This window comes from Dasypus novemcinctus, chromosome 2 (assembly GCF_030445035.2).
Source record: "Dasypus novemcinctus isolate mDasNov1 chromosome 2, mDasNov1.1.hap2, whole genome shotgun sequence".
Classification (NCBI taxonomy): domain Eukaryota; kingdom Metazoa; phylum Chordata; class Mammalia; order Cingulata; family Dasypodidae; genus Dasypus; species Dasypus novemcinctus.
The window spans coordinates 160,077,758-160,219,301 of NC_080674.1; the positions used below are offsets into that span (position 1 = coordinate 160,077,758).

At 50.5% G+C, this 141,544-nt stretch overlaps 2 protein-coding genes across 8 annotated transcripts; one reads left to right on the plus strand and one right to left on the minus strand.

Moving 5' to 3' along the window:
• Positions 1-12,794: 12,794 nt before the first annotated feature.
• Positions 12,795-18,335, minus strand: RPS14 (ribosomal protein S14). Its single transcript, XM_004471989.5, has 5 exons — positions 18,184-18,335; positions 15,968-16,118; positions 15,022-15,183; positions 13,860-13,936; positions 12,795-12,908 (listed from the first exon to the last, which is right to left on the minus strand). Exons 2-5 carry the CDS (start codon positions 16,114-16,116, stop codon positions 12,841-12,843), a joined length of 456 nt encoding a protein of 151 aa, XP_004472046.1. The 5' UTR covers positions 16,117-16,118; positions 18,184-18,335; the 3' UTR covers positions 12,795-12,840.
• NDST1 (N-deacetylase and N-sulfotransferase 1) lies at positions 18,282-108,073 on the plus strand. 7 transcript variants are annotated; one of them, XM_071210740.1, is made up of 16 exons: positions 44,698-44,781; positions 47,881-48,067; positions 73,701-74,592; positions 80,464-80,958; positions 85,018-85,105; positions 86,192-86,346; positions 87,046-87,231; positions 87,979-88,107; positions 88,834-89,016; positions 89,971-90,067; positions 91,299-91,422; positions 93,507-93,681; positions 95,903-96,073; positions 96,743-96,852; positions 97,606-97,708; positions 98,460-108,073. In XM_071210740.1, the coding sequence occupies exons 3-16, from the start codon at positions 74,080-74,082 to the stop codon at positions 98,577-98,579; spliced, it is 2,649 nt and encodes an 882-aa protein (XP_071066841.1). In that variant the 5' UTR covers positions 44,698-44,781; positions 47,881-48,067; positions 73,701-74,079; the 3' UTR covers positions 98,580-108,073. The 7 variants fall into 7 exon arrangements, with proteins under 7 accessions (XP_058136987.1, XP_071066850.1, XP_058136983.1 ...); XM_058281004.2 differs by lacking the exons at positions 44,698-44,781; positions 47,881-48,067 and adding an exon at positions 18,282-18,392; XM_071210749.1 differs by lacking the exons at positions 44,698-44,781; positions 47,881-48,067 and adding an exon at positions 28,677-28,804.
• Positions 108,074-141,544: the final 33,471 nt, after the last annotated feature.

Consider the following 141,544-nt stretch of genomic DNA (forward strand, 5'->3'; position numbering starts at 1 on the left):
CTTCTAGAGCTCCCCAGGAGTCTCATCCCACAGGTCCCCCGCGCGTGTCCAGGAGACTGCCTGCGATGCCTGCCCTCCCTCGACTGGGTGCTCCAGGCCCCAGAGCTGTGAGTGCGCTGCTGCCAGTTCACCTGGGGAGAAGCAGGCAGGTGAGAGTCTCGCAGGGGCCCGGTCCTCCCTGTCCTCCTCCTTGGCCCCTTGACCCGAGTCCCTGAGCGGGATGAGCCCCCAGGTGGCAGGCGGGCAGCGCAGGCCTGGCCCAGCCTTTCTGTGTGCACCGCAGGCACACGCGGGGGCCTGGAGGAGAGGCCCTCGGTGGGGAGCGAGCAGGCCTGGCCGCCGCTACACGTACCCAGGCAAGTCCCCTATTTCACTCCTCTCACTCGTTCATGCAACAAACGTTTATTGATATTTCATGATTCAAAAAAATATTTATAGATATCCAGTACATTTAATTGAAATGTGTTTTTATTCAACTGTGTTTTCTTTTTAGTTTTTAATTGTTTATATTTTCAATTATTAAATGTACAAAATAAAGTTAAAAAAATAAAAATTAAAAAAAATTAGGGAGGCGGATGTGGCTCGGGTGATTGGGCTCCCGTCTACCATATGGGAGGCCCTGGGCTAAATTCTTGGGGCTCCTGGTGAAGGCAGGCTGGCCCACGCTGCTACCTGTACCGCTGCAGAGAGCTGATGGCAGACAGCAAGTGCAAACAACAAGGGGAGGGAGAATTAAGAAATGAAATAAAATAATCTTAAAAATTTTTAATTAAATAAAAAATTAGCCACGTTTTTTTAAAAAAAGTTTATTGACCATCTACTTTGTGCCAGGCACTGTTCTAGGTGCTGGGGTACATCAATGCATAAAACAGCAACTATCCCTATGGACTTCACATTCTAGTGACAGGAGACAAGCAAATAGATTATGTTGCTTGTTAGTGGGTGGTGAGAGCGAAGGGAAGAAGGAAAGGCAGAGCTGGGGAGCAGGATGGGGGCAGGTTTCAGTATTCTGCAGGGTGCCGGGATAGGTCTCATTGACGATGCAATTTTTGAGCAGACGCTTGAAGGAGGTGAGGACGTTAACCAGTCTCATGTCTGAGGGAAGACTGTTCCAGGCAGAAGGAGCAACCCGAGCACAGGTCCTGCAGCGGGGACGTGTCTGGCACGGTGGAGGCACAGCAAGGAGGCCAGCGCGGCGGGAATGGAGTGAGGGGGCGGGAGGGTGGGGGCACATGAGGGCAGCGAGGTATGGGCAGACCCTGTGCCAGTGGCAGGACTTGGCTCTTACTCCAAGTGAAACTGGCAGCCAGGTGAGGACTTGAGCAGAGGAGAGACATTATCTAACTTGTTTTGAAAGGATGGCTCAGCTGTGTTGAGATTCTGTAAAATAGAGGCAGATATCCCCCACAGCCTCATGGGACTGTGGTGAAGGTTAAAGGAAACACTGTAGCAAAAGGCTCTGAACATGGTCATGAAGTTTCTGGGAGAACTAGACCCACCGCTCTGCTGGTTCCCTTCTTATTGAAGGGGCAGCTGAGGCTGAGAGAGGATACGAGGTGTTCGAGGTCACGTGTTCAACCTGCTTGGGATCCTGGACCTTTCCACTTTTCTCCCAGGATCAAGGTGCCATCTGGCAGGTGGGTCAATACTCGGCCTTTGAACGTGGACTCTTGCTAGTGGGGCAGAGAGGGACTGAGTCCTCCTCCTATGATTCAGTCATTCAACAAATATCTATTAAGCACCGGTTAGTTACATGCTGGGCACTGAGCTGGGCTGGGAGCTGGAATACAGAGGCATCTGCAGACATCCGGCTGAGAGCCGAGCCCCGGTTTCGCAGGACCACAGATTCGGTCTGTGCAGGAGTCAGATATTAGTTGGAGAGCCGGTCACCGATGTCCGGGGCTGGGCTCTGCTGTGGTTGGGTGAGGGGTTAATCTGTGACCTGCGCAGGAAGTCCAGTCAGGAGTCTGTGGGGCAAGGTCAAGCTAGAGAGGCAAGGCCAGGTGGAGGCCATAGCCGTGCACGTGGAGAAAATGCTCAGCAGGAAAAGGTCACGGGACTCGGGGACCAGACTGGCTATTGGGGGGAGAAGGTGGGACCAAGATACTGCTGAGCTTTCTCGCTTGGGTGATGGGGAAGGAGATGATGTCATCCATAGAAACAGGAAGTCCTTGGCACATCTGAGGAACAGAAAGCAGCCGAGTGCGCCTGAGCGCAGGGAAGGAGGCGGGGAGGGTCTCGGAGCCTGTTGACATGTGCTGGGCCTTGCAGCCACTGGGACATGGTTACAAGAACAGGAGGTACTCGGCAGGGAGGTGCTGGGTCGGGTTTACGTGCGGCATATAGATTTAAGGGAGGCGCAGGAGTAGGAGCTAGGTGACCAGTTAGGAGCGGAAGGAATTTAGGGGAGAGGTGGCGCTGACTCAGGGTGCTAGGAGAGACGGCGAGACCTGGACAGATTCAGCAGCTGTTCTGAAGGTAGAATGCCAGGCCTGGCTGTGGAAGTGGGGCAAGCGAGGTCAAAGCAGGAGCCCAGGCTCGAGGCTACGCAGCAGATGGGCGGTGGGGGCACTCACTGAGATGGGGGGTTGACAGAACACACTCTGGAAAAGGAAGACTCCGGAGTTTGGTTCTGGCTGTATCCTGTGAGACACCCACACAGAGACATCAAGGAGATGGCTGAGGATAGCCAGACTAAATCTTAAAAAAGGCGTCAGAGTGAACATGTACATTTGGGAACTATCAACATGTCGATGGTATTTAAAACCACGGGACTAGGGCCAAGCCCAGGGAACCTCAATATTTAGAAGGTGGATAGAGGAGGAGCAGGCAGCACTAGTGAGCCCCGAGGAGAAGGAGAACGGGAAGTGGGTGTGCTCACGGGCCCCCGTGAAGGAGCACGGCACAGGGTCAGCTGTGTCAAACCTGGCAGAGAGCACACGAGGGTGAGCAGAGATGTGCCGCGGTGCTCGGCCCAGGCAGACCACTGCGGACCTTGGGCCAGGCAGGTCTGTGAGGGCTGAGCGGTGACTGGGAGGGGAAGTGGGCAGGGCAGACGAGGGGAGCAGTGGGGGCGGGCAGCTGGAGGAGGAGGCCGGGTCACGGGTGCGGGAACATGTTTGTGTGCGACAGGAACCTTTCAGCAGGGATGGAGGGACTGCTGATGCTGGCCAGGGCAGGGATGAGTGCCGAGGCGAGTTCTGAGAGGCCACAGGGGCTCGGGGCCTGCAAGTGCCCTGGTGCGCCTCCACGAGCCCACGAGCACTGGCCAGGAGGGGAGGCCCAGCCAGACCCACACCTTGCCACCTCTCCCTTCTTCCCGCTCCAGGGCCCTGGGGCCTCCCTCCTGAGTCTGGTGGCTCCTCACTCCCTAACTGCTGCCAGCAGCAAGGCCTGAACCTCCGGGTTTGAGGGGAAAGAGAAACTCCCGAATCCCACGAAGCAGTTTGCTCCTGACGCTCATTTCCTCTCGGTGGAGCTCGGCCTCACCTCTTCACCTGAAGGCAAGTGCTTTCACGCGTCTTCTCGCTTTATTGTCACAGGAGTCCTGGAGTCTCAGGGTGATTAAATGAGCTACACAAGTACACTCAGCCAGCAAATGGTAGAGCTGGGATTTGAACCCAGGTGGGAGCTGTCTGCGGCGCCCCTTCCCTTAACCTCCATGCCATCCCCTTACCCACTTTGCCCAGCCTTAGAGAGCCCTTGGGAATCAGGCCTCCTGTAGCCCCTCCTGTCAGTCTGAAGACAGACTGGAAAGGCAGATGAGATCCTTTCCCACTATTTCATGTGGACAATTTCTAACTCCATCACTCTCCAGACAAGCTTCATATCAGTTCAAAAGGCCTCTGTCCCACTCAGGAGTGATCCCCTTTGAACATTTCCTCATATTCCTTTGGTCTGCTTGCATACCTCCAGAGACAGAGAGCTCACTACCTCTATGCGCAGCCTGTTCTGGGCAAAAGGACAGTGTGATTATTCAGTGTGGACTCTAGCTCAGGTTACTGTGGCTGAATCCCAACTCTGCCACCTATTAGCAGTCTGTTCCTCAGTTTCTCACCTGTAACACGGTAATAATACTAGTACCTACTTCCTAGCATGGTTGTGAAGATTAAATAAGAAGCTAATATTTAAAGTGATTTCTTAATAAAATTTGCCTTCTCTCATCATCATCATCGTTCCTGAGGTAGAGCTAAGACATCCCTCCCTTGACCCTCCATGTTCAGGTTTAACGCCGTCCACTGGGATTCCACCCGCTTCTGCGCCCACCTGCAGGGTGTTCCTATTGTTCTTCATTTTAATTTCTCATTTTCTCCTGATGCCAGGTTTTCTTTTTGTTTTTTCCCCAAGCTTACCTTTTTATCATGCAAACATGATAACCCTGACAGTGGTTGCTCCTTGAAACCTTGAGCACTGGCTGTTTGCCAGGCAACCTGGGTTCTGCCTAACAAAGCTGGGGTGGAGCGGGCTGGCTCCAGGCCGCCCCTCCTGCCAGCACAGGCCTGCTTGAGCTTCCAGGCATCTGCACTCCCTGGACTTCAGACCCCTGACCCTGAGCCCTCTGACCACATACCCTAAGGAGCTACCATTAGGACAGGATTGCGTAGCAAGAACCCAGGCTCTGTAGCCAGGCAGAGCCAGCTTCAAATCCAGACCCTCTGGCTTACTTGCTGTATGATCTTGGCAGATATCTGGTTTCTCTGAACTTCAGTTTCCTTATCTACAAAAAGGAACTAATATCTTACAACTCAATAATCAAAAAAGATAAATAACCCAATTAAAAAATGGGCAAAAGATCTGAAAAGACATATATTCGAAGGAGATATACAAATGTCCAAAAAGCATATGAAAAGATGCTCATCATTAGTGATCCAGGAAATACAAATAAAAATCACAGTGAGATACCACTTAATACCCACTAGGATGGCTAGAATTAAAAAGTCAAATAATAACAAGTTTTGGTAAGGATGTGGAGAAATCAGAACCCTCATACCCTGCGGTTAGGAAGGTAAAATGCTGCAGCCACTTTGGAAAACAGCCTGGCAGTTCCTCTGATGATTAAACATAGAGTTACTTTATGATCCAGCAAGCCCACTCCTAGGTAAACACCGAAGAGGAAAGAAAACATAAGTATACATGAACAGTTGTACATAAATATTCACAGCAACATTATCCATAATAGCCAAAAGGTGGAAACAACCCAAATGTCCATCAATGGATAAATGGATAAACAAAATGTGGAATACAATGGAATATTATTCAGGCATGCACTGATACATGCTACAACATGGATGAGCCTTGAAAACATTATGCTAAGTCAAAGAAGCCTGTCATGAAAGACCACATCCTATATGATTCTGCTCATATGAAAGTCCAGAAAAGAGAAATCTTTAGAGACAGAAAGTAGACTAGTAGTTGCTTAGGGCTGGGGCAAAGGCAGAGGGAAGTAGAAGAGTAATGGCTAAATGATACGCGGTTTCTTCTTGAGGTGATGAACATGCTTTCAAATTGATTTATTGATTCAATAAGTGTTTGCCATTAATATTCTACGGTGGTGTGGTCTGTGTGGAAGCCACTAGCCACGTGTGGCTGTTGAGCCCTTGAAATGTGGCTAGTTCAAATTGATTTGTGCTAGAAGTGGAAAATACACTGGATTTCAAAAACGTAGTACAAAAAAAGTAAAATCTCTCAATAATAATTTTTATATTGATTACCTATTAAAATTAAAATATTTTTAATATATTGGGTTAAATAAAATATATCATTAAAATTAACATCACCTATTTATTTTTACTTTGTTAATATGGCTACCAGAAAATTTGAAATTACATATGTGGCATGCTTTTTTGCCTGCATTTATTTCTTTTGAATAGTGCTATTCTGGTGGGAGTTTTTCTCAGTGGGGGAGAAAAAGGATGAAGTATTTGGTTTGGAGGCTGCACTTGTCACTTATAGATGGAGTCTCAGCTGCAGGGGCTCTTTGTAGATCATAAAGATCCAGCCTCCTCTGTGTACAGATGGGTAAATGAGGCCCAAGGGAGATGAGATATGCCCAGGGCTATAGAACTAATGGTGGCAGAACCCAGATCAGAATCCAGACGCTTCTCCCATTTTGCAGCAAGCAGCTTCCTGTCATAACGACACTGCCACCTGGTGGTCACCCAGGTATGACAGACACACGCTCCTCACAGCAACTGGACTCTGCTGCCACCTACTTCCCAACAGAGATGTTAGGTCTGGGAGAGTTCTCTCCCCAGACAGAGCCCTGAACACTCCTGAGTGCAAGGCTACCTGAGATACCCAAGGTCAGCAGGCTCCTTGACAGCCAAGCTGTGCCAAGCCCCAGCCTGCCAGGGGTGAGATGGTGTAATGATTAAGGGCACTTAGTGTGTCTACATTCCAATGTAGATTTGAATCCCAGCTCTGGCCCCTTTCTAGCTGTGTGCCCCTGGAAAGTCACTTAACTTCTGTGACCCTCAGTTTCACATTATGTAAAAGGGGGATAACAACAGTACTTACCTCAAAATGACTGAAAGATGCAGTGACTGTAATTTGATTCAATAAATATTTACAGAGCTCCAGGAGCTGGGATAAAACAGTGGTCTAAACAGATAAGTCCTGTAAATTTTACAGATCAGTGATTCTCAAAGTGAAGTCCCTGCACCTTCAACATCACCACCACCTGGGAACTTAGAAATGCAAATTCTCAGGCTCTAACCCCAGATCTACTGAATCGGAATCTCTCGGGGTGAGGCCAGCAATCTGTGAATCTGATATAGACTCAAGTTTGAGAACCCCTGATATGTGTATCAGATGGTGTTAAGTGCTATGACTATGGCAGGATAAGTGGACAAGTAGCTGGAGAATGATGGGCCTCAGGTGGAGAGATGCTAATTATCTGTGAGGGTCAGGGAAGGCCTGGCGAATAAGAGGACAAGTTCCAGCAGAGATCTCAAGGAAGCAAGGCATAGACCTGAGACTAAGAGGAGAGGACGATGCCTTCTCCCCTTGAGGAAATGTCCTACAAACTGCATATACAACTTCTTCCATCTCATTGGCCACGACTTACTCATATGGGCCACACCTAGCTACCCTGGGGAGGCTGGGAACACTGGTTTTTATTCTGGGCAGCTGAGTGTCCAGGTAAAGATTGGTACTTATTTACAAGAGAATACAGAGAGAAAACATATTGGGGAACAATGACTAATGCCACACAGTGATTGTGATGTAACTAGCCTTTGAGGGTCTTGTTCATAGTTGTATGCCTTCAGCTCCCCATCAGGGAGCTCACTATACCATGAAGCAGCTTTATTCCTTCTTTGAGTAGTTCCCTTAGAAAACTCTTTATCTTCTTTAGCTTTATCTACAACTCCCACCCACTGACCTAGTTCTACAGGCACCAAGACTGCTTCCTCTCCACAAGGCTGACCTTTAACTATTTGAAGTCCCTTATACATCTCTTAGGACCATCTAAGGCCAATAATGTTCCCCTGGAGCCACATCTTGGGAGAAGTTTGCTAGCCCTGCGTTGAGAGATTGAGGATGGCAATGATAGCACCATCTCCGGGCAACAGGAAGCTATTACTTCATCACTCAGGTTAACGAAGGCCAGAAACAGCGGGCAAGGCTAGTGCTCTTACCTCCAGCAGAACTCAGAGAAAGCCATGCAGAAAGGCATTCCGTTCCAATCTTCTTGCAATCATGTCTATTTCATAATTTCTTCAGATTTATCTTGCAGTTGATAATTCTTCATTTGGCTGGCTGTAATCCATAATTTAACTGAACCATTGCATATGTAATGTCAGTAATGACAAATATTTTTGTTTCTAAGAGCTTTCTTTGACTCTTTTTCAACTATATCTGATTGCTACTTATACTTTTTCTCTCCTCTGTTTTTGTTTCATTGTGTACTCTTAGACATTTCATGTGTAGTTATTTTATATTCTGATTCTGATAGTTATAATATTATCTGAAGTCTTTGGGGATATATAAATCTGTTTGTTATGACTCTCATTCCTGGTGGCTTATTTTCATGGGTGCTGATCTTTCGCTTTTGCTGAGCTCTTATCTGTTTGAACCTCAGTTGTGGATGACTTTCTCCAGAAAGGATTTGTTTTTGCTCCTGTCAAAAGCTGGGGGGGGAAGCAGATGTTGCTCAAACAGTTGGGTACCCGCCTACCACATGGGAGGTCCTGGGTTTGGTTCCTGGTGCTTCCTAAAAGGAAGATGAGAGCACTGAGAGCACACAATGAACAGATAGTGAGTGCAAACAACAAGGGGCAGGGGGCAATAAATATTTTTTTAAAAAATTAGAGCCAGGGGATTCTCCTACTTGGGACCACATTAACCCAGGAATCTGAATGTCAAGTTCAGCTCCCTCCCTTGGTTGGGGGTGGGAGTGGGACAGATCTGAGGTTGAACTCTGACACTGACTCCAGCATTTGCCCTTAAGGCTACCCCATCTCTTTGCCTACAGCTATCTGCTCCCTGATCCACTTCAGCTTGATGTCTTTTTCCTTTCTCATTTCTTTAAGGTCCTTGGAGATTTCTTCTTGGGAGCTCAGGGTATACATGTTTGTTTTAATTTATCCAGGATCTAAAAAGGCCCTATCTAGTTGGCTGAACTACAGAAGGTAGAAGTCCATTTATCTATTTCTTTCAATGATTCACCAAAAAAAAAAAATTGTATTAAGCTCCTACTTTGTGCAGACCAGGCTATGTGCTGCTGTGACTCACTGAACAAGACATACTCCCTGACTTCTCAGAGCTCATATGTTTGTGAGGGGAAATAGGCTACCACAATAGAGGGAACTGGTGGTACCCCATGGGCAGTAGGGGTGCTGTGGGAATTCAGTGAAGAGGCACCTAACCCAATCTGGGGGCCATCCAGTAAGACACCTCTGAGAGTGATGAAAAACTGATTTTAATGGCTGAGTGGAAGGCAGTGAGGCCAAGTAGAGGACAAAGCACAGGCAAGGGCTGAAGGCATGAGGGAGCAAGGAGAATTGGAAAACTGAAAGAACTCCATCTGGCAGAGTGAGCAGGTGACGGATGTAGCACAACAGATCCCCGAGGCCTGGTAAAAAGCTCTGAGGAGATGGCTCTACTCTGAAGACAACCGGGAAGGACAGTGATAAGCCAGCAGGAAAGGGACAAAATCCAATTAGATTTAGATCACACAGCTGTGCTGTGGCCTTGGGATTGAAAGGGACCAGAAGGAAGACAGAGAGACCTGTTAAGAAGGAGATTGTTGCAGGAGCTTCAGGTAAGATGAGAGAAGGTAGCCTGAAGGAGAGGTGGAGTACAGAATAGATGGATTTGAGAGCTACCTAGGAGGGATCATCTTTAGGGGCCACCAGTTTCAGGGTCATCTCTAAGGCTGGGCTCCCATGAAGGCCTGCAGTCTCAGGTGGGCAATGGACCATTTAGTCTGTCCTGCCCACGCCAGTGGCCAACAGGCTGCTATGTTCCCACCTGAGCCGCACTATAGCAGCTTGGCTTTCCTTGCAAACAAAACCCTGAACGGAACTGCTTTCAAAGACCCAACTGATTGCATCGCTGGTTACCAGGAAACAGCAGGACAAGTTGCAAAGTCACAGGAAATAAAAAGAATGCTCCAGCAACAGCCAGCATTTTTCCCACCAGGATTCCAGCCAGCTGTCATTCACGCAGCTTGGCATATGAACGGAACAGAATAGCGGCAGCTTCTTCAGCGCTAGGCACTGTTAACGCTGTCATCGTAATTCGTATGATACCTCTGAGGCAGCCATTATTATAAGGGCTTTTTCCCTAAATGACTGAAATGTTAAGTAATTTGCCCAAGGTTACAGTTGGATGCTACATAACTGGGAGTTTTCACTTAGCATGTCTACCTCTTGAGGGTCTGTGGACCACATCCTGCCTTAGAAATCAGTAGGAAAGCATCCTTCATTTTTTTCTAATAATTTTTAAATTTTGGAATAATTTTAGATTTACTGAAAGTTTGCAAAGATAATATAGAGGTCCCATATACCACTCATCCAGTTTCCCTAATGTGAACATCTTATATTACTGTGGTACATTTTATTTGTCAAAACTAAGAGACCAATGTTTATGCATTACTGTTAACTGAACTCCAGACTTCATTGGGATTTCATTTTTTTTTAATATTTATTTTTTATTTCTCTCCCCTCCCCCCCCCCATTGTCTGCTGTGTCCATTCGCTGAGTGTTCTTCTGTGTCCGCTTGTATTCTTGTAATGTAGCTCCAGGAAACTGTGTCCCTTTTTTTGTTACGTCATCTTGCTGTGTGAGCTCTCCATGTGTGCAGTGCCACTCCTGGGTGGGCACATGGACACCCCTATGCACAGCACTCCTTGCACACAGCACTCCTTGCACACAGCAGCACTGCGCATGCATGGCACAGCACTCCTTGCACACAGCAGCACTGTGCATGCACGGCACAGCACTCCTTGCACACAGCAGCACTGTGCATGCATGGCACAGCACTCCTTGCACACAGCAGCACTGCGCATGGGCCAGCTCACCACACAGGTCAGGAGGCCCTGGGTTTGAACCCTGGACCTCCTACATGGTAGGCAGACGCTCTATCAGTTGAGCCACAACCACTTCCCACTAGTTTTTATACTAATTTTCTGTTCTGGGATCCAGCCAGGGCCACATTGTATTATGTCACTTTAATCTTTTCTGGTCTTTTCAGTCCGTTTTTCATGACTTTTAATGATTTAAGTCCTGGCGAGGTATTTTGTAGAATGCTCCTCTAATTGGGTTGTTTCTCATGTTTTAGAATGATATGGGTAGTTTAATCCACTCTCCCCCCCCCCCCCCCACACACACACCCTCATGTCTGCTCTCCCTGTCCATTTGCTGTGCATTTTTCTGTCTGCTTGTATTCTTTAGATGGCTCTGGGAACTGATCCCGGGGCCTTCCTGAATGGGAAAAATGGTGCTCAAATCTCTTGTGCCACCTCAACTCCCTGGTCTGCTGCATCTTATTGTCTCTCCTCTGTCTCTTTTTATTGCATCACCTTGCTGTGCCAGCTTTCTGTGTGGGCCAGCATTTCATGCAGTCCAGCTTGCCATCACCGGGAGGCCCTGAGTATTGAACCCTGGAGGACAGGAGCCCAATTGCTTGAGCCACATTCGCGTCCCGAAGATAAGGGTTTTAAGGAATATCACAGAGGTGAAGTGTCTTCAATACTTAAGGAGTCATTTAGGGAGGAACACGTTACCAATCTAATTCAACTAAGGTGGTGTTTGCCAGGTTCCTGCACTAATGAGTTACTGTCTTCCCTCTTTTCACTCGTCTTTGGAAGTCACTATTAAGTCCAGTGCCTACTTAAGGAGAGAGGAAACTAAATTCACTAACTGGAGTGGGGAATATCTTCTTATATTATTTGGAATTCTTTGGCAAGGAAGAACTATTCCTCAACTCCATTTATTTTTATCAGTATAGACTTGTACATGTTGGATTGTAATCATACCCCTCATTTTTAAGATGAACACAGGTTCAAAAGGCTTATTGTGCAATTCCACTAGAACCCAGGTCTCTGGGGTCCTTCTAAGGGAGAAAGCAGTCTTAGTTGAATACAGGTGTTCAGACAATGGAACGTTATTTGAATTAAAAAGGAATACTGTGTACTGCAAGGGGATGAACCTTGAAAACATCTCACTAAATTAAAAAAGCCAGACCCCAAAGACCACATATTGCATTTTACATTTATACAAGATGTTCTGACTAATCTATAGACAGATTAGTGGTTGGCTAGAGTAGGGGGAAGAGTGGGGTGAGATGGGGACTAATGGGTTTGCAGTCTATGCCCGTTTTATCTGTATTATGGACATAACACTTTTTCATTAGGTTTATGTGTACTTGAAATGGTTAGCAGGGTCTAGCATATTAACAACTGCTCCTTCATGAGTTACCCATTTCCAACTCAGGACTTTTTTGCTTATTCCCTCTGCTGGAACACTCCTCCCACACAGAATATGGCTTACTCCCTTGCCAGATTCTGCTCAAACATGCCATCAGAGGTTTTCCCTAAATAAAACAGCTTCCCAACAAACTTTTCCTCTCTTGCCCTGATTTTCTCCCTCTAGAATAATCCATGCACAACAGTATCATCTGGTGCCACTGGGTTTTGACTAGATGCAAGCTTCTTGAAAGCGAGAACTTTCTTTTCCATCACTGATGAAAATAGAGCCTGGTGTTTATTTGTGGAGGGACTGAATCTTTATGTACTATGTGGAACAAACTCATAAGATCTGCCGAGTGAAAAAAGCAAGACACAGAACAGTGTGCTACCAATTCTGCACAGAAGGTGTGTGGGGAGCACACACCCACACATGTTTATATATGGAGCATGTCTGGAAGGCTCCTGTTCTGCTAAGGCTACACTTAGCTCAACAGTTTCCACTCTCCTCTGGCTCTTTAAGAATCAGTCCATTTTTGGAACCAGCATGTCCACTTTCAAAACAAGGTCTTCATGGCCTTGGTCTGCTTTAGATGACACTACAAGGAGTAGTGTGGAAAAGACCCAACTCCAGCATCAAGAGCTCACCTCCCTCAGGTTCCTCCTCCCAGGATCAGTCTCTGTCCCACTCAGGGACAATCACCCCTTCTTATGTTACTTTTTGACAGGTTACCTGCATCCTCTGAAATAGTACACTGTATCAGATATCTGCTGTTTTATCACTGAACCTGTGACCTCCAGTCAGCCCCATGCCCTATTCAAATATAGACTGGAGAATCAAATATCCCCGAGGGGAAAACCACTCCAAGGAGCTGAGTCAAACAGCTTATGTGAAGGCAATTTATTAACAGAAAATTATTGTGGAGTCCTGTTCACAGACGACGACCACGGCGACCCCCCTTCCTGCGGGTGCTGTCAGAGGGGATGGGGGTGACATCCTCTGTGGGAAGGAAGAGAAAACATCAGTGTCTGGAACCAGATGGGAAGAACAACTCCAGGCTTTCCTGGGCCAATTTTTCTCAACCAATTAGTAGTTGATCGTGTTGGTCCCTACATGAATTCCCAACACATAACAGATGAACATGGAGTGTTTGTCCTAAAAACTTCTGACATGATCTAACTTCATTTTACAGAAAGGGAAACTGACTCAGAGAGGGTTCACATTGCATTTCTGACCGTTCACTAGTCCACCTACACTCAAGTGGAAAAACACTAACAGAGCAACTGAAGACTGTCTCCTTTTCAAAAGGGTAAAAGTTGAAAATGTTTTGGGGAAAAAAAATCTTAAGAGCAATAAAGGGCTAGAATTTCAGACTAAGGTGTTAGCAAACATTAGTATCAAACAGCACAGAAACATCAAGGAGGGGCTGGTCTCAGGAGATCACAGGTGCGAAGGTAACAGATTCACACAAGACAGCACCTTCGGTTCTCACCCATGGGTACAGCTGAGGCCCACACTCTCTGCCCCATTCATTTTTGGTTATTACAACAATTGACAAGGCCTACTAATATTTAGTGGGTAGGGACAAAGGATGCTTGATGTCCCACAATATCAATAGCAACTCCCTTAACAAACACTGAAAGAACAACAATTCATCTCGTCAGCTCTACCAAATGCTGTCTCAACCTGAGTACCAGCCAATGTGGGGTACAGAGATTCAGAAATTAAACTGCTGCCGCAATGCAGCTGGAAAAACACCATCCACATCAAGGTGACAGAGATGATAAAGGAGAGATTTTAAGTTACACAACACTCCTTGTAGTCCCTATAACAAACCTAACTGCCAACAGTAACCAGAGCAGCCCCTGTAGCCTCCAGACACATCACGTTTTCTGGCATCAGTGCTTCAAAGCAAAACAAAGTAAAGTATTAGCCAAAGAGGGTACTTACCAATCCGTCCGATCTTCATCCCTGAACGTGCAAGGGCTCTGAGGGCTGACTGGGCCCCAGGTCCAGGGGTCTTGGTCCTAGGCAGTAAATGTTTAAGTTAAGTGTCTGGCTGTCTCTGGCTCCTTCAGGTCTTAAACCTGAACTCATCAAGACATTAGGGGTCCTGTTTCTAAAATTCTGTAACTCAGGGATCTGCAAACTTTCTATAAAGGGAGAGCCAGATAGAAAATATTTTAGGCTTAGTGTGCCACTTCTGGCTTTTGCTGCATACTTTAAAAAGTTTCCTTAATAAATTACTGGCCTAACTAAAAAAAAAAAAAAAGGAGAAGTTATTCTCAGCTCAGCCCACGGAATGTACAAAAACAAGTGGCAGGCCAGATTTAGCCCATGGGCCAGTTTGCCCTGCTTTGCCTGCAGCCTAAGCCACTGTCCCACCACATGCTGTGATTCTAAGTCTTCCTTGGTGATCTGCCTTTTCCACCTGTTCTAACATCTCTCCTCTGGACCACTTTAACAACTTCCTATCTGGTCTGTTCCCCACCCAGCTGAATCAACTTTAAAATTCCCCTTCTTTTTTTGGTTCAAGTTCCAATCCTAATAATGGTCTACAAATTTAACTCTGTCTATCTGATCACACCTCAAGCCACTCCACTCTTTCCTTCACAAGTGCCAAGTTCACTTCCACCTCAAGACCTTTTCTTTGCAGTTGTCTCCAGCTAGAAAACTCCATACACCCCACCCTACCCATTCTTCCTTCACTGCACAGACTCGTGGCTCATTATATATAGGGGCTAAGTTCAAATTCTCACCCCTGGTCCTGTGACTGTGACCCCACTTGGAAACAAATCTTTGAAGGGCCCTAATTCAATATGACTGGTGTCCTTACTTTGTTACGGCAGCCCTAAGAAACCTGACATGCCAGCCTACATGCCACACAAGAATGGCTCTCTCTACTTTTTTCCACCACCCTCTTCCAGTATCTGTAGCACAACGTTTAATATGCACAGGGTAGAGGAGGGGACAACAGGATGGAAACCAATTATTAAATATGAAAATGCCTAAAATATCTTGTGCAAAGTCACTAAAGGAAAAACCAAGGCTCAAATCCAGGTGCCTGGAGTCCAAGTCCAGTGGAATTACCACCATCTCCAGCTTTACATACCTATTTCCTCCTGTGGCCCGGAGTTTGATGTGTAAGGCAGTGATACCCAGTTCCTTGCACCTTTGGGCCACATCTTGGGCAGCCAACATGGCAGCATAAGGTGAGGACTCATCTCTATCAGCCTTCACCTTCATCCCACCAGTCACACGGCAGATCGTTTCCCTAGGGACAAAAGCAGTTATTCCTTCCTTGTTCAATAAAGATTGAGTGCTCATCATGTCCTAATCAGTAAGAGAGCCACAGCTCAGGAACAGCAGTCACCATGAGCACTCGCCCTCATCCTGACAAATATTCAGTGCCTACACACATTAACTGTATAGCATTGGGGATACAAGTGAGCAAGGCCTAGGGCTCTGCCTTCATGGGATCCAGTCTAGGGGGGGGTTTGAAAGACCTATTAAGAGCTGAACTCTGTATTAACACTTTATATTCATTTTTGCATTCAATCCTCACAATTAAATCGTGAGGTAGGCACTACCACCCTCATTTTTACAGATGAGGAAATCAAATCCAGTGTTTAAATGACTTCACAGAAGGCACAAGAGCTTGTTAATGGTGGTCAGAATCTGCACACAGGGCTGACTTCCAATCCACTGTGGCCTCTATAAAGGGTACTCCAAGAAATAAGATGAACAATACCAAGAAACCAAGGACTCAAATGATTATCACACTGTAAGGTCGTAGGGTACAGAACATTATCTCCTCTTGTAACCCCAATGCCTGGAAGAATTACAATAAATATTTTTGGACTCAATGACCAAGCAACATTTACTTTCTAGTTTTTCTGGTAGCCACAGCAAAAAAGGGAAATGTCCTTCTTTACACAAGCCCTCCTTATTTGAACAAAACAGAAATTCTTTTGGGAGAATCCTTGAACTGTCTGTCACCCAGCCTCAGGGCCATTTCTTCTCAGCTGGGATCTTTAACTCCCCATCCAGGTACTCACTTGCCAGAGAGATCAGTGACATGGACAAAGGTGTCATTAAAAGATGCAAAAATGTGACAGACGCCAAATACATTCTCTCCTTCTGCCACCTGAGGCCCAAGGCTGATGACTTGTTCTTCCTTCTTTTCCTTTCCTTTGCGAGGAGCCATTTCTGGGTGGGAAAAAAAATAAAACAAAACAAAACAATGTTAACAGAGAAAAAGTTTCCAGAACCCCTCTTCCTTGGCTATTAAAGGAAACCTCAAGTTTTGCTCCTTTGCTGTCCCTGACTCCCTCCATTCATGACTGTACTCTCACTCTTAGGTTTAGTTTCATCTCTGTCTAACAAAAACTCATTTCTCCCTATACTTGGGGGATTTCAATTGATGTCTAAAAAAGCAAAATACCATGAAATGCAAACTTTTCCCACAAACTACCAAAAGCACAGACCACAGCACCTAGAGGATAGAAGCATAGGGTTATAGCAGCAGACCCCAAGTATTCCTCCAGTTTTCATTCAGTGAACCTCCTAAATATGGAAAACACACCAGGGCTTAGGTCTCTGAAGACCCACAGCTCTGCACAACTGGGTAAATCAAATCCCCTCTCTGGAACTTATTTTCCCCAAGGTATAAAATGGGATCATTTGATGGACCTGTCAGCCATATACCCGGCCCATTTTACAGAGGGGGAAACGAAAGCTAAGGACCGGTGATTTATTTAGGGTGACATATAAGTTACAGAGAGCAGAACCAGGTCAGGGGATTGTCCATATACCTCACAACACTCCCAAGCCAGGACTGATTCTGTAACCCCCAGAAGACTGAAAAACACACACCACAAAAAGCAAGTAGAGGGAGAAGCTTAATACCTACCCACGTATTAGTGGGAACTCTGCTGAAGACCCATTTTCTAAGAAAAAAAAACCCACAAAACACCTAACTAAAAAACAGCATAAAACCCACTCACTGCCTGTTGAATTGTGCACCAACTTCACACTTGGAATTCACCCAGACAGGAATTTAAACTGGAAAAAAGCCAGTTTAAATGCCATCCCTCATTCTCTGGCAAAAATTTAACACCCCTCCACAACTATTTAAAACTAACTCCTTAAATTTTTACTAGCACCAGGTTTAAAGACACCTCTGAGGAGGCTGACAGAAAATGCTCAAGCGTAAGAACTATTTCCTAACATGTTTAGAAGACACTAGAACTAAGGGCTCTAGAGAAATCAGGCTGTCCCATCCCTTGCAAACAGAAAAGACAAAGATAGGAGGACCTCGCCTATGGCGAAAGACAGTGGCAGCACCAAAACTTCTCCCAGTCCAGCATACTCTGCTGTCCCAAAATGCCACTATTCCACACAAACAACAACTACCCAAAACCTGAAAAATTTCACGTGTTCCCCTATCTTTTGAGTGCCTTCCTTGTAACGTTCTGTGTCTGACACACTGTAAGCACTAAAACTTTTGTTCCTACTCTCTAATGTGTGTGGCCCAGTGGGCTACTGCCTGGAGAAATCTAGAAAGGCTCCACTAGATCTGAGCTTAAGTTCAAAGCACAAACAGCAGTTCCAGCACGGTAGCTGCTCACTAACTACTTGGAATTTCCCTGATTACAATGTCCCCAGAGAAACGCTCGTTCTGGATTAACGCACAGTAACTCTCACAGATAGACACTGATTTTCTCACCTGGAGAGGCCTGCCCTGAGCGCCCATAACTTGCAACATGCCCGACACGGCAACGGAAGAATCGTCCAGGTTTAGAAAGCACCCCAACCCAGGCATTCCCTGCATGCCCTCCTTGAGTCTCTCAGCAACCATTTTCCCAACGAACAAACTTTAGGTTACGTTTGACCTGAAAGCGCCCGGGAAGATGCTGGCGGGCAGAGTCGGGAGGCCAGCTGTGCCCAGGGTCCGGCCGCTCGCCGCCACGCCGTGCGGCCACCCGAACACTGCCGTGGTCCCAGAGCGGAGCCAAGGTCTCCAGGGCGGACCCACTCTCACCCTCACTTCACAGGCTGCCTCCCTGAAGCGACACTGCTCCTTCCCAAGGCTGGTGCAAACCGGAGTCTACGTGGGCCGCGAACCGGGATCCGATTCTGGGTCTTCCGGCCGCGACCCTCCCACCCCGCACTGGGATCGGCTTCCTTGGGAAAAGCTCCTGCACTGTGTCTTGATCCCCATCGAGCCTCCATGCCGCAGGATGCCACCCGATTGTCCCGTCAGAACTCCTACCTGCGCGCCGTCTCCAGACGCCGCCACCCGAAAGAGAGACGGAACAGGAAGAGGCGACAGGTCACTTCCGCGTTCCCGGAAATGCTTCGTCTGAGGTCACCGGGCAAGGCGCTGGGTCCCGGAAGACGCCGCCTTAATCGTCTCTAAAGAGATTAAGACTCGCCCTCGAGGAAGACGGCTGACCCTAGGGCGAACGAGAGCAGGCAAGGGTAAGCGGTGAGTCGCTGCGAGCGGGCGGGCCTGTGTGCATGAACGAAGCAGCTGCGCCCTCTCAGTGAGGCGGAGCTAAGTTCCAAGATGGCGGTGGTCACGGCTAGACTGACTTCCCCTGTCCTGGCCCCCGTCCCGGGTCGCCTGGAGGCGGCACCGCTCCTCGTGGCGCGGAGGGGAATAACAACAACAAAACCCGCCCGATCACAGTGCTTTGGTCGTCTGTGTACTGGGCTGTGCGCTACATGGTTCATATAAAAATCAGAACAAAGTTTTCAATACTTATTATGTACCAGCCTGAGCTAAGAGACTTATATGTGTTGATTCATTTAATCCTCAAGATATTATCAAATAGTTATTGTTTCATTTCCCTTTTCCAGATAAGGGATAATAAGAGACTTGTTGGCTTCACACAGTTGTAGGATTGGGAATTCTCACTTCAAAGCATGTATGCTTAACATCTACTTCCAAGAAGTGCACCTGGCAAATAGTAGGTCTAATGTATATGTTTTTTATGTATCTATATATATTCAAAAATATTTATCCATTTCGTGTGTGAGTACATTTTTAAACAAATGACTAATAATACAGAATGGCATGTGGTCCTATATGAGTTGAAGTGCACCTTATCTAATGACTGAGCTTAATTTAGAGACTTCAGCTCAATGTAGGGAAGAATTAATTAATTTTTTTAAAATATATTTTTATTTACTTTTAAAAGATACTTAGATTACGTAAAATGTTACATAAAAATATAAGGGATTCCCATATGCCCTACTCTCCAAACCTCCCATTTTTCCCCACATTAACAACTTCTTTCATTAGTGTGGTTCATTCATTGCAATTGATGAACACATTTTGGAGCATTGCCACTAAGCATGGATTATAGTTTACATTGTAGTTTACACTCTCTCCCACTCAATTCTGTAGGTTATAGCAGGATATATAATGGGCAGTATCTGTCATTGCAATGTCTTTTTTTTTTTAAGATTTATTTTTTATTTACTTCTCTCCCCTCCCCCCATTGTCTGCTTTCTGTGTCCATTTGCTGTGTGTTCTTCTGTGTCCACTTCCATTCCTGTCAGTGACACTGAGAATCTGTGTCTCTTTTTTTTTGCATCATCTTGCTGTGTCAGCTCTCCATGTGTGCAGCGCCACTCCGGGCAGGTTGCCCTTTTTTCATGTGGAGCTCTCTTACGGGTGACTCTCTTACAGGGCACACTCCTTGTGCGTGGGGCTCCCCTACATGGGGGACATTCCTACATGACACAGCACTCCTCGCATGCATCAGCACTGTGCATGGGCCAGCTAACCACATGGGTCAGGAGGCCCTGGGTTTGAACCCTGCACCACCCATATGGTAGGCGGATGCTCTATCAGTTGAGCCAAATCTGCTTCCCTGTCATTGCAATGTCATTCAGGTCAATTCCAAGTCCTGAAAATGCCCCCATATTATACCTCTTTTTCCCTCTCCCTGACTTCAGCACCTTCAACAGCCACTGTCTCCACATCAATGATATATTTTCTTCCATTGCTGCTGTAAGTCTATAGTAGATACCCATAAGTCCACTCTAATTCATATTTTATTTCCCAATCCTGAGGATTCTGGGATGGTGATGCCCAATCCACCTCTAATGGAGAGGGCCATAGATCCAAACTCTGGAGCTATCTGCCCTGACTGTAGGCCCTGGTTGTCTCCAGAGCCCTCAGGAGCCCCACTGTTTAGGGTAGTATCTACTTTGGCAGTCTATGAGATCCTGCTGAGATGTGCATAAGTGTTACCTCTAGGAAGACCTCCGGACTCATTTTAAAGTCTCTTAGCCTTATAAAAGCATTTGTCTTTACTATTTCCCCCTTTTATTCAATTTCTAGTTATATCACCAGCGATGCTTGGTAGCAATCCCTTGGGTCAGGGATGCTCATCCCCAGGAGTCATGTCCCATGCTTGGGGGAAGGTAAAGCATTTATATGTTGAATTTGGCTTAGAGAGAGGCCCCATTTGAGCAATAAGGAGGCTTTCAGGAGGTAACTTTTAGGCACCCTACAGTCCTAGGCTAAGTTGCAAATTCAAAAGCAAAAGGCTCATAAGCATAGTCATCAATATCAATATCAGACCGTCCTTCTTCACTAGTCAGTGCCCCTGTACTTGGGGGATTGTTGCTGTTCCATTAGAGAATGTGGCAGAGCTCCCCAGGATGGGAATTCAATATTCCTTCAGTTGTTGTGCGAATCCCTACCCACTGTGGCAATGCCCCAAGAATTTCTTTTAACAATGTAGTCCTGGGGAGAGGATGTGGCTCAAGTGGTTGAGCGTCAGCGTCCCACATGGGATGTCCCAGTTCTGTCTCTGGGCCCTCCTAAAAACAAAAGAAACAACAAGCAAACAAATGAAAAAACCAATTCAGGGTAACTGATGTAGCTAAGTGGTTGAGTGGTGGCTTCCCACATAAAAGGTCCGAGTTTTCAATCCTCTGCCTAGTACCTGAATAAAAGGTGGTCCAGGCTTGCTCCTCAGACTTTCTCTCTTCTAGAAGTCAAGCCTCCTTGTAGTTGTGATGGAATCCTGAACTGTCCTTCAGGCTCGGCCCCGCTGGCTAGCCAGGTGCCTCAGATGAGAACTGCTCCCAGGCCAACACCAGCGGCTCCACCAGCAGCAGCAGCCCTTCCACCTGCAGTTGGCTCACCTGCTGCTGCACCCTGGAAACCCACACTGGGTCATGCCATCACTGGGGACTTCAGTGGAGAGAGTAATGCTGAGTCCTCAAGGCCTGACATCACTTACCAAGACCCTCAGGGAGCCCAGCCCACATACCAGCAGCAGCAGTTTGGCCCTTGCCACTAAGAGATGAAACAGTTTTTGGAGTGTGCCCAGAACCAGGGTGGCTGTAAGCTTTGTGAGGGTTTTGTGAGATGCTGAAGCAGTGCAGATTTGCAAATGTATTAGCCTAATGAAGAAATTGAAAAATGAAGAAATGGAAAGCCTGCTGCCATGACCAAGTTAATTTAGCACAAAACCATAATTTTTTTTTTTAAGATTTTATTTATTTACTTAATTCCCCCCCCCCCTCCCCCAGTTGTCTGATCTCTGTGTCTATTTGCTGCGTCTTGTTTCTTTGTCCGCTTCTGTTGTTGTCAGCGGCAGGGGAAGTGTGGGTGGTGCCATTCCTGGGCAGGCTGCACTTTCTTTCGCGCTGGGCGGCTCTCCTTATGGGGAGCACTCCTTGCGCGTGGGGCGGCACTCCTTGCGCGCATCAGCACTGCGCATGGGCCAGCTCCACACGGGTCAAGGAGGCCCGGGGTTTGAACTGCGGACCTCCCATGTGGTAGATGGACACCCTAACCACTGGGCCAAGTCCGTTTCCCCAAAACTATAATTGATAGTGAAAGTATAAAGTGTAAAACCACCAGTTAAACCTCTTTTCTCTCAGTAATAGGTCCGTTGCTTCAGAATCATAATGAAAGAGGGTGTTCTTCCTGTATAGGAGTCCACTGAGATGGTGTAGAGTTTGGGGCTGGACAGATGTTTCTGTGGCCTCCTTAAACCAGTTGTTATACTGTTATTATATGTGAACTAATTAGAAAAAGTGATTTTCTTCCAAAAAAATAGTAGTCCCCCCCTTACACTTTACAAAAGTAATTAATTACAGAAAACCTATAAATATAAACATGTAAAGAGGAGCACAAAAAGTAATAAAACAACAATCTTATCCATGACCATTAACATCTTGGCATCTGTCCATCGCAGATGTCATCTCTGTGTATACATACAGGAGAGTCACTTCCTTTTAAGAAAATAAAATAACCTTGCAATATTTTTCGTTGATAGTTTAAAGAAATCCATGTTCATTTTAAACAATTCACACAATACAGAAAAAGAGGTAGAAAAAAATTAAAATCATCCCTGTAGGAATTTGGCATTATTTATGACTTCCAAAATAGATACTGGATTATGTTTGTCAACTGGTCTTTTCCTCTGGGCATATTAGATTATATTGGATTCGGAGGTTTGCTTGATTAAATAATGAATAAGGCTTTGATTGGGCCATGTGAGTAGGACATTGCATCCCCACTCCCTTGGTGGGTGGCGACTCACAGAGAAAAGGCATGGCAAAGGACAGAGTGGAGAGTTTCAAGCTGGAGCCCAGAAAGTGAACACACAAGAGAAAAACACATAGGAATAGAGATGGCTCTTTAGACACAGCAGAAGTCCCAGGGAGAGAGACAGAGCCATTCACCTGAGAGTCTACAGCTGGCCTTGTGGAGAGAGCATAGCAGCTGAGCCCAGAGAGAAACGAGCCCCAGGAAGAGAGGAACCCAAGAAGCCTGAACTCTTAGCAGGCATCAGCAGCCATCTTATCCCAACACGTGGCGATATTCTTTGGTGAGGGAAGTAACTTATGGTTTATGACCTAGTAACTGTAAGCTCCTACCCCAAGTAAATACCCTTTATAAAAGTCAACAGACTTCTGGTATTTTGCATCAGCACCCCTTTGGCTGACTAATACAATCCCTAAATTCTTCTAGAGATACCACCATTGTCAAAGTGAAGGACATCATTTGAGAAATAACTTTCTGTACCTACATCTATACCTATTTCATTATCTATATAATATGCAATCTCATATGTATGAAATTATATTCTAGATGCTATTTTGTAATTTTTTTCACTCAACATTCTTATGGATATCTCTTCAGCAACTGGTGAGATCTACAACATCTTTTACAAGTTTTTTTATAATATACTTTTTATTTTTTTAAAAATACAAATGTTTTCTATTTTGTTATTTTGAATATGAAATGCTTTCACAAAAGTAAAAATTTACAAAAGTTACTAAAAAATACTCTTCTACCTAATAACCCAGTCCTTTTCCTTGCATCATTTTTGAAGGATACATGATATTCCTTTGCATAGATGTTCCATGGTTTGTCTTTTCATTGGTGGACATTTAGCTTTTTGGCAGAATTTTCAAACATAAGACTGTAAAGAACATACTTATTCTGTTCTTTCCTTAGGTTAAATTGCTAGACGCCAAAAGGAATGTATGTTTTAAATTTTGATACATATTGCTAAACTGCCCTCCAGAAAGTTCTTATCAATTTTCACTTGTGCTAAATTGAGAAACTAAAAATATTTTCTTGTTGCATTGAATTTGTTTCATGATAAGCGAAGTCAAACATTTTTGGGACCATTGCATCAGTTCTGTGAATTGTCTGTTTATATTCTTTGAAGGAGAGGCTTCTTTTTTCTTAGGTAGCGAGTACCCCAGGAGAGGAGATATGTGAGCAGAGACTCAGTGTTGTGGAGTGAGTTTCTTCTTTGTATGAGTTGAATTAAACAGGTCTCTGAACCTCAGTGAGAAAAGGCTTAGTAAAGGGAGGAGGGCTTGACCTTACGACTGAGAGCAGCCCACTCAGTCGCCTCAAGATAATTTTTTTCCACAAGAAAATCTCATCTCTATTCCAGAAACTATCAAAGTCATTGCTTTCAAACTCCGCTTTGATTATACAATCAATATATTTATTGTTTCTTCAAACAGTTATTTTATCTTATTGGTATGACTGTGGGTTCCCAAGTCAGACTACTTGGATTCAAACTTCAGCTCTACAACTTCTAGCTGTGGCTCTTTGGGCAAGATTGTAACCTCTCTGAGCATTAGTTTTTTTCACCTGTACAATGAGTTAATAATAATATTTTTTAAAGTGCATATTGAAAATCTATACCTTTGTTGGTCACCTCTTATGTGCCAAGTGCTGAGGTAAGACAATAATGGCATTTAAGCAGAGGCATGAAAGTAGAGTAGGAATTAGCTAGATAAAGGCAGGAAGAATGTTCCCGGCAAGGACAACAGCATTTGCAAATGTCCTCAGGTGGGAATGTTCTTAGAGTGACCCAAACGGACAACAGTCCCTACCTTCTTAGAGTTTACATTCTGGCTTTTATTCTGAGTAGAACCATTGTGGAGTTTTGAGCAGAGGAGTGGCATGGTCTGGCTTATGTTCTAATAGGATCATGGTGGATGCCCTGTGGAGAATAGACTGGGGAGCAGGGTGGGGTGGGGGGGAAGTCAGGGAGAAAAGTAGAAGCAGGGAACCCATTTAAGAGACTTTCGCAATAAAGTAGGTGAAAGATATTGGTAGCATTATCTTCAGCAATTGTTGCTGGGAAAACTGGAATGATAGAGAACCCTACTTCACACCAGATGCAAAAATCAACTCAAAATGGATCAAAAACCTAAATATAAGAACCAGAACTATCAGACTCCTAGAAGAAAACATATGGACGCATCTTTAGGACCTTGTGTTTTCTTAGACTTTACATCTAAAACACAACCAACAAAAGAAAAAAATAGATAAATGAAACCTCCTCAAAATTGAAAACTTTTGTGTACCAAAAAAGTTTATCATGAAAGTATAAAGGCAACTTACATAATGGGAAAAAATATTTGGAAACCACATATCTGCTAAGAATTTAACATCCAGAATATATAAAGAAATCCTGTAACTCAACAGGAAAAAGATAAACAACCCAGTTTAAAAATGAGCAAAAGACTTGAATAGACATTTCTCCAAAGATATACAAATGGCCAAATAAGCACATGAAGGGATGCTCAACATCATTAGCCATTAGAGAAATGCAAATCAAAACCACAATGAGATACTATTTCATACCCTCTAGAATGGGTACTATTATAAAAATGGAAAATTGCAAATGTTGGAGAATATGTGAAGAAATTGTAGCACTCACTCATTGTTGGTGAGAGTGTTAAATGGTGCAGCTTCGGTGAAAGACCGTTTGGTGGTTCCTCAGAAAGTTAAGTACAGAATTACCATATGACCTGGCAATTTCAGTAATATATACCCAAAAGAATTGAAAGCAGGGCTTTGAAAAGATATACACACACTGATGTTCCTAACATTCACAATTGCCAAATGATTGAAGCAACCCAAGTATCCATCAACCAATGAATGGATAAATAAAATGTGGTATATCCCTACAACGGAATATTACCCAGCTATAAAAAAGGAACGAAATTCTGTTACGTGACACAGCATGGATAATCCTGAAGACATCATGTTGAGTGAAATAAGCCAGACACAAAAGGACAAATAATGCATGATCTCACTGATATGAAATAATTTGAGTAAACAAATTCTTAGATCCAGAAGTTAGAATATAGTTTACCACAGGCTGAGATGGGGTAGGCAGGTGGAGTAGGGAGTAGAAAACTACTGCCTAAATTGTACAGACTTTTATTTTGGGTGATAGAAAAGTTTTGGTAATGGATAGTAGTGATGGTAGCACAACATTGTGAATATAATTAACAGCAATGAATTATGTATTTCAATGTGGTCAAAAGTGGAAATTTTAGGTTGTATATACATAGCTAGAATAAAAATTAAAACAAAAACATAGGACTGTACAATCCAAACAGTGAACCCTAATGTAAATCATGGAATATATTTAATAGTACAATTATAATATTCTTTCCTCAGTTGTGACAAATGCACCACACTAATGCAAGGTATTAATAATAGGGTAGTATATGGGAACCCTATATTTTATCCATGATTTTTCTGTAAAGCTACAACTTCTCTAAAAAAAAAAAAAAAAAAAAAGATATTGAAAGCTGAGACCAGGGTGGCATCAGGGGAGGTAGAAAGAAGTCATCAAAATGTGGTTGTATTTTGAAAGTATAGATCCAACAGTATTTCCTGATAGAGTAGACATGGGGTGTGAGAGAAAGAGAGTTATCAAAGCTATGTCCAGCATTTATGGTTTGGAACAACTGGAAGATGGAGCTGCCACAGGTTGGATGTGGAAGGCTGAGGGTGGAGTAGGTTTTTTGGGAGAAGATAAGATGTTCAGTCTTAGGCCTGAGTTTGAGATGTTTATTTAAATATCCAAGTGGAGATGTTGACGACATTGTTGTAATATCTGAGTGTGGAATTGAGGAGAGGATCTGGCTGGCAATGTACGTTTGGGAGTCCAGCATTTGAGACTTGTTGAGACCCCCCAGGACCTGAGTGTAGATAGAAATCTAAGGACTGAGCTCTGGGGCCGCCAGCATGAAGAGCATGGGCATAAGACAAGGAGAGAGACAAGGAAAAAGAAGCAGTGAACACTGAACAGGAGAGAATGAAGAGAGGGAGCGTCCTGGAAGCCAAGTAGAGAAAGGGAATCAAGGAGAAGGGAATGGGCAGTCATGCCAACATTGTCGAGAAGTAAGATGAAGGCTGAGAATGACCGCTGGATATAGCAACATGGAGGGCACTGGGGACCTGAACAGGAGCAGTTTCATTGGGTGGGCAGGGTGCAAAACCTTAACTGGGGTAGATTTAAGAGAGGAAGGTATAGACTCTTTCTTAAGTTTTGCTGCAGAACCTTGCAAAGGGCCGAAAAAGGAAGTGGGATTATGAGGTTCCTTTGTTTTTCTTTTTTCAGACTGCATCAATAACTGATATTTGTACACTGATGGGAATGGTCTCGTAGAAAATGAAAACTTGCTGTAGGACAGACAGGGGAGAATTACTGGCACTCTGGCCTGCTTGTCTACCCGAGGCAAAGCAAGGAGCAGCCCACTGTGTGGACTGGGGATTAGACCAGGTGCATACCCTTGTGTATGTGTGTGTGTGCGTGCGCGCATGTGTGTGTGGGGGGTGTTCAAAGGGTCTGGAGGTGGGGGGTGGTGTTCTCCTCTGGGGCCGGCTGTGATTCGGCCGAGTGCATCTGGGTCTCTTACACAGGAGAACATGACAGGGCCTGCTGTGCAAGGCTCTTTCCCCTGCTAACCAGGAAGACAGGGAGCAGAGAATGTGGTGCGGACTAAGGAATGTGGACGGGAGGCCGAGGGTAACGGAGGGCAGGTCTAGCTTGGTCCAGGCCTCTCTGCGGAGCTGCCATTGCAGCAGAGACCCAGAGTGTGAGTGGGGGCCAGCCACAAAAGGGAGAAGAGGGTGGGGAGTTCTTGATGCAGAGGATAGCTTGGATCATTGTGGAGTTTGTGCTTTGTGGCTGAAATGGAATGAGAGGAGTGGGAGGTGAGATCAAAGGGAAGGCCTGGTAAACTGGAGTTCAGGTTAGGATTTTATGCTGGAATGTGGGAGGCCTGTGGGGCTAAGTACCCGCACAGGCAGCCCCTTCAGTTGCTCAGGGCAGAGTCCCAGCAAGCTGCCCCACGGACTGAGTGGAACCGAGGAACTGAGAATGCCTGCTCTCCCCGAGCGTCCCACTAGGTGGTGCTTGCGCTCTGTGCGGGAAGAACAGGCCTTGGCTGGGGCTGGTCCATCTGGAAGTGGGTGAGGCTGGGAGAGGGGACTTTTGTAGGTTCTGAACCCAGAAGTTGGTGAGTGTGTGTGTGTGTGTAAATCTGCACTCAGACACCCTGCATCCTCTCCATGGCGCAAGCACCTGCAAGACTTATTGAAATGACTTCAGTCAGGACACCCCCCGTAAGACTTGGCTGCGATGGGACCAGGGCTTTCTCATACACTCTTCCTTTGTGTCTCATCTCAACCTGGGAGCTCAGAATTATTATCCTTATTTTACAGAGTGGGAAACTGAGGCAAGAGGTGGTCAAGAACATGCCCAAGGTCATTTGGCTAGTTCAAAGTAGAGTAAGTGGACAAAGATTGCAACCAGGCCTTCTGGACCCAAATCCAGGCTCTGTGCACTTTGCCAGCTGCAGGACTGGCCTGCCAGGGACCCACTCTGAGTCACCCCAAAGGCAAGAGCAGGATTTTGGCAAGAGCCCACCTGGCCTCTGTGGGCTGATGGTACCAGGACATGGATCTTGGGTCATTCATGTAGCACATTTACTGAACACCTACTGTGTGCCAGGCACTGGTAGTGATAAAGCAATGGGAACATGGACTCAGGTCCTTTCCTCACAGATGGGGCAATCTAACGAGGAGACAGCCAGGCGGAACATGGGGAAACCCGCCGGTGACTTTATCATTACAGACCGTGGTCAGGTGCTGCGAAGGAAAGAAACAGACCCAAGTTTACAGGGGTGGGCTGGTTCACTGAGAGGAGGGGCGGGGCAGGCCGCTCTGAGGAGGAGCCACTGGACCTGACATCTGAAAGCAGTGTATCGGTGATGAAGGCTGGAGAACAGCGTTCTGGGCGGAGGGAACAGCTTGTGCACACACTCTGAGGCAGGGAAGAGCTTGAGGAACTGCAAGGAGGTGGGGTGGGGTGAGGAGAGGGGGCAGGGCCAGGCCTGTGGGTGTGGCCAGTCCTGGTAAGGAGTGTGCATTATATTCTAAACGCTGAGTGAAGGTGGTGAGCAGTTTGAGGCAGGGAGTGACAGGTTCTCATTTATGCATTTGAAAGGCCTTTCTGGCTCTGTTTGGACAATCAGATGAAGGTGAGCAAGAGTGAAAGCAAGAAGAGGTGAAGATGCTCCTGCAGGTGAGAGGTGATGGTGGTTTTGACTACGATGGCAGCTGTAAAGATAGAGACTAATATCCAGATGGGAGAGAGAATTTGGAAGGAAATTTGATAGAATTTTCAGATGGACTGGATGCAGGCTGATTTCCAGAGTCGTGGATTCAAGGTCGGGTGGACAGGGAGCCATTCACCAAGATGGGGAAGCCTGAGGGAGGTCATGGGTGGGGGTGGGACTGAAGCTCTGGCCCTGTTATTTTTTTTTTTAAGATTTATTTATTTATTTTATTTCTCTCCCCTTCCACGCCCCCGCCCCAGTTGTCTGTTCTCTGTGCCTATTTTGCTTTGTGTTCTTCTTTGTCTGCTTCTGTTGTTGTCAGCAGCACGGGAATCTGTGTTTCTTTTTTTTTGTTGCGTCATCTTGTTGTGTCAGCTCTCCGTGTGGGCGGCGCCATTCCTGGGCAGGCTGCACTTTCTTTCGCGCTGGGCGGCTCTCCTTATGGGGCGCACTCCTTGTGTGCATCAGCACTGCACATGGGCCAGCTCCACACGGGTCAAGGAGGCCCGGGGTTTGAACTGCGGATCTGCCATGTGGTAGACGGATGCCCTAACCACTGGACCAAGTCCGCTTCCCTGGCCTTGTTATTTTTGGAGCCATTTGTATGACATCCCAGGGGGAAGACAGGACAATTAATTGGACTCATTGAAAGGACAGGAGCTGGTGGTGTAACTTCAGGAGTCCCTAGATTGTATTTAATGTCAAGGGATTGGATGGGATAATTTCAAACAACTAACGGTCTGGGCAGTTCAAAAATGGGAGGTTGTGAGGACCCATCAGCAGGTGTGCAGAGAGGCTAGCTGACACCAGTCATGCTCCTAGAGAGGGAAGGCCTCTTTGAGGGGCGCTCGTAGGAAGTGGCCTCTGAAGGGGCTCATTTCCCACTGCCAGAGATCGGGACTTCAGGTGGCCCTGGGGCTGTGTGGAGGAGCAGGGCATGGTGACACGCTGTCTGGTTAGATCTTCCTTTTCCAGTGGCACCCTTCCCCCCACCACCATCCGGCAGGGCCCAGAGGCTCCCAGATCCTGGGATGGGGAGGGCGAAGCCTCAGGGATGGGGCTGTAATTTCAGCTGGGGACAGGGCTCCTGAGTTTCTGATTTCAACGCCACCTGGTGTAAGATTCCTCTTTCTGGTGCCTCAGTAATGGGGCAGCCCTTCCCCCATGGCTGTCTCTGCTGACACCCCCTTCTCCCAGCTCCCGTCACTCAGCATCTCTCCAGTGAAGCCTGGGAGCAGCGTCCTGTTGCGTTCCCACCTGGGAAGGCGCTGAGTCAGGTGGCACAGCAGCCCTGGGTGCTGAGGGGGTAATTGGAGGGGCTGCCAAGCTTAATTAGTGGTTGCGGAGCCCTAGAACCTGAGCTGAGGACTGACAGCATCTGAGAGGCCCCCAGACTTTCATCTTCAAAACCTCCCCACCAGCCTGGATGAAAGGGCCAGGGAGGGGTCAGGTGTTAATAGTAATTATTAGTTTCATTAATAAGGAGAAGAAATGGGATTATCCCCAAGCTCAATCCCTTCTCCCCTTTATGTCTGCCTCTTCTCTCCTTTCTGTTGGCTCCATCTCCTTTCTGTTTCCTCCTTTCCTCCTCCTCTCTGTCACCTCCCTTGTTCTCTTTCTCTTCTCTAGCCTCGTCACTTCTGTCTGCCCTTGTTTTGAGGCCTCAGGATCTGCATGCCTTTGTTGGTCTCATCAGTTCTCTGTGTTGGGATGTCTGGGGCACCAGGACATTCGGGGGACCCCTCCCCCGCAGTGCTTGTCTGGGTTGCAGAGGGAACGTGGAAGGAACGTGGGGGGGAGGGTGTGTCAGGGTGGTTGTGCTCATTCATTCACCATTTCACAAGCAGTTATTGAGCACATACTATGTGCCAAGCACTGGTTGAGCACCGGGGATTCAGGGCTGAGCAGGACAGACGCGGGCCCTGCACTCCTGAGCCCACAGTCTAATGGGGAAGCAGACAATAGACAGTAACTGATAAGGGCACCGAAGGTCACAGAAGCTGATGCACGCCATGAAGGGAACAAACAGCAGATGTGATGGAGAGTTATGTGGGTGGCCTCCCCGAGAACGTGACATTTGGGCTGAGACCTGAATGATGAAAAGGACTCAGTTATGAGAGACGTTTGAGGGAAGGGTTGTTGGCAGGGAGAAGAGCATTTGCAAACGCACTGAGGTGGCAAAGAGCTTGGCATGTGCGAGGGAGCGGAAGGAGATGAGGCAGCTGGAGGGGAGAGTAGGAAGAAGGGGTGAGCTGAGCTGAGGGCAGGGCCAGCTTGTTGGGGGTACAACCTGTGCAGTCCCACAGGAACCCTGTCCTGGGTCAGTGCTCTGCTGTCACCATCTTGAAATTCATAAAAATGTTGAACTGCATCTTTTTTTGCACCGGGCTCCCCACATTATGTTGCCTGCTCTGGTTGGGGAGGTTGGCAAAAGAAGTACGTATCTGTACGAGGGCCATTTGGCCGGTGCTTGTTGGGTGAGTGAGTGAGAGAGTGAGTAAGTGAATGAATGAACGGATATGTTTGTGCACATATGTGTGCTCATCTGTGAGGCCTGGTGCAGGGGCTGCTGCTGGCCCTGAAATCCTGCGGTATTTGCCACATTTTCCAGGGTCCTCTCCCTGAGGGGCCCCCCAGGAGCTGTGTGCACCAGGTCTGCTTCGCCGGACCTAAAGCAGTGCTGTGAACAGAAGGAGGAGGCCAGGCTCATGCCAGACCCTGCTTTAGGAAGCAGGGTGACAGCCTTAGCCCAGGTGGAGGTGGCCCTGTTTTGCCTGGAGGACTTTGGAGCTGATAGACCCAAGTTCAAATCTGACTCTGACTTGTGGAGGTGACCAAGTGTACTTTGTGCAGGTGATTTGCTTCTCTGAGTCTCGGTTTTCTCCTCTGTAGAATGGGGATCACTATTTCATAGGATGGTTGAGAGGATTAAATAAGGTTATGAGAGGAATACTCTTGGCAGAGTCAAAACTTGGTAAATATTTGCAATAATAATTTTTTCCCAAGTATCACAATGTTTATTGATAGATACAAGTGTATAAAATCAGGGCATGAACATGACTCGATAAATTAGGTAGGCTTAATTTCAATACTATAATAAGAGGGACCAATTCAAATTCTCGCCGTTTGTTTCACACCCACAAAAACCACTTTGAGGGCATTAACAATTTCTCAAAACTGATCAGTTTTGTGTAAGTAAACCATGTTTCTTTTAAAAAGACTTGTGCACTTTCTCGGACTGAAGGATATTAAAATCTAGCACACAAAGCCTATTACTAGAGGTAGAAATACAGGCAATGTACTATTGCGGCAACAACCCATCAGAGTATCCCCGGAGACTTGGGTAAATATTTGCTCCTGCCGCTAAGTATCTGCATAATCATGAGCAAGACACTTACCCATCCTGGGCCTCAGTTCCCCTTCCATTAAATGGGGATGACAACAATCGAACCCATCTCTAACAGGGGTGATCTGGACAATCCAACCCGACCACCACTGCGGAGCCTTTTGTAAGCTGAAGTGCAGATGTGAGTTCTTACATTTCCGGCCTCCATCTCCCCCAGATCAGCACAGGCTTTCTCTAAATCTGCCCTCTAAAAGAAAAGCAGCCCCCAGTTCTTGGCAGAGCATAGAGCCCAGTCCTTGGATCCCCAGCCCTGGATTGTTGCCATCATTTGGAAACTCTGCCTGGGAGTGAACCTCAAGTTCAAGGTCGGCAGTTGGACAAGGAAGAGGGAGGTCCAACAGTTGGAGTGCAGGGAGGGAGAAGAGGGGTGGGGGGAGGATGAACTGAGGGAGGACAAAGGAGCTGGAGCCAGAATCCCCGGTGGCCTTGCTTCCTGCCTCACTCTGGGGCAGGAAGCAGCCGGAAAGCTGCGAGAATTAGTCTCTGTCAAAGTGCCCAGTCGACAGTCTCCAGGGTGTACAGGGACCCCACTTCATCTCCTCTTTACAGTTCAAAGGCTGATTTGCAGGAGTCCCCAAAACTCATGGGAAGCCCTGAGCAGCACCAGCCAGGGAGGGGGAGCCCTACCCCCCACATACTGCTCAGAAGACCCCAGGATGTGGGAGTTAAAAGACCCTCAGGGCCATCCCTAAGTGAAGAGCTTGGGCTGTGGAGTCAGGCTGGTTGTGTCCAAATCTAGGCTTGGCCAGCAACCAGCTATGGGGCCGTGAGGCTATTTAGCCCCTCCCATGCCTCAGTTTCCTCATCTGTGATACAGGGATAATAGTTGTACCTTCTGGTGTTGGTGGGAGAATTCATTGCTCTAAAAACACATCAAATCCTTTACCAAACAGAAGGATTAGTTATTGTATTATCTTAAAAAAAAAAAAAGGCCACCCAGCAAGTTACGGCAGTTTGTCAGATCTTCTGATAGTCTAGTTCAAAGCTTTCCCCTATATTCTCCTGCATTTTTGGTTGGCAGCATTCATTCATTCATTCAATCAATGTTGAGTATGCTTCTGGTAGCAGAAGATGGCCGTAGGAACCGATTGCTTCCCAGAGGGGCATTTGAGCAAAAACTGACATTTATTTAGCACCAACTATTGGCTTACCTCATATACACTCACATTCTCACAATTCTGGAAATGGGTATTATTACCCTTTTAATAAAGAGGGAGCAGAGTAAAGTCACCAACACAAGATCGTACAACTAACAAGTTGCCATGCTGGAACTTGAAACAGGCCTGCCTCACTCTAAATTTTGCAGTCTTTCAAATCTAGACTCCAGGTCGACCCTTCCCGCTGCCCCCTTCCCCGCCGCTAGCTTCCTAGAGGCCAGAGGGTCCTGCTGTTTTCTGCTCTCCCTGTAGCAGGATCTTTGTCATTTCCTCCCAGGTTCTCCTGACCATGTGAAACAACCCTGGGGCTTTCCCTGGTGGGGAAACCCAGCCTGGAAGCAGACCACGGAAAATGTGGCTGCGGGTGACTCCTGATGTTTGTCCTCTCAGCTCAGAGCGTCTGGGTGCCTGACATCAGGCAGAGTGGGGGGCTGGCTCGATGAGTACTGAGCCGGTGACTCCCCAGGAGCCTAGATCTGGTCACCCCTCTTGCTCTGTGGCCTGAGGCAAGCCATAGTCCCTCTCTGGGCCTCAGTTTCTCCACGTATAAAAGGGCGACCAGTAACAAAGTTCTGGTAGCGGGCCCTCTGCATGGCAGCTGGGCTGGGAATTGATGTGCAGATGGCAGGTCTCCCTGCCTGCTTTTCCTCTTGGACCCTTGTGAGGATAAAATGGGATTGTGTCTATGAAAGGACTTGAAGCAGAACCTGGAGCTGGTAACCCAGCAGCTGCAGAAGCTGCTTGTGTTGACTGAAACCCTGACTGCCCTGGTGGTCCAGCTCTGCCTCGTGCCTCATCAGGCTCCTACCTGTGCCCAAGGCCCCCTTCCTCAAACCCCCAGCAGGCCCTGTGGTCCCGGGCCGGGGAGGAGCCTGGCGCCAGGCTCTAACCAGGAGGTTTCTGGGCTGGCATGAGCACCCCAAAGCCAGGCCACCACCCGGATACAGCTGGGGGCCTTCCTGCGGCTGCCCTGACATTCGGCCATACCAGGTCTGCTCCGTGACTTTCTCTACAGCTGGGGAGGGTGTTGAGGAGCCGGAAGGGGAGACCTATAGTTTCCCTGGAGGGCTCCTGGCAGAGCATAGCCCACGGCTTGTGCCTAACCTGGGAAGCCCCGTGTGCTCTTAGGCTTCATTTTCCCCATCTCTACCTGGAAGGGGCCCCTTGGTGGGCCTTTGTCTCCTGCCTGCCCCCAGCCTCCAGGCTCCGAGGGAGACCAGTGGTACTCTCAGAGGATTCTGCCGGGGTTTCGACTCCACTCCCAGCTCCATCTGCTGTGGCAGTCCCAGATGCTCTCCAGGTGGACGGAAACCGAAGGAGGGAGGCAGGGGCACGCCCCCTCCCCAGGAGGACTCCACAGCAAGAGGCTCGCTTCAGGGCCCGTGCACATGGATGGAGAGTTGATGAGCTGGAGGGATGGCCGGTGAGGCAGCTCCCCTTGGAGAGGCCCGCCTGCTGGGCACGCCCACCCCTCTCCTGCTTGCTGGGCCAGATGGTGGGGGCAGCTGAGGGAGGGCTCGGGGTGCGGGGTGTCTGATTTCTTCCCACACAAAAGACATGTGGGGAGAAGCCTTTTCTCCAAGCAGCCTTGGGGTTCCTGCAACATTGTAATCTGATGGAATCACAGTTAGAACTTTCAGAACCTAAGTATGCCACAAAATTCCAAAATTCTAGAATCTCAGAGGCACAGCATCTTAGAATTTTAGAACAGTGACTCATGGGATTTTAGGTTTCTCATCTGTGTTGTCCAAAACTGCAGCCACCAGCTGCATGTGGCTATTGAGTAACTGAATGTGACTAGTCTGAATTGAGGTGTGCTGTTAAGTATAAAATACGCAGGGGACTGTGAAGACTTAGTACAAAAGAAAGAACTTTGAGCATCTCATTAATAATTTCTTTATATTAATTACATGGCGAAATGATAAATTGGATATATTGGGTTAAATGCCATATACAATTAAAATTAATTTAAACCGTTTTACTTCTTAAAATGTGTCTACTAAACAGTTAACAATTTCATAGGTGGCTTGCATTGTATTTCTAGCGGACAGAGTTGTCCTAGAACTTCAGAATTGCAATATTTTAAAATCTCAGAATCATAAAATTGTCTATTTAAAAATTTAGAGATTCAGAATTGGGGCAGTTCAGAATCTTAAAGTGATAGAACTTTAGAACAAGATTCCCAGAATTTTACATCACTGGCTGTGAATCTTAGATACTAAATTTCTAAGCCTAGAAAAATCTGAGCAGAACCCTGGCCCTCCTCCCACCCAAAGCAGTGACCCTCTCTAGACCACCCTGACCAGCGCTGACCCAGCCTGCCCTGCCCCTTTGTCCGGTGGAGACCCCACTGCTGCCAAGGTGACGGGGCTTTGTAAGTGGTTAGCGAGAGTTCCCCGTGGTGTTGGCTGGACTCTGTTTCTCTGCAGCTTCCACCCTCAGGTTCCCAGAGCACGTTCTGGGGCCTCGCGGTATAAGCCTGTGCCCTTTCCTCATGAAAGCCGGGGAGCCTGGGCCCTGCCCCCCCCGCGCTGCTGTCCCGCAGGCTTGAAGCCCGCCCCGACACCTGTCCCTGCAGATGGTCTCCAGCAGTCCCCAGCAGGGACCCTAGCCCCGGAAGAGCCTCTCTGCTTCCCCATCACTCAGCATAACTGTCCCTGCCACCCCAGTAATGGAGCAGGGATCCTTCCAGCCTCCCTCACGTTGTAGATTGTTCTGTCTCTCCATCTGGGTACCTGGCCTGCACCCCGTGGCCCCTCAGCCCTGGCCTGCTTCCAGCTCAAGGAAGTTGTGTGATGGTTGACGATAGGTTCTGGGCATGGGTGGCACAGAAACCAGGAGGGAAATTTAGAGTGCCCCAATGCTGTTTGGAAACTGCTTTTTTCAATTTGAAGAGACTCCGAGGAGGAAGGACGAGGCGCTCTCATTGACAGAGCCAGGAATTCCAAGGTCAGTTAGAGAAGGCTTCCTGGAGGAGATGGAACTGGAGCTGGTCCTTGAAGGATGGGGAGGGGGTTGAAGTTGAGGAGAAGTGGGATTGCGAGCATTCTGGGCAGAAGGAATAACAGACACACAGGACACTGTGCCCAGAGCTCAAGGGTTCCAGAAGGGACTGGATGGAAGGGTCAGACAGAGGGTGATAGGGCTGGGAGGGTAGGTCATTCAGCTGAGGGCAGCCTGGGAGTTAGCCCCTGGTGAATGTGTGTGTGTGTGTGTGTGTGTGTGTGTGTAATAGAGAAACCCTCTAGTTAGCTCTAGAGGAGTGTTGGCTAAAAACAACAGTAACAACTATAGCTTTGCTAGGCATTGTGCCTAGCAGTTTCCCAGTATCTTACTTAATCTTCTCAACACTGTCACGGAGTAGGTACTATGATCCCTATTCACAAATAAATGAAAAATGAAGCCAAATAGCTCAGTGACAGAAAGTGAGGACTGGTCCTAGATTCAAACTCAGGACAGTCCAGCTTCACAGCTCTTAGGCCCTGGACTGAGGGCAGGTTGGGGGAGAAGGCAGGGAATGGGGAGTGGTGTGTGAGGGGCACGAGTGTGAATGAGTGTGCCCATGTGCTGTGAGTGTGCCTGTGTGGCAACATTCCCTGCTGGTTCCCTTCCCCCTGCCCCGGCTCCATCTCAGGACAGACCCAGCCCAGACAGGTGGGTGTGAAGAGGGGGCCTTGGAATGATAAGAATTTCCATGTCTGTCTGAGCAGACAGCCCCAGACAAGTGTCTGGCCACTGTGCCCGTCCCAGAGCCGACTTTGCATGGGGTCAACACTACCCTTCTCCCCAGGCTGAAACATCCCCAAGGGCCCAGAAGCAACGTCGGGGCCTGACCCTGGGAGTCCTTCCCTGGCCGGTGCCAGCTCCCAGCTCCTGATACACGCAGCCCCGGCTGACGTCGGGCCTCAGGTCGAGGTCCAGCCCTGCTACCCATCTTCAGTGATCTGGGCAGGCTCCTCCCCTCCACCTCAGATTCTCCATTTCTACAACAAGGTGAATCGGATTAGGTCAGAAATCACAAACGCAGATGCTGTTTTAGTTTGCTAGGCTGCCAAAATGCAATATACCAAAAATGGGTTGGCTTTTACCAGGGAGATTTATTAACTTACAAGCTTATGGTCGTGAGGCCATGAAAATGTCCTAATCAAGACACCATCAGGCGATGCTTTCTCTCTGAAGACAGGCTGCTAGCGATCCTGGACTCCTGGGTCATATGACAAGGCACATGGCTTCGTCTGCTAGTCTCTCCCTTCTCTTCCTGGTTTTGTTGCACTCAGCTTCTTGGTTGCCTGGCTTTCTCAGTGCTTCTCTATGTTTCTCTCTGTGTTTATCCCCATGTATAAAGGACTTCAGTAAGAGGATTAAGACCCACTCCAGGGTCTGCCTTACTAACTTAATCAAAAAGTCCCACCTACAATAGGTTCACACCCAAAGGAATGGACAGATTTGAAAACATGATTTTCTGGGGTACATACAGTCCCAAGCAATCACAGACACCAACAGGAGCCAGGAAAATAATGCAAATGAGCAAGGCGGGCTGGATGTGCGTGGGGGAGTGATGGGTCCTCCTGTGGCCAGCAACCTCCTCCAGGTGACCTTGACGTTTCCTTCCTGTTCTCACGTCGTGGGAGCATCTGCTGGCTTCGTGCTGGAAACGACAGGGCCTTGGGTGAGCCCCTCACCCTCACAGTGGCAACTTCTGTAACTGGCACATGCAAGTTGTAAGGCCCCACAGGAGCCGTGCGGGTGAACCAAAATAACTGACAGGAGTAATCGTGGAGAAACCCCTTTTGTGTTCCCTCTCCTTTGGATTTGAGTGGCTAAATGCATTTGGCTCTAGGTGGCAGAACGCAGAGGATGAGGCGGCGAGGGGGAAGGATGGTGGAGAGGGGAATGGAAAACAGCCTGGGGGCAAGGCCAGGTAGAGGCCCTCTGACTAACAGCTAAAAAGTTTGGGAAAGGGTGCTGTGGGGGGAGGCCCTCGCACCTGCCACCCAAGAGCCTCAGGGCGCTCCCTCAGGCCTCTGCTGGCCAGTCCTGACCTGGGGCCTAGACCTCAGGGGGTTTCCTGCCTAGGGCTGGTAGTCACTTAGAGACCACCCACTCTTGGGAGGGGGGGGGGGTTCTTTTGTTGCAATTGGTCCATTACAATTAACATATAAGTAACAATTACAGTTAACAGAAAAGTAACATTAAGCCATTTACATTTGTTTGCAGAAGCCTTTATCTTCTCTGTGGGAGGACTCTGGAGGTCTTTCACTCTCATCTCTCTTTTTCACAGCTGTGAAAGGCAGGGCTGGTGGTCTGAACACCTGAGTTTCGCAGCAGCTCGCCAGGCTCTTACCTAAGTGAGGGGGATCTCCAACAAGTTGGCTAAACCTCCATGTTCTCATCTATAAAATAGGGGTGAAAAATCTCTACTCTGTCCCTTGAGGCTGCTCTGGGGTCCTCAGGAATTGGGGTATAGAATGAGAAACGCTTTTTAAAAGCTGGAGAAGTGCTTCATGTGAAAGGCTTAGCTGAATTTGAGTCCCTCTCTTCTGCTGGTGGCAGTCCCTGGGAGCGAGGGGTGGGCTGGGGAAGGCATGACTGGCATCCTTAGGCTTTGCCCCAAACCTGAAATCTGGCCCTTGAGATGGGCCTGCTTTGGAAACCAGCTGGAAGTGGACTCTGCACAGCAGCAGCATTGATGAAAATGGGTGTACAGCCCGGGAAAAGCTGGAACGGAATCCCGTGGGAGCAAGGGAAGGCGCACGAAACCTAGGAGGTCTTGGACAGTTTGGGAGCTCATGGCCCTTGGGGACCAGGAGGTGAGCTAAGTAGTGACTAGAACTCAAGCTTTTAGTTGGATGGACCTGAAGTTGCAACCCTTTCTGCCAGTCTTGTCCGTATGATCTTGGGAAAGTTGCTTCACCTCTCTGAGCTTCATTCTCTCTGGGTTGTTGAGCTAATGAACCAAGTGGGTGGCATGCACCAGAGTAATAAATTAATTGTTGTTAATGACCCACACCTCAAACAGACTTTGGTTTCCAGAACCTTTCATGTCCAGTGTTCATTTGAAGTGTAAATAGCATGCCCATTTTATAGATCTCTTCCTTTATTTAACAAACACCGAGATGTGCCACCAGGAAGCAAACAGTCCCTGTCCTGGAAGAGCTCAGTTGTGTGTGTGTATTGGTGTGTGTGTGTGTGTGTGTGTGTGAAAGAGGGAGAGGGAGAGAGAGAGAGAGAAATAGAGAGAGGGGAAAGGAGGGAGGGAGGGAGGGAGGAAACCGTGACACCGACCATGTGGTCAGTGCTGTAATTACGGTGACCATGTTCCCCTAACCACAAATCAGATCACGTGGTTCGACAGAAGTTATTTTCTGCCTCCTCTGGAGTCCAAACATGAAATCACATGTAGTTACACATTCACTGAATCACCTTTTATTTTTGTAGGGATGTGAATGACATGAAATTTGGATTGTCCCTTTCAAATTCTGTTATATTACAAGAAAACCACTAGACTTGTGACTGGGTCCCCAACAGAGCCCTGGCATGAGCAGGAAGGTGTCATGGAGGAGGTGCTGCCTAAGTGGGGCCTTGAAGGCTGAATAGGAGGTCACCAGGCAGAGAAAGAAGCAGTGACCTGAGTGGCCTTGGGACAGGACTGCTTTGTGCTTTAGTAGATCTTACCTACCTGCTCTTCCTGCTCTCAAGGCAAAACTGCTGAGGCTGGCTACTGTAGCAAGTAGCAGACAGTGTCTATTTTCAGTTACTTTTCACTTTCATTGTTCCACCCTCACCTACTGGGAAGCAAAATTTTATAGACTTTTATAACAACATGTTTACACTGCATTGTATCTTCCTATGAATTTACATGTCTGTCTTTCCTACTGGACTATAAATTTTTTGCAGGCAGGGGCCACATCTGTCTTGATCATTTCTGTATTCCACCCATGTCCTCTCCTCCAGCAGGTGTAAGGAAGAATATAGAGGTGGTACTAATAAATAAAATGAATGAATGAATGAATGAAGTACCATTGATGGGCATTTTGTAGGTAGATGGTATCCTCTCTTTTGTGATAAAACACAAATCAACTTTTAAGTTAATCTGTTTATTCAGCAAATAGGTACTGTGCCTGGTGCTGTGCAGGGCCCTGGACTCAGGGGTGACTGAGACAAATACAATCCTACTTACAAAGAGTTTACCTTTTAGAGGGACATACAGGCATCCTACAAGCAACTACAGGGGTGACAGAGTTGTTCAAGGGATGTAGAGAAAGCTGTGTCGTGTGTATCAGGAGACCTGGATTAGAGGTTTAGGGAAAACCCCAGGAGGAAATGGATTTTAACCTGAGACCTAAAGGGTCAAAATTCGCCATTTAGCTAACATTTATATAGTGCTTATTATGGGGCAGGTACCACACTAAGGGTTTTACTTATTTTAACTCATTTAGTTCTCCCAACAGCCTAAAGAAGTAGATAATATCATGATTTGCACTTTAGAAATGAGGAGACGGAGGTGCAGAAAGGTTGAGTAAGTGGCCTAAGATCACGTGGCTTGTAAACAGCAGAGTTGAGATTCAAATCCTGGCAGCCAGGCTCCAGAGTCCATGCTCTTAAGGAGCAATTAGTAAAGCAAAGGGGCAGGTGAGGTATACCATTTGGGGCAAGGAATAGATGAGACTGAACACATGGCTTTTATCCTGAAGAGCAAGGCAATGGGAAGCCAGGGATGGTTTTAGGTAGGATATAGGCATGATGAAGTTGTGTGTGAGGGTAAAGTCAGGGAGAGGAAGAGCAGTTAAAAGGCTGTTAACATGGGAAAGGTAGCTCAGCCTAGAGTGGCAGCGATGAAGATGAATGAATGGGGATGGCTGGAGGGAAAAAGCCAGAGGCAGAACTAGGGGACTCGGGGATGGGAAGTGAGGACAGGGAGGTGGTGACAGGGCTCTGAGCTCAACGGAGGAAGTGGACAAGTAGGTTTTGGGGGAAGATGATGAGCTCAGCATTTGACTTACTGAGTTGAAAGTGACCTTGGGACAGCCAAGTGGGGAAGCCACCTGGGGCTGAGGAGGAGGTTCGTGCAGAGGGAGTGGTTAGCCCAAAGAAGGCGCCAGAGCTCTGGTGGAGGGAGGTGGGTGCTGAGGGCGTCTCAGGGGCAGTCTTCCTCAGAGCCTCCTGGGGCAGGGGAAGAGAGGCAGGCCCTTAGCTTCACCCAGACCCACCGCGGCCAGCTGCAGCCTCTCGAGGGGACGCGCTGGAAGGCTTTGAGCCCAAGTCAGTGGATAGAGCTTTGGAGACACAAGTGGAAAGAGGCGTGGAGATGACGAGTTACCTCAGCTCACAGGCTCCCTGTCAAATGCTGAGGGTGAGTCTACTTTGGATCAGGAAGATGGCTTCTGCACCTGACGACCCCTTCCCTTCATTTTTTAAAAAAGATTTATTTTTGTATTTATTTCTCTCCTGTCCTCCCCCCCTCCAGTTGTCTGCTCTCTGTGTCCATTCGCTGTGTGTTCTCCTGTGACTGTTTCTATCCTTATCAGCGGCACAGGAATCTGTGTTTCTTTTTGTCGCATCATCTTGTTGTGTCAGCTCTCCGTATGGGCGGCACCATTCCTGGGCAGGCTGCACTTTCTTTCGCGCTGGGCGGCTCTCCTTACGGGGCACACTCCTTGCGCGTGGGGCTCCCCTATGCGGGGACACCCCTGCGTGGCAGGGCACTCCTTGCGCGCATCAGCACTGCGCGTGGGCCAGCTCCACACGGGTCAAGGAGGTCTGGGATTTGAACCGCGGTCTGCTTTCGCCCCTTCCCTTCTGATCCCTCCCTTCCTCTCCAGCCTCTTGTTACCTCCTTCACCTGCCTACAGCCTTCTCACTCTTCCGGGCCCTCAGGATAATGTAGATCCATGGAGCCACGTGAAGTTGCCCGTAGTCTGCTCCTAACCCTCCTCTGGTTTTGTTGCCCACTTATTCCTTCCTGCTTCCCCCACCCTACCCCCAGCTGCAACACTCAGCTTTTCCTGAGCCCTCTCCACGTACCCTTAGACCAGGTTTTTCCTTCTGCTGGGAATGTCTCCACACCCTGATACTGCCCGTTCTTTCTGCTCCTGCCCAGTGGCTCATGAGCAGGCCCTCAGCACGGCCAGCCTCTAGCACAGGGACATGCAGGTCACCTCTGACAAGCCTGGAAGCTTCCTGAAGGCGCAGATCCATGTCTCCTTCAACTCTGCATCCACTTACTAGGCACACAGTGCCTGGCACAGAGAAGATGCTCCCAGAGCCTCATGTGGATGGAACCCACCCTCTAAAGCAGATAGGACCATGATTAAAATTCTAGGGACTTGTTTAACCTGCCCAAAATCAGACCTTCTTTAAGCACTTTAGATTCATTGACCATAGGAACACAGATTACCAAGGAAAATTTGCTGGTTTACACAGGTTTCCCTGGTCAAACTAGTAGGGTGACTGGCGCATGGGCTAAGAAGTCACAAACCTGTCTTTGAAAACAGTCTGGCCTGTAGTTTGGGCTTGTTCCCCCTCCCTCCCATTGGCTCCATGCTGTCCGAGTACATGCCATTCAAAGTTGTCACATGGCATTTCTGGGAGTCAGGAGCCCGGGTCCCATCCCCAACTTGTTGAGCAACTTTTCCCTTCAGAGATGTGAATGGATGGCTGAATGCCCCTTCTTCTGGTATAAGGCAGCTACCCTTTGCTGAGTCCATTGGACCCGCATGTGTCAGGCTCGGCCTCTCTGCCTCCCTTAGCTCTGCTCTGGTTGCTCATATATATATATATTTAGCTTTCCTCCTATGGTTAGATAATCTTGAGCCTCTGAGTGAACTTAGGAATTCACCAAGCCACTCTTCTAAATTTGCCCCGACCTCATCTCAGACCCACAGATGTAATTTCTGGGGGAGGAATAAGGTAAGCTGCATCAATTATAAGCTCTTTAGGGACTTCACTGGTCAAATCCACGCCTGTACCATTTTACAGGCCGGTTCCATGGCACAGTCCCTTGATTGGAGTGTCAGATGAGTGCCAGTTCAGGCTCCCAGCTATGAATGAGACTCAAGGAATTGCCTCACCTGCACTACATTGGCCCCATCTGTTTAATGGGAATAACCACTGTAACCCCAGCCTACTTCTTGAGATGGCTGAAATAACATGGGAGGTGGGAAACAGGCTTAGTGCAAGGAGAGATTTTCACTTCATCTGCCTGTTATGTGCCAGGCTCTGGGAATTCAGCTGGGAACAACTTGTTGGGGGGAGGCGGGAGATGACATTCTAGTAAACAATGAAACCAGTAAATGAACCAGATAATCACGATAAAGGAAATAAAGGGGGATGCCAGAGTCAGGGGAAGGGGGGCAGCTGAAAAGCCTGCCCAGGAAGGGTCACTCCAGCAGAGACATGGTTGGCTGGGAGCCATGCGACGAGGCCTGGGGGGACTGTTACAACTTGGTGGCGACAGAGCCAGGAGGCCCCCTCGGACCCAGCCAGGGCGCTCCCAGGGCCCTTGGAGGCGCAGCGGGCGCGGGTCTTTGTCTTGCTCATTCTCCTTGCCGCCTCTGCTGACCCCCAGCGCTGCGCCCTCTCTGACCCAGATCAACTTGTTGGCTTCCCCCGGGCTTTGTTTCCCCGGGGTCACCACCTCCTGGACACCCGGCAGCCGCCCCGGACCCTCGTGGGTCCCGCATCTGACACCCTCTCCGGCCCCCACCCGCTCGGAGACTGGGGTCAAAGGCAGCCCGCGTCACGTGGTCGCCGAGCGGCACCGAATCGCCGGGAGAGCCGAGGGAGAATCCGGTGGAAGCCGAGAAATCCAGCCCCGATAGCAGCGCCCGGTCCCGCCCCGGCCCCCCGCCCCCGGGCGCTCGCCGCCCGCAACCCCGCCGCCCGGGCCTCCAGACCCGGCGTCCGCCGGCCGCCACGCGCCACCACCGGCTCGAACCCAGCTGCCCGCGGCCGTGATTCGGGGAGGTAGGCGCCGGGGCCGGAGAGGGTACGGGGAGAGGGGCTGGGGGGCTTTCGCCGGGCGGGTACGCCCCCCTTTGTGCTCCGCTGGCCCGCGGGGGGCGAGGCAGCGCGCCCCAACTTACAGTCTTCAGGGAGAGACCCCCCTCCCTGACGCGGGATGAAGGGGAGGCTGCGAGCTGCCCCAGCGCACCGGGGGCAGGGGCTGGGGGCTGGGCACCGGAGCGCGGGGATGGGGGAGGAGGGCGGGCGGCCGCGGCGGCTGCGGCGTGGAGCCGGGGCGGGAGCGGCGGGAGGCGGCCGGGAACGGGTTAACCGCGGTCGGGGCCAGAGCCCAGCGGCGCACGCTCCGTGCAGGGGACCCAGGCGCCCGGCGCCTCTGCGGGAGCGTCCCCTCCGGGGTGCGCCCCACCCGCGGCAGGTAAGAGGCCGGGAGGGCCGGGGCGGGCCAGTCCCCTGCAGCCGAGCCGGCGGGGCCCGAACGGGATTTGCAGGCCGCGCGGGGCCCCAGCGGCCGCCGGCGCAAGTTTGGTGCAGGCGGGCGCCGGGCGGGCGCTAGGCAGGCTGGTGGAGTCTGCCGGGCCCCGCGCACGGGGGTGGGAGGACAAAGGGGTGGGAGGCCGCGCGCGGGGCCGGGGGCAGGCCCGGGTGCGGGCGAGGGCAGCGCAGCAGCTGTAGGTCACGGATAAAGTCACTCACGAGGAATGCCCCCTCCCCCTCCCCTGCTCCCGAACAGGGGAAACTTTTGTCTGGCGAGAGACGGGGGTTAGAGGCCCGATCCCGGCTTCGGGAAGGGTAAGGCAGCCCGACCGGTTTTCTCCCGGCTGTGAGAGGCCTGGTCTCAAACTCCCCTCTCCCCCAGTTTCTCGGGAGTTGCCCTTTTGAGCCTTGCTGTTCAATGCCCTGTGACTTGGGTGAGGAGGGGGCGCCCGTGGGCCTCGTGGGCTCCGGGACTGGCCGGGAATCTGAGAACTGGGCCCCTGGCTCATCCCCAGATCTTAGCACCCTGGCATGCCAGTAGCCGTGCCAGGTTCCTGGGACCAGAGCCCACCCCACCCCCAGTACCCTCTAGGAGGGCCTCCCAAATGTCCTGGTCTGAGGTTCAGACAGACTTGGGGTCTGTCACTTCCCAGCTGTATGACCTTGGACTGGCTTCTTACCTTCTCTGAGCCTTGGTTTCCTCACCTGTAAAATGGGGGAAATCTAGTGGCCTCCAGATTAAGGATGAAATGAGAGCCTGTCGGTACCATGGTGAAGGGTGACAGGTTTATATTCAACAAGTATGTATTTACTCAGTGCCAGGCACAGAGCTAATTGCTTAAATACATGATCCCATTTAATCCTCCTGCATTATTATTAACCACATTTACATTTGGGGAAAGTGAGGCACAGAAAGGCAAAGCCCAGGTAGGAAGTGTGACCCCCTTCCCCCTGCCTGCGCCTCAGCCTCAGGGCTCTACAAGTTCCACCTGTGACCGAGCTCGCCATTTCATCTTCAGGTGCAGTTATGAGGATACCTGCCTCCCTCTCCCACCATTGCCCTTACCCCCAAGTGATGCTCCCTCTGCTCGGTACTGGTTCTGGATGAGATTTTGTGCCCTACCTGGTTCTTGTCAGTGTGGGCAGCTGGGGAAACGGGAAGGCAGGTGGAGCCTGGAGATCTGTGATGGTCCAAGTTCTGGTGCCGGCTGGGTCCGTGGCAGGAACGCCCTTCCAGTATGGGTGACGCAGGGAGGAGCCTGTCTCCCTGGCTCCAACTGGGGACAGCTGGTGGCTTTGTCAACAGGCCTCTCCCCAGTACCCAGGGGACAGCAGAGCCTTCCATTCCCCTTCAGACCAGGTCAATTTCTGATTAGCATGGGGCAGCGATAGGGCTGAGAAGTAGAACCCTTGGGCAGATGAGAGATCCAAGGCTGAGGGATTTACACCCAAGTGCGCTCTTACCTGCCTCAGCCATCAGCAGGTCCTCATTCTTAAACGAAGGAGCTGATTTTGGACAGTGGTCTCAGCACTGGGTGCCCCGGTTTCCAGGACAGTAATGGGCGGGGGGTGGACTTGGAGCCAGTGTCAGGATTGCAGAATCCTAGCAGGCAGTGCTAGGGTCCCTGAGCCTAGCACGCTGTAGGCCCTCGATAAATACCCCACGAGGGAGCGGATGGAGTGGCTTCCACTGGCTGAACCTCAGGCCCTGCGCTGGCCCCGTCTTTTCCTGGGCAACCACTCTTGACTGCCCATCAGGCTCTGATTGGGGCCTTGAGTAATAACTGTAAAAATGGAAAACAAATTGCTATTTAATAAATGACATTTGAAACCATGGGCTGGGGGAGAGGATAGTGGGTAGAGGTTGGTAAGGAAAACAGTTCTCGAGAAGGAGTTTGTGCATTATTGCCCTGCCTCCGATTGGCAGGGTCTGTAGGTTTTTCTTGGGCCCTGGGAGTCGGGGTTCCTCTTGGGTTGACAGTGCACTGTCAGCTTGTAGGAACAAGTGTGGATATTCCATGACTTTGGGGGGTCAGAACACTTTAAGTGGAGGATCTGGAAGGCTGAAAAGGAGTCCTAAGAATGAGGCCATCCTCTGATGTGCAGCTATACTCATCAGCCTAATCAAAGTGGGAAGGGAAGCCTCTAGGAGGATCAATAGGTGAAGAGAGTGAGCCAGCTGGCGAGAGATGGTGGAGAGTGAGCTTCCTGTCATGAGGAGTATGCAACAGTTTATAATCACAAGTTGAGGATATCAAGAATGTTAAAAAATAATAATAATAATAATAATTTTAAAAAAAGAATGTTAAAGCATGGGCCAGAGGTGGGCCTGAAGAGAAACTTGCATATGGGCTCTGGTCTCAGCAGCCTGTAGCTCTCCCTGCCCTGGGCTTTGGACCTGCTTGACCCTTCTTCCCTACTTTGGGATGAAAGCCAGGTCTGCAAGTCTTAGAGACTGGGCAGGTTTCTTCTGGGTCAGAATTTGGTTTTGGGTATGCCTTGAAATATCTGGACTGTTTGGAGGACTTGGATATTCGTTACTTGAAATGGAACATTAGGGTAATTTTAAAAATATGTATGGAGAGCATCTGTGGGCCAGGGTGACGGGGGAGACAGTGCGATGAGGTGCTGGAAACGCTGCTGTTCCGATGGGGAAGGGAAGGCAAGATTCCAAGTGATAGCAGCTGAGGCACGCTGGATCAGAGAAAGGTGGAAGGTCAGGGGAGGGAAGAGCACTCCTGGTTGTTCATGTCAGCAGGGCTGCCTGGGGGAGGAAGTGTTTGAAAGGATGCAGGCTGTGGGAAAGGGGGGCAGTAGGAGACAAGACTGGGCCGTGGGGAGGCTGCACCCTCCTGCTCGGGCATTTGGATTTGGTTCTGTAGTTGGTAGAGAGGATGGAGGGTGGTAAGCAGTGTTGAGTCGATGTCTGTTACTGAGCCTGTGCCAGACTCTTTACAGACACCCCACTGAAACCGCACAGTCCCCCTGCCAAGTCGCCAGTGTGCTGGTGGTAATCCCTACCTCTGCCCCATTTTCACAGGGGGCAATGGAAATCCAGAGGGACTGAGTCCCTTGCAGAGCTGAAATTTGAACCCAGGCTGGAGCTGTTTCTTTCCCATTGTGCTGCTTCTCTCAGGGGTGATTCGGCCAACGATGGTGGCAAGACTGGCCATGTTGAGACCTGCTCGGAGTCGATGCTGATCGGGTGCACTCGAGAGCTGACCGAGGTTGGACTCAGGCAGTGGGACCTGAGTGGGGCAGAGGGAAGGAGGGGGGACGCTGCAGGAGTTTACAGCTACCTTGAGGGCTGGGAGTCATCAAAGATGCGCTAAGGTTTGGGAAAGGAGCCTTAAGAGGGCATAGGCTTGTCCTTTGCATCTCCCACGGGCAGAGAAATCACCAAGGTTGGCAGCTCCTGGGGAGGAAGCAAGGTCCCATGCACTGAAGGTCTGAAAAGAGGCTGGAGAGTTGGAGAGGGTGTATCAGTGGGATCAGGCCTGGGTGACCTTTCTCATTTCCTCCCTTTTTTTTCCCTAATCTATTTGAACATTTTTAGTTGAACTTTAGTTGTAAGTTTCCTTTTCAGAGTTTTGAATATTTTTTTTCTTTTAACTAAGATGCTGTGTATGTAATCCTTTAAAAATTAAAAAAAAATTATTAGAGAAGTTTTGGGTTTACAGAACAAACCTACATAAAATACAGGATTCCCACATACCACGCTATTATTATTTATTTTATTTTATTTTTTTAGGGAGGTACCGGAGATTGAACCCAGGACCTCATATGTGGGAAAAAGGCGCTCAACCACTTGAGCTACATCTGCTCCCCACCACCCTATTACTAACACCTTGTCCTAGTGTGGTGCATTTGGTACTATTGATAAAAACACATTTTTATAATTGTACTGGTAGCTTCAGTTAATAGTGCAGTTACAGTAATCTGTTCCCCGTTTATACTACAATCTCAGCATTTGGGATGGTGCTCGGCCACATCCACATCCTGCGTTCCTCAGAGCTTTTCTGAGCCGCCCCTGCCTGTACATCTTGGGAAGTTTCGTACGGGCCTGGCCTGCAGTGCGCCGCCTTGGGAGAGTCCTTGCCTTTTGGATACACTCAGCCCAGCTGACCTTCAAAGGGCTCCTTGGGGATGCTGGGCGCTGTGGCTCCACGGAGGAGTCAAACTTTCTGCTTCCATTTCCCTGTCTCCGAAATGGAGTCAGTCTCCCTTTGCTCAAGCGCGAGGAAATAAGGCTGAATCAGGCTGAGTCAGTAGGGCTTGGGGGAAGGGCTGGTGTTCGTGGGTTTGTACATGAGGAACCAGGGTGAGAGGGGCAGGCTTGTCTTCCTCTTTCCTGCAGTAGAGATTAAAGGAAGGTATCCTGGCCTCTGGGGTCACCAGCAAAGGTGCTTTCTTTTGCCTGTGGGATGGTTGCAAAGCTCTGTCCGTCAGCTTCAGCCTTAGAGGTTTGGAGCTTGGAGGAAAGGTAGGCATTTGGACAGCTAGAGCTGGCCTGTCACCAAAGCAACTGCAGAGGGGACTAAAGCTTGTGTCTGGAAGGGATTTGGGCTAAGTTGCCTCCAGGCCCATTGATTCCTGTCTGCCTTATTGCTTAACACAGATCGGATTAATCTAATTTTAAAATGCAGATCATGAATGAGCAGCTATGGAGCATTTATTTATTTGGGGGCAAGGTTTTGGATGTGGCCCACTGTGTGACTGAGTATCGCAGTCCCCATTCCCCGTCACCTCTCAAGCAGGACGTACCTCTTTTCCACCCCCTGCACCTGCCTCTGTCCTTTCCTGCCTCCACGTTTCTGCTCACGATGTTATACTAAATCCTGGTCACTTCCCCTTGCCCACCCCAAAATCTTCTCCCTCCAGAGTCCAGCTCCATTGCCATCTCTTCCATGCAGTCATTCCTAGTTCCCCAGATCCAGCCTTGCCAGCTTCTTCCTTTACACATGCAGAAGCCATTGTCTGGGCCTCTCCTGGGGTGCTTTGCACACCTGGCTTTAAATTCCAGTTCCTTAAGGACATGTCTCAACTGCTCTAGGCTCTGAGCTCTGGAATCAGGACCTTGGGTGGCTCATTTCTGCATCGGTGCTGGTGGGCAGCATGGCAGAGTATAGTCAAAGGTCCTGGATTCAAATCCCAGCCCTGTCACTATTAGCTGTACAATCTAGGGCAAGTTACCTAAATCTCTGTGGGCATCAGTTTCCAGTTTCCATCAACTGTAAAATGGGGATAATGATAGTCCTATTTTGCTGTGGAGGTTGAGCAGATCAATGCCTCATGCAGTGAGAGCCCAGTAAATCTGAGCTGTTCAGTGACAACAGTGGTTATTATTATTGTTTATACCTGGGTGTCCCTTTTAGAGATGGAGGGAAGAATCGCAGGAGTTTAAGTTTTCAAACTTTCTGCCTAATGGTTTGAAGAAGCTTGTTCAGATGAGGAAGCTGAAGCCCAGACAGATGGGGTAATTTGTACATGGGATGGGGAGCCACTTGCCTCCTCCAGTAAGTCTGATGTGTTTCCCTCCCTTTGTTATGTTTCCGTTGTTCCTCTTCTCTGCTTTCATCAAGGTTAAAGTATTCAAGTTCCACAGACTCTGTGTCCTCTCTGGTGGCCATGCTGAGCAGGATCTAGAGCTTGCAGCAGACAAATTGGCTTGGCTGGAAGGCCCTGCTAGGTTGGTGGGCCGCGTGCTTGCTCTCATGACCACGCACCCCTACCCCTAGATTGCGTGCGCTAGGGGCTGAGGCCAGGGCAGGGGGAGAGGCTGGTGATGGGGAGATAGATGGCTTGGACTAGGTCTTGAGCCAGGTGATTAGGAGATGAGACAGAGCAGAGGCAGAGCTCAGGTTCTGGAGCTAGATGGTCTGGCTTCCAATCCCTGCTGGGCCACTTCCTACATTTGTATCCCTTGGGTAAACCGCTTAGTTTTTTCATCAATACGAAGGGACTCATAATTTTACCCATCTCATAGCATTTAGACAGATAATGTAGGGAAGGAACTTAACTAAGAGCTCAATCCATGCGAGCTATGATTATTGTTGTTGTTGATATTATTATGAGCCACGGATCTGATTTAATCCTCACAGTAGCGATAGGAGATAGGCATTCTTATTATCCCCTTTTAGCAGATGTAGCAAGTAAAGCTTAGAGAGGTGGGTGGCTCAGCCTGGAGAATGCAGATTCAGGCGATTGTGGTCAGGGTCTGTTATCTTTGCGGGGCTGCTCTGGCCAGAGGAAACAGACTTGTTCTGTGAGGGACTGGAAGGCAAGTCAGATGGGTGGATGTGTCAGGGAGCTGATTTCAACTCAGTGTGGTGAGGAAACTTAAAAAACAGAGCTAAGTGAGCTTTACTAGATGCAGTGTAATTTCAGGGGCCCCTAAATAAACCCCACAAGCCAAGTCTTCACCTTTAATAAGGAAAAAAATCTTTCATTTAAATATTAAAATCAAAACAGAGCTAGCCGGGATGGGCAGGGTCACGGCTGGAGGGAGGGAGCTCCCGTTTCTGGAGGTGTGGCCCAGAAGCCTGGAGCTCACCTGGCTGAAAGTTTGTGGTGGGGATCCTGGCCTTGTTCAGACCTGAGGTCTTCAGCTCCGTGAAGGAGGGACTTGGGTTTGTGTCCTCCCTGGGCTGGCCAAGGATTGGCCTGTCTGGGCAGGTTGTAGGGTGGCGGTAGATGAAGATTTGCTGTAGTCATGGCTCAGCCACAGCCACTGCTGGTTTATGACACCACCAGCCTTGCAAATAGCTACCTGCCAGGCAGGGTCCAGGTGTGGAGAAATGAAAGCTGTCATCTCAGGGCTTTTGTGTATGCTGCCTGTAATCGTCCCTCCTCTACTTAGAGCTGGGTAACTTCTGCTCCTGCTGCTCCAGGAGTGTAAGCATCACCTGTTCATGGAAGCTCTCCCCCCTTCACCTCAAGGTTAAGTCAGGGGTTCGCTAAACCAGGTGCATCAGCATTACCAGGGAACTTGTTAGAAATGCAAATTGCCTAGCCCCACGCCAGACCTAGTGACTCAGAAACTCTTGGGGTGGGGTCCAGCAATCTGTGTTTTCAGAAGCCCTCTGGGTGATTGTGAAGCTCCCTACAGTTGAGAACCATGGGGTTAGGTCCTAAATGAAAACACAACATGGGTGCCTCTTTCCTCGGGCTCTCCTGTTTTCAGCATATTCAATCACCTGCAAATGTGGGGCACCCAGAGTAAAGCCCAGTCTCTCTCAACCTGTCTCCAGGCAGCCACCATCTTGTCAGGGCTCCCTGTTTCTAGGAAACAATCTTGTGACACAGTGATGGGGTACAGCAAACCCCCAACATGATTGTAGGAGACAGTCACTGGGACAACTTGGGAAGACAAGAGTGGGGGGAGGCTAGAGGGCTTGGAGAATGGTAGGGGTGGGGAGTCTCTGAGGGCCTCTGGTGGGGGGAACAAGGGGCTGTGGTCTGGGGCTGGGGCTAGGGAGGGGTTGGGTGGAGAGGATGGCTTCTCCTTCAGAGGAGGGTGCATGCTGCTGGTGTCTGTGTGGGGCAGTTATGATGGTGCCAGGCAGGGTCCAAGAGTACTGAGTGGCCTTAGCCATCACCAGCCCAGTGGTTTTAAGCTTTCCCAGGAAGTTTAATCATGGTGATGACCATTATTGCTGCTCACATTTATTGAGAGCTTATAAATGCCTGCTACGTACTTGTAATCTCAACAGGAGTAATCCCCTATAAGGGGATCCTGTAAGGTAGGTAGGCTCTTTTAATGTCCCCATTTTATAGGATGGAATATATGATGGTAGATCTAGGAATTCAATATAGGAGGTGCTTGGGAGCATGATCTCATTGGAAGAAGGGCATAGGGGATTGTCTTACAGTGTTTGTGTAACTTAGATTGGGTTTCTAAAGATGCACAAATACATGTTCTATCAAGTGAATGAATTAGGCTTTGGGGGCGGGCTGATAGAGATTGCACTGGCATGGTTAGGGCTTAAACCTCCTCCAAGTTGGGACTACCACTGCAGACGTTTATTCTCCCTGTTTCTTGGATGGGCTATCTGAGGCTCAAAGAGATTCAGTGATAAGTTCAAGGTCCCATAGCTAGGACTAAAGAGAAAATCATAGATAAAAGTGGTTCCAGCTGGAGGGGGCAGGGAGTCAAGATCAGAGCCCACTGTCCACCCTGCATGTTGGTTCCCATCTCACTATCCCCAAGTTACTGCCCAGGGACTCAGTGGCTTCCCTGACACAGGGTAGGAACCCCTTCATTTCACAGATGGGAAACTGAGGCCCAGAGGGGCCAGGGACTCGCCCAGAGACACACGGGATGTCAGGACCAGAACCTAGAGCTGCCTCTGTTTTCTTGTAGGGAAGGATTTGCTTCCCAAAAAGGTGCCCCTCATCCCAGCAACCCCCCTCCCCAACCAATTTTAGCAGGCTGGGTAGTTGCAGCCCTAGGGGTGGCCGGGAGCAATGCTGGAGCCAAGGTGGGTGTGTGGGGGTGGGGGTGGGGTTGGGGGGGTAGGGGAGGAAGAGAGCTGCTAAAGAGGGGTGGGGCATCTTCCAAGAGGAAGAATACCAAGAAGCCCAAATGAATATTCTGAGTCCTGAGAGGATATTTGGAACAATGGAGGTGGGATGGGGGAAGTTGAACTATAAAAAGGGCTTCTTGATATTTTAAAAAAAAATAGTCCTTAAGTGTGACTTTTGTTTTTCTGAAGGTTGTTTTTGTAACTTCCTGAAAGCAGGGTCCTGGAGCTCCTTGAGGATTGTCAGGTGCTTTTTTTTTTCAATGATTTATTTAATTACTTTATTTCTCTCCACCCCCTCAATATTTTGCACTTGTTGTGTCTGTTTGTCTTCTTTATTTCTTTAGGAGGCCCTGGGAACCAAACCCGGGACCTCTGATATGGGAGGGAGGTGCCTAATCGCTTGAACCACCTTTGCTCCCCACAGGTGCTTTTGTTTATAGACTGGGAGCTTTAGAGCTGGGAAGAACTTGGGTGTGTCCAATCTCCCTATTCTACAGTTGGGGAAACTGAGGCTGAGAGGTGGGAAGGGGCCTGCTTGAGGTTGCACAGTGAGGCAGCAGCTCACTTGGGATCAGAACCACCCGGGTCTTTTGGTGCCTTGTTGGGGGCTGGCTGTCTTGACATGCTACCCCCTGATCTTGGAAACACTGGGGTTATGGCAAGGTCAGGCCTGGTCTGTAGCAAGGTGGGCCCACAGGACGGCAACTTGCATGGTGGGAGAAGGCTGGGATGGTGTGGTTGGTGCTGCCACCCCCGTCTGGCTTCCCCGGCCCAGCTGTGCACCGTCTGCTTAGCAGCTGGGAGCTCTGAGTCACAACCAGTGGGTGCAGAGGCACAGCAGCGCGGGCTGCTGTGTGTCATGATTCATTCTGTTCTCCCAGCCCTGAATGGATGACTAGGCCCTGAGCCCTGATCTGTGCTCACGCCTGTGGACTAAGGGGGCTGGGGCTTTTTGTCTGAGCCTGCAGCTGTGAGGGGTTCCAGTGCCTGGGGGAGTCCTCCTTCTGCCGCCTCTCGTCTCCTGAGTATCCCATGATCTTGACCCACCCCATTCTCACCAGTGCAGGGAAAGTGAGCCCTGAAATCAAGTGCAACATTTTATAGGTTTCAGCAGGGTGTCAAAGGACTTGGTGTCCTGAGGTGTTAACCACTGCCTTGACCAGAGGGCAGGGGCCACAGGCATGCACTGCAGGTTCGAGAGAATATTGTTGAAGAGACAGTGTGGCTCGAGAGGAAGGAACCCTGGCCAAAGTGTGGCATCGTGGTTCAGCGTGGCCTCTGGAGTCCGACTGCTGGGTTCTGAGCCAGCCTGTCCACTTACGAGCTATGTGACCTTGGGTAAAGTAACTCTATCTCTCTCTGCTTCCGTTTGCACATCTGAGGATAACGAGTATTTATCTCAAGGTGTTAGCCTTATAAATGAGCTACTCTGTTTAAAGGACTTATCCTAGTGCTTGGTACAAAGTAATCACCTAGTGAAAGTTTGCTGCTTTTATCGGTTATAGCTCTGCTGCCAATTTGCTGTGTGATCCTGGTAGGTGCTTTATCTTGGGGTCTCCATCTCCACCTCCAGGTCTGCAGTCTGTGCTGGACTTTCCAGCAGCTGCTGTGCAGGGGAGGAAGAGGGAGCTCTCTCTGCATTCCGGCACTCCCCGGCCCTGCCCTCCTGGGTACTGCCCGTGAGTGGCATTGTCCTGAGGCGGGGTTATGTAACCAGCCAGGCCCTGCCAGGCAGAACTCGCTCAACCTCATTTTGTCCATCTATTGTGTCTTCTTCTCCCTTCCCCCATGGAGATGTTGTGTCAGTTGACCGGTTCCCCAAGATGCGGGGGTGAAATTGGACCCAGGTTCTCCTGCTACCCGATTTAGTCTGGAGGTTTGCAGGATGGGCAGGCCGTCCTCCCACTGCCTCGGGACAGAACAGAGCTGCTGTCTCTGGCCCTGCTTTGGGCATAGACATAAAGACTCCTTTTGGGGGGAAAGGTGGGCTTTCTAGATGGCCTGAGCCCTAGGTTCTCCCTGCCAGGCCCTAAGCCTGGCGGGTTCCTGACCCACGGCCCCTGTGACTCCCTACCCAGCAGTGTGCTCCCCCTCCTTGTAGCCCAGTGCCAACACGTGTCTCCCAGGAAGCCTTCCCTGATGCCTCTGCTGCGGGAAAGTCAGCGTCTCCTGAACTCCACAGTACGTTCTCTGTCCCTCTTAAGAAAACAGAGGTCACAAGCTGGCAGGCCACATCCAGCCCACAGGCGGATTTTGCTTGGCCTACTCCAGATATTGAGCTAGTTGCCAACAGATTTCACATGAAAATCTGGACTTCTGGCTTCACTTCAAAAATCAGAAAATGAGAAAACCCCGAGCCTTCATTTTCCAGTGGCCACGGCTCTCCCCTTCCAAGGAAGCACAGGCACTCCACTTTGCCCTGTCCCCACCCAGCCACTTCAGGCACTCAGGCACCTTCCTGGCCCTGCAGGCACCTAGTGTGTAACCCTGCCCTTAGGCGTAGGATACATTCTCTCTTGCTTGTGGTGCAGGGCAGTGCCTCTGCCTGTCTCATTCTTGGGCTCTTGGAAGACCGGGGGTTTGGGGGGGGTGTATGTATGACTCCTCTCTCGGTCCCTTACTGCACAGTGCTCAGGTGCAGGACCATAAACAGCAGGAGCATCATACATGCTTCCTGTGAGTGAAGGCATGGCAGTGGTACGGTATGTCCCTGCCAGCTGTGAAGGTTCCATTTAATAGCGGCCTCTGGATCAGCCTGCCCTGTGGCCCTTGAATCCTCCTCCCGGATAAGCTGTGGCTGCTTAGCCAGTGACCCAGCAGCTTCTTAAGCTGTGGATAAACGTTTGCTCTAAGTGCTGTCCCCACACTGCGATACAGCCAAGAACACTTCACCTGCAACTGTCTCTAGGTTTCACTCTCCCAGGGGGCTTGAAGTTGTTGGTGGGATCAGCAGCCTTCAGAGGGCAGCAGGTCCAGACCTCTGTGTCAGGGGCGGGGGTGCAGGAGGACGGGCAAGGGGGGAGGGTGGCGGGAATCAGTTCCAGTGTCGACTGGACTGGACCTCCCTTCTTTGGGCCTTCCACTGCTTTATCCTTTTTTAGAGAGTATTGCTTTATCCATCAGCTCGTTTGTCCAGCTATCTGACCACTCAAGGTTTATTCCACTCATTATTATTATTACTACTATTATACTCTGTTCATTGAAATCCCCATCCCTCAAGGCCAGCTAAGGTGTCTCTACAAGAATCACCTAGGATACTTGGAAAAATGCAGATTTCTACATCTCCCCATTGTCTCTTGATTTGTTCATTCTAGGGCACAGCCTATCCCTTCCCAGAAGGTTCAGATTCAGGGGGTCTGTGGGACATGCTTTGAGGAGCCCTGTCTAAGTGCATGGAGCCCAGGGCTGGTAGAGAAGACCCCAGGGTGGCCACTGTGCTGTGTGGCATCAGCATATCCCTCTCCCTGTCTGGGCTTCTTTTGTCCTCTGTGCACTAACATGCTGGGCTCCTCTGGGTGGGTGTGGCTGTAGAGGCCTTCTGAGTGGTCCTTTGAGAGGAGAGCAGAGAGGGGATTGGGGCCCTGGGGCAGTGTCTGAGTCGTGTGGGGGCTCCGAGTCCAGGCCCCACCCTGGTCAGGCCAGGATTCTGCAGCCTCTAAGTAACAGCTCAAATGAGGAGTGCCCTGACACCCGAAGTCAGTTCCCCCAGGGAGGGCCTGAGACAAGGAGGCCGGAGTGCTCGCCTCAGCCATCCAGCCACCTGCCCGTGGGTGGGGGCTCCCCCCTCTGTGGGGTCCTCTGGCAAGGCCGAGGCTTCAAGTGCAGACCTGAATAGGCCTTCTAGAGGTGGGGAGATGGAGGTAGGGCACACTTGGAGGAACTCTGTTTTCCTAGTTTTCTCCTTGGCAGGGAGTCTTCTAATGTCATACGGGGGTGAGTGGAGAGCTGGGCTCAGGTCTTCTGACTCCCAGGCAAAGCCACCATGCTCCCCCGTCCCTACCTTCTTCTGAAAGGCCAATGTCAGATCACCCAGCTGGGACAATTGTCCAATTGTCTGGGACAGCCTCGTGGCTAGGGCCTGGAAAGGTGACGCCACCATCGTCACAGCCTCCCTAGAGGCAAGAAACCAGTTGAGTGTGCAAATGACCCCTCAGGCATCCTCTATCCTGCTTTTTTCTCTGCCTTAAACTGTCTCTGATGGGCCAGCCGCCTCCGTGCCTGTTTCCGCCTGGCACTTGGCTTCATGCTCTTTATTCCGAGAACAAAGCTTCCTTCTGACAGTTCTCCTGCTGACAACAGGAAAAGGGCAGGCGTGGCCCCCAGCCTTCTTCCTCCGCCTTCTCTTGCTGGGGGCGTGGGGCAGCGTTTGTCCGATGCTGGACTCTGCAGCACTGGTGGGCTGGGAGGGAGTCCTGACCCGTGTTCCTGTTGGCAGCTGGAGCCACCCTGTGGAGGTCCAGCTTCTCCAGATGCTCTCCTCCCTCAGTGGCAAAAGGATAGGGCCACCATAAGGTCTTGTCTATTGGTCCGAGCTGTCGGTTGTCCCAAGACAGGATGGGGCATTTGACTGGGAGGCTGTTCATCTGAAAACCCTCGGGGGTATCAGCTGACACAAGCGTGTCAACCACTGTGTAACCCTGCCTTTGGGGCTACAGAAATCAAAACGTGTGCAGATCATGCAACACATTTTTATTAAGCATCTACTTTGTTTCAGGCAGTTTTCTAGACACTGGGACACAGCAGTGAACAAAACAGCCTGAGTGCCTGCTTGGACTTGGGGCTGACATTCTAGTGGTGGGATATGATCCACAGGCCAACAGGTGGCAAGAAGGGCCAGGAAGAAAGCTAAAGCTGGGTCAGGGGTGGAGAGTGTGTCTTGAAGGAGTTGTTCTTCTGTGTCAGGCCATGGACGGTGTCTCTGGCAAAAGGGGCTGCAGATCTGGAAGGGAAGAAACCACGGGATTCCTGAAGGAAGAGCATGGGGCAGGGGGAGCAGTGCAGTGACCTCACGCACAGGGGGCAGGTGTTTGAGGAACAGCCAGGAAAGAGGAAGAGGAAGAGCCTGGTTGGAGGAGGGGTGAGGGTGGGGGAGGAGATCATGCTGGGCCTCTCCGGCCATCCAGAGGACTTTGTTCAAGTCTGAGCAAAGGGGAACCCGCTGGAAGGTTTTGAGCCCAGGAGTGACTTGTTTTGACATCATTTTGGGAGGATCACTTGAACTACGACTGCCTGGAGAACAGACTGGAGGGTGGCACGGGTGGAAACCAGACAGGCAGGGAGGCTGCAGTCGCTCAGATGAGAGAAAGTTTAGTGGAGGTGATGATGGGGGTGGCAGTCGGAGGTCAGATTATGGGTTTATTTTGCAGAATGAGCTGACAGGCTTGGCTGATACGTTCAATGTGCAGTGTGACAGGAAGAGGGGCTTGCCATTTACTGAGATGGGGACAACTAGAACACAAGCAGATCTGGGGAGAGAAACGGAGATTTGGGGTCAGATGTCTTGGGCTGAGGTCTATGCCGCAAGAGGTGGGGGTCGTGGTTGGAAGTGGGGCGTCCTGGGCCTGTGTGTTCCCGTTGCTGTTGGGGTCTTTCCTGCAAGGGGTGGGGGAGGCCCTTTAGGACTTCCTAGGTACTGAGAGGCTCTTCTGTAAGAAAAAATGATTCCTGGTCCCTTTATCTTTTTTTTTTTCTCTTTTCAAACTTTTCTTCTTCTTTCCGCTTCCTTCTGGGTGGAGGGAGAAGACAGATTCCAAGGACTCCTTGTCACAGGCTCGGTCCCAGCCTTTTTGTGTGGCAGTGCCTGGGGGAGTTCCTTCTGGGGCTGGAGTGGGGGTGATGACGAGGGGCGCTGGGATGGGAGGCTGGAGGCCTCAGGCCTTGCCCTGGTTGTGTTACCAACAGAGAGATTGTCTTACTGTGCCTCAGTTTCCCCTCCTGTACAGCAGAGGGTCATGAGGAAGGCAGGGAGCATGTGAGGAGGTCCCATAGCACAAAAGTTAAAAACCCAGGCTAGTCAGGCAGGTGTGGGTGCGAATCATTGCTCTACCCCTTGACTGTGAGACTCCAAGCACTCTGAGCCTCCGTGTTCTCATCAGTGAAAATGGGTTCTTCTCAGTACCTGCTTCACAGGGTTTCCGTGAGAGTTAAATTACATGATGCACAAAAACCACTTAGCAAGCCCCTGGCACAGATCCTACCCCGCCGGTAGAGACTATTAATCACACCACCTGTGTAGCAGGTTAGAGGTTTGGATTTTGCCCAGTGGGTGGTAGGAGCCATGGGTGGTTATTGAGCAGGAGCACATCATGCATGTGGTCTGAGGAGGTGGCTGTGAGTGTGGGGACTTGGGCTGAGTCCTCTTAGCAAATCCCTTACCTCTTTCCCTCTGCCAGCATGAGAGCTGGGCTGGCCGCGACGGAGCCTCTTGCTCTTTCCCAGTCTTCACCGACTGGGCATAGCACAGCCTCTGCCTTGCACAGGTCACTCGGGGCTGGGGAAGTCATTTCCCTGGAGTTCTCCTGCAGGACCTCTTGTCTTTACATGCCATTGGCTGACTTGAGGGAAATGTGGGTGAGGGCCTTTGAATGTGGGTGGCGTGGAGAGGACTTAAGTTGCATGCCAGGCTCCAGGCTGGGCTGGTGGGGGCAGGGCAGGCCCTGGAATGGCATTCCACTGGCCTCTTGGACGTGACCTCAGTTCCCGGTCTGGAGCCAGGCTGGGTGGTGCCTGCTCAAGTGAAGCCCTAGAGAGATGACAGTGGGCGGAACATGGTCCCCTCAGTACCAACATTTCTGTAGCTCCTCGGCACCCCAGTTGAGCCCTGTGCTTCTGCAGTCCTGCTTCCCAGCAGTTGTGCTGTGCCAAGATGGCCAAGGACATTTCAGAGTCCCCCAGGGCTTGCGGCCAGGCAGTCACCAGGCCTGTGCCAGGCATTGCCTGCTTTTTCAGGCTCCAAGGGTCTTTAGGGATGGAGGTGACTCTGGAGATCTTCTGGGGATTTTTTTTTTTTAAGCTTGGGGAAACTGAGGTCCAGAGAAGCAAGGCATTTGACCAAGGTCTCACAAAGGCTACCTCCCTCATCTGTCACTCCTCTGTTCCCATGCCCCTTGCTCCACCTCCTGGCCTGTTGCCCGTGTGCTTCTAGCAGCCTCCCTCTCGTGGGCTCCCCAGGAGCTTTGTTTGTCCTCCTATTACTATCATCTTACCATAACCTCCCATGTACACCCCCTGTTCGAGTGTGTCTGGTCTCCTATCCCCCTCCCGATTCTTCCAGACCAAGCAGTGTAGCACACAGGTTCAGAGCTCAGGCCCCAGAGCAGAGCAGGGCTGACCTCGGTTTGAATTCCCATCCTCACGTGACGACCTTGGGCAAGATCACAATGTTTCTGAGCCTTAGTGTCTCCATCCGTGAAATGAAAACAGCACTATCTAATGGATGGGGAGGTCATGATGACTAAATGATATGCAAAGTGTGTGTGGGGATGCAGTACTTGGCACAGAGTAAGTCTCAAATATGGTCACTGTTACCATAAAGGCCCATTGGAGCTGGAGGAACTGAAAAGTCCAAGCAAGGAGGAATAGCCGGAGCCCTGGACCCGGAGGCAGAGGATCTGGGCTCCATGCTCTGGCGCAGACACTGATTCACTCTGCGTTCTTTTGGGATGTCGCTCATCCTCCACTTTTCCTCATTTGAGAAAGGGGGAAGAAATTACTGCTTTGCTTTCATAAAGTTGTCATGTGACTTCAAGAAATAGAAATGTCTGTGAAAAAGCTTTACATCTGTGTAATGATTCAAAAGCGGTCAGTGAAGGCTGCTGTGTGCTGATGGTGACAACCGCCTTGGCTGTGCACTGGCTCACCTGTGGTACACTGGGACACCCACATGAGCTTCCCCAGCACTGCCTGCCTGCTCCCTGCCGTCAAGCAGCCTGCCTTTTACGTTCACCTCAGCGTTACAGACCAGAGAACGTGGCAGGTGAAATATCCGATGGCATCTTTGGGGCCCCCGTGGGTTTTAGGTTGTCCGTGCTGATACCGTGGAATGTGGGGATTAAGCCAGATACTGGTTTGAATCTCAGCTAAAGCAGTTCCCAAGTGGGAGCTTGGAGCAAGTTGCTTAATTTCCACGAGCCTCAGTTTCCACGTATGTCGAAGCAAAGCATTTAGCAAAGGTCTGCACCTAGTTGTACGGTGTGGTTGTGTAATGTGCTTGGGCCCAGAGCATGGTGCCCTGTGGGTTCTTGATGGCAGGGAGTTGGGCCATTGGGCCCAGCAGTGAGCTGTGGAGATGTCGATTGGTCATACTCCCTACAGAATCACCCACCTTAGAGTCAGGAGGGCCCCTGGAATCATCTGGTCTGGCCCTTGGCACTATTTTCCATTTTACAGGTGAACAGAGCAAGGCCCAGAAGGCAGCAGGTGCTTGTCCCAGGTCACTGGTAGCTGAGTGCAAGGCTGGGACTTGGGGGAGCCAAGTGCAGGGCACAAAATTTAAGTAGGCACACACTCTAGGGTGCTGACTGTGCACTTGTGTGACCCCGAGACACTTGCTTCAAGTCTCCTGGTCCTGTGTGCTGTTTCCCCAACTTGGGCTTGTGGGGACATCTGCAAAGCAGCTTCTAGAGTTTCATGGAGACCACCCCGGGCCTCTTTAAAAAGAGCCACGTTAAGTAGGTCATCAGCACTTCTTGTCTGTCTCTGCTCTCGAGCTGTTTGTGTTCTAGAGAAAGCGAGGACCTCCCTTCTCCCCCTACCTCCGGCCCCCTCCCCAGGGTGGCTGTGCCTGCCTTCCTGTAAGCATGTCGAGCCTCCTCTCTCTTGGGGAGAGGAGGGAGGCCCTGTCGTGGTGACAAGCCCCAGCAGGTCTGGTGGGCTGAGGCTGCTTTCATGTGAGCACTGGTGGGAGGGGGCTCCTTGGTCTCAGCAGGCCTCCTGTTGTGCCCACCAGGCCTCCAGGAGATAAGGGGGCTTCTACAGCGCCAGATGCCACAAAGCTTTTCCCTTCCTCTTCAACACACCTTCCCCCAACCTGTCCCAGCCCCTACCACCTGGCCCCCCTCCATTTTGGCCCCCAGGCCTGAAGGTTTTTCAGTTTCCCCAAGGCTTTGGCATCTTCTGGGGTGGGCTCTTTCTCCGTCTGGTCTTGGGGAGTCCATCTGGGCCAGTCTTTCAGTCACCACCCCTGGCCTCCTGGCTCGGCCTCTGATGACTCAAGAGGTGGCCAAGGCTGCTAATCCCTGGCAGGGGTTCCTAGGATTTACCTGTGGCTGGTGGAAGTGTAGGCCACCCTTGTGGTGTGACGTGATGGAGCCTTGGAAAGCCAACCCAGTCTCTATCCCTAAGCCACACATGTACAAAAACCAACCATTTGTTTTTTTACTGCTACTCTTCTTTTTTTTTCTAAGGAGGTCCTGGGGATCAAACCCAGGACCTTGTACATGGGAAGCAAGTGCTCAACCACTTGAGCTACATCCTTTCCCCTGTACTGGTGCTCTTGAGGCCTAAAATTCTGCCATCAGCATGTTGTCTTGTGCTCTCTCTGGTATCCTCTAACAAGGCAAATACCTGTTCAAGTGGACACTCTTTAAGTGTTGGCTGCTGAGAAGAGAACCCGAGCTAGCCTGGCCCTTTTCCAGCTTACTGTGTGACTCTGGCTGAGTTGCTTCTCCTCTCTGGGTCTCGGCTTGGCTTGGCTTCTTAAGGCCTTTTCTGTTCTAGGATTTTAACGTTCTGACACGGATTCCAAAACCTTCTATCTGTGCCTCTATCAGTCACCTTTCTTCCTTGCAGAAGGTGGAGCAATGGGGAGACCTGGCAGCTGACCTGGGGTGGGGGCAGGGGCCCAAAGCCAACCTCATGTACTTTTAACGCGATCTGGCCCTGATAGGGGCTCTTCTTCTTCTTAGGACAGATGGAGAAACTGAGGCCTAGAAGGGGGATGGGCCTTGCCTGTGGTCACATAGGGACTCAGGGAGTCAGGCACAACTAGGACGAGAACTGCTTGTCCTTGCTGCCAGCCAGGGCTCCTTCCACTCCTGGCTGCCCCCTTTCTCAAGTGGGGCCAGAGAGATGACTGACACGTGGGTCCGGACGGCGCTGTCTCTTCTTCTTTGGCAAGTACCTCCAGGTTGGGGTCCCTTTCTGCTGTGGGGATCCCTGCGCGGGCTACAGGAGTGGAGGGAGGCATTCTTTTCCTGCAGTGGAGGAGGAGGGGCTGGTGGAGATAGGGGCCGGTGGCCCTTGATGAAGGGTGTGGGGGGGGAGGCCTGTGGGAAGGTGGCTGGTAGTTCAGGGTGCCCTGGGGCCACCTCCTTCCTTCCTCCCTCTCTCTGCCCTTCCCTCCCTCCCAGGGACTGAGCTGACTGCCATTTGTCCTGGCGCCAGGATTAGGTGTAGTGAGCTGAGTGAGAAGCATGAAGCTGCGAAGCGGCTGCAGCTGGCAGGAGGAAGAGCCGAGCAGCCGCTGCCAGCAGCCTGCTAGGTCTCGGCACTGTCTCCCGACTCCTCCAGCCTGTCTGGCCTCACTGTCCCCTCTAAGCACTGTCCCCAGCCTTTTGCTCATGCCGGGTCCTCTGGCTCTTTCTGTCTGACTGTGTGTGTGTCCGTGTGGGGGTGTGTGCATGTGCAAGCAGTGGGGTCGGGGTGCAGGGCTGGGCAGGACTGGTTCTCCGTGGCGGCCCTGGGCCCTGTCTGAATCAAGATCAGAAGCAGGTTCCTCAAGTGTCCCAGCTCCTGGGATGCCCTAGGGAGATGGCCCAGGGCCGATCTGGTGACGCTGAGAGGAGGAAGATGGGAGGAGGTGGAGGGATGGGAAGGAAGGGCTGAGTTTCTGTTGAGGTTTTTTTTGCCAGGTAGGCAAGTCCCCAAATCCACCTGCAGCCAGCAAGTCTGAGAGTTAAATATTTACCTTAGGGCCATGAGGAAAGCTGGAGTGGGGAGTCATGGGCCGCCCAGAAGTGACATCTATGCTTTGGGTCCTGTCTAGGCCGCAAGGACCACGGCTTATCAAAGCCAGAGGGCCTGGGGGAGAATCTCCATGTTCTTAACTTAGCTTTTGGCAGGGGGCGGTCACAGCTACCCTCAACTGATGTGAAACATGGTGCGTGTCTGGGAAGAGAGCCTGCAAACAGCCTTTATTCGTTTTTAGTTTCTAGAAGGTCACAAACCTCATCTAGTCCAAACCCTTCACTGTGCACTTGAGGAAATAGAGGCTCAGAGAAGGGAAGGGACTTGCCCCAGTCAGACGGGGAGCCCGTGAAGGTGCCGCGACAACCCGGAGGCTCATCTCCCGTCTCCTTCTTCTTGCCAACACCCATCCTTAGCTCTGGACCTCGTGGGTTGGGGGGGGCCCTAGTTCACTCAAAAGGGTCACTGCCCTTTTGTTCCCTGAGTGCTGGGAGCCTGGGGAGGGGCTGGGATGCTGGTGTATATGCTAGGCCCATGGATTTTGGCTTTCAGAGCCATGAAATAGAGGCCCCCTGAGTATACCTACTTCTCAGAATCTCTTGGGGTATCTGGGGTCCTGGAGTAGGCATGTGGGAGGGCAGAGGTGGGGGGTGACAAGCATTTCCCAGCTCCTCAGTGGGGGAGGCAGATAAGGAAGAAGTTCAGGGTAAGGTAGTATTGTTTAAGTCACTAGGAATAAATGACGACGACATGAGGTAATGATTGGGCCGTGTTTGGTAAGTGCCTGGCACACAGCAAGCCCATGAGGCCTGCCTGCTGCCCTTCTCCTCCTCACTGCTAGCTGAGGTCTCCTGCTTCTGACCCCCATTCCTGCCTCTCTCCTCCTGAGAGTGAGGCCTCCATCTGGGGCATGGAGGCAGCCCTACTTTCTCTTATGGAGCCCCCTTCCTGCCTGGGATGATGGAGACCCCTCAGACACTGACTGAGATCCTGCCTTTTGGGAACCTGTGGTGTCCCTCTCTGCCAAGTCAGGCTCTTCCAGGAGGCTGAAACTCCCTGGTGCTAGAGAAGCTGGGGCTTTGGGCAGCTGTGAGGCCACTTTCAGGAAGTCTCCCAGGCATGCTGTCACCTGTGGAGCTGGCTTAGGAGCTCAGGAGTAATGTGGAATGCTGGGCAGAGACTGCAGACAGCTTACCAGCAGGTGCTCTGAGGTGACCTGGCTTGGGGCAGTCCTAGCTCCACATCTGCCTAGCTGTGTGGCCTTGAATCGGTCCCTTTTCCTCTTTGCACCTTGGTTTCCTTGTCTGAAAAGTGAGCCCAGCAGCAACAGTCCCTCTTAGGGTTGTCATGAGAACTGAACTTGGAAAAGCAGGGCAAGCACTTGACCAAGCCCTGGCGAGTTAGCAGGAGCTCAGTTAGTGTTAGCTGTTGCCACTCTCTCAGGAAGGAAGGTTAGGATATTTGTAAGGAAATGTCGTTCCATTCCTTTTGAGTGCCTGTAATGCTAATGCATAGTTGGGGATGGATTTGAGTCTCTTGTAGGCAGATTAGGGGGATGGGTGGAGAGGGAGCCCTATTCTGGGAAGCCTCATGGGCTAATGGATAAGCATTTCCTGCAAATGGCCTGTCAACCCTTGGTTTGTGGTACAAGCTTCCATGGAGCTGGAGGGAAGTTTGTCCAGACTTGGGATGTTCTCCACAGTAACGCCCCCATCTCAAAATGTCTTGTTTATTTGCTCAGTAAACCCTTTCTTCAGAGCTGGTACAAAGGTAACCTCTCAACCCAACCCTGTTGGAATAAGAGCAAATTCCCAGTAAGTGGGGACTAAGCTCCTGAGGTTTTCTGTTGGGTCGTCTTTGCTAGGGAACCCAGAACAAATTCCCAAGTTGAGAACTAGTGAACTGGGGCTTTCTGCTTAGTGTGCTTGTTGATTGATGGATGATTTATGGGTCTTTTCCTAAGAAGGATCATTAGAGGCTGCTTGTGCTGCTAAAACACACGTGAAATGGGATACAAAAAAAACAGAAAGAAAATCCTTCAAAGGGAGCAGAGAATGGGACGTGTAGGCACCTGGCATGAGTTGGCTCTGGTAGGTAAGCTGACGGGGCCTATGGAACTGAAGAAAGAAGAGCCCGGGCTCCGGAGACAGGAGGCTCTGTGCCGAGAGTCCCATCCATTCCAGTCACCAGCTCTGTGACCGGCCCTCTCACGACCTCAGTATCCTCATCTGTATAGTGAGGGGCATGATAGGTCACAGCATTCTTGAAGCGTTAAATAATAGCATTTAGTACAGTCAGGTAGTATGTACTACTTGGAAGTTAATAGAATTAATGCATTTCCTTGGAGATTCCTCAGAGAAGATTCAAAAAGGGGGAAAGAAATTAGAAGGGATACATGCCTCTTGAGTACCCACCACGGGGCATGCTCCTGGTTGTGAATGGGCAAGGGAAGGAGTAGCTGCTTCTGCCTTGGAAAGCTTTCAGTTAAGTTGGGAGGCCAGCGTTACAGCTGCGAGAGCTGCTGCCATCTGGCTGTTGAGAGTCTGGCATCGCCTGGTGGGGTTCAGAGCAGGCGGAGTCCAACTCCTGGCCGAGGCTGGCCTTGGCCGAGGCTGGCAGGCCTGTCCGTGTGACCCCAGTGGGTCCTTTCCTTTCCCTGGGCTGCGGTGTCTAGTCTGCTCATTGAGGCTGGACTGCAAGCTCTGCAGACCTGCGACGGAGCCAGACCTCTGAGTGTCCCCTGGTGGTGGCAGCCTGGACTCCAGGGTGACTGATGGGCAGCAACTTGGCCCCTGTCCAGGCGGCACTGCGGGGTGGTGGGGGATGGGGTGTGTGGTGAATTCCAGCAGAGGAAGGGATTTGCTTCTGGTCTGGGCCTCCCAGGGGTGTAATTGCGCTGGAGAAACTCCTGCACAGCTGGGAAGCAAATGTGGAGGAGGGTTTTCTTTGCTGTGCTGTATATGGTGGGTGGGGCAGGCTGTGGCCCAGGCACTGGTGGAACTGGGTGGCTGTGGGGTGTGGCTAGGTGGTGGGTGGTGGCCTGACTGTGCTGGGGGTGTGACAGGCTGGGAGGGGCTGGGTCAGCTGTGGGGCGTGGCTTTGGGGCGGCTGTGGGATTATCAGTGCCTGGGCCTGCCGGTTCCCCTTTCCCCAGCTCCTCCCCCACCCCAGTCCCCACCCCAGCCTGGTGCCCATTCACATACCTTCTTCAGGCCTGCTCACAGGGCCCTTCTTGCACCGACCCCCTCTCACGGCCCCCGGTTCTTCTCTGTGGTTCCTGTGCCTGAGATGTCTCCATTTGAGCGTGTTAGCGCCGTGTGAGTTTGCCTGTGCATTTGTGAGCATATGAGTGTGCTGCGTGTAGAGTGGGGAGGGGGACCTGCAGGGACATTGTCAGGAATGACGCAGACAGGAAATAAAATCTGGGCTGGGCGGGGCTCTGAGGACCTTTCCCCATTCATTCTGTGGCAGCATCATACCAGCCACACACAACCTCAGAGCCCACGGGCTTTCGAAGCCATCACGGGTGTTCTCGGTCACCACTGCATTTTCAGAGCCCACTACTGGGCCTGGCACCTCATAGGTGCTCAAAAAATACAGAATGAGGGAACGGGCCATTTTCTTGTTCTTGACACCCAGTGTCCTCCCTTCCTGGAGCCCATTCTCTTGCTATTCTCTGACTTCAGCCTGACCTCTTCCCTCTCCCTTTCTTTCTGGATCTATTGATATGTGACCTTGGGCCAATTCCCTCCTGAGCTTTAGTTTCCACGTTTGTTAAATAGGTAATAATTTAGGAGCCTGTGTTACCATGTGCCAGGCACTGAGCTGAGTGTTTTATATGCATCATTTCTCTTTGTCTTGCCAGCAACCCTGTAAGGTAGATAAGTAGCATAAACCCCGTTTTTCAATTGGGGAAACTGAGGTGCAGAGAGGTTGAAGGACTTGCTGAAAGGTCAGAAAGCTAGTAAATAATGGAGCCAAGACTCAAGCCCAGGCAGGCTGGCTCCAGCCTGTGCTCCTAACTGCTGTGCTGGCAGCCCCTGGACGGCGCCCATCAGGCTGTTAGGGTGAAATGAGATGGTGCGGCCAGCCCTCCCAGGATGCCTGCTGGCACACAGTAGGCACTCAGGACAGGTAAGCTGGGGTGGTTAGGTCCACGTCACTGTGGAAGGCACAGGAAGCTCAGTCTCTGTGCCTGCCCTCAGGGAGCTCCTGGCCTCACTTCTAGAGCTCACCCCTTCAGCAGGGCCCAAACTGGGCCTCTTCCCATAAGAAGGCCCCCATTTTCTGCTCCTTCCATCCCAGGAGGACCTGGGGGAACCAGAGCGTTTTTTTCAGGGGGTGGGGTAAGGAGTCACTTTCAGCTCTAGAGCAGTGGCCACAGTTACCGTGGTATTTTCTGAAAGTGTGGCGTTGCCATGGTGTCTCCATGGCAACCAGAGCATCTCAGTCATTATCCCCAGCACCTTGGCAGGGAAAGCACCTTGGTGAAGGCTGAGAGAGCATGGCAGGGGCCTGGCTGTGCTCCCTTCCGTGCTTACCCCACCCCTTCCCAATGTTTCCTCATCCTCAGCCAAGGTTCCCCTGCAGGTTCTGCAGCTGGTTCCCTCTCAAAGTTTCTGGGTTCAAATTTCAGCTCTGCCACTGACTAGCTGTGTGATTTGGAGCAAGTGACTTAACCTCTCCGAGCCTTTTCCTCAACTGTAAATGTGATTTGACAGTATTCGTTATAAGAATGAAATGAAATAATGCATGCAAAAGTCCTTAGCGCAGTGAAAGGAGCATAGCAAGTATTCAATACATGGTAACAGTGTAATAATGACAATGATTACGGTGGTGGTGGTGGTTTTATTAGAGAAACACCTGTGTATAATGAAGGGGTGAAAAGACCAGGCTTGAAGAAGGGAGGAAATCTATGTTTAAGATTTAGCTGTTTCCCACATGACTGTGGCAAGTCACTGTACCTTGGAGCCTCAGTCTCCTCTGTAAATTGGGGATAGTAACAGCTGTTCATTCATTCATATCCTGAATTCTTAACAAGTAGGTGACCCTGGGGAAAGCAGTCGAGCTTTCAGGATGAATCAGCATTGGTCCCTGCCCCTGAAGGGCCCCGGGCTGGTGGGGAGAGGGAGGAAGGAAATTGCTGTTTGTCAAGGGCTTCCTATGTGCCGGCACCAGGAGGACTGCCCGTGCAGAGGTCAGTAAATCATCGCCCTGCCCCGAGAGTCCACGGGACGCAGGGGGCAGAGATGTGTATACAGATGGCCAGAGCTCACTCTGCACAGACCGCTCGCTCAGATGTGCCCAGGGCTGGGCAGAGAGTGCGATGAGGAGAGGAGGTGGGATGGGAGATGAGAGTGAGATGGGGACTGTGTCCACTAAGGAAGGCCCGGCCCATCTGAGGTGGGCAGCTGCAAGTGCCTCAGCCGATGTGGCCAGGGGGTCTGTGTGCACACAGACATCAGCATGTGCCCCCTTTAAAGAATGTGTGGAAGATCTGACTTTTAATATCTCTGATTTTAAAGGATTGATAACAAATCCCAAATTAAAAAAAAAAAAAAGCGTCTGTGAAATCCGAAGACCACACATCTGCATTCTCTTTTCGCCAGAAGGTCCCAGTTTTCAGTCTGTAGAGTGGGATGGGAAGGGAACCTGAGGAATAGGAGGTGGGGGCAGGAAAGGGGGCAGTAGTTGGAGATGACATCAGAGAGGTGGTGACATTGGACTGGGGTCCTGAAGGATGAGTAAGTGTCCCTAGGGTGGGGGAAGCATTCCAGGCCATGGGAACTTCATTACCCAAAGCCTGGAGGCATGACCAAGCTTGGGCGAGGCTGGGGTTCAGGGGAAGGGGGGATGCTGCCGAGGCCCGGGCAGGCCCAGGGCCGGGTGGCAGATAGCTTGGGCAGGAGCGGGCATGGAGGCCTCAGCGCCCAGCTGGCCTTGAGGCCTTGCTGGCTCCAGGGGCATCAGAAGCCCCCCAGCTCTCTGCCCCTTGGCCACAGGAATGCAGGCGGGTGAGGAGGGCATTGAATGGCTGGCGCCAGGCCTTGCAGGGGGTTGCACTGGGGGCAGTGCTGCAGGCCCCCTAGCAGGCAAGCTGGGTGGTCAGTGTTTTGGTTACCAAACAGCCACTCTCTGCCTTGGGGCCCCAGGGGATCTGGCCTCCTCTTCCTCCCTTCTCCCATCTGCCTTCACCCCCTCTCTGGCTGACTGTTGCACAGCCTTATCCCCAGCCTCCCGGCCTCTCACTGCACAGCCCCTGCCCCTCCTGCTCCCAGGAAAGGCCACGGCCTCTGGAGTTGGAGATCCTTTCCAGGTGTGTGGGGTGGACGGCAGCGTCTGTCCATCTGTCTGTATTGGGCCCCACCAAACCTGGTATTCTGAGTCTGAGGCCCAGGACCGAGAGCAGGCGTGGCTCCCTCTGAGACCTTGTCTCATCTGTAGGATGGGTGTCCACTCCCCCGCCTGACTCAGGGCTGTGAGAGAGCAGAGCCCAGAGATGAGCTCCAAGTGCTTCGTAAGCCGCACTGCACCTCCTCAGGGATTGTTGCCTGGGTGTGCTATCAGCAGCAGTGGTGCCTGATAATAGCTGCTGACAATTATTCAGCACTCATTGTGTGCCAGGCGCCATTCTGAGTCTGTATCAGCTCACTGAATTTTCACAGCCTTGAGAGGTCTACAAAATTTTCCTGTTTTACAGGTTAGGAAAGTGTGGCACAAGGAAGTTAAAGAACTTCTCCAAGGTTACACAGCTACTGAGTGGTGGCGCCTAGGTTTGAACTAAAGCTGCCTGGCTCCCGTCTGCATGTTTAACCACTCTGCAGGGTTTTAGGACCGTGGATGGGCTTGGGGAGGGACGGCAGGGACTGAACTTCTTGCAATCACTGTAACATTTGCCAGCATATGTGCATATTTTCTTGGGGAAAAATTTTGTTGGAGGCACAGGGTCCATGACCCCCAGATGTCCGAGCCTGCCTGCCGGTTGCATCATGAACATGCTGAGTGGCTGTTAGTGGGGACCGAGGAGGGTCAGCCTGCAGGGGGAGGGGCTGGTGGCTCCTTCTGTGCCGACCTCTTGCTCTTCTGGAGAGTCGGGTGGCTTTGGCGATGAGCAGGGCACCATCAGGGCACCGCTGCCTCTCCTCGAGACCAAGGGGTGGGGCTCGGGTGTGACCACAGGGCAAAGAGCGGCTCTTATCGGTGGTAAATGGGCCACGGTTCACCCTGGGCATAAACAGGACCAGTCACCCCGGCCCTCCTGGCTGCGTCCAGGGGACCTGCCCCCTTCTTGTCTTGCTCAGCGAGAACTGCAGGAAGTCCCAGGGAGCCCTGTCTACTCCCCATCTCCAAGCCGTGGCATGTGCTGTTCCCTCTTCTACGCCTGGCCAGCCCGTACTTGCTCTTCCCGTGAGCTCAGGTACCACCTCCTCCAGGGACCCTTCCCCAGCCCCTCACCCCCTCAGTTCTCCCCAACCCCCTTCCCTCCTGCCGCTGCTGCATTGTCACTCTGCATTGTTGGGGTCTATTTTCTTGGCTAACTCTGGCTCCCCATGGTGCTAGCACCTGGTAGGTGCTGAATTGTAGAATATCAGAGGTGAAGAGCCCCAGAGATCAGCTGGCCCAAGTCCCCTTCTAACAGGCAGGAAGCCCAGAGAGGGGCCGGGTGGGCTCAGGGTCACGCACGCGTTGTGGCACATCCGGGACTAGAACCTGTGTTTCGGCACCTAGGCCAGACCTCTCCTCAGCGCCCTGCACCCCTGCCCCTCCCTTCTGAGCATGTCTTTAGAAGATGTCTGTTTTCTTATTTTCACAAGATAATGAGTGGCTTTTGTAGAAAATTTAGGAAACATAGATAAATAAAAAGAGGAAAATCAAAATCACCCCGAGAGAATCACTGTTAGCATTTTTGTTTTTTTAATTTAGCACCAGTTTCTGGTCTATGCATTAAAAATTTTTTAATAAAACATATAATTACACATACTGTTGTATAAATGTTTCCCACTTTAACAATAACATATGACAATTACATTTCTATCAGTCAATGTCCTTTGATGTAATTGTAAATGGCTGCCTAGGATTCCATCATATGCTCATACTATAATTTCTAAAGACAATCTCCTGTTGTTGGGCACTTGCTCTTAATAAACAGTGCTGGGATTCGTATTCTTTGGGGAGATCTTTACATACTTCTACAATTCCTCTTTCTGGGATGAATTCCTGGACGCGCTTGTTGGGCTGCTGGGCTGCTGTACCCGTGCTGAGCCCTCTGTTGTCTCGAGGCTGGAGGGATTTTAAAGCTCTCCACCCCCGAGTCTGCCGTGGCTTGGCTTCCCTACCTGGGCGCCCCATTCCGGACTCACACACCTTCCCACGGGGAGCTGCCTTCTAGCTTTTAGCAGCTCTCACTGCTAGAAAGTGGCTCCCTGGATTGCTCGAAGATCTCACCCCCTGTGGCTTTGAATCCAGTTTAAGGGAGCCTAGAGGGCGGGGTTTTGGGGTTGCTGTTTGGAGTGAGGCATGGGGCCTGGGCGGGGTGTGCGGGTGCGTGGGTCTTCACTCACCCTCTCTGGAGAGTAGCAGGGAGCCCTGCCCTCGGGGGTCAGCTGAGGACTGAGACTGGGAATCCAGAATTCGGGCTGCCTGGGTGGGCAGGGGATTTGGTCCCCCGCTGTCCTGGGTGGGTGAGTGTCTCCGTGAGTACATGCCCCGAGGATGAGGATGCTTGGTTGTGGTAGGTTCAAAGCAGGACAGCCACCTTTTTGAGCATTTCTTGTGCCACACCCTGCAAATAGATTGACTCAGTTGACCTTGACCACAGCCCTGTGGTGAGTATTTTACAGGTAAGGTCACTGGTGCTTGAGAGGTGGGCATGTCTTGCCTGGGGTCTCCCCACCCAGCCAGGGCACTGATGCTGCATGGCCCTGGGTTTGAATCCTGGTTCTGCTACTTCTACCTGAGCCTCGGTCTTCTCATCTGTCCGTTGGGGCTGCTGGGCCCATTCAGAGAGAAGCACCACAGGCAGATGAGGGGAGACTGTGGTTGCGATTTAGAATTTCATCTCCAGCTCCTAGGCCTTTCAAAGGTTTATGGTCTCTCTCTGTTCTTGCTTCTGGATTTTTTTTTTTTAATCTAGTCTTGTTCTCTGGTAGTGATGATGATAATACATAGCAACTACCAAACCGAGAGCCCATTTGCTAGGCCCTGCTAATTGATTTATACATACGACTGGACTTGATCATCCAGCTTTGTATGAGGTAGGTGCTGTTGTCAGCCGCGTTTCACAGATGGGGTACCTGAGACTCAGAGAGATCAAGGAGCCTTCCTAAATCCTGCAGCAGGCCTTGAACTCAGGCCTGCCCAGGTCAGGTTGTGTGTGCCTTAGTTAGCTCACCCTAAAAATACGAGCCTCACTCTCCTCTTCTCCCTACAGCCGTAGCCCTCTGGGCCCCACCGAGCAAGCGGCATGTGGCAGCCCCGGGCCTGCGCAGTGTCCTCTGGCCGGCTGCCCAGCCCCCCCAGGAGGCCCTGACGCCGTGGGGCACTTCCACTCTGCACAGGACCACGCGGGGGTTTGCCATGGTGACATAAAGGGGCGCAGAGGAAGGAAGGAGCGCGACCGGCCTGTGGACTGCGCCCTGGCTGGGAAGGGCCGGGGGGCCCAGACCCTCCACTCCCGCTGCCCACTGACGGCCTCGCTTCCCGAGTCTCCGTGGATTTGTTAGTCGGTGGACTCTCGTGTCTCTTCTGCTTGGGGCCTTGGGGCGGCCAGGGCAGGCCGGGCCGCCGACGGCCGAGGCCACGGGGCCAGGATGCCCGCCCTGGCGCGCCTCCGGAGGCTGTGTCGGCACGCGTCCCCACAGGCCATCCTCTTCCTGCTGTTCGTCTTCTGCCTGTTCAGCGTTTTCGTCTCGGCCTACTACCTGTATGGCTGGAAGCGCGGCCTGGAGCCGTCGGCGGATGCCCCCGAGCCCGACTGCGGGGACCCCCCGCCCGTGGCGCCCAGTCGCCTGCTGCCGCTCAAGCCCGTGCAGGCGGCCGCCCCTTCGCGCACGGACCCGCTGGTGCTGGTGTTCGTGGAGAGCCTCTACTCGCAGCTGGGCCAGGAGGTGGTGGCCATCCTGGAGTCCAGCCGCTTCAAGTACCGGACGGAGATCGCGCCGGGCAAGGGCGACATGCCCACGCTCACCGACAAGGGCCGCGGCCGCTTCGCCCTCATCATCTACGAGAACATCCTCAAGTACGTCAACCTGGATGCTTGGAACCGGGAGCTGCTGGACAAGTACTGCGTGGCCTACGGCGTGGGCATCATCGGCTTCTTCAAGGTACGCGGGGAGCGGGTCCCGAGCAGCTCAGAGCTCCAGCCGAGTGTGAATCCCACCTCCACACTGGCTGGCTGAGAGCCTGAGTTTTCACGCCTGGGAACGGGTGTAATGAAAGCGCCTACCACACAGGGTTGGCATGAAGGCTAAATGGTGAGTATGTGGAGAGCACTGGGAAAACACCGTGCCTGGCGCCCGGGAAGTGCTTTGTAGGTTCTGGCCTTTACTAGGGGCACCTGGCCGGGGGGTTGCCTGCCACGCCTGGGGTCTTGCCCACAGTGGGGACCAGGATGGGAGAGGCCTGCCCTGCCGGGGCCTCTAAACCTGCGGTGACGATCCTGCTCAGGGAGAGAGCATCCCCTCCTTTGCAGATGCAAACCAAGGCTCCAGAGCGCTTGGTTGTTTGAGTCTATGCAGCCTGTAAGTGGGGTAGCCGGGATGTGAACCCAGACAGCGTTTGGGCTCCATTTCCCACGTGCTTTCTTTCCTCTTGGCTGTGGTGGGGTGTGCAGTTTGTGTACCTCCTGAGCCAGAGCCATTTTGCATGGAAAGAAAGAAGAGAAAGCAATCCCAGTGGAAGGTGAGGAACCGCTCTGGGCTGTGCGGGGCACCAGAACAGCTTCTGGCAGGGGGCCTTGGCTGACAGTGCGTGGTGGAGAGTCTGTCCTTGAGGAGGGAGGGGGTAGGAGGGGGTGGAGGGGGGATCCAGAGGCTCAAATCAGAGAACTCTGACCTGCAAAATGAAAGCAAGCAACGGGGGGGCTTGCAGGGTGCGTCGGGACATTTGTTCCTTCATTCAGTAAATATTTGAGAGCTCACTATGTTCAGGTCCTGGGCTGGCACTGGGATGCAGGAGAAATCGAAGTGGACAAAGTCCCTGCTCTCGTGGAGCTGACATTTTGGTGCAGCGGGGATGGGGGTGCGTGACAATGAACAAGTAAACAATGTGGCAGATGGTAATAAGAGCAGAAAGGAATAAAGAGAAAGGGCAGAGAGGATAGTGGTATGGGAGGCTGACACAATAGGCAAGGACGTCCTCTTTGGTAAAGTGACCCGGAAGGAAGGGAGGGGGTGAACCATGCAACTCTGTGCAAAGAACCTTTCAGGCCAGAGGAATAGTAAGTGCAAAGGACCTGAGGCAGGTTCTTGCTTGGTGTGAGCAGGGAGAAGGGTAGTAGGAGATGGGTCAGACGTGGCTGATGTCCAGTCATGGGTGTCCATTTGTCCCCAAGCCTTCCTTGGTGTGCCTATGTGCTTGGGCTTGTGCTCGATGCTGGCAGAGGATGGTCCAGCTGCGTTTCACCCGTTCTGTTCTTTGACACACTGATGCAGCAGGGTGCTCTGCAACTGAAAAAGGTTTTGTGAGCCAAGAAATTGAAGGCCCTTAGCAGTCCTGCAGTACAGCCCCCTGTTGAGATTTGTTCCCCAACTGGTGTGATCTCCGAGCACCTTTGGGAAGTGCTGGCCTGGCTTATGGTTCCAGGTCTGAAACACATCGGAATGGCTGACACGATCGAGGGCTCACTCAGTGCCCTGCACTGTTCCGCATGCTTACACAAATTAACTCATGTAACACCCATCAGCCCTCCTCCAAGGCAGGAGATCATCCTGATCTGAGAAAAGGAAACTGAAGCAAAGGAAGGTCGTCCACCATGAAAGTATAGACCCTGGATTTGAACCCGGGCAGTCTGACTCCAGAGGCCATAGTCTTAACCACTATGCGGTGAGTTCAGGAGCCTCGAATGCCATCGATTTGGTAGACGTTGCATCAGAAGTCACATCCGGTGCTCGGAGTTCCCATGTGGCACAATCTATACAACTGAACTTGAATCCCAGTCCCAATTCCTTGCTCTACAGAAGGTAAACACAAGGCACAGGAAACGGTAGGGCCATGCACAAAGTCACACTGTGAGGTCAGTGGCAATTCTAGTTCTTCCTGCTCCTCCGGACGGAATTGCACAAGACAAGCCCCCTCATTGGTTCCGAGCAGTGACTTTCTGCTCAAACCGCGCCCTCTGGTGGTCACGCTGCATGTTTCTGCTCTCTGCAAGGCCAGCAGCAGTGCTAAGTATTGGGCTTGCCAAGCCTGCAGGGTTTGTTGACTCCAGCGATCTGGCAACTCTCATTTTCCAGTTCCCACTGGTGGCTGGATTCCCAGGGCAGTGTGAAACCATAGACTTAAAAGTCCAGTCCCTGGTTCAAACCTTTCCTTCTCTTAATCAATAGTGGGACCTTGGGCAGGGACGCTCAACCCCATCTGTAAAATGGGCCCAGTTGCAGCACCTGCCTCATTGGGCCATGTTGAAGGTAAAATCAGACAGTGGATGGAAAGCACTAAGCACAGTGCCTGGTACCAGAGCCAATCAATAAATGGCAGTTGCCATGCTTCGTCATCTGCTGCTTCAGCAACTGCAGTCTGTGGTCGTATTTGTCTTGTGGCTCTGACCATGTGATGAGTGGGTCTTCCTCGGCTGGAGCCCCATTCCTGACAAAGAGCCTGGCACAGAGAAAGAGTGATGGCTGGTGGTTGAATGGGGAAGACCAACTAGCCACCGTCCCACCATGTGTCATCCCTGCAACTCCAGGCACCCTGGGACTGAGCACATCCTGGCAGAGGACTGGCGAGGGCTACCTGGCCTCTTTAATTGAATGCTTACTATGTGCCACTGAGCTCACTGCTTTTTTTCTTTTGTTTTTTGGGAGGCACCAGGAACCAAACCCTGGACCTTCCATGTGGGAAGCAGGCTTTCAACTACCTGCGCCATATCCACTCCCTGAGTTCCTTGCTTTTTAGCCAGTATCTTAATTCTCATAACTGCTCTGTGCAGTAGATACTTTACTTTCGAATAAGAAACCAAGTCTCAAAAAAATTCAGTGACTTGTCCAGAGTTGCACAGCTTGTAAGTCATAGAGCCAGGATCTGACAACCAAGCTCATGTCATGACCCCTATGTTGCCTTCTAATCCAACCACAGGCGAACATGTCAGAGCAGACTGTGACCGATGGGAGAGCTGAGGCTCAGAGAGAAGTGGGTTTCCCAAGGCCAGCCAGCTACTCGATGGCTGAGACTGTTCCAGGCTGCCAGCCCCCTGATTCCCAGCTCAGGGCTCTCTCCTCTGCCTGATGGCCCTCATCAGGAGATATGCTGTCCCCAAGTGGACCCTCGGTGCTGAGAATCAGGAGGGATCCCTGCCCCCGGGGTGAGGCCCGCAGTGGGGTCAGCCTCTGCGATGCTGAGGCTCGTGCTCCACTCCCTTCCCCAGCTGGTTCCTTTCATTGCTGATTGGGGTGGCTGATCAGCAACTTGGCTTTCTCCCTTCCTCTGTGGCTTCCAGCTGGGCAACTGGCTGAGCTGCCAGCAACTGGCAGTCAGTTGGCGGTCAGCTCAGGGTCGGGGCTTTGAAATGGGATCCCCAGTGCCCGTGGTCCAGGGTGGCTCCAAGGCTGGAGCAGGTGGTGGCTGGCTCCCAGCCATCTTTGACCCCATGCAGCTCAGGCAGTCCCCACCCTTGGCCAGAGCTGGCTTAAGGTCATGGGGTGCCTGGGGCCGGGGGAGGTGGCCTCTCAGATCGGGCTCCTCATTGGGCCTCCACACTGAGGCTGGCTTAGCACAGGGTGGGAAGTTGGCAGGCACTCCCCGTGTTTGGAGAATCAAATCGAGACTCCTTAATGCAATTTACAAGGCCAGGACCTTGCATAGCCTTTGTGGGAATTAGGAAAAAAGTACTTTTGCATGGAGGAGATTAGGAGAAGGCACTCCTCTGGGCAGATGCAGCTCTGCACAGGGGCACAAAGCTGAGCAGGTCGGGCCTGTCTGGAATTTCACATTGACTCACCTCCTCAGCTGGGTGCCCTTGCCCAGTGCCTATTGACCAGCTCTCCATGGCAGCCGTGCGCAAGCCCCTGCCTCCCTCTCCAACCTCATTTGCTATACCTTGTCCACTCTTGCTTTGCCCCATTCCACTCATTCCCCACACTGCAGCCAGATGGATCTTATAAAAATGCCAGTTGAACCCTGTCCACCACCCTCCCTCATTCAAAACCCTCTGAATGGGATCTTTGTTGGCTTCTCACCACGTTTAGCACAAAAGTGACGCTTGCCTCTGGCTTCCGGTACCCTGCAGGTCTCCAGCTGGCCTTTCCACCTCATCACCTCCACTGTCCTTCCTGAGCACTCTGTTCTGGCCCCACTGGCCTCTTGCTGTTTCCTTCAATATGCCACACCCTCTCCTACCTCAGGGCCTTTGCACTTGCTGCTGGTTGATCTTGGCCCCTGTTTGTCCCCTAGTTGGTGCTTACTCGTTCTTCACATTTTATCTCAAAAGCCCCTTTCTCTAGAAGGCCTTCCCTGAGCCAGCAGGCTGTGCCCTGGTTATCTATTCTTCTATGACTATAAACCTCCTCCATATAGCATGAGCCACCTTGTAGCTTTATGTTCACTCCTGTGGTTATTTGATTGTCTCTCTTCCCTGCTCATTTTTACGGTCCATGAGGGGAGGGGCCAGTCTGTTTTTTCTTACTCCTTTCGCAATACCTGGCATGATGAATAGTTGTGAAATAAACAGATGAAACCGGTACCAAACACCTATCATGTGCCAGGTACTGGGAGCTGTCTATTTTATTTTTTTTAAATCCAGTTACTCATAAAACATGTGTATGTTCTCACTGGGTGTCAAGCCGGTACAAGCAGTGGGGATCCAAAGGTGGAAACAGTATAGCCGCTGCCCTTGGGGGAGGGCACTGACTGGTGGGAGGGGGCTCCTAAACTGATAATGCAGCTGCTGAGGTTTAAATGTGGTTCCAGGGAGGTCAGTGCAGAAAAGAGGGAATGTGCAGAGAGGGTTTTGAAGGATGAACAGGAGTTTGCCAGGCCAGGACCAGTGGAGCTGACACAAGGACAAGGATAAATTACACTATATCCAGAGGGAGGTGGCTGGGAGGATGAGGGGATTTGACAGTGAGGCGTGAAGGAGCAGGGGCTTTGCGCCCAGGAGGAGAAGAGGAGGATGCTGTGGACCCTGTCAGGCCTCAGGGAGCTGGGGCTCCTGTGAGAGGCTGTCCTCAATGATTTTCCTTTGCCTCAGGGGCATTAGGAGTGTCCCGGGGTGGGAAGGCAGAGGAGGGGGCGCCTCTGCATGGAGTCAGGTGTCTCCTGGAGAAGGGGCTGTGTGGCGTGAGCTGGTCTGGAGACCACAGGCAGTAGCGCCTGTGCGTAGGTGCAGGGACTCCGGGGCCAGCTGTGGCCTGTGGCTTCTCCTGACCACTGCGCAGCTGAGGGCAGCGCTGCCCTCAGAGCCTCGCTTCCCTCACCTGAGAAGTGGGCTAGCAGGCAGCCCGTCTCCTGAGGCTGAGGTGAGCCCTGAGGGTGGGGGCTGGGGGGGTCGCTTCTAGCCCTGGCCCTGGTTTAAGCACGCTGCCAGCATTAACACTGCGTCCACCACCCCCTGCAGTCTCTGCTCTTCTTAGCCACATTTTGCCTCAGAGGAAACAGGCACCCAGAGGCGATGTAACTTGCCCAAGGCCAGGCAGACCGGTGGCAGGGTCTCAACTGCTGGACTTTCTCTGCTGCGTGATCTTGGGCAAGGTACCTAGCCTCTCTGTGCCCAGTCTGCTCATCTGTAAGCTGGGATGACGGCAGCGCCCCCATGCCTGGGTCCCGGCAGCGTTCCTGGGGCCCCGCTTGTGGCAAACGCGCCGCTCCGTGTTTGTTACCATGGAGGGGCAGAGCTGGGTTTGTGCCGTGGGTCAGCACAGGGCTGGGAGTACGTGCAGGGCAGCAAAACCCAGTTGCTGTTTCCGGTGCACAGCTCAGGCCCCGCGGTCTCCGGGCGCCAGGCCTGACGGCTCTGTCCCCTCCTCCCTGCCCCGCCGCAGGCCAACGAGAACAGCCTGCTGAGCGCGCAGCTCAAGGGCTTCCCGCTCTTCCTGCACTCCAACCTGGGCCTGAAGGACTGCAGCATCAACCCCAAGTCCCCGCTGCTCTACGTGACGCGGCCCAGCGAGGTGGAGAAGGGCGTGCTGCCCGGCGAGGACTGGACCGTGTTCCAGTCGAACCACTCCACCTACGAGCCGGTGCTGCTGGCCAAGACGCGCTCGTCCGAGTCCATCCCGCACCTGGGCGCCGACGCCGGCCTGCACGCCGCGCTGCACGCCACCGTGGTGCAGGACCTGGGCCTCCACGACGGCATCCAGCGCGTGCTCTTCGGCAACAACCTCAACTTCTGGCTGCACAAGCTCGTCTTCGTCGACGCCGTGGCCTTCCTCACCGGCAAGCGCCTCTCGCTGCCCTTGGACCGCTACATCCTGGTGGACATCGACGACATCTTCGTGGGCAAGGAGGGCACACGCATGAAGGTGGAGGATGTGAAGGTACGGCCGGGCTGCCCCACGGGCTTGGGGAGGGCCCCCCAGCTCGGAAACCTTCGTGTACCCCATCATGCCTCTCGCCCTTTCTGCGTCTCCTGTTATTAGCTACTTACCAGTCCTCCCTAGGCTACATGGTCTGTATAAATTGTCTTATTAGAAGCTGGTGTCATTTCAAATTATAGTGAAGTATTGAAAATGCAGTTGTTTTGCATCTGGCTGTGGGGTACAAGAATGTATCTCCAGAGAAAGGATCCCAGTCACCAAAACCCAAAGATGGGCGCTGTGCAGGGCTGTTTACCCACTTTTTATTCCAGGTATGGTTTTTAACTCTCAAAAATATTTGTGTCAATATCCAAGCTCCTATGAAATTCTAAAGACAAGAAATAGAACTAGGCATTGTACGTAAGACTTTTTGCCATTGAGATGTGTGTAGGTAGTGGAATGCAGGTGTTTAGTTCAAAGAATGTTCACCAAACTAAGCCATGTGTAAAAGCACCTTGCAGGGAAGCAGATTTGGCTCTACAGATAGAGTGTCTGCCTACCATATGGGAGGTCCAGGGTTCAAACCCATGTGGTGAGCTGGCCCACTCACAGTGCCAATATGTACAAGGAGTGCCGTGCCACGCAGGGGTGTCCCCCACCTAGGGGAGCCCCATGCAGATGGAGTGCACCCCATAAGGACAGCCACCCTGCGTGAAGAAAGTGCAGCCCACCCAGGTGTGGCGCCTCACACATGGAGAGCTGACACAACAAAAAGAGACACAGATTCCCGGTGCCGCTGACAAGAATCCAAACGGACACAGAAGAACGCACAGTGAATAAACACAGAGAGCAGACAATGGGGTGGGGGGAGAGAAAGAAATAAAAAATAAATCTTTAAAAAATAATAATAATAAAAGCACCTTGCAGATTACCAAATTTTAAACATGTGCAGGCTCTCACTATGAACACAAAGCCTACAAATTAAGATCATTAAACAGTCTTTAAAATACAACTTTCATCAACTCAACTGTTTCACTTAAAATTATTTGCAAAGAAAACAACATCACTGGTGTCATTGGAAAATCACTCTCAGTTGCCATAAGTAGAGGACAACCATAACAGTAAATCCAGTGCAAACACAACAGGGGATTAGATTCTAGGCCTGCTGACCGGCCTGTCCTCTCGTACTTGAAATGAGCACGTGTTAGGAACATATTAGCACCAACCAGGACTTCTTGATGTTGGTATGGGGATTTCAAGGAGACTTAACAAAAGGAATACACATTTCCTGCCCAGGCAGCTCAGGGCTGTTGGTGCTGTGTGCTTGTCCACCGTTAGGGGCCTGGAGGAAGGTCCTGACGTGGCTGTCCCCCTGCTTTGGTCAGGAGGGCCCTCTGGTATCTAGAGTGAACTCTTGGCCCTTCCTTTCACCCCAGAGAGAAGTCCTGGGGAGCAGGCCCATATAGGGAGGTGTCCAGGCCCTGGGCTCATGCCCCAGTTGGACCCTAATTGATTGGGTGACTTGGGCAAGTTCCTTCCTGTCTCTGAGCCTCAGCTGTGAAATGACAAGATGGGGTAGAGAGGTCTTCAGGCTGCTTCCTGGAGCCCCAGGGGTTTCCTAGAGGTGCCTCCAGGTGACAGGTTAGGGGTAAGGGGGGCCTGAGAAGGCCAGGCCCTGAGCCCTCCTGGCGGCCCCCTCTGTCAAACAGGCAGGGTTGCTTTGATGTGTCTTGCACTTGTGTTTCTCCATGAGATTTAATTTGCTGAAAGGATTCCCCTGTTAAAAGAAAGCTTTAGGACGACTCCTGTTGAGCCCTCCTGCTCTAAGATTTCAGGAAATGCCACCGCCTGCCTTGGAGAGACGGCTGTCTTCTGCTTGGGATGCTCTTCCAGGGCCAGCCTGCCTCTCTCGTAACCGTCCCCGTGGCAGAGGTCCTCGTCTGCCTGTCCAGGCTGAGCCTCGAGTATACTCTGCTCCAGGGTGGGACCTGGGCTCGCGGTGTCCCCCATAAACTATGGGTTTGCCCTTCTTGGTTCTTTATTTTCCCTCTGTTTAAAATGAGAAGACTCATAGCACCGGGGAGCCATTCCTGTAGAAGAATGCAATGAAGGCACCTTCTGCCGCGTGCTCAGCTCAGTGCAGCCTGCAAAGTGCTTCTCCAGCCGGGGCCTTGTTTGCCTTAAACATCCTTGTGAGTCACAAAGGGCAGAGCTTCTTTTCTTTTTAATCCCAAGCACAGGCTACTGCTGAGCATTTCCTTTGGAAATGAATGTCACCTCATTAACTGGCTGTACAGCACATTTAAAGCACGCCAGGAGCCGCCGCATACTCGGGGCTCGGTGAGGGCCGGGCCGTGTGCCCAGCCCCTTCTGTGCATTACCTCATCTGAGGCTCACAGCCCTCCTTGAGGGGGATTATAAGTTCCATTTTACAGCAGAGGGCACCGAGGCTCAGGGAGGGGAAGCAGCTTGCCCAAGGCCACACACCTGGAGCCTGCATGTCCACCAGGTCATGTTTAGCCTTGGAAAGACGCTGGTGGTGATAACACTGGCCCCGGGGGGGCCAGGACTTTTAGTTTGCAATGTGGTCCCATACCAGGCTCTCAAAGAATTCTTAACAGCCTGGTGAATCATGCAGGGGAGGAATTTTTTTTTTGAATCCTAAACCCAGAGTACAGCTGATTGTTTGTTTCAGAAGTATCAACTTCCTTTCATTGGCGTGCAAAAGGCTTGTTGCCTCGTGCACTGCATCACTCCGGCTGGGACCCAGTACATCTTTGGAAAGTCACAGGCCTTTGACATCAGCCTTGAATTCCACCAGGGAAGAAAAACCCTCCACATTTGTCCGATGAGGACACTGAAGCTCACGTGGCAGTGGCCATAGACACAGCAGGGGCCAGCTACGTGTCAGCTGGTTTTACATGCGCTATCTCATTTGATTTTGCCAAGAGCCCCCTACAAGGGAGCTATTATTATCCCTCTTTTATAGTTGGGAAAACTGAGGCCTAGAGAAGTCATGAAGTTTTCTCAAGAACACAAGAGAGTCAGGCTGATGTCTAGGTCTTCTCTTGCCGGAGGCCTAATGGAGGTGGCGACACGGGGCGGGCTCGGGCTGTCGTTGGCATCTGAAAAGTCTTAAAAAAATTTTTTTTTAACTTTCTATAAGCAACTTTATTGTGGTAATATATAGATAGCACACAATTTCCCATTTTAACCACTTTCAAGCATACAATGTGGTGATGTTAATTACATTCACAGTGTTGTGCTAACATCACCACTGTTCATTACCAAAACTTGCCTATGACTCCAAAGAGAAACTCTGTACCAATTAAGCATTAATCCCCATTCCTCATCTCCAACCCCCATCCCTGGCAACCTATAATCTGCTTTCTGTCTCTGTGAATCTGCATGTTCTAGTTATTTCATATAAGGCAAATCATAAAATGCCTGTCCCTTTGTATCTTATTTCACTCAACATGCTGTCTTGAAGGTTCATCTTGTAGCATGTATCAGAACTTCCTGCCTTCTTTTATGGCTGAATGCTACTCTGTTGTATATATATTCCACATTAAAATTTTTTTTTTAAATTAGAGAAGTTGTCGGTTTACAGAAAAGTCATGTGAAAAATACAGCATTCCCATCTACCCTCCCCTGTTAACACTGCATTAGTGTGGTACCTTTGTTACAGTCGATGAAAAAGTATTACAATTGCACTATTAACTATAGTCCATTGTTTACAATAATGTTCACTGTCTATACATTCCTATGTTCTGTCTTTTAATTTTTATTCTAGTAACACATATACCACCTGAAGTTTCCCGTTAACCCATTCACATATGTAATTCAGTACTATTAATTACACTTACAATGTTGCGCTACCATCACCACCCTCCATTTCCAAAACTTTATAATCAACCCCAATTTTTTAAGCATTAGCTAAAATTCTTACAGTTTTGGAGAACAGAGTCCTGCAAATATGCAGCCCGTCCTGCAGCAGCAGGGCCCTTCTCGGGCCCTCAGTGGGAGGGGAGGGCGCTCCTGGCTGGCCCCTCACCCCTCTCCTCCCCCTCTGCCTTCCAGGCCCTGTTTGACACGCAGAACGAGCTACGCACACACATCCCAAACTTCACCTTCAACCTGGGCTACTCAGGGAAATTCTTCCACACAGGTGAGTGGGAAGGGCCTCAGCAGCGCCCTCAGCGCTGGGTCAGGCGCGGCAGGTGGGCGTGTGGGTCCGAGTTAGGTGGACATTTGACCCCCTGGCCTCCCACAGCCAGCAGCCCCAGGCCGAGGCACATCAAGGGACAGTTGCAGCATGCTGAGGCTCTCAGGCTCCGCCGTCCTGGGCGGGGCATCTCCCTCTCGACTCTCCCACGCTCTCCACCTTTTAAAATTACTTGTGTTCTGTTTATAGAAGAAGTTGATTGAAATTTTAAGAATATTACAGGAAATGGTAGCATAAAAAATGAAAATGCCCAGTAATTGTACCTACCCCCGGCATGACTACTGTTAGGAGTTTATTTCAAAGACCTAAAAGTTGAGGTGGAGGACTGCAGGTTGCTTGGTTCACATCTTCCCTCCTCTCTTGTGCTCTCCAGGGTTCTTCACATGCTGCCTCTCAGGGATTAGGCAAGAAGGAACAACCCCTGAGTAGGTCCTCCTCAGTAACCATTCTCTCTTGCCTCTACTCAAAGCACAGTGAAGACATCTCTCTCAAATTCCAAGCAAAACCATATTTGTCAGTAGTTCTGGGAGGAATATGTGCAGTATAGCCCCAAGGCCAAATAGATGTGACACTCGGTAAACTATCCATTTTTTATCTTCTCAACCCTTAATATTAGAGATGATTGTAATAATATACTTAAGAAACAGAAGAGTAAACATCCTGTATATATAAAGAGCATCTGCAAATCAATAAGTACAAGACTAATGACCAATAGAAAAATATGAAGGGGATACAAACAGGCATGTCAGAGCTGGAAGAAACCCTTGAGATCACTGACTCCAAACCCTTAGTTCCACGGATGGGTCCTGAGGGACCAGAGAGGAGAAGGACTTGGCCAAGGTCATACATTGAGTCAAGGGCACTCTGTAGGCTGGAATCCGGGGCTCTGGACTGGGGCTCTGTCAGCTCAGATAACTTTTTCAAGCAGCTCTTGGGTGGCGCACAACTGTGCACTCCCTTTGGTGGCCTGGGCCCAGGTTGAGGGCTCGTGGCTGGGGCCAAGCTGAGCGCCCTGTGCTGGCACTGCAGGTACCGATGCTGAGGACGCTGGGGACGACCTGCTGCTGTCGTATGTGAAGGAGTTCTGGTGGTTCCCCCACATGTGGAGCCACATGCAGCCCCACCTTTTCCACAACCAGTCCGTGCTGGCTGAGCAGATGGCGCTGAACAAGAAGTTCGCTGTCGTGAGTAAGATTCCCTTCGGGGCAGAGCCGGGTGGGCTCGGGGCTGGGCTGGGGCTGGCCTGCTGCCTCCTGCGCCTTTGTCGCTGGTCTGTCAGCTTTTTATTAACATCTCTGGGCCAGGGTCGGGGCTAGCTATCTTTATAGACTCCGTCTCGTTGAAGGATCACAGGACCCAAGAGGGGCTTGTCGACAGCCCCATTTTATAGACAGGGCAGTCACACTACGAGTAAAAAGCTCAGTGAGGACTTACACCCAGGCCTGTCTTCTGGGCCCTAGCTCCTGCCTTCAGGGAGGTTGGGAGTCCCCCAAAAGCTGGAGTTGGGGCTCAGTGCAGAGGGCATGAGGCCCTGGTGCTCGGCTCAGCCTGGAGTGGGTCCACAAGGACCTGGGTGGCCACTGGCCAGTTAGAGGCCACAAGAAGGCAGGGAAAGCCCTGTCCTTGCCCCTCACCACAGGGTGCTCGAGGCCCCTGTGCCGGAGGACGGGGGGCCTGGCCCGAGAGTCAGGAGCCCTCACTATCCCCAGATCTGGGCACATCTCTACCTTTCCCAGGCCTCAGTTTCCCCATCTGTACTGTGAGGGCTCAGCCCAGCTGCCTTGATGTTCCAGCCTCTGGTTACTCTCCAGTTTTACAAGGGGAAACTGAGGCCCTGAAGGGAAGAACCCCACGCTCACGCTGCCCTGGCCCTCTCTCCCCAGGAGCACGGCATTCCCACAGACATGGGGTATGCGGTGGCGCCCCACCACTCGGGCGTGTACCCCGTGCACGTGCAGCTCTACGAGGCCTGGAAGCAGGTGTGGGGTATCCGCGTGACCAGCACGGAGGAGTACCCGCACCTGAAGCCCGCCCGCTACCGCCGCGGCTTCATCCACGACGGCATCATGGTGAGCCCCCCGCGGTCTCGGCGTAGGGCACGGAGAAGGGCAGGCCCGGGGCGTCCGGGTGTGCGCACGTGCCCTCTCCTGGGCGTGCCCTCTCCTGGGCAGCGTGGCTGTGGTTCGCTGGGCTGGGAGTCTCAGGCCAGTTTCCGCCGCCACCCCTGGCGTCTGAGGCTCTGCGTGCAGGCATGGTGGCCTGCCAGTGTGGCCCCTGGCACGAGCGCCGACTTAGCTTTTGTGTCAGCATCAGGGATGAGCGTTCTTTAAAGCTGGCCCGGAGGTTGGTAAGGACGTGGGACAGGCCTCTGTGTCATTCATTTGCTTGTGCATTCAGAATTCTTTCTTGCATGTCTACTGTGTGTCTGTCCCTATTCTAGGCACTGGGGACACAGAAGTATACAAAATGACAACATTCCCTGTGCTTGTAGTCCTAACATGCTCGTGGCAGGACCATGTGCTCATAAACGCACAGTGGTCAGATGGCAATGAGTGCCATGGAGAAAAAGCAAGGGAGGGCCAGGGCAGGCGGAGTAGGAGAAGCTGTTTTAAATGAGGTGCTTAGGGAGGGCCTTCCTGATGAGTGTCTGGGGGTGGGGCTGTGAGAGGAGACGAAGGCAGGCCGCACGGGGGTCTGTGCTGTCCCAGGAGGCTGGCTTTCTGAGGAGACTCCCTGGGCCCACTCCTGAGGAAGGGCCATCCCCCCATCGGTCAGCCCCCGAGACGCCGTCACTCCTCTCCCCTCCCCACGCCCAGGTCCTCCCGCGGCAGACCTGTGGCCTCTTCACGCACACCATCTTCTACAATGAGTACCCTGGCGGCTCCAGCGAGCTGGACAAGATCATCAACGGGGGCGAGCTCTTCCTCACCGTCCTCCTCAACCCCGTGAGTGCTCTGCAGCCCCTGCGTGGCGGGTGCCGAGGGGGCGGGCGCGCTGGGCGTCCTATCTGCAGCAAAGCAGGCCGTCCTGACTTGGCGGGTGAGGCCCTGGGAGTGGGCAGGTGCCCTTTCCAGCACTGGCTCTCTCTCTCCTGCGCTGTGTGACGCTGTGTGACCTCGGTTACGGTGCCTGGGCTTACTTGCTTGCTTTTTTCTTTTCTTTCATAATCTCGTACTGTAATACAATAGCACTGCTGTTTTTGTCCATGTTCTCTTTCCAGGCTTTGTTCATATCTTTTTGTCTGTCCGTCCATCCATCCATCAATCTAATCTTTTTTTTTTTTAACTGTTCACCTGAGCTGTCTGGGTCCCTCTTTCTTTTTTTGTAAAATGGAAATAATGATCCATGCTTTAATATTATTAAATAAATATATTCAGCTTTATGGGCTAACTAAGTGCTGCTTCTCATCCATGCAACCCACCCTTCAAAAATTACAAAGCAAGGAACAGCGCCTCATTAGGTCAGCTTCCCTTTCCAGGCTGTGATGTTTGATGACCAGTCAGGCCTGGAGTCACATCTGCCTGGGCCCAGCCCAGGGCCACACGGAGAACCTGTGTGCCTTGGCCTGGGCATCGGGTGGCCCTGCAAGCTGAGGCAGGACAGAGGTCAGGGTGAGGGTGGGTCCAGAAGCTGATGGGCCGCCTGCCTCCCACCTCCCTCCCCTGGAGCAGATCAGCATCTTCATGACGCACCTGTCCAACTACGGGAACGACCGCCTGGGCCTGTACACCTTCAAGCACCTGGTGCGCTTCCTGCACTCCTGGACCAACCTCCGGCTGCAGACGCTGCCCCCCGTGCAGCTGGCCCAGAGATACTTCCAGATCTTTTCCGAAGAGAAGGACCCACTCTGGCAGGTGTGGAGGAGGTGGTGGGGCAGGGGGCCTGGGTGCCCGGATGCCTGGGCACAGGAATGAGTGCCCACCCCTCAGGCACCTGCTCTGGACATGGACTCCCAGCTCAGCCCCTCATGCCCTCCCCCTCCCCTGAGTGTGCACTCAGATGCACCCTGTCACCGGTGTTGGCACGCTCACTCCCATGCTTACGTGTGTACACATGTACATAGCCACTTCCCCACACAGAGCCGCACGTGGGCACGCTCGTACACAGCCTTTTAAAGACCAGCACTAGTAAACTCTGACGTGAACATGTAGAGATGAGGTGTGGAAGGCGGCTGCTCGCCTTGGTTGGACTCTTAGATAACCTGTGCTCTTCTTCCAACTCCAGCAGCTTCTCTGCCATTGGAAGGGGGGCTGATGGGGAGGTTTTGGGGCACAGTTCTTGGGGGAAGCCTTTCGCTGGGGCCTGTTAAAAACTGGAAGCAGATGTAGGAATTGGTGGCAGTTTCTTAGTTTAGACCAGAGACCTACAAACCAGGGCTCATTTGTAAATACAATTTTGATGGAACACGGCCATGCTCATCCTCTGATAGATTGTCTCTGGCTGCTTTCATGCTGCAACAGCGGAGTTGAGTAGTTGTGGCAGAGACTGGATCGTATGCAAAACCTAAACTATTTATTCAGTATTTACTAAGCTTTGCCAACCTCTGGTTCAGCTCATTCAGTTAAGCCCAAGCGCTCATGAGCTCCTATTATGTGCCACGCCCTGGGCTGGGCATTTTGCTAGGGTGTGGTGGGAGGCATGAGACTAAAGCAAAGATGGTCCCTGCCTGCCAGGAGCTCAGTGCCTCAGGGCTGGGGTGTGACAAGGACACAGTCACCTGGGGCGCTAAGAGCCACCTATCCATGTGCAGCAGGAGTCCATTCGTTGGGTCCTTGGGCCTCCCCAAATGTCTTCCACTGTTGTTTCAGGACCCCTGCGAGGACAAGCGCCACAAAGACATCTGGTCTAAGGAGAAGACGTGTGACCGCTTCCCAAAGCTCCTCATCATTGGGCCCCAGAAAACAGGCAGGTGTCTCTGCTCTTTACCCAGCACCCTCCCCTCCCTCCACTACCCATGGTCTCAGTCACTGAATAATGGGGACCTCCTTGCCCTGGTGCACTCCCCAATAATCTGCTGCCTCTCCCTGGGAAGTGGGGGGTGAAATTGAAGTGAACGTGAATTGCCCAAAAACATGGAGGTTGGAAGGGAGTGGAGGGAGGGATGAGGAGGGCGCAGCATTCTTCTCTCTGTGCAGGAGCTCTCCCCGTGTCCTCCTAGAAGTCTCTGAGGTGAAGCCCACATCACCTGTTCTGCAAGTTTGAGCAGTGCCAGGCAAAACTGGTGCAGTGCAAAGAGGACTGTGATCAATTAGTCATGTCTGCTAAAGATGCAGGAGGGAGAAGGGGTGACATGATTGCTAAGTGTTTGCCATCCACACATCCCTAGAAGGCACAAATGAGTCCTCCCATTTTACAGTTGAGAAACTTGAGGCTCAGAGAAGTTAAGTGACTTCCCCAAGCACTTTCGGTTAGGAAATGGCAGATCCAGGTCTTGAACCCTGGTCTCTGTGACTCTAAAGCTTAAACTCTTAATCACCAAACCCTACAGCCTTCTTCTCTTCCAGAACCTTTTATTATAGCATAGATCACCTCACAGGGACTAAGTGGATCCTGTAAGGAGGGGGTAGAGTCAGGGCTGTCTTGAGGAGGAAGCAGGAATGAGGGTAGGGCACCAAGAAGAGGACACATCTGAGCCAGAGTTCCTGACCCTCAAGAATTTCATGTCAACAGAACTGGAGTCAGGAGCCCCCTTTCTCCAAGCTCCTTCCAAGGGCCAGAGGGCAGAGGCCCAGAACTAGAAGGAACCAACAGATGCCATCTAGTTCTGGGATTGTGAGGAGACAGTTATCAGTTGGACATGACTGCTGGAGTACAATGGTGAGAAGGATTCTGAGGCCAACTCCTTGTTTAGTGATGAAGAATGCTGTGATAGGTTAGTGATGTCTGCAGTGGGTGCAGGGGTTGGGGTGTCCCCATGCTTGCCATATATTTGCCATCCTGGGTTTCGTATCCTTTCCTCTTTGTACAGATGAGGAAAGCCCAGATAGGAGAAAGGACTTGTCCAGAATCTTCCAGTGGATAATGGCAAGGGCAGACCAGAACCCAGGACTTCAGTCTCCCTGCTACGTGTGTTGCCTCCTTCCTCCTCCTCTTCCGGGGGCTGGGGCCTGGGTCTCAGCTGCCTCTCTTCCCGCAGGCACCACGGCCCTCTATCTCTTCCTGGGTATGCACCCGGATCTAAGCAGCAACTACCCCAGCTCAGAGACCTTCGAGGAGATCCAGTTTTTTAACGGCCACAACTACCACAAAGGCATTGACTGGTGAGTGGGCCTTTCTGTCCTGAGCAGGTTGGGAGGCCGTCCCGGCACGTCCCAGGAGGACGTCTGCAGGGCCACAGCAGGAAGCAGCTGGTGCCGGCTGACACGCGGTCGAAGTCCTGTAAACAGGGACAAAGTGCAGTGACCCTTGGGGCCAGGTGCTGGAGCCTCCTCACAGACAGGACGCTGCTTGAGGAAGCCCTTTAGCCCTCGGCATTGTCACCGGGGGCCAGAGACCGCTGGAAGTCAGGGTCCAGCCCCTCCCTTGCTTGGACAGAAGAAACAGCCTGAGTCCCACAGAAGGAGCGGGTCCTGAGGTCCTGAGAGCTGGAGAGAGAGCAGCCACTGAAACCCAAACATCCTGGCCCGAGCGCTGGCCCTTGCACTGCGACAGGGTCCTCGGGAAGCGGGCTGCCGGCCTCCAGGGCTTCTCGCCAGAGCCCGTCTACAGCACCTGCCTTGGGAGTGGGCAGGGGCGCAGCACAGAGATGGTTTTACTCTTCAGGTTTCCAGTTTTCATCTTGCTCTACTACTTGCCTTTTCTAATCTTATGTATATATCACTATTATTTATTATTTTTATGTCACAGGTTACCTGGGTGGAGAGATTATGGGCCTTCTGTTTGGTTTTCATATTTCTCTGTATGTGTTTCTCTTTCTCTCTCTGTCTGTCTTCCTATATATTGTTCATCTGTCTCTCTGCCTATCTATCTATATCCCTAACATGTCCACACCCTTGTACCTAAAACCCATTGTTGGAGATGGATGTACCTCAAGTGGTTGAGTGCCTGCCTCCCCCATATGGGTTCAATCCCCAGTACCTCCTTAAAAGAAACAAATGAACAAAAACCCTGTTGTTTCCAGATGTGTTACTGGAACTCAGAATTACTGCCAAGTGACCTTGCTATAAGTTTAGGGGAAAAAATTTCTGTTATCAGCTTTCTCAGTTAGGTATTACAAAGAGTTGTGGACACACAAATGCTATTTTGTAAAGAAAATTCAGAAAGATGAGAGAGAGACAGGCATCACTAGGCCCTATTCCTGAGATCTGGAGTTTGTCGATAGGTATGGGGTGGGGCACAGGCATCTAACAAGCCCCCAGGTGATTGTGAAAAACGGGGTCCTGGGGAACAACCTGGAGAAACTGTTCCACAGGGCAGAGTACCCTAGAGACCCCTTTTTTTTTTATGATTTAATTTAATTTATTTTCTCCCCCCTTGTTGTTGGTGCTCACTGTCTGCCATTAAGCTCTCCACGGCAGCGTGGCCAGCTTGCCTTCACCAGGAGGCCCCAGGAATCGATCCCAGGGCCTCCCGTATGGTAGACGGGATCCCAGTCTCCTGAGCCACAGCCGCCTCTCTGTAGACCCTTTAACTAAGGGGGGCTTGGTTGGCTTTGGTTCCCATGAACTCCTAAAGTTGTACCCCTGAGTTTACGCGAGTGGACCCTGGGAGGGTCTGAAGTGGTTATTCCATTTTCCACGGGGTCTTCTCTCCAGAGGTGGTCCCTGGGGAGGATGTGGGCGTTTATCTGGAAGGCTGGCAGGCCCCCCATGGCAGGCCAGGGGGAGGGGGCGCTGGGTGGCTGGAGGTGACAGCCCCCCTTCGCTTCCGGGTCCACAGTGACATCCCAGAAAGTACCATCCCGGTCGGGGTGGGTTCCCCTCCCTCGGCGCTGGCCCGCCCAGTGCCCAGGTGGAGTCCTCTAAGCCCCAGCTCGCCCCCAGAGGCGCAGAGGCGGGGGCCCTGTCAGTTCACCTACGGTGCACTGGCTGGGCAGGGGAGAGGGAGAGGCTGGGGGCGGCGGGTGGGCTCCCAGGGCTTAGGCCTGAATGGCACGCCCCTTCCCCGGGCCCCACAACCCACGTCACACCCATAGGTCGGCAGACCCTCCTGAAAGTGAACGCATTTGTAAAAGGGAGTCCGCCAAGTGGCCGTGCCCTCAAAACGTCCCTGTCAGAAGCGAGTCCTTGTTGGATGGAGCCAGGAGGGAGTCCCGCCCCCGCCTCCCCTCGCGCTCTCCGGCTGCCTCGCTCAGGCCCCTTCCTCAGGAGCTGTGCCTGCGAGCCCCTCTCTCGGCTTCCCGCAGGTACATGGAGTTCTTCCCGATCCCGTCCAACACCACCTCCGACTTCTACTTTGAGAAAAGTGCCAACTACTTTGACTCTGAAGTGGCACCCCGGCGGGCAGCCACCCTGCTGCCCAAGGCCAAGGTCCTGACCATCCTCATCAACCCAGCCGACAGGGCCTACTCTTGGTACCAGGTGAGCTAGGACTGTGGAGAGTCCCTGGGTTGGGGTAGGGGCTCTGCCTGCCACTGAGCCACTCATTCATTCAACCAGTATTTACTAAGCACCTACTACGTGCCGCTCGTGAGCCAGGCACATGGGATGTGGTGGTGAGTAATGGACTGAGTCTGCCTCCTCGAAGGTGGGGATGGACAGGATTCGGTGTTGAACCATGGCCTCCAGTCACCTGCCCACCCTCCCAGCCTCACCTGGGGCCCTGCCTCTGACTCTGATGCCAACAGGAGGTGGAGGCTGGTTCCACCTTGATGGAGCCCAGATTTGGCAAGCAGTGATCTGGGCTTACACTGACCACAGCTTCCTCCCTGGGCACGGGAGGGGGTGGGAGTGGGATTTCAGAGAAAGACGAGGCCCAGGGCTTGCCATTCTCAGTGGAGGATGCCAATGGCTGAGCAGGTACGGCAGTTGAAGTGGACTTTGCTACATGCTAGAGGGACTATGAATCCCAGTCCTGACTAGAGCTGCGTAAGAACTAGAACTTTCGTTTCTGTCTACGCCACTCCACTGGCCTGACAGGAAAGCTTCAGCTCAGGTCTTGTGGGAGGAGGCTCCTCCCCACCTGCCAGTCTTGTTGGGATTTTGCCACAGCGCCATCTGCCCTTTAGCCCTTGGTGACCTGGGAACTGCTTGTCACACCGGCCACTTTCGGTAGCTCCCTCCCTAGCCTGTTCCCTTGGGTGCTTCACGTGGCCCTTTCCTCTCCAGGGCTTTGCCACGTCCCCTGTGGGGCTGTCAGGAGCAGGGCCCAGGTCCTCTTTGCTCTCTAGCCCCATAGACCGTTCCCCCTCCTCACACCTCCAAGCTGGGGGATTATACTCGGGTTCTGGGGGGGAAGCTCCTCGCGTCCTCTTGCTTCTCCAGGGCTTTTTGTCTGTGCCCCGAAATCCTCCTCTCCTCTGGTCTTTTCTTAAGGGGAAAAAGAAAGCCGGAAACTCTTTTGGCCACTTCTTTTTTCTGCTGTGCCATATGTCCCCATTTCTCAGCAAAGAACAGAGATGGCTGCTCTGCTTTCATGGGAGAAGGTAAAAAGAGGAAACCACAGGGACATAGAGGATAAGCAGTCATGGCTTGAGTTGGTCGCCCGTTCAGCACTAATAATAAGGCTCTTCAGAGAGATTTTCCATCTGCACCCCACTGGGGCTTTACAGCGGCTCCTGGAAGGTAGAGGAAGGGTTTGTGTGTGTGTCCCCCTTTGGCAGGTGAGAAAGCCAAGACTCAGCAAGATTAAGCAGCTAGCTCAAGTTCATGTGTTGGCATTGAACCCAGTTCTTCTAAGCCCATGACCCTGTTCTCTGTCCATGGTCAAGGGAGTAAGGGAGACTGATTCAGAACAGGGGGATCCGGGAAGGTGCTGGAAGGGGAGGGACGGTGGTCTCTCTCAGCTGGGAGGTCAGGAGGACTTGGCCTGCACCCTTACCATGCCAGCTCCCTGCCCTGTGTGTGAGCCTCAGTGGGGGGAGGCCGTGGTGGGCTGTGAGCGTCATCCCCTGGGGGGCAGGGTCCTGAGCTCTGGCCTTGGGGTGTCTGCAGGAGCTCCTGGCGAGCACGGGGCCCAGTGTTTTCCCAAAGTGGCTTTGTGCCCCAGTGGTATAAGTGGTTCAGTGGCACTTGTCCTTTTCCAATTCTAGTTCTTTCCCAACACTTCTGATTTTGGAAAAGGAAAAATTCTCAGTTTGGTGCAGGTGATCCTACATGCCTTTCTAATAACTGCTAAGCTCTATTTTCAACAAAGAGGGTTCAGAGCTTGCAACTTTGTCTCTGGCTGGAGTTCAAGAAAATTGCTTTGTTTTTTTTGTGTTTTTGAACGATTACCTTCCACTTGTTACCCCTGGTTCTAATTTTCCACTTTTGAAGAAGATATTGAGTTTTCTTTTGAAATAGATTTATGAGAATAAGAAAGGGGAGTCACTGTAAAGGGAATTCTGTTGGCAATGGCACCTACAGGTGGTTTGTGGATATGGCAGACATTGCAGAGATGGTAGGTGAACGCCCAGCATTTGGAAATCCCGATGTAGTCTAAATCCCGTCTTGTAAAGATGTTCCCTAGCTAGGGCTCAGAGGGGACAGTGACTTCCTTGAAGTCAAACAGCAATAAGAGGCAGAGTAGGACTTGAACCCAGGGCCTCCTCAACCCTTGTGCCCTCTACCTGACATGCTGACCTGCTCTCCTTGCCTGCAGCACCAGCGAGCCCACGATGATCCAGTGGCCCTGAAGTATACCTTCCACGAAGTGATCACAGCCGGGCCAGACGTGTCCTCAAAGCTGCGCGCCCTCCAGAACCGCTGCCTGGTCCCCGGCTGGTACGCCACCCACATCGAGCGCTGGCTCAGCGCCTTTCACGCCAACCAGGTAGCTGCCTGTCCCTGGCTTTTGGGAGGGCCGTCGTGGGACTGGCTTGCTGTGGTTGGCAAAGAGCTCGAGATTTCCCACCATCACCAGTCATAGGGCTGGAAAGCCACCACCAGCAGGCGAGACCGTTGAGGTTTTCGAGGGTTTTAGTCCTGCTTACCCCAAGGTTGATAAGTGAGAACTCCCAAGCCTTTGTCCCATCACCGCAGGCCCCGTAGAAGGGAACCCAGAAGGCCTTGGGGCAGGCAGCAGGCCGTGGGCACAGCCTGGTTGGAGAGGTTGGCTAAGGCAAGATCCCATGAGGCGCTTTCAGGAAACCTTTGGAGGAGAATGATGTGTGGGCTGGGAGCTTGGAGAGAGGTCAGGGAGGACTATTGTAGGCATGAGCGGGGTAGGCAGGGGTTTGGTAATAGCTTAAACTCTAGGGGAGAGCACACTGGTCAGGACAAGCTGGCAGGGAGCAGGGCATTGGACTACAGGGAAGACCAGAGACTTAGGGACCCCTGCCATTCAAAGGTGGAGGAGGAAGCACGTACTAGAGCGTGCAGGGTCCCATATCCATGACGAGTTCTGATCGTGCTGCCCCGGCTGCTGTCGCAGCAGATCTGGGGTTCTTGGCTCTGGCAGGAAGGCAGGTTCCGATTACCTGCTCCCATTCCTTCTTTCCAGATTCTGGTCTTAGATGGCAAACTGCTGCGAACAGAACCTGCCAAAGTGATGGACACAGTGCAGAAGTTCCTGGGAGTGACCAGCACCATCGACTACCACAAGACCCTGGCGTGAGTGTTGCCTTGCCCTTTCAGCGGGCACCCCTGATCAGGCACTTGGGCCAGAAGGCCAAAGGCTCGAGTGAGATGGCGGGCATAATTAGAGCCAGTGTGTGAGAGAAAGTGTGCAGCCCTTCCCCAGTGGCAGTGTAGCAGAAAGCTCAGCTGCTCTTGAGTCCTATTCATCAAGGGAAATGATGAATCTGTTCTTCTCTGGTCCCTCATCCGTGGGGTGCTCTCTTCAGTCTGAGTCGAACACTTTCAGAGTGTTTTACCTAAATAAGTTAGATCATCAGCGAGCAGCTCCAATTCCCACAAGAGTTTCTTAGCATTGAATTATGCCTTAAAAGACAACTTCAGGAAAAGGAAACTAAAAATATTATTGCTGGTGGCTAATCATCCCACCCATTCAGAACCCAGAGCAAGGAAACCAAAGGTGCCCTTCCCAGGTGAGTTGCTGTCAGCCTCTGTTGCAGGGTGTCAGGGTGGGGAGAGGCTGCCCCCAGGGCTGAGTCACAGACAAGTGACACTCAGATGGATGAGGAGTCCCAAGAGAAGAAGAATGAAAATAACCCTCCCTGGCTCTGTTCTTGAGAAAGTCTCGCAACGAGAGCTTTCCCTCTCACTATCTTGAAAGTTCCCCTAGAGGTGGAATGGAGCAGCCTGATCCCCAAGGCTCTGCCATTCCTGGGTCTGAGACTGTTCCCTTAGTGTGGGAATGGGATGGGCTAGGCTCCTATCCACAGGCTTTCCCCGTCTCCACAGGTTTGATCCAAAGAAAGGATTTTGGTGCCAACTGCTGGAAGGAGGAAAAACCAAGTGTCTGGGCAAAAGCAAGGGCCGGAAATACCCAGAGATGGACTTGGATGTAAGTGGCGGACACACTGCCTGCAATAGCTGGATAGGTGGAAGGGCTCCCTATCCTATGTGAGGGGAGCCTCTGCTCCCTCTTATACTACACTCAACACATTAATGGCCTTGGCATTTCTTGGACAGTGTTCTTAGTTCAGCAAGTATTTCTTACCTCCTACCTTGGGCTGAGTGCTGTGGGGATTTAAGGATAAATTAGCATGGTCCTGGCCTTCAGGGAACGCCTGGCTTGGAGGGAGATGAAACACACCACCAATAAGTAGAATATAAGACAGTGCTCGGTACATGCAAGTGCTATGGGAATTCAGAACAAGGAGGTGTCTCCTGAGGCTGGGAGGCATTGGGAAGGCTTCTCTAAGGAGGGGAGGGGTCTCTGGAGTTAGGACTAGAGGACAGGGTAGGACTTGGATCTGTGGAGTGGAAGGGTAGGGCATTCTTGCTGAGAGCAGCATGTGCCAAAAAACACTGGGGAAAGGCCACACCGTGAATCTCAGGTTTCTCTTTTTCCATTGGCTTTGGGCTCTAATTAATTTTCTTTACTTTCTCCCTATCACAAGAATCCTGACTTTAAGTGTTATATTTTGATGCTCCTTCTGTATAGAAGTTTTCTACTGGAGGTTATCATTTAGAGGAAGACTGTGAATAAATAGTAAATGTGTGAGATGATGCCAACAGGATGGTGGTTTTACAGAAGGGTTCACTCTTGAGTCAGCACATAACCAAGACCTGAGCTTTCCTTCCTGTTACAGTCCCGAGCCTTCCTGAAGGACTATTACCGGGACCACAATATCGAGCTTTCCAAGCTACTGTACAAGATGGGCCAGACACTACCCACCTGGCTGCGGGAGGACCTCCAGAATACCAGGTAGCCGCGGCCACCACAGCCAGACTGAACGTTTATGATGGCAGGGACGTCCCACCGCACGCTGAGCCAGACTGACCTGCAGTGTGGGGAGCTGGGCCTAGGCCGGCCAAGCACTTATGAGCAATACTCTGCCCAGGCCCAGGTGGAGCTGGGAGAAGACCCATGCAGGTGCACAAGGACCCCTGAGCATCCATTGGCTGGATCTGTGGCCTAGAGGACATCCCTAGCCACCAGAGGTCCATTCCGTTCACAGCCTCTTGTGGGGAGGCCACTTCCTGCTGGTGGAAGGCCGCTTCCTGGTAGGAGGGATTCCATGGAACTTTTTCCTCCGTCCCTCACTGTGTTCTACCAACCATGCCCTTCTCCATCCCACTACTTCCTGTTCTGACAGGGTATCCCCTCAGTATTAGCTGCCATATTTTCCCTGTCCTACACAGTAAGGGAGAAGAGCCCTGCTGGGCCTTTTGCCAAACCAGAGGGAGAGACTGGCCATTTCCCTGACATTTCAAGCCAGGCCCTCCCGAGGGGTCTGCTGGATACCCAGAGTCAGCCGTAGGCTGGATGTAAGTGTGGCCACCTCGAGAGCATGCTGAACCTCCACACACCTTCTGGTTAGTACCGTCACCTCTCAGCTTCCCTTTTTGGGGAAGGATTCTCTGGTTCTGCAGTATCCACCCAGTCCCCCGGCCCCCTTCCGGACCCTGGGGCACTGCCATGCCATTTGGACGCAGAGAGCCAGGCCTCCACCCCAACTCCTTTCTTCACCCTGGGATATGACGTGTGTGGTGCTTCCTGTGGCAAAGGACTGAGGCGGTCAGGACTCTGCCAGTATACATGTTCCAGTGTACATATGTTGCCCCCATGCCCACCTGGCCTTGGCCCCTGGCAGACACTGGGCAGAGCTGGCGAGACTGCTTTTCCCAGTTACCTGTGGCTGAGGTTCCCAGAGATCCCCTTAACCTCCCAAGTACTAAGAAGCTAAAGTATTTTAATATTTTGTTTGTTATTTTTTTCTTGGTGCCAGAGTTTAAGAGTTTATACCCTGGGTGCTGGGGTCGCACTGTGTTTTATATAAATATATATATATATATATATATATAATGTATATATATATATATTATATTTTTTTTGGTTGGGTTTGTTTTTAATTCATTTGTACAAAATGGTGGTAAACCCCAGTTCCAAAGGGTGTCGTATCTCTGCTGGAGAATGAGGCGGCAGAGGGCAGTGTGTCTTCATGTGTCTGGGGCCTCAAGGAAACATTATAGAGGTGCCGTCTCCCAATGCCATGGCTGTATGGGGTACCCCAGATAAAAAACAGTGACGACGTATATAGGGAAGACCACCCCTCTCCAGGAAATTCTTGAAGCCCAGTTATCCTGGGGAATTTTGGCCAAAGGAAGTAGCTGGGACTGGGGTAGATGAGCTAGGGCCATGGTACCCCCCCCTCCCCTACATGGTGCTAGGTTGGGAGCTGCCCTGGGAGCTGTGATGCCCACTGGACCCACCAAACTGTCACCAGACCCACCTGCAGACAGTGGGATCTCTGGGCTCTTTTCTGGTTGGGGTCTGCTCCTATACCCACCCCCTTTCCTTTTAACAATGTGAAGAGACTGAGGCTGGGGTGCCTTTCCCAGCCCCCTCCAACTGCCGATTCAGCTTTGAATTGACACCCAGGAAATACCTTCTGGAGAGCCTTGTCTTATCAGAAGACTCTAGCATCTTGGCGCTGGAAGGGTCTTTTGACAAGTATGGAAACAGGTCTAGAAAGGGGAGGTAGCCTGCTGGGCCACGGTCACAGAGCTGGTTGGGAGCAGGGCTGAGAATCGAACTCGAGGCTCCCGATTTTAAGCCCAGTGCTCTTCTTTCAATGCCACACTGCCTCTGAGCCCATCCTTGGGACCTTATTCTGTGCCAGGTTCCTGTCCCTCCCTCAGTCACACCCTTGGTCATTCCAGGAAATGGGGAAAACGACTCTTTCCCAGGGTGCCTTTGAGCCATCTCAATTCCAGACCTGCATCTGCATCCCGGTCATGCTCTCCTCAGCTCGAAGGTCCTTGCCCAGCCTGCGGGGCGGGTCTTAGTTCTGAACTGATTCCCTTTTCTCACGTTCTACGCTGGGGTGATGAGGAAATCTGGATGCTCAGCTGGACCAGCTGCATTCGTTGGTGCAGTCAGAGCGGTTCCCACCATGCTTCTCGCTGGGGCCTTGCTGCCTGGAAGCGTTGCCTCTTGTCGACCCGAGGCGGCAGTGATAAGCAGCTTGGCGCCTGGGGAGGGGGTGGGAACAGGGTGGCACGGCTACGTGGCCACTTACGAAGACGTGCCCACGCATGGGACAGACGACCAGAATGGGGCAGCTGCTCTCCTAGTTGCATTCCTGGGCCTCACTGCACACCTGTCAGCTGAGGGGTGGCGCCCCGTGACCTGAGAGGACCTGGCGGCTCCCACCATCTGGCCTACCCTCCTGTCTCTTGGAGCCCACAATGCCTGGGCTGCTGGCAGGGAGCTGGCCCTCGTAGCGCAGGCAGTGTCTCTTCTCTCTGCCTCTGGCCTGAGGAAGGAGCAAGCAAGTTTGAGACCTTTTGGGGGCAGAGCAGATAATCTGGATTTTGTCCAGGCGTCCCCTCCTGGAGTGGGGACCTGACTGCCATGTCTTCTCAGTCTGTCTGGTCACTGCTGCTGCTTCCCTTCCCCCTAACAAATCTTACCTGGGACCCACTGGGCCCCAGCACTGCCAGGACCTGCAGGTGTGGGGACAGGTCCCCCTGGGGCTCTCAGCTCGGGCACACAGATCCCCCGAGAAGAGGAAACCAGTGCACGGCAGGGTACAGCGTCAGCAGCGACTTGAACACTCACTAATTCACTGTCAGTGTTTGGCCAAAAAAGTGAGAGAGAGAGAGAGAGAAATAGCTGATATTGGGCAGGTGACTCCTGGAGCCCACCCCAGGCCTTTGCCCCAGGGGAGTGCAGGTGGGTTGAGCACCAGCAGGGGAGTCACCTGCAGCCGCCTCAGGCACTGCGGCTCTCGGCTCTGGGAGCCTCCCGTGGTGCAGGCGTCTCACCGCTTGGAGGATGTGTGAGTTTTGGCCCAAAATATGAGCACCAGTTCCTCTCGGGCCCAGCTGAATAAGCCGCAGCCTGTTCCCACCAGAGGAAACCAGCTGTGCTGACCCACAGAGATGGGGGTGCCAGCACAATGCTGCCCCCACAGGTGTGTGAGTGAAAAGAACAATCTGGAAAGTTCTGCTAAATATCTTATGAACATCCATATGCCCACCATCTAGATAGGGAATTATTAACATTTTGCCACACTTATTTGATCTCTACCTGTTTTTTTCATGAATTACTTGAAAAGAAGTTGCAGACATCATGAGACTTCCCCCTAAATGCTTTAGCCTATTTCTCCCAGGAAATAGGACTTTCACCTACATGTTGGTCTAATACCACACCCAAAACATCATTGTAAGTTCCTAACAACATCTGCTATCCCATCCAATTTCACAAGTCCCTAATTGTCCCACAATAAATTATAGTTTCAAATCAGGATCAAATCAAGGTCCACACATGGCATTTTAACTGTTTCTTTTAATCTCTTTTTAAGGCTAAAAAGTTCTCCCTCCACCCCAACCCCTTCCCGCTACTTTGATTTTTTAAATTTTGATTTTTTTCTGAGGATAGCAGGCAGGCCTGCTGTCTTGTAGAGTCCCCGTTTTGGATTCGTCTCATTGTTTCCTCATGGTGTCATACAACGAGTTCCTCTGTCCCCTACATATTTTTAAGGGTTTAGGTTATATGTATTTTCATCTTTTGTGCTGGCTTGACTTCACTTTCACGTAAGATGCACCTTCACTGTCACCTGCACCAAGTGCCAAACCATCAGAGGAGCAGCGAGCTCAGGAGCTCAGGGGAGGGCGAGGGGGGCCCCCTGGAGAAGGTGGCGTCGCTGGGCCCGGGAGGAAGGGAGAGAGGGCACTCTAAGGCAGAAGCTGCATCGGGGAGGCCGGCCCAGCTGGAGAAGGTGGCGGCGCTGGGCCCGGGGGGAAGGGAGAGAGGGCACTCTAAGGCAGAAGCTGCATCGGGGAGGCCGGCCCAGCTGGAGAAGGTGGCGGCGCTGGGCCCGGGAGGAAGGGAGAGAGGGCACTCTAAGGCAGAAGCTGCATCGTGGAGGCCAGCCCAGCTGGAGAAGGTGGCGGCGCTGGGCCCGGGAGGAAGGGAGAGAGGGCACTCTAAGGCAGAAGCTGCATCGTGGAGGCCGACCCAGTTGGGCCCCGGTTGACCCTGGGAATACGTCTGTCTGTCTTGTGTCCCAGGGTTTGCACTTGGCACAGACCTGTGGTCTGTTTGACTCACGTTTGCCCCTGGCCAGTGCCAGGCCTGTGGGCGGCACCAGGGAGGGGCCTGGATCAGGGACTGACTCCCCCAAGCTGGGGTGTGGGGGAGAAGAGCACTGGGGCAGGCAGCTGTGCGGTTTAGTCCATTTGGAAGTCCGGTTGGAAGCTGCGTGATGATTTTCCTCCCAGGGCCTCAATTTCCCCATCTATAAAACATGAAAGAAAACCGTAAGAGGAAACATGCAGGATAGAAGGAGGCAGGTCTGCTCTAGTGGAAGTGCGGTGGGGGTCCGAGCCCTTGAGGCAATGCTGGATCCCCATTTGCCAGCCCTGGGCTGGACGCCCTCCGGGGCTGTCCTTAACGGCTCCGATGGCCTTCAGAGGGCCTGGCCCCGGGCTTTGCGTGGCGTCAGTGTCCAGGCCGTGGGGGGCTCAGGCTGTGTTTTATCCTAAGAAGTTCATCCCTCCCACTCTCTTCCTTTCTCTGGCCCTGGAGGAGAATGAGGGAAAGGGGGGTTTTCTATGACTGCTAGCTTTTATTATCAACAAGAGGGCTCCTTTTGTAATTTTTTGCATGAAATTCATGTCATTTCCTGGGGAGAGGAGAGGGCTGCCTGGAGAGGGTGGGGGGCACATTAGGGGAGCAGGCAGAGGTTTCCTTCCCGTGTGGGGGTGGGCAGGGGTGGAGAGGAAGCGCTACCCAGCTCACCTGATGACGAGGGCTCTCGAACCAGCCGTTTTGGGTTGTGTTAAAAGTGGGAACCTTCCTCCATTAATGTACAATCTCGAACTAACTGCTAATAAAGTGGGGTTCTGTTTGTACACATTTGTCCCATTTTTCTGTCTGACCTTTCAGTGAGTGGTGACGGAGATGTTTGCATGCACAGCTGAAGTGTGCCTATCTGCCACCCCCATACACACACACACACACACACGAGTGTGCAGGGACTTGTTCAAATCAAAGGTCATTTCCCCTGGGCTGTGAATGGAAGCTTTTCCAGATAACAGGCCTGTCCCCGTCCAGCTGCCTGCGGTGTCTTAGATGACAAAGAGCCCCCAGACAAGCCAGATGGTTCAGAAGTGCTGGGGATTGCGCTCTGGACTCAGAGTCCAGCACCAATTCTGCCAGGTGTGTAGTGACCGAGGAAAGTCACTTTTGGTTTTGAGTCTCAGTTTTCTTTAGGGGTGTGGAAGAAGTTAGACTCTGGCCTCTCCTGGAAAACGTGCTTAAAATGCAGATTCCCAGGCCCTACTTCCAAAGAGTCGTCTCCAGCAGATGAGGGGTGGGGTCCAAGCCCCTGCATTTTTAACAAGTTCCCCACCCTACCGAGGCACCCCACACTGGGAAACCCTGGCTCAGGCTGATGGTCCCTAAGGGTCGTAATTAATGCTGAGAGGCCCACTGTCCAAGGAACTGAAACTCTGGGCAAAGCAATGACTTTCTCACCTTCTCAGCCTAACTGAGGGCCTGGCTAGAGATTTGCCTGGGGAGGGGCGGCGCCTGGGCCGACGGAGAGGCCAGGGTCACTTGTCTGCAGTGGAGTGTCTGGCTTTAAATCCCCTTAAGTTTTTAAAAACTGCACATTCCTGGGCTCCCTCCTTCTCCACTCAGAACTTCTGGGGGTGTGACCAGCAGTGTGTACTTTAACAAACTCCCTGATGCGCAGGAAGGCTCGGGAACCACTGAACCAGGCCCCCCAAGGGGCGGAGGAGGGGCGTGCTGGGGCACGGCTGGGAGGTCTCGATCCATTACCAGGAACCAGGAGAGTGGACTGGGGGGCTGAGATGCCAGTTGCTGTGCCACGGGGCAGCACCTGCAGAGACCTTGGATATGTCTGCTGGGAGCTTGGTATCAGCCATGTGGCTGTCATCAAGGCTGGACTTCTGATCGAGAGGAACGTGGACTGCGTGTGCCATGTCCTCAGGAGGGTGACCAGCACGCTGAAGGAGACCTGGAAACCACATAGCGTGAGGGACAGAGACCATTGAGCCTGGAGAAGACTGGGAGAGATGAGGCCACTGCCTTCCGATGGTGGGAAAGAGAGCCTTCTGGAGGCCCAGGGCACAGGGCCAGGGCTGGCATCTAAGAACTAGGCGCAGCAATGTTGCCAAAGTGGGTGTATTCGTTTTCTTTGGCTGCTCTAACAAATGACCGCAAACATAGAGGCTTAAAACAACACAGGTTTATTGTCTTATAGTTCTGGAGGTCAGAAGTCCAAAATGAGTCTCACTGCACTAAAACCAAGGGGTCAGCAGAGCTCTTCTGCCTCCCTTTTCCAGTTAGAATTCAGGACAATTTCCCCATCTCAGAGTCAGCTGATTAGCAACCCTAATTCTATCTGCAACTTCTGTTCTCCTTTGCCCTGGAAGGTAACGTATTCACAGGTTCTGGGGATTAGCACGTAGGCATCTTTGGGGGTCTTTATTCTGTCCATCACGGTGGGTAAGGAGCTGCTTGTTACTGGGGAGAGCCAAGCCCAGGCTGGACAGTCCCTTCCTGTGTGGTACAGAAGGGACGCCTGTGCCAGGGAAAGGGTCCGAATACATCAGTGGTGTTTGAACTGCAAGATAGATGAGACTTTTTTTTTTTAAAGAAAACCATTGTAGCCAGCTAAAAGCAGGGTTGGAGATGGGAGTGGGGGTCTGGACTCTCACCAACTCCATTTCTTCCGTCTGTCTTGGAACCCTAAGATTCCTTGAAACACGTGGTGAAAACCCAGGCCGGTTGCTCTCAGGTCCCGAGAGTCCTGCAGTTCTAATAGGTTGAGGGAATAAAAGCACATCAGACCCTCCTCATCCCCTACAGGCTCCCAGTGATGGGCAGCTCCCTCAGAGAAGCCCTGAATCATGTGCATAGGGTATGTGCTTTATAATAGCAAAACCCTGGGAACAACCTAGATGCCCATCCATAGGGGATCAGCCAAAGCACCCCTGGTGTATCCACACAGTGGAACATGATGATGTAGTTGAAAATAATTCGTTTGACCGCCAAGTCCTGCCAGGGAAATCTCTAAAAATTGACCCTACGGTATGATACCATTTTTGGAAAGAGAAATGATACATGACATGTATTTTTCTATGCTGAGCTAGGTTTCTCTCATACTAAACTGAAAACAGAAGACTTTTAGAGGAAGGGGAGGATACTGGGAAATTTTTACAGAGATTTTAGCCTTGGCTGAAACTTTTTTTTTACAGTTGTAATCTCTTTATGTACCACTGGTGTACTGTAAGTCATAAACAAATAATTACAATGAAATGGGTGAAGCAGCGTAGACAGCTAGACTGCAGTGGTTGATGCTGAGTTAATGTCCTGAGGTGGCATGGGTAATTCTTGCTGCAGTTCTCCTGAGTGGAGGATCTTGACTCTGCCACTCACTGGCTGTGTGACAGTGGGCAAGTCTCAGCAACTCTGTCCCTCCAAGCTTCAGTGTCCCCATGCTCACAGATGGGGGCGTTAGCCTTTCCCACATCATGGGCCTGCTGCTGCAGCGCCCTGAGAAGGACACAGCGTAACAGCTGTGAGGCTCCTGACAGAACCTGGATCCAGCCACCAGGAAATGGCAGACACACCCATATCGAGGGACATTTGCAAAATAACTGGCCTGAACTCTAAGAATGTCAAGGTCGTGAAATATAAAGAAAGGCTGAGTATTTGTTCAGGATTAAAGGAGACTAAAGAGACCTAGCTCAAATGTCATGTGTAATCCTGCAGTGGTCCTGGCCAGGAAACTGAGCTCAAAAGGACACCATTGGGACCATCGGTGGAATTTGTATACAGCCTATGTAGATCAGTATTGTATCAGTGTTAAACTTCCAGATTCCGATTGTTTTCCTGTTATGTAAAAGAGCCTCATTTTTCTTAAGAAGAACATGCTAAAATACTTAGGCATGAAAGGGAAGAAACTGAGGAGCGGAACTCACGCTCGAGGATCCGTGGTCCTGAGAGGCACAGTCCAGTGTGGCCACCAGGGGGTGCTGTCGCCCCAGCCTTTCGCAGGCGCTGCCCCTGTGCATCGCCTCACAGCAGGCTGGCCTGGCGGTTCACAGCGCGGTGCTGGAGACATCCAGGAGGACGGCGGACCAGAAAGACGCGGGGACTCTCTTCTCTCCCAGAAAAGTAGCTAGAGGACAGGCAGAAACGGCCTGGAAAAAAATCTAGGGTTTATGACACCAGAAGGCTGGACACAACCCGGAAGAGAGAGGGACAAGGAAAAGAATCGCAACAGCAAAGCTGTCAGTTACAAGCCGCGGCTGCCGCCAGCACCCTCCTCCTCACTAAAGACACCTCTGAACTCTCGGGCCTCTGGGCCCGCAGCTACTGACAAAGGGGGCGCTAGGGACCCACCGCCCCAGGAAAGGGGAGAGAGAGGAACACCCCTAAGGCTGGCTCAGCTTTTGACCCACAAATGTGGTCTATTGTGTCTCCTGAGCCCTTCCAGGCTGGGTATGGGCGCGGCGTTGTTTGCCTTGGGAGGTGGGACGGGACCCTCTCAGGGTTCCTCTCTATTAACCGGGACTGATTATTGAGCATGCAGAGGAGAGTGGAATTATTTACTACTTGGGAGAAGGGAGGAGGCTGCCAGTGAAGTTTGGAGAACTGTCTCTGAGAAGGTTTGAATTAGGAGGCTCTTAGCCTCCAGGCAGTGTCCTCTGTCACACTGACCCAGTCCTTGTTGCAGCAAAAACACTCGGACCCGGCGTCGAACCCAGAGGGCTGCCAACGAGCGCCATCTGCTGGCAGAACAAGGAAGTGCACGTGAGGAAATTAAAGAAGAGGTTTTTTTCTGGCCTTTATAGCCTCACTCCCAAGGCCCTAGGAAGCAGGTCTGCAACCATTACTGAGTCCAGAGCCCAGTTTTGAGCAACTAACAGGGACAATTCTAAAGATCCAGGTTGAAACGAGACTCAAAGAACAGCAGTAATACACAGCTTTCTGCCACTAAATCCCTACAAAAGAGAGAGAAATTGAGCATCCGAGTAAACTCACCATCCTAATCAGATGCCTAGACATCAGCAAAAAAATTATGAGCCACACTAAGAAAATGGAAGATATGGCCCAAGAAAAGAAATATATAAAAGCCCCAGATGAGACACAGGATTTGAAACAACTAATGAACCAGATGCATACAAATTTCCAAGATCAAATTAATGAGTTGAAAGACAATGACATCAAGAAGATATTGAGCTGGTACAAAGAATAATTTGAAAACCTGAATAGAAAAGTAACAGAGATCATGGGAATGAAAGACACAATAGGTGAGATCAAAAACACATTAGAGGAATACACCCGCAGACTCGAAATTATAGAAGAAGGAATAAGTGATATTAAAGACAGAACAGCTGAAATTGAAGAGAGAAAAGAATGGAAAAAATTGAGCAGGGGCTTAGGGAGTTGAATGACAATATGAAACACAACAACATACATGTCATGGAAGTTCTAGAAGGAAAAGAGGAGGGAAAAGGGGCAGAAATAGTATTAGAGGAAATAGTAACTGAACGTTTCTCAGCTCTCACTAAAGCAGGGGTTCCTAACCATGTTTTGTTCCACAGACCCTTTTGCCAGTCAGGTGAAAACCATGGACCCCTTAATAAGACCAAACTATATTGTGAGTTTTTTAGTAACTACATCACAATGGCACCAACACGACCCCACAAGTATAATGTCTTTTTGAATTTCAATTCAAGCTCATGGACTCCTTGTTAAGAACCCATTCACTAAAGAAATGAACTTAAATGTTCAAGAAGTGCAGTGTACTCTAATCAGAATAAGTCTGAATTGACGTGCTCCAAGAAACATCTACTCAGAATGTCAAACATCAAGATCAAGAGAAAATTCTGAGAGCAGCAAGGGAGAAGCAAACCATCACATATAAAGGGACATCCAGTAAAACTTATGCAGATTCCTCATTGGAAACCATGGAGGCAAGAAGACAGTAATATGATACAATTAGGATACTGAAATAGAAAAACCGTCAGCCGAGAACTTCTTATTCAGCAAAATTGTCCTTCAAATATGACGGTGAGTATAACATATTCACAAACAAATAGAAAATAATAGATTTCATAAAAAAGAATCCACCTTTTCAGGAAATATTAAAGGAAGCCTTAGAGCCTGAAAGAAAAAGACAGGAAAGAGAGGCTTGGAGAAGAGTATAGAAGAAAGAATAGCAGAAAGAGTAACCAAAGAGTAAAAAGACAGACAAATATAGAATATGACATGAAAATAAAAGAATAAATTGATTAAAGTAAATATTGCGTTTAGAGTAATATCATTGGATGTGAATGGATTAAACTGCCCGATCAAAAGATATAGGCTGACAGAATAGATAAAAAGAAAACAAAACATGAGCCATCTATATGCTGCTTACAAGAGACTTACCTTAGACCCAGGGATACCCAGCTGAAAGTGAAAGGTTGGAAAAAGATACTCCACAGAAATAGTAACCAAAAATGAGCAGGTATAGCTATACTAAAATCAGACGAAACAGACTTCAAATGCAAAAAATTATAGGAGATACAAAAGACCATTATATATTAATAAAAGGGACAATCCACCAGGAAGATGTAACAGTCATAAATATCTATGCATCTAACCAGGGTGCCCCAAAATACACCAGGCAAACTGAAGGGAGAAATAGACATCTCTACAATAATCTTTGGAGACTTCAACATACCACTTAAATCATTAGATACAACACCTAGGCAGAAGATCAACAAGGAAACAGAGAACTTGAACAGTAAGATAAACAAGTTAGACCTAACAGACACATACAGAATGTGGCACCCAAACTCAGAGGGTTATCCATTCTTCTCAAGTGCCCATGGATCTTTCTCCAGTATAGACCACATGTTAGGGCACAATGCAGCTCTCAATAAAATTAAAAAGACAGAAATTATACAAAGCACCTTCTCAGATCATAAGGGAATGAAACTGGAAATCAGTAGTAGACAGGAAAGAGGTAATTTCGCAAATGTGTAGAGGCTAACCAACACACTCCTAAATAATCAATGGGTAAAAGAAGAAATTGCAAGTGAAATCAGTAAACATATTGACACAAATGAAAATAAGAACACACCTTATCAAAACTTACCAGATATAATGAAGGCAGTCTTGAGAGGGAAATTTATAGCATTAAAAGCCTATATTGGGAAGCGGATTTGGCTCAACAGATAGTGTCTGCCTACCACATGGGATGTCCAGGGTTCAAACCCAGGGCCTCCTGACCTGTGTGATGAGCTGGCCCACACACGGTGCTGATGTGCGCAGGGAGTGCCGTGCCATGCAGGGGCGTCCCCGCGTAGGGGAGCCCCACGTGCAAGGAGTGCGCCCCATAAGGAGAGCCGCCTAGCGCGAAAACAAGTGCAGCCTGCCCAGGAATGGTGCCTCACACATGGAGAGATGACGCAACAGAAAAAAACACAGATTCCCAATGCTGCTGACAAGAATATAAGAAGACACAGAAGAACACATAGTGAATGGACACAGAGAACAGACAACTGGGGGGAGGGGGAGTAGGGAAGGGGAGAGAAATAAAATTTTAAAAAATCTTTTTAAAAAGCCTACATATATAAAAAAAAGAGATAAAATCAAAGATCTAACTCAACAACTGGAGAAACTAGAAAAAGAACAGCAAACCAATCCCAAAGCAAGCAGAAAGAAAGAAATAATAAAGATTAAAACAGAATAAATGAAATTGAGAACAAAAAATAGAGAAAATCAACAAAACCAAAAGGTGGTTCTTTGAGAAGATCAATAAAATTGATAAACCCCCACCTAGACTACAAAGAAAAAGAGAAGATGCAAATACAATCAGAAATGAAAGGGGAGGAAGTTACAACTGACTCCATAGAAATAAAAAGGATCGTAAGAAGATATTTTCAGAAACTGTAAGCCAATAAACTAGATAACCTACATGAAATGGACAAATTCCTCTAAATGCCTAAACAACCTACGTTGACACTACAAGAAATAGAAGAACTTAACAAACCAATCACCTTTATTTCTCCCCTCCCTTCCCTCCCTCCCCTCCCCTCCTCTCTCCTCCCCCTCCCCCTCTCCTGCCTTGCTGTCTTTGCTGTGTCCATTCACTGTGTGATCTTCTGTATCCATTTCTCCTTTTTGTCTTCTCTTCTTGTTTTTCCACCTCTAGGATTCACCAGGATTCAATCCTGGGGACCTCTGATGGGGAGAGAGGTTCCCCGTCAATTGCGCCACCTCAGTTCCTGGTCTCTGCTGTGCTTCACCTTGACTCTCCCCTTTGTCTCTCTTTTGTTGTGTCATCATCTTGCTGCGTGACTCACTTGTGCGGGCACTGGCTCACCACGCAGACACTTGCGCAGGCACTTGGCTCACCATGTGGGCACTCGGCTCACCACGTGGACACTCAGGCCGGCACTTTCCTCACCACATGGGCACTGAGCTTGCCACGTGGGCACCCACGCAGTCACTCGGCTTGCCTCACAGGCACTCAGCTCACTGCGTGGGCACTTGGCTCACTGCATGGGCACAATTTCTCTTCTTTTTCACCAAGAGGACCCAGGGATCGAATCCAGGTCCTCCCATATGATAGGTGAAGGCCCTATCACTTGAGCCGCATCTGCTTCCCCCAATCACATTTTTAAAAAATAGAATCCATCATCAAAAATCTCCCAACAAAGAAAAATCCAGCACCAGATGGCTTCACAGGTAATTCTACCAAGCATTTCAAAAAGAATTAGCACCAATCCTGTTTAAACTCTTCCAAAAAATTGAAAAGGAGGGACAATTACCCAACACATTTTATGAAGCCAACATCACCCTAATATAAAGATACCACAAGAAAAGAAAATTACAGACCAATCTCTCTAATGAACATAGATGCAAAAATTCTCAAAAAAAAAAAAACAACTTGCAAATAGAATCCAACAGCAGGATACGGATGAGGCTCAACCAGTTGCACTCCCATGTACCATATAGGAGGTCCAGGGTTCAATGCCCAGGGCCTCCTGGTGAGGGCAAGCTGGCCCACATGGTGAGCTGGCCCATGTGGAGTGCTGGCCCACGCAGGAATGTCACTCCACGCAGGAGTGCTGCCCTGTGTGGGAATGCTGCCCAGGGCAGGAAAGCCACCCCATGCAGGAGTGCTGGCCAATGCAGAGAGCTGGCATAGTGAGATGATGCAACAAGAGACACAGAGCAGAGAAGATAAGGAGACATAGCAGAACAGGGAGTTGAGGTGGTACAAGAGAGTAATGGCCTCTCTCCCACTCCGGAAGTTCCCAGGATCAGTTCCCAGAGTTGCCTAATGAGAAGATAAGCAGACACAGAAGAGCACACAGCAAATGGACACAGAGAGCGGACAGCGGGGGGAATGGGGTGGGGGTTGGGGAATTGGAAAAAAAAAAAAGAATCCAATGGCATATAAAAAGACTTATACATCATGACCAAGTGGGATTTATTCCTGGTAGGCAAGGATGGTTCAACATAAGAAAATCAATCAACATAATACACCACATCAACAAATTGAAGAGGAAAAAAACACATAATTATCTCAATCGATGCAGAAAAGGCATCCAAAAAAATCCAGCATCCTTTCTTGATAAAAACACTTCAGAAGATAGGAATAGAAGGAAAATTCCTCAATATGATAAAGGGCATATATTGAAAACCCATGGCCAACATTGTACTCAATGGGAAAAGGCTGAAAGCTTTCCCTTTCAGATCAGGAAAAAGACGAGGATGTCACTGTCACCATTGTTATTCAACATTGTACTAGAAGTTCTAGCTAGAGCAATTAGACAAGAAAAAAATTTTAAAGACATCCAAATAGGAAAGAAGTAAAACTCTCATTATTTGCTGATGACATGGTCTTATATTTAGAAAATTCTGAAATGTCTATGACAACACTACTTAAACTAATCAATGAGTTGAGCAAAGTGGCAGGACACAAGAATCAACATGTAAAAATCAGTAATGTTTTTGTACACTATTATTGAACAATCTAAGGAGGCAATCAGGGGAAAAATTAATTTACGATAGCAGCAAAAAGGTTCAAATTCCTAGGAATCAATTTAACCAAAGAAGTACAGGACCTATATGCAGAAAACTACAAAACAACGCTAAAAGAAATTTTAAAAGACCTAAACAAATGGAAAGACATTGCATGTTCATGGATTGGAAGACTAAATATTGTGAAGATGTCAAGCCTATCAATCAAAATTCCAACAGCCTACTTTACAAGTATAGAAAAGGTAATTATCGAATTCATTTGGAAGGGAAAATGCACCCAAATAGCTAAAAACATTCTAAAATGAAAAGCAATGTAGGAGAAATTTCATTGCCTGACCTTGAAACATCTTGCAAAGCTGCAGTGGTCAAAACAGCATGGTAGTACATAAAGACAGACACGTCACTCAGTGGAATAGAATTGAGAGTCAAGAAATAAACTCTCACTACTATGGCCAACTGGTTTTTGACAAACCTATCAAGTCCTTGTTAACAGGACAAAACAGTCTCTTCAGCAATTGGAGCTGGGAGAACTGAGTATGTTAGGATTAGCATTTTGATTCAACCAGTAGGGCATGACTATGGTTGAGTCCCCGCTCTCTCAGTGGGCTGATATAAATGGACACTTGTTCAAGAAGACACACATGAGGAGAGAAAGCATCATAAATGCCAGAGGAGACAAGGCTCAGACAGCTAAAGCTTAGGGAGAGATGAGCCATTTACCTGATAGTTTGTAGCTGACAAGAACAGAGCGCAGCTGAGCAGCTAATAAGGCCTGGAAGAAACAAGCGCTATGCCAGACTGATTCAGGAAGCCCTGAGAAACGAGCCCTATGCCAGCCTACAGCTGAGATTGAAGAATCTGGGACCACGGATCCTTAAGAGGAAGAAGGAAGGAGAGACCAGGTAGAGATCGCCTGTGATCTTGCTTCAACACATGGCAGCTGACTTTGGTGAAAAAGTACCTCTTAATAGTACCTTGAGCTGGACTCTTTAGGGTCTCGCAACTATAAGCTTTTATTCCAAATAAATACTCTTTATAAAAGCCAACACATTTCTGGTACTTTGCATCAGCACCCCTTTGACTGACTTGTATAATCAAATAACCAAAAGAATGAAAGAGGACCTCTATCTCACGCCTTTTATAAGGATCAACTCAAAATGGATGAAAGACCTAAATATAAAAGCCAGGACCATAAAACTACTAGAAGAAAATGTAGGAAAACATCTTAAAGACCTTGTGGTAGGTGGCGGCTTCTTGAACCTCACACCCAAAGCACATACAACAAAAGAAAAAATAAATAAATAATTGGGACATCCTCAAAACTAAACACTTTTGCACCTCACAGGACTTTGTCAAAAGGGTGAAAAGGCAGATGACTCAATGGGAGAAAATATTTGGAAATCACATGTCTAATAAGGGCTTAATATCTGTGAGATACAAAGATATGTTACAATTCAACAATAAAAAACAAATGACCCAATTTAAAACTGGGCTTAAGACTTGACTAGACATTTGTCCAAAGAAGAAATACAAATGGCAAAAAAAAAAACCATGAAAAAATACTCAACATCACTAATGATTAGGGAAATGCAAATCGAAACTACAACGAGATATGACAGAAAGGAGAAAGCTCAAAGAGCTAAAGCCCTAGGTAGAAATGAACCATTTTGCCTGGTAGCTTACAGCTGACCTTGGGAAGAGCACCGACACTAATATAGGATGTCTGGAAAGAAACAGGCCCTGTGCCAGGAGAGAGAGGACTTCACTTACGCATGAAACCTCAAGAAAAAAGGCTGGGTCCATGGAGCCTCAAGAGGAAGAGAAGGCTGGGGGGAGGCGGAGAGCAGCCAGAGATCACCGACCATATCGCTTCAACACATGGCAACTGACTTGGGTGAGAAAGCAACTTTGAGTTGGACTTTTTACAGGCCTGTAAGTGTAAGCTTTTACCCCAAATGAATATCCTTTATAAAAATTTTTAAAAAACCAACAAACTACAATGAGATATCATTTCACACCTGTCAGAATGGCCCCTATTAAAAAGACAGGGAACTACAAGTGTTGGAGAGGATGTGGAGAGACAGGAACACTTATTCTGTGTTGGTGGGAATGCAGAATGAAACAGCCACTGTGAGGACTGTTTGGCAGTTCGTAAAGAAGGTGAATATAAACTCGCCACGTGACCCTGCAATACCACTACTGGGTATATACCCAGAAGAACTGAGAGCAGCGACACAAACAGACATCTCCACACCAGTGTTCATAGTGATGTTATTCACAATTGCCCAAAGTTGGAAACAATCCAGGTGTCCGTCAACTGATGAAAATGTAGATAAACTGTGGTGTATTCACACGATGGAATATTATGCAGCTGTACGAAGAAATGAAGGTGTAAAATATATGACAACATGCTGAACCTGTAGGACATTATGTTGAGTGAAGCAAGCCAGACACGAAAGGACGCATCCTGTATGATCGCGCTACCATGAACTAAATATATTGTGTAACATATTGTATGACTCCATTTATATAAAATCCATTTTTAAAGATGAAATTAGATTAGTGGTTTTGTAGGGCTGGGGAAGGCATGCTAAAGGGGTGGTGTTTTACTTTTTGGAGTAATGAAATGGTTCTAAAACTTTTTGTGTTAATGACTGCTCAACACTGTGATTATACTAAAGGCCGTTGATTATACACTTTGGATAGATCATATGTTATGTGACTATATTGCAATAAAACTGCTGAATAAATAAATAAATAACTGTGCAAGAATAACCAGAAATAGTAGCTGTTTACAGCAGGGGAAACAGAGAGATTGAGAGGGGAAGAATTTTCTTGTTTACTTTTTTGTCTGTTTTTTGTTTATTATTATTATTATTGAAATAATGAAAATGCTCTAATAACGTTTAAAGTGATGAATGCACAACTATGTGATTATACCAAATATCATTGATTGTACACTGTGGATGCATTGTATTATTTATTAGTATGTACCAATAAAATGGATTTGTTTACAAAAAAAAAAAAGAGAAACATCTTCCAGAGCAAGAGACGAAACTCAGAAATTATCAAGGAAAAGAGTGATAGAGTTTACCTCATAAAAATTTTAAATCTGCATGTAAAAAATTAATAAATAAAAGTCAAGTGACTACTGTGAAAAAAAATAGTGGTGGGTATTAATATTATTAATAATATCAATACATTAATTAATATGAATACTAAAAAGTATTGCTTACTCTGTGTCAGGCAGGCCCTCTGTTTGTCAAATACTATCTACTTTAATCCTCACAGCAATCCTTTAAATTAGGTATTATCATCATTCCTACTTTATAGACGAGGCTTCTGAGGTTCAGAGAGGTTAAGTAACTCTGCCAGGGTCACACAGGTTGGAGTCCTCAGTCCCTGAGGCTCTAAGCCTCAAACCCCCTGTGAAGTCCTGCCTCCTGTGCCTGACACTGGGAGTGTAGGCTTGCTTTGGAAGCTGAGAAATGGGGTGCTGTTGGAGGAGGATGGGGAGAACTCGCTGAGCCTGGCCCTGCCCCTCTCTCGGTCTCTGGATCCAGGGACTGAGCAATCCTGGGGAGACTTCAGAGAAACTTAGATTATACTTACGAATCTAAAACCAAAAAATACATGCGTATGATCTAAAGACTCTTCCACAGAGCATGCAGTGAGAAAGTTCTCCCTCCAGCCCCTGGCCCTGTCTCTCAGCTCACCTCTTCAGAGGAAGCCGCTATGACCAGTTTTTGTGGATCTTTCCAGAAAATGTTTTGTGTTTATTAGCAGCTAAGAGCATATAGACACCCTGCTGGCTTGCACCCTTCACACTGATCTGCACCTTGCTTTTTACAGGAGCCTTTGGGCACCCAGTAAAGGGTTGTTTGTTGCTTTACGTGGCAAATAAGATGCTCCTCCCCCAGAGGCAGGAGGCCTGCCCGGCCCTACCTTTCGGGGAGCGAGGGGGAGGCAGAGCCTGATTCCCTAGTCTTTGCCTAGTCTGGGAGCACAGTTGGGCAGGCTGGTTTCAAGTACAGGTTCCTATTGTCTGCATGACCTTGGGCAAGTTCCACTGTCTCTGAGCCTCAGCCTCCTGGTATGTGAGACGGGGATGGTCACAGGACCCAGGGTAAGACTGTAGGAAGGGCAAGGAAACAGTAGCTGGAGAGCCCCAGTCCTGCTGCCCGGGGATGCTCAGCAGAGGCTGAGGGGGTCCAGCTGTGACTCATGAATCTCCACACCCAAACCTGGGCCTGAACCCAGTGGGCCTGGACCTGGGCCTGAGCCTGGGTCTGAGACTGAACCTGGGTCTGAGCCTGAGCCTGAGCCCGAGCCTGGGCCTGAACCTGAGCCTGTGTCTGAGCCTGGGCCTGGGCCTGGGTCTGAGACTGAACCTGGGTCTGAGCCTGAGCCTGAGCCTGAGCCTGGGCCTGAACCTGAGCCTGTGTCTGAGCCTGGGCCTGGGCCTGGGTCTGAGGCCGATCCTGAGCCTGAGCCTGGGTCTGAGCCTGGGCCTGAACCTGGTACTAGGCCTGGGCCTCAGCCTGTGTCTGAGCCTGAGCCTGAGCCTGGGTCTGAGCCTGAGCCTGGGGCTGAGCCTGGGCCTGAGCCTAGGCCTGTGTCTGAGCCTGAGCCTGGGTCTGACCTGGGCCTGAACCTGGGCCTGGGCCTGGGTCTGGGTCTGGGCCTGGGCCTGAGCCTGAGCCTGAGCCTGAACCTGGGTCTGGACCTGGGCCTGGGTCTGGGCCTAAGCCTGGGTCTGAGCCTGGGCCTGGGCCTGGGTCTGAGGCTGAGCCTGAGGCTGAGCCTGGGTCTGAGCCTGGGCCTGAACCCAGTACTGGGCCTGGCCTGAGCCTATATCTGAGTCTGAGCCTGAGCCTGAGCCTGGGTCTGAGCCTGAGCCTGAGCCTGGGTCTGGGCCTGAGCCTGGGTCTGAGCCTGGGCCTGAGCCTGGGTTTGAGCCTGGGCCTGGGCCTGGGTCTGAGGCTGAGTCTGAGCCTGAGCCTGGGTCTGAGCCTGAGCCTGGGTCTGAGCCTGAGCCTGGGTTTGAGCCTGGGCCTGGGCCTGGGTCTGAGGCTGAGCCTGAGCCTGGGTCTGAGCCTGGGCCTGAACCTGGTACTGGCCCTGAGCCTGAGCCTGGGTCTGAGCCTGGGCCTGGGCCTGGGTCTGAGCCTGAACCTAGTTCTGAGCCTGGGCCTGGGCCTGGGCCTGGGTCTGAGCCTGGGCCTGGGCCTGAGCCTGAACCTGGGCCTGGGTCTGAGCTTGAGCCTGGGCCTGGACCTGGCCTGGGCCTGGGGTAACACTGCTACCCTTGCCCTGCAGTTGAAGAGGATGGGACTGAGGGACCCTGACGTTCCACCTCGTTGCTGGAAGCTTATCACATTTTATTGTTCTTACTGAGACCCATGAAATGGCATCGACTGGGTGATCTGGGACACTGTAAATGACCCCTCAAAGTAGACGTGCAGTATCAAAGGTGGCTGTGCTGTTTCATATATGTGTGTGTTTTCATAATTCTTTTATTTTTCCTATTATTTCATTTTAAAAGCAATTTATTAAAGTATATCATTCAAACATGAACATATATAAACAGTAAGTGTAGGGAAGCAAATGTGGCTCAACTGATAGAGCGTCAGCCTACCACATGGGAGGTCCAGGGTTCAAACCCGGGGCCTCCTGGCCCGTGTGGAGCTGGCCTATACGCAGTGCTGGTGTGCATGGGGAGTGCCCTACCACGCAGGGGTGTCCCCACGTTGGGGGGCCCCACGCGCAGGGAGTGCACCCTGCAAGGAGAGGCACCCCGCGGGAGAAAAGCACAGCCTGACCAGGAGTGGCCCCGCAGGCACAGAGAGCTGGTGCAGCAGGACAGTGCGACGGGGAGACACGGATTCCCAGCGCTGCTGACAGGACTGCAAGTGGAAGAGGAGGAGCACACGGTGAATGGACACAGAGAACAGACAATGGGGGGCGGGGGGAGAGAAATAAATAAAAATAAATAAATCTTTTTTAAAAAGTGTATAGTAAAAGTTGTGAACTTACAAAACAAACATATAAAATCATATATCACACCATCACAAATAACTTGCATTCTTATGAAACATTGTAACAAATTATGAGCAAGAAAAAATAAACTTCAAAAAAAAGAAACAAAACAAAAAAATTATAAAAGAGCATCATCAAAGTATTACTACTAACTATATTCCTTATCTTAGATTAGGTGTATTTTTCCCCCAACCCAACCTATTATTTTGTTGTTGTTGTTCATAAACCACACAATTTATCTACAGTGTACAATCAATTGCATTTGGTATAAATCACACAGTTTTTTTGTTTTTTTTTTTAATTTTTTTTAATTCATTTTTTAAAAATATTACATTCAAAAAATATGAGGTCCCATTCAACCCCACCGCCCCCACCCCACCACTCCCCCCACAGCAACACTCTCTCCCATCATCATGGCACATCCATTGCATTTGGTAAGTATATCTCTGGGCACTGCTGCACCTCATGGTCAATGGTCCACATCATAGCCCACACTCTCCCACGTTCCATCCAGTGGGCCCTGGGAGGATCTACAATGTCAGGTAACGGTCCCTGAAGCACCACCCAGGACAACTCCAAGTCCCGAAAACGCCTCCACATCTCATCTCTTCCTCCCATTCCCTGCACCCAGCTGCCACCATGGCCACTTTTCCCACACCAATGCCACATTTTCTCTGTGGACCTTGGATTGGTTGTGTCCATTGCACATCTATGTCAAGAGGAGGCTTAGATTCCACATGGATACTGGATGCAGTCCTCCTGCTTTCCGTTGTAGGCACTCTAGGCTCCATGGTGTGGTGGTTGACATTCTTCAACTCCATGTTAGCTGAGTGGGGTAAGTCCAATAAATCAGAGTGTAGGAGCTGAAGTCTTTTGAGGCTCAGGGCCTGGCTATCACATTGTCGGTCCAGAGATTCAAATCCCCTAGATATATCTTAAGCCCCAGCACCAACTACAATCCCAGTAAAGTAGCATGAAAGGCTTGTGAAAAGAGATCACATCTGAGTCCAGCTCCATCACGCAGAAACACCAGCTCCAAAGAAGGGCCAACTGACATGGCAGTGAACCCCATCGGCCATGACCATAGAACCCGTGGGTCTCTTTAGCCCTCAAAAGAACCAGTACCTGGGGCTGTATAAATCACACAGTTGTGCATTTCTTACTTCAATCAATAGTAGAGCATTTTCATTATTTAAAAAAAAACACCAAAACAACTCCATTATCATACCCATATTTTAGCACTACTAATTACAAATCCTATGATGCTTTCACCATTTCTATTCATTTCCAAACATTTCCAAACAACTTTTTACCAATTCTGCACAGATTAAACCTTAGCTCTCCATTCTTTAACTACATTTTTTTCTCTGGTGACATATTTTAGCTTTTAACTCTATGAGTTTGCTGATTATATTTAGTTCATGATAACCAAGTTATACAATTTTGTCCTTTTGTGTCTGGCTTGCTTCACTCAACATAATGTCCCACAGATTCATTCACATTGTCATATGTTTCACGACTTCATTTATTCTTGCTGCTGCATAATAGTCCATTGTATGTTTATACCACAGGTTGTTTATCCATTCTCCAGCCGACGGAAACATGGGTTGTTTCCATCTTCTCTCAACTGTAACACTGCTGTGAACATCAGTGTGCAAATGTCTGTTCATGTATCTGCTCTCAGATCTTCTGGATATATACTTAGTAGTAGTTTTGCCAGGTCACATGATAGATCTCTATCTAACTTCCTTAAGAACTGCCAAACAGACTTCCACAGTGGTTGTACCATTCTACATTCCCATCAGCAGCAAATAAGTGTTCTTATCTCTTCACATCCTCTCCAGCACTTGTAGTTTTTTGTTTTGTTAATAATGGCCATTTTACTAGGTGTGAAATGGTATCTCACTGTAGCTTTGATTTCAATTTCCCCAATAGCCACTGATGTTGAACATTTTTTCATGTGTTTTTTTGCCATTTGTAGTTCTTTAGAAAAATGTCTATTCAGGTCTTTTGCCCATTTTTAAATCTTTCTATTGTTAAGTTGCAGGATCTCTGTATATATCATGGATATTGGACCCTTGTCAGATGTGTGATTTCCGAATATTTTCTCCCATTGAGTAGTTTGCCTTTTTACGCTCTTCACAAAGTCCTTTGAGGTACAGAAGTGTTTAATTTTGAAGAGTTTGCATTTATCTATTTTTTCTTTTGTTGAATGTGCTATGGGTGTAAGGTTTAAGACACTCTCATCTATCACAAGTTCTTGTAGATGTTTCCCTGTGTTATCTTCTATGAGTTTTATGGTCCTGGCTTTTATATTTAGGTCTGTGATCCCTTTCGAGTTGCTTCTTGTATAGGGAATGAGTGGGGGTCCTATTTCATTCTTTTGATTATGGATATCCAGTTCTCCCAGCACCATTTATGGAAGAGACTGTTATGTCCCAGAAAAGTGAACTTGGTAGGCTTATCAAAAATCTGTTCATCATAGAGAAGAGGGCCTATTACCAAACTCTCAATTCAATTCCATTGATCAATGTGTCTTATCTTTATGCCAATACCATGCTGCTTTGACCACGGTAGCTTTATAATACACTTCAAGGGCAGAAAACGTGAGTCCTCTAACTTCATTTTTCTTTTTAGGATGTTTTTGCCTATTTGGAACCAATTTTCCTTCCAAAGAAGTTTGGTAATTGACTTTCCTATTTCTCTAAAGTAGGCTATTGTAATTTTGATTGGGAATGCATTGAACCTATAAATCAATTTGGGGAGAATTGACATCTTTATGGTGTTTAATCTTCCAGTTCATGAACACAGAATGTCCTTTCATTTGTTCAGGTCATTTATTTCTTTTAACAGTGCTTTGTAATTTTCTGAATACAATACTTTATATTCCTGGTTAAATAAATTCCTAGTTATTTGATTGTTTTTGTTGCTATTGTAAGTGGAATTTTTAAAAATTGCTTTCCTCCTCAGCTTCATCATTACTAGTGTATAGAAATGCTACTGATTTTTTTTAGGAGGTATCAAGAATTGAACCCAAGACCTCGTACGTGGGAAGAGGGCACTCAACCCCTGAGCTATATCCACTTTCCATGAATTAAACGTCACTGGTTTTTGCATGTGGATCTTGTATCCTGCCAGTTTGCTGAACTCGTTTATTAGCTCAAGTAGCTTTGTTGTAGATATCTCATGATTTTCTAATATAGGATCACATCATCTGTGAATAGTGAACGTTTTGCTTCCTCTTTTCCTCTTTGGATGCCTTTTATTTCCTTTTCTTGCCTAATTGCTCTAGCAAGAATTTCTAGCACCATGTTGAATAACAGTGGTAACAGCAGGCATCCTTGTCATGTTCCTATTCTTAGAGAGACAGCTTTCAACCTCTCCCCATTGAGTATGATGTTTGCTGTGAGATTTCCATGCCCCTTATTATGTTGAGGAACTTTCCTTCTACACCTATCTTTCAAAGCATTTTTATCAAGAAAGGATGCTGGATTTTATCAAATGCCTTAACTGCATCAATCAAGATGATCATGTGGATTTTTCCTTTGGATATGTTAATATGGTGTATTACAATAATTGATTTTCTTATGTTGAACCACCCTCACATACCAGGAATAAAATCCACTTGATAATGATATAAAATTGTTTTTTGTTTTGGTTTGGAGGGACCAGGGATAGTGATTGAACCCCGGATCTTGTGTGTGGGAAGCCAGCACTCAATCAGTGAAGCATATCAACTCCCCTGAGTTGGTTCTTTCATTTGTTTGCTTGTTCTTTGTTTTTTCAGATTTTTTTTCTGAGGCACCAGGGACCAAACCAGGGATGTCCCTTGTGGGAATTAGACGCTCAACCGCTTAAGCCACATCTGTTCTCTAATTGTTTTTTGTGCTGTTGGATTCTATTTGCAAGTATTTTGTTGAGAATTTTTTGCTTCTATGTTCATTAGAGAGATTGGTCTGTAATTTTCTTTTCCTATAGCATCTTTTTTTTTTTAGATTTTTTTTTTTTTTATTTCTCTCCCCTTCCCCCCCGTCTGCCCCAGTTGTCTGTTCTCGGTGTTCATTCGCTGTGTGTTCTCCTGTGTCCACTTTTTAAAAAAAGATTTATTTATTTATTTATTTATTTCCCCTTCCCACCCCCCTCACCCCACCCCAGTTGTCTGTTCTCTGTGTCTATTGGCTGTGTGTTCTTCTTTGTCCACTTCTGTTGTTATCAGCTGCACAAGAATCGGTGTTTCTTTTTGTTTCATCATGTTGTTGCGCATCAGCACTGCGCATGGGCCAGCTCCACATGGGTCAAGGAGGCACGGGATTTGAACCGCAGACCTCCCATGTGGTAGACGGATGCCCTAACCACTGGGCCAAGTCGTCTTCCCTGTATCCACTTCTATTCTTATCAGCCACACTGGGAATCTGTGTCTCTTTTTGTTGCATCATCTTGCTGCATCAGCTCTCCGTGTGTGCGGCACCACTCCTGGGCAGGCTGCACTTTTTTTCACGCTGGGCGGCTCTCCTTATGGGGCGCCCTCCTTGGGCGTGGGGTTCCCCTATGTGGGGGACACCCCTGTGTGGCATGACATTCCTTGTATGCATCAACACTGCATGTGGGCCAGCTCCATACGGGTCGAGGAGGCCCTGGGTTTGAACCCCGGACCTTCCATGTGGTAGGCGGAAGCTCTATCTGTTGAGCCAAGTCTGCTTCCCTCCTATAGCATCTTTATCTGGCTATGGTTTTAGAGTGATGCTGGCTTCATAACATTTGTTGGGTAATTTTCCCTCCTTTTCGATTTTTTTGAAGAATTTAAACAGGGTGGTATGAATTCCTCTTGAAATGTTTGGTAGAATTTACCTGTGAAGCTATCTGGTCCTGGACTTTTCATCTTTGAAGATTTTTGGTGACTGATCTAATCTCTTTGCTTGTGAGAGTCAATGTAAGTTGTTTGTGCATTTCTAGGAATTTGTCCATTTCATCTAAGTTATCTAATTTCTTGGCATATAGTTTCTCTTAGTGTTTCTCATAAGTTTCCCTTATGATCATTTTTATTTCTGTGGGGTCAGTTGTAATGACCCCCCTTTCATTCTTAATTTTATTTATTTGCATCTTCTTTTTTTCTTTGCTTTCATTCCCATAAGCTCTGTTATTTTTCTATCCAAGATTTCAAATTTTTCTTTGTGCTCACTTGGTGTCTTCATAATGTCTTTTATTTCTTTAGCCATGTTGTCCTTCAACTGCATGATTTGATTTAGGAGATTTATATGAACCTCATTGATTAGCTATGTCAAGTTCTTCATTTCATCTGGAGCTTTTATTTGTTTCTTTTCCTGAATCGTATCTTCCTTTTTCTTTGTTTGGCTCTTCATTCTTTGCTGATACCTAGGCATCTGATTCTGATTCTGATGCAGAGTTTATTCTGATGTTCACTTTCTCTCTCACGCCTAGGAATTTACTGTTCAGTAGCTGTTTCTACCATTGTTCTTTGCCTCTTGGTTCAACCTGTTCTAGATATTTTGGATTGCCTCTGTTTAACTGCTCAAACCAGACTAAGGACTCAGTGATGGGGTACAGGGCAGTTTCCAAGGGCCGTGGAGAGGGGTACAGTAAAGGCACCTGCTCGCCTCTTTATCTATCTATCATCTATCTATCTATCTATCTATCTATCTATCTATCTATCTATCTATCTATCTATCTATCTATCTACCTACCTACCTATCATCATTTTTCCTTTTTACGCACCTTTCTGGTCTGGCCAGCAGATGGTGATCTTGGACAGACCTCTCAGATCAGACCCCAAGTGTTAAGCGTGAGTGCATTTAGAGTAACTTCTCAGGTGGGTGAGTGGTGCAAAAGCAATGTCCTCAGGCCTGACCAAGCCCACAAACAAATTTTCTCAGAGGCAACAGCCACTCTTGGCCAGCCACACCCTCCCTCACTCTGCCTCTTCAATAACCAGTCAGGGGCAGTAGGGTGGGTATTTGAGAAAGCAACCTATCTTTAGTTCCTTGCAGGCTCTCAGGGCAAACAATGTCACTGGAAGTGTGTGACACTTCCAATGCAGCAGACCAAGTTCACTGGCCAAACCCTGAATTTGCCATTGACCGTGTCCCTCCTTCTGGGAAAGAGGACCACTGCAACTGCCTCAGCTGCAGCCACTGCTGTCCACAGCTGCTGCAGTCTGCAGACTATTTGTCTCCTAGGTGGGAGGAAAAGGCCCCAGCTAATGCTTTTGCAGCTCACTTAATGGGTTTTTTCAGCCAGCTGAGACCCCTCTCCTTTGCCCCTCTCTCTTCTGGATAGTATCTCACCCTCGCCTAGTGTCCTGAGCCCCAGAGCAGTCCTCCAGACAGTTTCTGCCTGGCCTCTAGTTGTTTTTTTCTGGAAGAGACCTGATCCCTCCACCTCCAATCTTCCCTCTTCCTGAAATTCCCCGTTTTATTTTTAATTTATAAATAATTCAAATACCCTAAAGTTCATTTTTTACATGTACGAGTCAGTGGTCTTTAGTATATTCACAAAGTTGTGCAATCATCACCACTACCTAATTCCAGAAATTTTCATCACATCGAAAAGAATCCCTGTACCCATTAACAGTCTTTCTCCACGTTCACCTCTCCTCATCCCCTGGTAACTACTGATCTACTTCCTGCTTCTATAGATTTGCCTAGTCCAGACACATATAAATGAATCACAGAATATGTGGCCTTTTATATCTATCTTCTTTCTCTCAGCATCATGTTTTCAAGGTTCATCCCTTGAAGCGTGTATCAGTACGTCACTACTTTTTTATGATTGAATAATAATCTATTGTGTGGATATACTACCTTTAGTTTATTCATTCATCATTTGATGAACTTTTAGTTGTTTCCACTTTTTGGCTACTATGAATAATGCTGTTATGAACATTCGTGTACAAGCTTTTGTGTGAACATAATGTTTTCAGTTCTCCTGGGTATATACTTTGAAATGGAATTGCTGGGTCATATGGTAGTTCTATGTTTAACTTTTTAAGGTACTGCTGAATTGTTTCCACAGTGGCTGAACCATTTTTACATTCCCACCAGCAATATATGAGGCTTCCAATTTCTCCACATCTTGCCAACACTTGTTAATTTCTGTTTGTTTGTTTTTAATTATAGCCAATGCAATGTGTGTGAAGTAGTATTTCATTGTAGTTTTGATTTGCATTTCCCTAGTGGCTAAGTAAGATGTTGAGTATCTTTTCCTGTGTTTATTGACAATTTGTATATCTTCTTTGGAGAAATGACTATTGAGATCCTTGGCCCATTTTAAAATTGGGCTGTCTTTTTATTATTGACTTGTAATAGTTCTTTATGTGTTCTAGATACAGGTCTCTTATCATTTATGTGATCTGCAAACCCCTTTCTGTGGGATGTCTTTTTGCTTTCTTGATGTTTTTTAAAAAATTTTGATGATGTGCACTTTGTTTTTTCTTTTGTTGCTTGTGTTTTTGGTGTCATAGCTAAGAAACCAGAGCCTTATTCATTGTCATGAAGATTTACACCTCTATTTTCTTTTAAACAATTTATAGTTTTAACTCTTATATTTAGGTATTTGATCCATTTTGTTTTTTGTTTTTTTTGTCTGGAGTCAGGCAGGTCCAACTTCATACTTCCGCATGTGAATTTCCAATTGCCCAACACAATTTGTTGAAAAGACTGTTCTTTCACCACTGAACTTGGCATCCTTGTTGAAAATCAATTGACCATAAATATAGGGTTTACTTCTGAATTCTCAATTCTATTCCATTGGTCTATTTGTCTGTCCTCATGACAGTACCACACTGTCTTGATTCCTGTGACTTTGTAGTCGTTTTTGAAAGCGTAAAGTGTGAGTCCTCCTAATCTTTCACTCTTTTTTTCAAGACGGTTTTGATTTTTCTGGGTCCCTTGTATGTCCATATGAATTTTAGGATGAGCCCTGACACACCTACCCAAACAGATCTGGGAGAACGGGACAGGTCACATGGCCTGGCCTGGAGGAGGGGACAAAGTCCATGGTGAGGTGGGGGGAGCCCTGGCCTGGGCTTTCCCCCATGATATGGGAGCGTGGTTCCTGGTCCCCTGCCTTGAGCTAGTCAGTGCATTGCCTTTTCCTTGTGCCCTTAGGGAGAGCCCCTGGCAAGCCACATGGCAATAAAATGGTCCAACATTCTTCCCCAGATGGAGAGGCTCTACTGCTTCTCCACACCCCGCCTTTGGGCCCATCTTTCCCTCTACCTGGTCTGTTCCTTTCCGGTTCGACCCCTGAAATCCTCCCTGCCCTTCACTGTACCTTCTCCAGAAAGCCTGCTGTGATCCTCTCCCTGGCTCCTGCTTTCCAGGAGCCCTCTCTTTACCCTGCGCTCCTCCAGCACCCGCTGCCTGGGCTGTGCAGCCTCAAACCTCCGGCTCTGAGCTCAGGCAGCTGACATGGGGGTCTGGGCCCCTCACAAGGTGAGGAGCTTCCCAAGGACCCCTCCCCAGTCAGCACCAAGTGTAGGGTGTACACCCGGCTGCGGTGCCGTGACTGTGCCCCAGGGTTGGGTGGACAGACCTGGGACAGTAGGTGAAGATCCTCTGTCATCCCTGGGTGACTCCCGCGTCCCACATGCTATCCACAGACACAGGGAACTCTGGGCCAGCATCTACCTGGGCCAGATGTCTGGCCTCAGAATCAACTGGGAATTATATAAAATTCCAGTGCCCCCAATACTCATTCAGGAGCTCTGGAGGGGGCCCAGGAATTTCTGTTTCACTGTGTTCCCAGGGGTTCTGCTGTATAGCCAGGTTTGGGAGCTACTGTGGCTGGCAAATCTGTCTTAGTTCCAAATTCTTTCTTTCTGTATGGGTAATATTACAGATAATTTTATTATGCCATTTGTTCATATTACAGATAGGTATATTACAGGCATTTAGGCCCAATACATAGGTTTATGGATTAATTGTGATGTGGTAAAGCTGAGAAACCCCATCTAGTCTACTTCCTCTCTTCCCCATTTTACAGATAGGTAAATTGAGACCCAGGTGCATAAGTAATGGGGCTCAGCTGACGTTGAGGCTCTTTGGCACCCACAGTCCCCTCGCACTTGGACTGTCAGTTCACCCAGCTTTGCAATGGCCTCCCTTTCCCTCATGATTCTCTAATTCGTGGTGCCTGACCAGCCTCCTGGCAGCTCGCGGTCCAAGGAGGGGGTGGAGGCAAGTCCTCTGCGGCCAGCCCAGCCCCCACGGGGCCCCCAGCTTGAAGGCAGGTGGGCCCATCTGCGCAGCTGGAGTTGGTTACCAGCTGTTTATGGGTCTTTGCCTCTGGTGTTTATAGTTCCGCCTTCGGGTCTGCTTTGCATCCCCACTAATTAGAACAATACCCCAGGAGGCAGCTTTGGGTGGGGGCCCCTGGATGGGGAGCACTGGCTGGGCCTGCCTCTGAGCTTCTGCCTTGCCGTGTTCCAACAAGAACTTCAGGTCCTTCACAAGGACAGAGGAAGGATGGCAAGATGGCGCCGAATTAAAGCAGGTGAGAAAACAGCACACAAGCGTGGGGAGAAAGTGGAGGCAAGAAAAAGGCTGAAAATGCAGCCTGCCATGACTTAGAAAGCCTAAGACGGGCAAAAACTTGGGCCAAAGTTTCCTTTAAAGAAAAAAATTTTTTCATCACAAAAGCTGTGTATATCCATTTTGAAAAGTATAGAAAGTTCAGACATATAAGAATAAAAATGTCTTGTATCCTACCACCCAGTGATACCACCTACTGTTTACATTTTAAGACCTTTCCTTTCTGTTTTTATATATAAAGTTGTTTTTTTAGAAATGAGGATAAACCACATATATAAAGTTGTTTTTTTTAGAAATGAGGATAAACCACATATTCTAATTTGCAAATTTAATCATATTGAATTGTGAACATCTTTATGTGTATTAAATATTTTCTACTACATCGTTAATGCTATTTCCACTTTTAAATTTGTAATTCAGGGTTTGCAATCATTGATGAAGAGCAAAAAATCTAAGGCACCAGTTTCCCCTCATGTCAGTTACCATAACTCTTGGGTGGGAATCCTCCAGTCTCCTATGCACTTTACAAACATACATATGTCAGTTTACTTATGGATCCCCTTTCATTGGGCATGAGGTTAGGAATAAAGCTATGGCTTGTCCACAGGCAGCTAGTGTGAGGAGGGAAACCACCTGGGTACCAAGCACAGCTCACAGCTTCTCCCAGGAAACCTCATCAGTGCAGCACAATGAGCAGAGTCCTCAGCATGTCGGCAGCTAACACAGATATAAGTTCCACTGGGCTGTTTTCTTGAAAGTCATGTTTGTTTTAATTTTTAAAATTAATACAAATAATACACATTCATTGCAGAAAATTTTTAAATTACAAATCAAAAAACTTGAGAAAATGAATATCACCCATAATATGGAGATAAGCACTGCCCCCATTTTGGTCTGAGTCAGTGCCACAGACACTGTGCTGGCACACCTGATGTACATCGCAGGTGCTGCGTTATCCCCGTTTCACAGCAGGCGCACCCCAAACTTTTAGGTCTGGTGACTTGCCCAGTGTCTCCCAGCTGCAGGTGGCAGAGTCTAACTTCTGAGTCCACACTGAAGCACTCCCTGTCAGTACACCTCTATGCTTCTTTTACACATCTGCCAGCACGTCTTTCTCTTCCAATTACTTTTTTTTTTTTTTTGCCTTACACAGTTTTTTCTTCATTAGGGAAGTTGTGGATTTGCAAAACAATCATCCATAAAATATAGGAGTCCCACATACCACCCTATTATTAACACCTTGCATTGGTATGGAACATTTATTACAATTGATAAAGCACATTTTTATAATTATGCTATTAATTATAAAAATAATATAATTTTTATATTACTTTAGACTTCCTTGCTTTTTGTTTTTAATATAATAAACTTCATTTTTTAAGAGGTTTTGGATTACAGATAAATTACGTCAAAAGTATAAGGGGGAATCGGACTTGGCTCAACCAATAGAGCATCTGCCTACCACATGGAAGGTCCAAGTTTCAAACCCTGGGCCTCCTTACCTGTGTGATGAGCTGGCCCATGTGCAGTGCTGATACGTGCAAGGAGTGCCGTGCCACGCAGGGGTGTCCCCGTGTAGGGGAGCCTCAAGCAAGAAGTGCTCCCCTTAAGGAGAGCCGCCAAGTGTGAAAAAAAGTGCAGCCTGCCCAGGAGTGGCTCCGCACACACGGAGAGCTGATGCAGCAAGATGACACAACAAAAAGAAACACGGATTCCCGGCGCCGCTAACAAGAATCCAAGCAGACACAGAAGAACACATAGCGAATGGACACAGAGAGCAACAACTGGGGGGAAGGAGCGGGGAAGAGGAGAGAAATTAAAAAAATAAATCTTTAAAAAAAAAGTATAAGGGATTCCCATATATCCATCCGACCCCTTCCTCCCCCATATCTTCCCCAATTAATAACATCTTACAGTTGTAGGGTACATTTGTTACAATTGATGACTAAATATTGAAGCATTGCTACTAAGGTCTATAGTTTATATTGTGGTTTACATTTAATTCCAATGCCCTAAAAATGCCCTATGTTCCACCTATTATTTCGTCTCCCCTGCCTGTGAACCTCTGGTGACCACTATCTGTCGATGTTACATGTTCTTCCATTGCTACAATAATAATAAGTTTACTTTGTCCATGGTTGCATTCTCTCCTTATATTTGTTCATCCCTCAGCCTTGAGGATTTGGGGATGGTGATGCCTGCTCTGCCTCAGATTTAGACAGGCTTAGATCTTACGGGGCTGATGCATGGGATTGTTTTGCAGAATTCACTGTTTGTGTAGCATAGTTCTATGGATTTTCAAAAATTTCATTCTGTTGCTATATATACAATCTAAAATCCCCCTTTCTAATCATGTTCAGATCGTGTTTCAGTGCTGTTAACTACATTCACGGTGTTGGGCCGCCATCACCGTCATCCATTACCAAACAATTCCTTCATTCCAAGTAGGAGCCTGTGCATTTCAAGCCTTAACTTCCCACTCCCTTTCCCCTCTCAAAATAATGTCTTACTAGCTGTCTTTTTTTAACTTAGTGATAAATTATGACTACCTCCTGATGTCATTAAATACTCTTCCTGGGATTCAGTTTTGTGAAGGTACCATACTTGTTGACAACGTGGGTTACTTTACATTTTTTAGTAGCATAAATGAAGTCACGCTGAACGTGGGGGGCTTACCCCTTGGACAGGTCCGCAGTTACCTCCACAGAGCGGCTTTCCCTGAGGGTCCTCCCCTCACCAAAGGGCAGGGTGGGCAGGACGACTCGGGGGCGCTGAGCCGTGAGTGCCAGCTCTGGGCTGAGCGCTTCACCTGAGGGCGGCATCATCTTCAGTCTCAAAGGCAGCAGGGACAGCTTGTCCTTTGAACAGACCTCTAGCAGAAGTCTGTCCGCTCAGCTCAAAGAACCACGGAAAGGCTGGAGCTGGAAATGAGGCCTTCAGCACCCCCCGGTTCAAGCAGACACACGTGTGCAGCCCCCCGCTGGCCACAGCGCACTGCAGCTCCGACAGAGTTAGAAGAGGAACAAGACATCCCCATCTCCAGTGCAGGGGCGCAGAAGCATCCTTCCTCTGCAGAAATGCATTCTGAATTTGGAACAACTCCCAGAGGAAAGGCACACGGGGCCTCTGGCTCTGCTCCGGCAGCTTTCCAGGATGTTCCAGAGCTCGTCCCAGGGCCTGGGGGGCACAGCGGGACCCAACCCAATGGGGGCAGGTCAGGCATCCCGGCACGTGGGAGCTTGGCTGTCTCGGATGAGCAGGTAGCCAGGGTGGGAGGAGGAGGGGTTCCAAGTAGGGCAAGGCTGGAGCAAGGCCTGGACTAAGAGACACAGGGGCAAGGCTGCTGAGAGCCCGCAGGCCCTTCTGGAGAGTGGCGGGTCAGGGCCAGGGTGATGGGGCTGCAGGCGTTTACAGGGCCCTGCGGGGCCTGCTGAGCTGCTGGATGGAGCCCGGGATTTATCCCAACCTGACGGGACTGCCACGCGGTTTAGACAGAGAGACACGACGAGGTTTGAGCTTACCCCTGACAGTTCCTCCTTCCCTCCCCTTTGTTCTCAAACACTGCGGCCATTTGAGATTATTTATGAATACCAAAATGATTATGTGTGTAAACTGGCCTGTTCCTCTGGGCGTGGTCCCCTTCCGTTGTGTTAGAGTCAGCCGAGGTGTCTGATTAAATTTTGTTAAGATTAGGGCTTAGACTGGCCGGTCAGTAGGGCGTGACTCAGTTAAGGCCCCACCCCCTCGGTGAGCCGATCTCAAGGGACGCTCGCTGGAGAAGACACAGAGGGAAAAAGATGGGAGAAGGGACAGAGAGCTCCACAGACACGGAAGAGTAGAGGACTTTGAGCCAGGGCCTCTGGGAATGAAGGGCCCCTTGCCTGAGAGTTCGCATCCAAGGAGGCAGAGCAGCGGAGCAGCTCAGGCCCGGGAGCCAGGCAGGCTTCCCGCCACCCTGCTTCAGCACGTGGCAGCCGCCGCGGGCGAGACAGCCCTGGGCCTGGTAACGTGAGCGTTCACCTCACATCAACACCCTTTAGAAAAGCCACGGATTCCTGGCACTTTCCCTCTGGCTGACTAGGGCACACACCCAGGAGCTCCTTGTCCCTGTCAGGCAGTGCTAGGTGCTGGGAGGGAGGCAGGGAGGAGGACCAGGCCTCCAGCGCTCCCTGGGCAGGAGGGGAAGCCTAGCAGGGATGCTGGAAAGCACTGGAGATCTTCAGAGAGGCTCTCTAAAATCCTTCAGGCAGGCTGCCCATGCCAACCACCCACACAGGAGCTCATGCTTCCTCGACAAGGCAGGAAGATGCTTCCCGACAAGGGTGGTGGAGAGGCAAGAACTTGGGCTCTGGAGCTGCACCCCGTGGTTTCACATCCTGGCTGTGCTTCGCCGCTGCTGTGTGGCTTTGGCCTGGTTGCCTACCCTCTCTGAGTCTGTGACCGTTTGACGATTTCTGTGGATCCCAGAAAAGATCATATTCTCGAAGCTAATCCATTTCCTTGGGTGTGGGGTCCTTTGATTAGATTGGATTCAGTTGGGGGGTCTTTGATTGGATTGCTTCAGTGAGGTGTGACCAGGGTGGGTCTTAGTCATCTTGCTGGAGTCTTTGATAAATGCAGGACTGAAAGCAGAGAAACACAGAGAAAAACCTGCAGAAACGGAGAGAAGGAGCCCAGGAGCTCAGAGAGGAATTTGGGAGAGAGGAAACCACAGGGAGCAGCCAGAAGCTGAAGCAGTGAGACCGGGAAGAGAAGCAGATGCCTGCGCGTGCCTTGCCATGGGGAAGGAGCCCAGGCTCGCCAGCGCTGTCCTTCAGTGAGACGGCGTCTCCCATGATGCCAGGATTTGGGCATTTTCACAGACTCAGAGCCGTAAGCTTTTAACCTAGTAAATTTCCATTATAAAAGCCAACCCATTGCTGGTATACTGCTCCCAGCAGCCTTTAACAAACTAAAACAGAGCCATAGTTTTGTTACCTGTAAAACGGAAATGGTAATAGGTGGAGGAGGATGAAATGGGATGATGCACGCCGTGCACCAAGTGCAGCACGCGGTAAGCGTTCCGTGAGCACTGATCCTTACTGTCGTGCCTGAAGTTCTCCTGCTGCCGTCGAGCTGGGGGCACAGGCCTGCCTCCTTCCACGGCTGTTCCCTGAGGTCCCCTAGGAAGGCCCCTTTGAAGCGAGGTGGGAGCTCAGAGAGGTGCAGGCCCTGGGAGCTGATTAAAGCACAGCACTGGCTGCAGCGCCCTTCCACCCTGACCTTGGAGGCCAGCCCCCTTCCTCCACTCGCCCCCTGAAAGGCTGGGCTGGGCCCAGGGGTGAAGTGCAGGTGAAATGCCAAGCCCTGCGCTGGTCGCCTCAGTGAATCCGCGCAGCACCCTAAGCAGGGAGCATTGCTCTTACACAGGAGGTGGCACCCGGGCTCCGCGAGGTCAGCGGTCTGCCCGGGGCCCTCCCCTGTCTGACTCACTGCTGCGCTGTCCTGTGCCCCAGCCCGCCCTTCCCCCCCCGGCCTGGTGCCCTGCTCCCCTTTCTCCCCGAGGCCGAGGCCGCCCCACCTGGCCCTGGCCCACGTGGAGGTGAGCCGCGTGGTGCTCTCACAAGGCGCCATTCATCCAGCCCCGCCGCTGATTGAAACCATGTGCGGCGCGGCCAGCCGAGGCGGCGGCAGCTCCGGAAGCCGCAGCTGGCTGGGGGCCCGTGGGTCCTGGGAGGACTGGGGTGGGGGGTCAAGCAGACCCAGAGGCCTGCCAGCCTGGGAGGAGGTTCCGGGGCAGGGCTGATCTCTTCCCACTGCACATACACACACACACACACACACACACACACACACACACACACAAAACAAGGGGTCCTGAGCTGGGAACTCTGCAGGAGGCAGAGAGGCCCCTTCCAGGTGAGGGTGGGGAGGTGGGCCTGGAATTGCAAGACTCTCCAGAGGGGCAGCCCCCGCCCCCCAGCAGGGTTTGGCTGCTAAGGAAGGTGTGTGTATGTGTGTGCGTGTGCGCCTGCGCAGGAAGGGGACGGGGTTGCTGGAACCCATGCAGGGTGTCCCCAAGCCCTTGGGCTCCTGCTCAGCTCAGGGCTCCCTAAGGGTGGGGTGGGTGGTAGGGCAGAGCATGGGCCCTAGAGACACCCCAACTTGGGCTGTGATTTCCACCTCTGCTGCTTCCAGGCTGTGTGACCAGAGACAAGCCACTCAGCTTCTCTGAGCCCTTCTCCTCCCTCACCAAATGAAGGCTGAGGCCTGGTCACAGGTGCTGAGCAAAGGATGGAGCTGCTCGTGGCTGGCCCCGCTGGCGCATTGCATCCCCAGGGCCCCCGAGGTTCATTTGATCCAGTCTCCTGACCTCTGAGTTGCCGCCAGCGGGGGCAGTTGGCAGTGTGCTAAGCACAGGGTGTCTGAGTTTCCTCCGAGGCCTCAAGGTGCCGGCTAGGGGGCTGAGGGGGGGAAACATTGGACCCCGGCTCAGCGCGAGGTGCGACTGAATTAGCCAGCCCCTCCCGGGCCCGGAACAGAGCAGGGCGTTGTTGACAGGGCCGCCCGCCCTGCACGGAGGCCCCACGGGAAGGGGCGGTCAGGTGGGCCAGGCCACGGCCGGCACTGACCGCAGCTTGGACTGAGCTGGAGCTATTTGGGAGCCCGTCGCTCAGAGGGGCCCTGGCTTCCCAAGGAATGCAAGTTTTACTGGGCAGTCCAGGCCCTGTCCAGCCTGAGGCTGCAGAGAGAGATGGTTTGGGGGCCGGGTTTGGTCCTGGCAGGGCGTCTCCCACGGAGTGCTCTGGGCATCTCCTCCCCAAGGTGAGGGGCCCCCAAAGAGGAGACCCCTGCCTCCACCCTGCCCTCCAAGGCCAGGCTCCCACGTCGGACATGGCAGAGCCCTGCCCGTCCTCACACAGGGCCACAGTGCGGCTAGAGGGGAGGAGGAGGCCAGGAACACGAGCTCCTGTGTGGAGGCACACAGGGGGCAGCTGAGGGTGGGGGCGAGCACGGGGCTGTTATGAGGGGGCCGGGGCTGCTGTGGGGCAGGCTGCCACTTCCTGGCCGTGAGACCAGAGCAGCCACATAACCTCCATGAGCCCGTGCCCTCCTCAAGCCGAGAGGAGAATCCCCACCGCAGAGACCTGCCTAAGGATAGGAGGACCTCGTGAGGCAGAGCCCCAGCGTGCGTCAGGACCCGGGAGGCCAGCGTCAGTCAAATCCCAGCTCTTCCCCAACCAGCTGCGGGACCCGGGGCAAGTCACTATTTTCTTAAAAAAAATAAAGAGTTAAAAACCAATCTGCCTCATGGATGAGACTGTCGGAGAAAATACACTGGCTGATATGCAGTCATAGGCATGGCATCTGGTGGGCACACATCGTGCTGGGCAGTTTCATGTGTCAGCTCGGATAGGCCATAGTCCCCAGTTTTTCAATCAAATGCTGATCTAGCTCTTGCATTTTGTGGGTGTGATTAAAGTTCATGATTTTAAGTGAGGGAGATTATCCTAGATAACCTGGGTGGGTCAGGTTCAATCAGTTGAAAGGCTGTAAGAGCAGAACTGGGGCTTCCCTGAGGAAAAAGAAATTCCGTATATGGAGAGCTGCTTCAGCTCAGCCCAAAGGCAGCCTGCTTTCCCTACAACTTGCACTATGGATTTCAGACATGCTCAGCCCAGCGCCACAATTGAATAAGCCAAATCTTCGCAATAAATCTCTTAATACATGTCTCCTACTCCTTCCTCTGGTTGAACCCTGACCAATACTCGTGGTAAGTGACAATAGCAATAGGAATTACCATCTTCTCTGAGAAGTTCCCAGCGGTGGCCTGCACAGAGCAGGCCCTTGGCAAATGCCGTGGAGAAGTCACGCCAGTTTCTTCCATGAGTCAAAGGGGTCCGGGCAGGAAGGACCAGGCCCTTCCCCAGGCCCAGCACGGGCAGCCCACGGCCCACCGAGCCTCCCGCCCACAGCCGGGCTGGCATCTCTCAGTGCTGAGCACACAGCGGGAACCACTTACACAGGTCCGCTGCACTCCTGCCCCTCTCTGAAGCATTCCCGTATAAACCAATGTCATCCCCATTTCACAGAAAGGAAGACTAAGTCTCAGGGAAGCTCATGTTTTGACCCAACCCAAATCACTCTCCACCCCCTGCCTTCCTGACAGCTCTGGGCCTACTGCAGAAACAGAGATTTTGGAGTAATGGTGGTGGGTTCCTTTTTATTTTTCCGCCCTTTATGAGATGGTGGTGTGGATCTACTTGAGCTCTCACCAGCCAGATCTGGGTTTGGATTCTGGCTTTGACCCTTGAGTGTCTGATTCTTCTTTGACACTGAGTCCTGGGCACTTACTGGTTTTTTTTAAAGATTTAGTTATTTCTCTCTACCCCCTCCGTTTCCCCCATTGTCTGCTCTCTGTGTCCACTCACTGTGTGTTCTTCTGGGTCTGCTCGTATTCTCATTAGGCGGCTCCAGGAACTGATCCTGGGACCTTCTGGACTGGGAGAGAGGCGATCACTCTCTTGTGCCACCTCAGCACCCTGTTCTGCTACGTCTTCTTATTTGCTCTCCTCTGTGTCTCTTGTTGCGTCATCTTGCTGCGCCAGCTCTCTGCGTAGGTTGGCACTCCTGCATGGGGTGGCTTTCCCGTGCTGGGCAGCATTCCCGCATGGGCCGGCACTCTGCGTGGGCGGCATTCCCGCATGGGGTGGTATTCCCATGTGGGCCAGCACTATGCATGGGCCTGAACTCTGCATGGGCCAGCTTGCCATGTGGGCCAGCTTGCCCTCAAAAGGAGGCCCTGGGCATCGAACCCTGGACCTCCTATATGGTAGATGGGAGCCCAATTATTTGAGCCACATCCGTTTCCCACCTAGTAGGTTTTTGATAAATATTAATAGCCACATTTTCTTCCTGGACCTCAGTTTTCTCATTCGCATGGTGGGGACACTGATATATTCTTTAGCTTTTGGGGTGCCTATAGATTGATTTCCTTCTTTCTCATTTCACTTACCTTATATATACTCCCTTCTCTTCTGAGGCCCCCTCCTGCGATGGGTGAAAGGAGAGGAAAAAAAGCCTGAGAAAGGAAGGGGAAGAGATGCTGAGGATACTGCAGTGAATTAAATATCAGTGAAGCTCATTCTGTATAAAGAATGCTCTGAATAAAACATTAACAAGCTGTAAAAAAAAGAAAAAAGATAGGAAGGGAGAGGTACAGGATTATAAAGAAGAGCAAGGGCAAGGAAAGAGCGCCGGCTCGGGCGGCCTTGGGGTGTGACTCCACCTCTCTGAGCCCGGCTTTTCTCATCTGTTAACATCATGAGCGAGTGCTCGTCTCACAGGCATGAACACACGAGGTCACCTCCGTGAAGTTTCTCGGCTCAGGATCTGGTCCCCTGGGCAAGTCCATGGGTGGGAGAGGGGGAACACGGTTGGGACTCACTAGTGAGTAGTAGTGTCAGCCTTTCCCCAGAGAGAGGCAGGGCCGGTGGGACTCGTGTCTACAGCCTGTGCTTGGGAGCTCTGCGGGTTGGTAATAAATGAGCAGGAAAGGAGATTCCATTACGCAGGAATGTCTGGGGAGGGGGTGGGGAGAGAGTGGGCTCCTCTCCCAGCACCAGCCAGCCCGCGGCCTTGATTGATGTGCCTTGCACCACGGCAGCCAGCGGCGGGGTCTGGCGGAAGGAGGAGGGAGGCCCCGCCACTCACCCCTCCTGGAGCCGGGCCAGCAGCCAGATGTTCCTGGCCTTTGGGGAGCTGGGGTGGGGGCAGGGAGGGCCGGCCGCGGGCCAGGGGGCAGCCGCCCAGATGTTGAGCCTCCACCTACTTCCCCTCCACAGCTGGACTCAGGTGGCTTTGGTGGAGCCATTGACCTTTTGGTCTGTGGCTGTGCTTCCCTGGGCGTGGACTGCCCTGAGCCGGGGCCCTTGCCCACCGTCCTGCTGGGAGAGGCATGGGCTGCCCAGGAGAGGGCTACCGTCTACCGAGAGGAAAATGCCCACTGCCCAAGGGCCTCGCGTTCTGCCAGCCCATTGTTCTCCAGAGCACACCACGGCTGAGAATGCCCTGGCCTGGAACTGAGGAGACCTTGGGTCCCCCTCTCTGGTCCTCACTCTCCCCATCTGTGAATTGGGGAAGCCAGTGTCCCGTTCTCTCCCATTTCCTACAGTCTGTGAATGAAAGCACCTCCTCTATGGCCCCACCTGCTGGCGGGAAATTCTACGACTCGCCTGGGGACTGTGGTGGGCTTGAGGGCAGGCCATTCACCCTCGGGCATGGCCTGTGCAGTGAGCTGCTGGCCTCCAAAAGCAGGTGAGCTGTCAGGCAGACACGAGGAAGAACTGGCTCAGGTGAGCGTAGCTCATCTTAGAGTGAGCTACTAAGGAAGGCTTGGCGGCTCTTTCTTCCTGGGGAGGGGGATGAGTGACGGAAGATCATGAGCTGTGGCCTCTCAGAGAAGGGTTGGAGGAGGGAATGGGACCCGGGGATCACCTTCCAAGGGTTCAGGGACCCGAGAATCCTATGAGCTGCACTGACCTGGCACTTGTACAATGTCGCTCCTCTCTCATGGAGCCTCACATGCGAACCCACCCATCTCCCCCTCCCCAGGGCCCTCTTCCCTTCCTACACACACACACACACTCACACCACATACACGAGCACTCCCTGGCACCTACACTGCCATTGCCTCACACGCACTTGGTCACACACAGACACGCAATAAAAATACTAGAATAATGATGGTAAAAACCTTAATGACTCGCATTTATTAAGCATTTACTCTGCTCCAGGCATTTCCTGGGCAGGGCTCAATCCCCACCACTGACGGCCACTGCCCTTGGCCCCACTGTGCAGAGGAACCAGGGGACTTGCCTCAGGTCACAGAGCCGCAGGGAGCTGCGCTCAGCACGCACCCTCTCCCTGCTCTGGACACACCAGCCTGCTCGTGCGCCCGCAGGCACGCTGCCTTCCAGGGGCTGAGCCCGCCTCGGGAATCCCGCCCCCACCCCTCTGGCTCACCCAGCCCTTGGTACACAGTTGAACAGACTCAGCTTGTCCAGAGTCAGGCAGCTGGAGACACGGTAAATCCCAGGCTGCAAACCACCCTCTTGTGCAGACCCAGAGTTTCCCCCTGACCTGTGTTTCTGGCCTGGGAGGGGACAGGAGATCCCACCCTGTCCCAGCTCCCCGCGCCTCTGAGCCCTTTGCCTTTCCCTCCCTCAACTTCCCTCCCTCCTCTCCCCTCTTTTACCTTCTTTGCCCCCGTTTTCATTTGCAAGCTGCTGAAAGCAATATACCAGAACGGGTTGGATTTTACAATGGGCATTTATTAACTTAAACGTTTATAGTTCCAAATCAAGCCTCCTTCAGGCCATGCTTTTCTCCCTGAAGATCAGCTGCTGGCAGTCCTGGACTTCTCCCTCACATGACAGGACGCGGCTCCCTTGTCCTCCAGGTCTCGTCAATTTCAGTTTCCTTTTCCCTGGTTTCCTCTCTCAGCTTCCCCGGGTTTCCCTCTGTCTCTTTCTCTGTATTTATCCCATTTATAATGGACTCCAGTAAGAGGATTAAGACCACCCTGGGCCAAGCCCTAAAGAAGTAATCTAATCAGAAAGTCCCACCTACAATAGATTCACACCAACAGGAACGGATTAGCTCTAAGGACATGATTTTCTGGGGTCCCCCGACATCAAATTGCCACACCCCCCTCCCCATCAGGCCCCAACCTCAAGGACCTACTTACTCCATGCCTGGTCAACCCATCCAGCTACCATCATCAAGAAATGAGGGCTCCTCCACTCAGCTGAGCCTAGAAGGAAGGGGCCTGGTCGAGGTCACACAAGGAGCAAGTGGCAGAGCCAGACCGAACACAGCTAAGCATCCCTACTGCTGTGCCAAGAGGTCAGGGCATAGGCACACCAGGAGAGCTAACGGTCTAAGGCAGCATGTACTGCGTTCCAGATCTTTGGCTCAGACATGAATGCTACAGGAGTTCAGAGTAACATTAAAACTAATTACAGCGCCCACACATGGGGGCTCCTTTGGGCCAGGCACTTCACACACACACTCCCTTATTTAACCCAGTGATAACCCAACCAGGCAGATGCTGTTATGGCCATCTTTCCCCCATTGTACAGATGAGGAAACCAAGGCTCACGGTCATCTGTGGCAGAGCCAGGTCTGTCTTCTGAAAAGCCCACTCCCTCCCGCCAGGCTCCACTGCCTTGGGTGAGGAGGGGGCTGGGAGAACAGGTGCAGGTGCTGGTGAGGAGCTAGAACTGGAGCAGGCCTGAGAGGAGAGGTGAACCTGGGGGAGGGAAGGGAACATTCTAGAAGCAGGCAGTGCCTGCGTCATGGCAGGAGGCAGGAACATACCTGGTGAGTCACAGGACCAGAACAGAACAGGCCGGCCCGAGGGGAGGCTGTGGCTCAGGGACCCCTGAGATGGTGTGGCACCCCTTGCTTATTCCTTGAGTAAGGGGCCAACAGGTGAAGCCTGGCTCTGGGACCCAGGCCTGGGGTGCTGTGGCAGGCTGTGCCAGGATCGGCCCCAGAGGAGCTGCAGGAGGTCCTGAGCCGGCCAAAGGTCTCCTTGGCATCACTAAGCAAGCCCCATGGGAGGAGGACCTAAGGGGCCTAAGAGGTCATGCCACTACCCATGAGCAGAGCAGCCAGGAGTGGGCGCAGGCACCAGGCTCTGAATGTCTTCAGGCTGCATCGGTGTCCCGCTCGCTGGTGTATGGGGCCATTGCAGGGCAGGGCGCCAGGCTGGCGGGGGCGAGTGCCCGGGCAGAGGCTGCCCTCAGCCTTGGCAGACACAGCGGGGCTGGAAGATAGGGACGGGAAAAGAGAAACTCTACCCCCACCAATTGTTTCTCTAGGGTGGGGCAGCTGAGACCAGTTCTGCGATATGCTCCACTAAATCCCAAAGTTGCAGAGGTTAGACTCACACTGCAGTAGAACCAGTAAACAATTCAAGTAGAAGCTTCCCAAACCACACACCATGCGGGGCACGGCAGCTTGATTTTTCCTCCTCTCTTATTTGACTGCCTCCTTATTCTTCACATCTCAGCTC

What these genes read in the sequence shown, in the direction of transcription:
- RPS14 (XM_004471989.5), bottom strand. Translation starts at nt 16,116, where the DNA reads ATGGCTCCTCGCAAAGGAAAGGAAAAGAAGGAAGAACAAGTCATCAGC. An exon ending in GTCACTGATCTCTCTGGCAA is followed by an intron (nt 15,184 to 15,967) that starts GTGAGTACCTGG and finishes TTTTGTCCCTAG; the next exon opens with GGAAACGATCTGCCGTGTGA. An exon ending in CGGGCCACAGGAGGAAATAG is followed by an intron (nt 13,937 to 15,021) that starts GTATGTAAAGCT and finishes TTTACTGCCTAG; the next exon opens with GACCAAGACCCCTGGACCTG.
- NDST1 (XM_058281004.2), top strand. Translation starts at nt 74,080, where the DNA reads ATGCCCGCCCTGGCGCGCCTCCGGAGGCTGTGTCGGCACGCGTCCCCA. An exon ending in AGAAGGACCCACTCTGGCAG is followed by an intron (nt 89,017 to 89,970) that starts GTGTGGAGGAGG and finishes CTGTTGTTTCAG; the next exon opens with GACCCCTGCGAGGACAAGCG. An exon ending in GACTACCACAAGACCCTGGC is followed by an intron (nt 96,853 to 97,605) that starts GTGAGTGTTGCC and finishes CCGTCTCCACAG; the next exon opens with GTTTGATCCAAAGAAAGGAT.